Genomic DNA, 111,045 nt, shown 5'->3' on the forward strand with positions numbered 1-111,045 from the left:
ACAACTGTTTTCCCTGACCGCCCAAATGACACATTCTACTATGATTAAGTCTCACTAAAGCCTATAAAACTCAGACCCCTATTGTAACTGTTGCCAAAAGCTTGGACCTTGTCCTCAATGCCAATCCATTAATGAGAACACGGTTTTGAGAAAAAGGAAAAAGAAAGTTTATTGCTTTGCTAGCAAAGGAGAAACACAGGGGACTCCTGTCCCAAAGGCTGTGATTCTGCTCATTTACAGGAACAGAGAGCTTTTATAGAGGTGATTCAGAGAAAATGAGATGAGCGAGAAGAGATCAGGAAGGAGAAGACCAGGAAAAAGGAGATTAGGGAAGAGGTTGGGGGAAAAAAAGATGAGGGAGAATTTTAGGGAAAAGAAGATCAGGGGGCTGGGGATGTGGCTCTCACCTGGCATGCGTGGGGCACTGGGTTCAATCCTCAGCACCACATAAAAATAAAATAAAGATGTTGTGTCCACTGAAAACTAAAAAATAAATATTAAAAAATTCTCTCTCTCTTTAAAAAAATAAAATAAAGATATTGTGTCCACCGAAAACTAAAAAATAAATATTAAAAAATTCTCTCTCTCTCTCTTAAAAGAAGAAGAAGAAGGAGGAGAAGGAGGAGGAGGAGGAGGAGGAGGAGGAGGAGAAGTTTAGGGAAAAGTAGACTGAGAAAAAAGAAAAACTGTGTAAGTTTCAAAGTCACAAGAAATATAGTCAAAGCATCAAGTGAACCCCTGTTAGTTAACCGGCTGCCATTTTCTCTTTTGAAAATGTGCCTAAAGCATCACTGATCCGTTGAGGTCTGTCTCTTGTTTCTTTTGCTTTCTCTTTCATTTTGCTTTCAATGATAGCTTATTGTTTTCGTTCTACCACTGAGCCACATCCCCGCCCTCATTGTTTATTTTTTTTGTTGTTGTTGTTCTTTTTAGTTATACATGATGATGCATTTTGACGTATCATATGTACATGGAGTATAAATTCCCATTCTTACTGTTGTACATGATGTGGAGTTACACTGCTCTGTATTTTTATATGAACATAGGAAACTTATGTCCAATTCATTCTACTGTCTTTCCCATTCCCATTCCCCATCCCTTCCCCCCATTCACCCTCGTCCAATCCTGCGAAGCTCCACCACCTCCCAATTGTGAGTCATCATTTGAATATCAGAGAGAATATTTGATCTTTGTTTTTTTTGAGGATTGGCTTATTTCACTTAGCATGGTAGTTTTCAGCTCCATCCATTTACTGGCAAATGCCTTAGTTTCATTCTTCTTTATGGCTGAGTAATATTCCATTGTGTATATGTACCACCTCATTGTTGTTTTGATATGTGTTTCCCTAATGGCCTGTTGTGTTGAGCATCTTCTCATTTGCTTATTGGCCATTTTTATGTCTTCTTTGGAATATCTAATTAAGTCCCTTGCCAATTTTTTTTTGTACCAGGGATTGAACCCAGGAGCACTTAACCACTAAGATACATCCCCAGCCAATTTTTCTAATTTATTTAGAGAGTGTTTTGATAAGTTTCTTAGGGCTTACTAAATTGCTGAGGCTGGCTTTGAACTTGAGACCCTCCTGCCTCAGCCTCCTGAGCCACTGGGATTATAAGCATGGACCACTGGACCTGGCTCCTTGCCAATTTTTAAATTGTATTATTTATATGTGTGTGTGTGTGTGTGTGTGTTTTTAAGGTACCAGAGATTCAACTCAGGGGCACTTGAACACTGAGCCACATCCCCAGCACTATTTTATATTTTATTTAAAGACAAGGTCTCACTGATTTGCTTAGCACTTCACCATTGCTGTGGTTGGCTTTGAACTCAGGATCCTCCTGCCTCAGCCTCCCAAACCACCAGATTACAGGCATACACCACCATGCCTGGCTTATTGTTTATATTTTTATTGTTGAGTTTTAGAAATCATTTATATATTCTGGATATTTATTATCAGATATATGATTTTCAAATATTTTCTTCATTTTACTGACTATTTTATTTTGATGAAATTCAATTAATGTATTTTCCTTTTGGTAAAATAAGAAATTACTATCTTCTCAAAGGATTTGGTGGATTTTCACCTACCTTTTCTTCTAAGTATTTCATAGTTTTAATTCTTTTTTTTTTTAATATTTATTTATTTTTTAGTTATTGGCGGACACAACATCTTTGTTTGTATGTAGTGCTGGAGGATCAAACCTAGGCCGCACGCATGCCAGGTGAGCGCGCTACCACTTGAGCCACATCCCCAGCCCCTAGTTTTAATTCTTAAATTAAATTCTTACCTTTTCTTCTAAGTATTTTATAGTTTTAATTCTTAAATTTAGGTATTTCATGTATTTTGTATATGATGTAAGAGTCCAATTTATTCTCTTGTGTGGATGTGGTGCTGGGGATTGGACCCCATGTATTGTGTATGCTAGGCAAACTAGGCCACTGAACTATATCCCCCAGCCCTTTTGCAGGTAGATATCCATTTTTCCAGCATCATTTCTTGAAAAGACTGTCTTTTCCTCATAGAACTGGGTCTTATCACCTATGGAAAACAAACTGAGCCGAATGAGGTGGCACATGCCTGTAATCCCAGAGGCTCAGGAGGCTGAAGCAGAAAGATCACAAGTACAAAGCCATCCTCAGCAATTTAGTGAAGCCCTAAGCAACTCAGTAAGACCTTCTCTCCAAATAAAATACAAAAAGGGCTGGGGATGTGGCTAAGTGGTTAAGTGCCCCAAGTTCAATCCCTGGTATAAAAAGAAAGAAAAATAAAATTGACCACATATGTGAGGATTTATTTCTGGACTTTCTGTTCTATTCATTTGGTCTATATCCTTATTCCAGTATGAAATTTGATTCTTTTTTTGTACCAGGGATTGGAACTCAGAGGCACTCAGTCACTGAGCCACATCCCCAACCTATTTTGTATTTTATTTAGAGACAGGGTCTCACTGAGTTGCTTAGTGCCTCACTGTGGCTGAAGCTGGCTTTGAACTCACAATCCTCCTGTCTCAGCCTCCAGAGCCACTGGGATTACAGGTATGCACCACTGCACCTGGCTCCAAATCTGATTTTCTGTTTGTTTGTTTGTTCTTGTTGTTTTTTGAGATGAGGCCTCACTATGTTGGCCAGTCAAACCTTGAACTCCTGGACTCAAACCATCCTCCTGCCTCAACCTTCCGAGTAAAGCTAGGACTACAGGCTTATGCCTCTGTGAGACTCCAAACTATTTTTAAAAAATTATTTATTTTAATCAGGTATATATGACAACAGAATGCATTTTGGTTCACTGTACAAAACTGCAGCACAACTTTTCATTTCTCTAGTTGTATATGATGTAGCATCACATCATATATGCAGTCTTACATGTACCTAGGGTAATCATGTCCATCTCATTCCACCATCTATTCTGCTTCCATGTCCCCTCCCCTTCCCTTTTTCTCCTTTGCCCGATCAAAATGTTGCCATTTTCCCCCTGCCCCCCACCCCACAATTGTGGATCAGCATCTGCTTATCAGAGAGAATATCCTTTGTTTTGGGGGGGATTGGCTTACTTTGCTTAGCATGATATTCTCCAACTCCATTCATTTACCTGCAAATGTCATAATTTCATTCTAATGCTGAGTAATATTCCACTGTGTTTATATATACCACAGTTTCTTTATCCATTCAACTATTGAAGGGCATCTAGGTTAGTTCCGAGGTTTAGCTATTGTGAATTGAGCTGCTATAAACATTGAATTGAGTTGCTAGTGTTACTATAGTATGCTGATTTTAAGTCCTTTGGGTATAGACTGAGGTGTTGGATAGCTGGGTCAAATGGTGGTTCCATTCCAGGTTTTCTAAGGAATCTCCATACTGTTTCCCAGAGTGGTTGCACCAATTTGCAGTCCCACCAGCAATGTATGAGTGTGCCTTTTCCTCCACATCCTCACCAACGCTTATTGTTGTTTGTATTCTTGATAACTGCCATTCTGACTTGTGTGAGATGAAATCTTAGAGTAGTTTTGATCTGCATTTCTCTAATTACTAGAGATGAACACGTTTTCATATATTTGTTGATCAAATGTATATCTTCTTCTGAGAAGTGTCTTTTCAGCTCCTTAATCCATTTATTAATTGGATTTTTTTTTTTGGTGTTAAGTTTTTTTGAGTTCTTTGTATATCCTGAAGACAAGTGATCTGACATGTGTGCATGTGGCAAAAATTTGTTCCCAAATGTATTTCTTGCTATTTCTGGTCAACCTAACCAAACTAAAAGTCCCAGGAAATGACCATTGAATGTCCAGCACTCCTAAGGTTATTGTATGGTCAGGGGCACCCCTCAGCCACAGCTTTCACAGCTACAGCTGATCCCTACTGTTGACAAAGTTTATAGGTGGTCTTTCATTTGGGTCCTGGGTTTTGAGAAAAAAATCACCAAGGGTGATTGGAAGGGGCTGGGGATGTGGCTCAAGTGGTAGCGCACTCGCCTGGCATGCATGCGGCCCGGGTTCGATCCTCAGCACCACATACCAACAAAGATGTTGTGTCCGCCAAGAACATAAAAATAAATATTAAAAAATTCTCTCTCTCTCTCTCTCTCTCTCTCTCTCTCTCTCTCTCTCTCTCTCTCTCTCTCTCTCCTCTCTCACTCTCTCTTTAAAAAAAAAAAAAAAGGTGATTGGAAGTTGTTCCTGGTGAGACTACCTCTCATCCTTTGTTTAATCTGCCCCTTCTTCGGAGTTCATGCCAAGCGCCCAAGTACCTTTACGGACTCCTGCCCCTGATGCTTACCCAGCAGTGGTGACGACCCCCTGAGCATAACCATCCTCTCAAACTAGGTGATACTAGAGACTGGGGAATGCCCCACCTCTAAACACACCTCCTACATCTCAGCATGGATGGCTCCTCATCCATTCCTTCCCATAGTCCCCTAGGCTGCCTCCTGGCTAACTTATGGTCTCTCTCACTCACCCTGGAACTAAACCCCCAAAACTTATCCACTTGTGCAATCAGATCTGGCCTCAATAGCCTTTGGATAAGGACTCTAAATGGCTGCTTTTTTTTTTTTAATCCCAGATAACCAAGGCAACCTTTTTTTTTTTTTTAAGAGAGAGAGAGAATTTTTTTTTAATATTTATTTTTTAGTTTTTGGTGGACACAACATCTTTGTATGCGGTGCTGAGGATCGAACCCGGGCCACATGCATGCCAGGAGAGCGCGCTACCGCTTGAGTAAATGGCTGCTTTAAAAAAAAAAAAAACATTTATTTTACTTGTACACAGTACTTTTATTTATTTATTTATTTTTATGTGGTGCTGAGGATCAAACCCAGGGCTTCACATGTGCTAGGCAAGCACTCTACCAAACCACAATCCCAGCCCCTAAATGGCTGCTTTATCAGGGATCTTTTCAACTACTGTGAGCGTTTGGGAAAATGGAAAGAGCTATCACACATTCAGGCTTTCTCCTCTCTCTAAGCTTTCTCTCTGCAACTCTTGCTCTCCTGCACAAGTCCTCTTAACTCTCACTTCCCTGCTTCCAAAGGAACAGAAGATTCTACCCGGGACTCCTCTTCCTTCAATCCAGCAGATAAGCCTCTGCCATATCATAATTCTCTTTCTGATGAAGCCACCGCAGCAACTGTTCCCTCAGGCCCCTGTGTCTTTCTCTCCTGCTGCTACATGCTTACAGTTTGCTACTGCCCAACCCACATCTCTTGTGTCCTCTACTCAAGGTGGCTGGGGAGTTAGTGTAATCTTGGTTCATGTGCCTTTCTCTTTGTCAGATCTTTCACAGTTAGAAAAGTGGCATGGGTCCTGTACTTCAAGTTCCAACACATATATCAAAGACTTTCAATATCTGACCCAATCACATGATTTGACCTTCCATGATGTCTATATGATCTTTTTTTAAAAAATTTTTTTAATATTTATTTTTTAGGTATCGGCAGACACAACATCTTTGTTTGTATGTGGTGCTGAGGATCGAACCAGGGCAGCACGCATGCCAGGCGAGTGTGCTACCACTTGAGCCACATCCCCAGCCCCATCTATATGATCTTGTCTAACACCCTCCTGCCCAAGGAGTGAAGGTGAGTTTGGGAACAAGCTAGAAATTATGCTGATGAGGTACATCAGACCTCCCCTGCCCATCTGATTGGCACTAAAGTGGTCTCTGATTGGGACTCCAATTGGAATTATAATTCATTCGCCTGGAGGAGTAACTAGTAGAAACCAATTCATTACTTGCCTTATGGCAGCACATAAATCGATCAATTATGAAAAGCTCCAGGAAATCATCCAAGATAAGAATGTAAACTCTTCAGCATTTAGGCTTTATTACAATATACTAATCTGGACCCTGAGACTCCAGATGGGAGACAACTACTAAATGACCCATTTTTTCTCCCAGAGTTTTTCTGATATTAAGGCCAAACTAATGCACCTCAAGAGGGGGCCCTTAACTCCCCAAGCTGAGGTTCTAGGAGTGACCTATAAGGTGTATAACAGGAGAGGCAAGAAGGCCCAGAGCAGAAACAGATCCTCTCTCAAGCCATCTGTCTGGCCTCAGCCTGTGTCCCTGATTCCACTGGCTCATAGAGTCTGCCCAGATCCTGTTTTAAATGTGGTCAGATGGGTCACTGGGCTTGTACATGTCCCAAACCTCAGGAGCCTCCAGGCCCTTGTCCTAAATGCCATCAGGAGGGACGCTGGGCCATTGACTGTCCCTGAGCCCATAGCAGCCCACAGCCATCCAGCCCTACTGGTTCCCCTTTCCAACTCTTAGAACTGGCTGCAGAGGACTGACAAGGCCCAGGTCTCCATAACCCAACCACTACCATCACTCTGTGGGAACCCAGGGTAACTCTGCGTGTTTCAGGTAGGCCTGTCTCCTTCCTCCTAGATGGCAGGGCTACACATTCAGTCCTCAAGGAGTTCTGGGGGCCTACTACTCGTTCTATAATCTCTATTGTTGGGGTAAAGGGTAAATTTTACTAACCCTTACAAATACCTAGACTTGTTTGCACTTTTGGCTAATTTTTTTTAAACCTTTTTGTTGTTGTTGTAGATGGTCAGAATGCCTTTATTTTATTTGTTTATTTGTATGTGGTGTTAAGGATCAAACCCAGTGCCCAGTACATGCTAGGCAAGCACTCTACTCCTGAGCTACAGCCCTAGCATGGCTCTCTAATTTTTACCCACTCCTTTTTGGTCATTCCACAGTGCCCCCTGTTCCCTTCATGGGAAGGGACATCTTTACAAAGTTGCGAGCTATGCTTTCCCTCTCCCCTCATATTTGCTTCCATCCAGACTTGCCTGCCACTCCCCTGATCCTCACATTTACCCCTTATCCCCTATTCCATCTGCCAGTGCCTTCCCATTACCCTCTTCCAAGGTGGACCCTACTGTCTGGGATGTTTCAAGTCCTTCTATCATCCACACCAAAAGCTCATTCTCATCCATCTCAAAGACCCCTCCATTTTCTGGCCCAATCACAATACCCGCTTTCCCGACAAAAACTCCTAGGCTTACAGCCTATCATTTAAGACCTCTTGTGAAAGGGATTCCTTAAACCTACACATTCCCCTTATAACACTCTCATCTTGGCAGTAAAAAAAGCTCAATTGTTCCTGCCGCTTGGTCCATCAAGCGTTCATCAACTCTGTAGTTGTCCCAATCCATTCTGTGGTAACCAATCCTTATACCCTTATCTCCATCATTCCTTCTGGGACCTCTTACTTCTCAATGCTATACCTGAAAGATGCCTTCTTCTCTATTCCCCTCCATTCTGACTCTCAAGACATTTTCACCTTTACACGGACAGTCCCTGAGTCATATAACTCCACTCAGCTTATGTGAACAGTTCTCCCTTAAGGGTTCCATGACAGCCCTCATAATCTTCAGACAGGCCTTGGCCAAAAACCTAGCATCCATATATCTCATTCAGTCTCTGGTGCTACAGTATGTTGATGATCTCCTTCTCTGAAGTCCCTCCTTTGAGGTCAGTTATCAGGACACCTGTAAGCTTCTTAACTTCCTTTCTGTCCATAGCTGTAAGGGTTTCTCCATCCAAGGTACAGCTCTCTTTGGCAATGGTAACATACTAGGTTTCCTCCTGACCCCTACACATAAAGTCATTACAGTTAATAGAAAGGGCCTTATCACTAATATACAAACACCCTCTACTAAAGAAGGAATTCTCTACTTTTTAGGTATGGCAGGATTCCTTAGAGCTTGGAATCCTAACTACTCTATATTGGCTAAGCCTCTATATGATGTGACCTGGGGCCCACTCTCTGAACCTCTATTCCATTCTGTTACAACGCCCTTCACCGTGTTCCAGCAGGCCCTCCTCCATGCCCCTGCTCTCCATTCTCCCTGATCTCACATGCCCATTTCAACTTTATGTGGCTGAAAAGCAGGGATTTGCTCTAGGGGTCCTCAGACACATGCTGGGGCCAACCTTTCCCCCTGTGGCTTATCTATGGAAGGATCTTGAGCCTACTGTTCAGGAATGGGCCCCTTGCCTGCCAACGTTGGCCTCAGCCTCTCTACTCATCAAAAATGAGTCAAAGAAACTCACCTTTGGGGCCCCACTTACCATCCTGGCTCCCCATCACCTAAAGGAACTCCTCACCTACAAGGGCTTACATTCATACCCCGATGTCGCCTTTTGTCTCTACAGGTTTTCCTGGTGGAAGATTCAGTCTTACTTTCCACACATGCTCACCTTTAAACCCTGCTACTCTCCTCCCCACTCCTCAGGACTCTTCCACCTTTTCTCTTCTTATCCTTTCATGCACTGAAACTCTGGAGGAGCTTCTTCCACATCCCTCCCACATCCAGGAAGGTCCCTTGCTCCAGGCAACATACACATGGTTCACAGATGGCTCCTCCTTCCTTCAGGAGGGAGTTCATCAGGCAGGGTATGCTATAGTCTCAGTTGTGGAAGTGGATCCCCTCCCCAATAATACATCCAATCAGCAGGTTGAACTTGTTGCCCTCATCAGAGCCTTCACTTTGGCAAAGAGAGCCTCCATCAATGTCTATAGTGACTCTAAATATGCTTTCCACATACTTCTCTCCCACTTTGCTTTTTGGAAGGAGTACAGATTCCTTACCACCAAGGGAATTTTAATTACTGATGCCCTCTTTATTTCGGATCTCTTTCAGGTCTCAAAGCTTCTCACTGCCATTGGAATCTCACATTGTAAATTCCATCAGACAGACACCTCCTTTGTGACACTTGGCAACAACAAGGCAGACTCTGAGGTGAGGGCCACCACCCTCCAATAGACTCCTCCACCTGTGGTCCTCAGCCTTGCTAGTCCCCCAACAGACTCTTCCCCACCTGACACTCAACAGGTGTTTACCTTCCTTCACAACCTCTTTTACCCTAATATCACATCTTTAAAACAATGTCTCACTTCCCTCCTTAAACTCACTCCAGAGGACTTACAATGTCTCTCTACCCTCTCTGCTTCCTGTGAAATCTGCCAAAAAACCAATCCCACCTTCAATCTCAGTCTACCTGCTTTTCCTTTACACCCAGAAAGAGGACATCTACCTTGCTCTGATTGGCAGCTGGATTTCACCCATATGCTCCCAAGTCAAGCAGTACAAATTTTTCTTGGTACTTGTAGACACCTTCTTGGGATGGGTTGAGGTTTTTCCTCAAGAAAATGTGCCTCTGTGGTGGCCAACATCCTCATTGAACATATTCTTCCCTGATTCAGCCTCCCTTCCTCACTCCAGTCTGATAATGGTCCTGAATTTGCATGTTTTTTTTTTTTTAAGTTTTTGGTGGACACAACATCTTTGTTTGTATGTGGTGCTGAGGATCGAACCTGGGCCACACGCATGCCAGGCAAGCGTGCTACCGCTTGAGCCACATCCCCAGCCCCATGGTCCTGAATTTGTTTCCCATGTTTCATGGTCCATAGCTAAGGTACTCAACATCTCCTGGCATTTTCTTTTCTTTTCTTTTTTATGTAAAGCAATCACACGTGCCCCTTTTTAAAAAAAATATTTTATTTTTTAGTTTTTTGGTGAGCACAACATCTTTGTTTGTATGTGGTGCTGAGGATCAAACCCGGGCCGCACGCATGCCAGGTGAGCGCGCTAACACTTGAGCCACATCCCCAGCCCTCTCCTGGCATTTTCATATCCCCTATCATCCCCAGTCCTCTGGCAAGGTGGAATTGAAGCCAGACTTAAAGATAGGTAGCTAATGTAGTTAATGTAGTTAGGTAAATATGGAGTAAGGTGAAGATGAATAAGATGAAGGCCATTATTGAGAATGGAATCCAGGAAATCAGAGCAGCACTTGGGGGAATTGAAATGTTAATATCCCCAAGGCCCAGAGCTCATCCCAAGGAAATGTTAATGAATCAGCTCCCAGAAAGTCCTTCCTGCCCAGATTATTTCTTCTGCCCACTGTCCCCCCCCCATCCTTTGGGCCTTCCCACCTACATTCCATCACTGCAAGATAACAGAACAGAGGACAGGTATACGACAGGAATGTGGGAAAGCTGAAAGTAGACTTTAGCTATATAAGAGGGAAGACCTTCCCCTTCCAGGGATTCCACCTCTTGGGTCCCCTTCTTTCTCCAGGAAGAAGTCTTTTCTGCTGTCCTTTAATAAAGCTTCTACTTTCCACTCTAAACTTGCCTCGGCATGCTTCTCTGGTGTTATACTTCAGCATTGGGGAAGCAAGGACAGCGGTAACAGAATGTACCACAACTGGACCTTGAAAAACATTCTCACTAAACTATCCTTTGTTGTTTTTTTTTTTAATATTTATTTATTTTTTTAGTTTTCGGCAGGCACAACATCTTTGTTTGTATGTGGTGCTGAGGATCGAACCCTCGAACCCGGGCTGCACACATGCCAGGCAAGCGCGCTACTGCTTGAGCCACATCCCCAGCCCACTAAACTATCCTTTGAATTACATTTAGATTGGACTAAACTCCTTCCCTTGGCTCTTCTTAGGTTACAAGCCCTCCCAATCAATATCTCCCCTTTTGAGCTTCTATACAGACTATCTTATCTCCCTGCTCAGCTCACCACCCTCTCTGATTCTCCAGTTCCCCTTGCCCCTCATCTTTTCTGGCATACATAATGCTATTCTGGCAAAGCCTAGTTCTGCTTCTTCCCCTCTTCCCACTCTGTGACCAGGTACTTTTTAACTCCCGCCCGCAACAAGCCCCCCTCCTCCTCTCAACTCTCAGCAAAATGAACTGGACCCTATCAGGTCATTCTTACCACTCCTCAGCAGCCCACCTTGAGGGCATCTCATATTGGGTTCACAACTCCCATTTAAAATGTTTTTCTCTGCCCTTTTATACAATGAGAATCATAGGCCCTCTCAAGCTGTGTGTCTCCAAGGCCAGAACCCCCAGTCTTCCTTTGGTCTCTGAGGACATGAGGACACTGCAGAACCATGAGTACCATCCTTCCCTTTTTCACTTCTGCCCTCCTCCCTTATTCTGTACTCACCTCCCACGGGTACCATTATCTGGAATTACCATTCCAATTTCTAGGAGACTTACAGCAACTTGCTCAAACCATAATAACTATACAATCCCACCTTGATTCTTTAGCTGTTGTGGTTCTGCAGAATGAAGGGGTCTTGATCTTTTAACAGCCCTGAAAAAGGCGGAATGCTATTTTTATGTCAATCAACATGGAATAGTAAAGGACAAGATAAAACAACTCCAACAGGACCTTGAACACCACCGGAAACAACAGCTTTCCTCTACTGAAGGATGGCAGCTAAGGACCCCCCTTCTTCCTTTCCTGACCCCTCTCTTTGCCATAGGCCTTCTGTTAATTCTCCCCCCCTGCATCATTAAATTGGTTCAAGACCAGATCCAAAAAAAAATCTCTAATCAAACTATAAACCAGCTTTTGTACATGAATACCAATCCCCTACCCAAAATTGGGGCACCAGGGACAAGCATTCCACCACCACTCAACCTCTGTCATTATTCCAATGATGTCCAGTGCCCTTAATGAGGGATTCAAACTCCACCCCTTCCCAGCAGGAAGCAGTTATAGAAGATTGACCTGAGTCCCTATTCCCTAAGGGGCCCAACAGAAACAAAAATGGGGGGAATATAATAAGGTCCATGCTTAACATCTGGATGGCCATTTGAAGGAAAAAGTTTCTTTTTCCCACCCAAGGGTGTTTCTGAGAAAGGCCTACCACTTCCCTAAGCCCCCCTCACACACACACACACAAATACTTAGGGCTGGGCATGGTGGCACATGCCTGAAATCCCAGTGGCTTGGGAGGCTGAGACAGGAGCACTGTGATTTCAAAGTCAGCCTCAGCAAAAGTGAGGTACTAAGCAACTCAGTGAGACCTTATGTTCAAATAAAACCAAATAGGGCTGAGGATATAGCTCCAGTGGTTCAGTGTCCCTGAGTTCAATCCCTGGTACCAAAAAAAAAAAAAAAAAAAAAGAATAATTATTAAATACCTAGGAATAAGGGGAAAGCTTTCAGTCTTCCATTGAATATGAAGTTGGGCTGTGAGTTTTTCATATTTTGCCTTTACTATGTTGAGGTAATTCCTTTCTATTTCTAGTTTATATGCTGTTTTTATTAATAAAGGGCATTGAATTTTGTCAAATTCTTACATTTTTTTTGGTATGACAATAATGTAGCCAAACTGGCTCTCTTCTAGTTACAATTTGCATGCAGTTTTTCCATCATTTTACTTTTAACCTTTCAGTATCCTTATATCTGCATCTCTTGTAGTCTGCATATAGATGAACTCCTTTTTTGTTGTAGTTTTTGTTGTACCAGGAATTGATTGTGCATGCTAAGTGTGCACTCTATCACTGAGCTACAGTCCCAGCCCAGATCAACTTTTTTAAGCATCTGCCAATCTGTTTTTCAAATCAGAGAGTTTAGTCCACTTGCATTTAATGTTATTAATAATAAAGGATTTACTTCTACCATTCCATTATGTCTTCTATATATCTACGTATGTATATACATATATATTTTTTTTCTTCTTCTTCTTCTTTTTTTTTTTTTTGGTACCAAGGATTAAACCTAGCACTAGCCACATCCCTAGCCCATTTTATGTTTTCTTTGCTTTTCTTTCTTTTTTTGGTACCAGGGATCGAACTCAGGGTTACTTGACTCCTGAGCCACATCCCTAGCCCTATTTTGTGTTTTTTTGTTTTGTTTTGTTTTGTTTTTGTTTTTGTTTTTTAGAGACAGGGTCTCACTGAGTTGTTAGCACTTCACTGTTGCTGAAGCTGGCTTTGAACTCATGATCCTCCCGCCTCAGCCTCTCAAGCAGCTGGGATTACAGGTGTGCCCCTGTCCAGCTTCTCCTCCTTTATTCTTGAAGGATTGGTTTGCTAGGTAATAGAATTATTGGTTGACATTTTTTTTCACCAGAATTTTAGATATGTCACACTAACACTTATTGTCCTCCATGGTTTCTGAGAAATCAACTATTATTAGTCTTATTTAGAATCCCTGCGCATAACAAATAGCTTCCCTCTAGCTGCTTTAAAAATTCTTTGTCTTGAGTAACTTAGCAACAGCCTTGGCTAAGTAACTTAGCAAGGTCCTAGGCATAACTTAACTTGGCCTCAGTTACTTAGCAATATCCTAGGCAACTTAGTGAGACCCTAGGTTGGTCCTCAGCACCACATAAATAAATAGAAGAAAGCTATTGTGTCCAACTACAATAAAAAAAAATATTTAAAAAAGATCCTTTGATAAGGTCTCTGGCCTTGAGCAGAAGCTTCACAGAAGTGTCTACATTTCTAAGATAAGTTACCAGTTGGGCTCCGTAATAGCTGGAAGGGGGAGGAAAAAAAGGGGAGAAGAAGCTCTCCCTTCTCAGATGTTGTCCTTGAAGAGTTAACTTGCCCGAAACAGTGAGAGAAAAAGCTGCTTTTATGTGAACTTCTGCAGACTGTGCACTTCTGAGCCCCTCCCCTCACACACTGGGCATAAAGTTCTGAAACTACCTGAATTTGGGATTCAGTGGATTGTTGATTACAGCAAAAACTGTATCTTCTGAACCTGGCTGCAGCCAAATAAAACTGTTTCCTGCTATCTTCAGGGACTTGTCTCATCTGTCCTCTACAATCTAGACTTGAGTTCCTAAAAAGTTTGTTCAGGCAGTTTCTGAAAACTCAAATACCTGATTTTTTGTTTATTTGTGGGTTTTTTTGGGGGGCAGCGGGAGGGGGAGTTGAGGGGGACTGAACTCAAAGGCACTCAATCACTGAGCCACATCCCCAGTCCCATTTTGTATTTTATTTAGAGACAAGGTCTCATGGAGTTGCTTAGCGCCTCACTTTTGATGAGACTGCCTTTCAACTTGCAATCCTTCTGCCTCCACCTCCCGAGACACTGGGATTACAGGCACATGCCGCTGCACCCAGCTCAATTCTTGTTTCTGTGAAGGGATGAATCCATGAAGCTTCCTAGTCCACTCTCTTCTGTGACATTATATCATTCTTGTATATTATTTTTATAAATACTTTATCACTCAAAATGAAGAACTTGATGTTATTTGAATTGTATCAACTTCAACAATTTGAGGTAAAGTGCTTTTCTGGACTGAGAATTCCTAATATCAAGGTCTGATTTCATTGTAACAGTTTCTCTTTGAATTTATATCCCTCTTCCTACAGTTTACCATAATTAGCAAGAAGAACCCAGAATGTACCTTCAACATTTTGCTTAGAAATGGACAAATTCTGTTTTCCACCCTACTGTGGGATACAATTCCACACTAAACTTTCTGCAACTCCAGCTTCCAATAACATGTTTTTCATTTCTTTCTAAGCTCTCACCAGCAACATCCTTAACATTCAGATTTCTTCTAATGGTTCATTGAAGCCAAAATTGGCCTTTTCTGTTATTCTTCTAGCCTCTGCCAACTGCCCAATTCCAAAGCCAATTCTACATTTTTGGATTTTTTTTTTTTTTTGTACCAGGGATGGAACCCAGAGACACTTAACCACTGAGCAAGATCCTAGGCCTTTTTATATTTTATTCAGAGATAAGGACTTGCAAAATTGCTGAGCCTGGCATTGAACTCACAATCCAACTGCCTCAGCCTCCTGAGCTGCTAGTATTACAGACCTGCACCACTGAACCTGGCATGTTTTTGGAATTTGTTACAGCAGTATCTCATTCTCTAATCTCTTATCACTTTTCTTTTCCTACAATAACATATTACCCTTGGGTTGGGGGGTGCAGCTCAATGTTTGAGCACTTGCCTAGCATGCACAAGGTCCTGGATTCAATCCCTAACAATATAAACCCACAAATTAACACAACCTTAGTGGCTTAGAATAATAAAAATTTTTATCATACCACAGTTCTGTAGGCCAGAAGTTCAATATGGGTTTCATTGGGCTAAAATCAACACATTAGCAGGGATGCAATCCTTTCTGGAGGTGGTTGGGGAGAATTTGCTCATTAAGGTTGTTGGCAGAATTCAATTCCTAGTGGTTGTAGGAGAACTTAGTTTCCTTTTTTTTTTTTTTTTTTGCTATCACTTGAGGGTCATTTCTTGCTTGTAGAGACCACCTGAATTCCTTGGATCCTTGGCCAGCTGTGGAGGATCACATCCCTTTCATAATTTGAGTCTGACCAACTTCTGCCCTCCTCTTTCGCTTTTTCAGGCTCATGTGATTACATTGGAACCACCAAGATAATCCATAATAATCTCACTAAAGTCCTTTTCCATAACTTCATCTGCAAAGTACTATAATATATCCAGAGATTCCAGGGATTAGGATATGGACATCACAGAGGGGCCATCATTCTGCCCATGTTACCAATTTTTGTTCCTCTTCAGACCCCTCCTTCCTGCTTTCCAGAGCACCTTCTTTCCCTTGAACTCTTGATCACTTTAAATCTCCTTTAACAAGTCAAGTTCTATCTCCCCACTAGGCACTTGTACATGCTTGTCCTTCTCAGTGGAGCTCTCTTCTCTTCTTCTGGTCATTCTACTCATCCTTCAGGTCCCAGCAGTCAGCCTCTACACCACCCCAGCTGAGCAGCATACCTTGCTTCAGAATAATTGCCTTTTCATGTCTATTTCACCAGCACTAGACCTCTATTTGCAAGAAGGTAAGGGAGGAACCAGGTCTGCTATGCACATTAGTATATACATCCACGATAGAGGGTCAGCAAATAGGAGGTGCTCATTAAACCTTGTAGAGTGCCAAAGTGGATCTCACAACAGGCAGATGAAACTTGGCCTTCAACATCTTACTTTCAGCCTTGAGAAGGGCCCCAGTAGTGTGTCTGGGGGGCAAATATTTTTAGAAAACTGGCAAAATTAAGATAATCTAATTGCATTAATTCAGGACCTCTGTCCTTTCTGCTTAGACATGTCTCCAGTGTCAAGTGTGTGGGGTGGGGAATATCAGACAGACTATGGCATTTGGGAATCTATCCAAGGGGAAGATGGGTTAGGAATTATTCCAGGTTGGGTTCCCTGGAAAGCTAGCTCTAAGAGGAAGATTAGAGTCCAAGCTACTTACCAGAGAAATCAATTGGGATCAGTACTTGAGGAAGGAATAGGGTTGGGCAGAGGAAGAAAGCTAGCTGGGAGAGGCTCTCCATGGCTGAGGCAGACTTGTCTTCTGGTTGATTTCCCAATGTCTGGCAACAGCCAGCCTATTTTGAAGGGGACTTAAGTGACATATCTCTGTCTACCATAAGGAAACACTTGGTTTGAGTTAGCAGGGACATATTTATGTGAATTGTTCTACTCCTACGTAAAGTTAGCTTATTATTCCTCTTCTGGAATGTAGCCTGGAGGAACTCCTACGGGGTGAGAACTCCTGACAGGACAGAAGTACAAAGTCTTATTGCATTAAGAACGTGCCCCATAGCACCCAGCACTAGAAAAATCAGGGAGGGAAAACAAGGTTTGAAATACGTACAGGTGGAAGTTCACCTATGGGAAATTCTTCCAAATCTTACAGTTCCTGTATGAAAAATGGATGTTTCCAAATTTGGCAGCAATACTTACACCATTGGTAATAGCTTAGGAAGTAAAATAACTTTCCTAAGCTATCAATAATTAAAACTCAAACTTCAATCAACTATGTTAGAAGGAAGACTGAATTATCTTTCCCTTTTATATTAAAAAATTTCTCCCCAGGAATTACAAAATCCTTATTGTTTATAGAAGCCATCAATGTACGAAGCCAGAAAATGGAGGGAGAAATTATAGGAATGTGTCATATAATAATATGTATCACAAAAGATATATTTACGGATCACTATTGTAATATTTATCAACCTAAAACCATTTGGCTGGGGAGAGAGTACCAGGGATTAAACTCAGGGGCACTCAACCACTAAGCCACATCCCTGGCCCTATTTTGTATTTTATTTAGAGACAGGATCTCACTGAGTTGCTCAGTGCCTCACTTTGGCTGAGGCTGGTTTTGAATTTGCAATCCTCCTGCCTCAGCCTCCCGAGCTGCTGGAATTACAGGCGTGTGCCACCATGCCCAGTCTAAAACCATTTTTAATGATTTATTTATTTATTTTTTCAATGCTGGTGATTGAACCCAGGGTCTCATGCACATGCTCTACTACTGAGTTAAATCCCCAGCATTTTTCATTTGTTTCTAGTGTTCAATTTTGTTGTTGTTCCTAATGTTCAATTTGCAATAACATATTCTTTTTCTAAAACAGAGACCCCCAAAATGCATGTGTCTCAGGCCCAACTCCACCTGGATCACCTTTGATAGGTGGGAAAAGGAGTCTCTTTGGGGAGGTCCGACCCTCATTCCTCTTCTAGGGGTCTTGGAGCAAGGGCACTCAGGTATCAGAGCATGTTTGAGGTGGCCACAAAAACTGCCTACTTGGCTCCAGTTTGGTATTATCGGACCCAAGCTGGGGAGGAGGAGAGTGGGGAGCCAAACAGGTGCCAAGGATCTGGAGAGTGGCTGTTATAGGAGACTCAGCAGTGACCCCCTTGGAGTAGGGCCTTGCAAGTCCAGGGAAGAAGGAAATCAAAGCCAGTTGCTTTCAGGTGGCAAGATTAAAAAGTCACGAGGACATCTCCCCTACTGATCTCCTGAGGTGGTGATAAAGGTGGAAGAAGTAAAGGAGTGGGTGCCCCCTAGTGACTGGGGTCTCAGGGTTCTCAGTTCCTATTAGAAACCATTGGAATCTGGTTCTAGCCTCCTCACTACCCTCCTCCTACTCTTCTCAGCTGACCAGGCCTTTTCTCCGTACCCCATGTGCACTGGGAAAGCCTGGACCCTTCCTTAGCACTTTATGCTCTCCACCACTGATCACTACCCATCCTGACAACAAGCATGGAATACCAAACACAGCATATGGCCTTTACTCAGACTGAGATCTCCACTGGGAGTAACTTTCCCCATACCCACTATTCCACAGGCACTTTGTCAGTTCCTGGACTCCACAGACCTGCTGGTTCTAAGAGTAAAAAGGGGCCACAGAGAGGCCCAGAGAGAACATTTGCATAGGCTTGAGTCCCAGCCAGGGAACTCAGGACTATCGTCACCCTGGCTGGCCAGCAGGCAGAGAGAAATGTGCTGGATCACCCACACTAGGTGGGAGTCCCCTTTATTTGAATTCGCTTTTGGGTAGCTAGACGCTGCAGGTGGCCCTCAATATGGATCAGGAGGGCATCCAGCATGTGAAGGACCCCAAGGAGTAGGGCACGATCTGAAATTGGAGTTCGCCGTTTCCAAGGTCCGTAGCAACTAGTGGTCACCTGTGGGTGCTGAGAATAGGAGTCCAAGTCTTACTCCAAGAGGTAGGAGTGAGTGGAGAGAGGGAAGGGGGCATAGCAAGTGGCAGCAAAGAGAAGGGTGTAGGGTTACACATTTGTGCCCAAAGGAGATGGGAGAGGTGACTTAGGGTGATGGATCCCTGAGGGTCTCCTATAGGCTAGCATGTTCATGGGACCCATGGGGGCTGGATGAGAAATGGATGTACTAAAGGAGGACAAATTGGGCAGGGTACTGACCATGGGGAATAGTCAGGATGAATGGTTCTAGAAATGCATTTCATGGAGATGTGTGGACGGATGCAGGGAAAATAGGGTGTTGGGTAGGGTGAGGTTGGGCAGGAGGCCCATGAGTCTTTATAAGGCAGGCTTATTAGGGAAGGTTGAGTAGAAGTTATGGGCCCACTGGGCATGAGTGGAGGAAGGAGCTGTCGGGGAGTACTGTGCTCACCTTACCCTTAGTGTCCTGTGAACGCCACCGCTGCAGCATCGCACGGCTGATCACCAGCATCATGGTGGTGGTAATTGTGACCCCAGCCACAGGGTAGATGCGGTTCCCTCCCAGGCCCACCCAACCGTTCGGACAGCCCAAGCTGCTCCTGCAAGAGTCTAGGCTATTTGGCTGGCACCCCCAGGGCTGCAAGTCCAACCCCACCTGATACCAGAGGGGCCGTGACCAGGCATGGGTGGGAGTAGGTATTGCCAACAGTAGTGACAAGAGAAAGTACAGTGCATGCAACATGGCTGTGGCCACTACCAGAAGCCGGAACCTTTGCGCTTGGCAACCACCAAACACCCCTCCCCCAAGAGTAGGCCCAGCTCTAAGGCAGCAGGTTCCAGCAGGGCCTAAGGCCCTTCATGACCAGCCTGGACCACAAATGGGAGGTGGGGGACTGTGTTCGGGGGGCGGGGGGAATGGCAGCTCTGAGGCCTGGCAGGCCCAGGATAGAGGGAACACCTCTTATCCCCTATCTTCCCTGCTTCCATCTCATCTTGACAAAATCTAAACACCATGGCCCCTACAGCCCTCTGTTCTTCATCAGAGATAGCACTCCCAGGCCAATCAAGCTGTATATGACTGAGCTGCTCACTGTCCCTGCCCCCACCCAGCCCAGCTCCACCATCCATACTGCCTGAGCTGCAAAAATGTGGCTCCCAGGCTGGGGTTGTAGCTCAGTGATAGAGTGCTTGCCTAGCATGAGTGAGGAACTGGGTTCAAGCCTCAGCGCCACTTATTACAAAAAAATTTTTTTTTCATGTGGCTCCTGTCAGTAAAAAAGTCTGAAGGTTCACACTAGCCTTTAAGATCTCCCTCCCATTCATTTGGCTGTACCTGCCTCATGTACACATCCCTGAACAAATCTGCTATTCCCTATGTCAGAAGCAATTCGTCTCTTAGAAAGTCACCTTCTCATGGCTAGAGTTCAACTGTTACCTGCTCCCTAAGCCTCCCTCCCATGACCATCTTGGGTAACACAGCCCCTTCTAATGTTGACCCTGCATTGTTTTCTTCAAAGCACTTCTAAGTACCTTCAATTTCATATTTGAGGTCCAGACTCCTACTCCAGCATTTAAGTCTCATTCAACCAATATTTACAGAGTGCCAGTTCCTGGTACCAGAATGCAGTATGATGGAGCCGACAAAGAGCTTTGATTTCCTGGACTGTGGTGAGGTTCTGGAGGGAGGACAGACAGTTTGTAAATACAGTGCCAGGCACTGACATAGGCCATGATAAAAATAGGCCTGGGCAAGGGTGCCTGGGTGATTTGGAGGGCAGGGCAGTCTCTGTGGTCAGTAACTTGATGAATGGCAAAGTTCATGCTTTGAGCAGGTGATTCAAGTCCTGAACTCGTCTAAGCATTTCCCCACATTTGCTCATTTAATACTTACTGAGTAGTCTATGAGGTGAGTACTATCGCCACTCCACTCATCAATCAGTAGCACACCCGAGCCCAGAAAGATTCTGGTGCCCCCATAGACACCATAGACACTCTTGACAATTTACTGTGTCAAAACCCCCTTGCCTGCTGGGCCATATGCCCTGATGTTGGCTTTTTTTTTTTTTTTAGTTGTAGACCGACACAATACCTTTATTTATTTTTTTGTGGTGCTGAGGATTGAACCCAGTGCCTCACATGTTCTAGGCAAGTGCTCTTACCACTGAGCTATAATCCCAGCCCCTGATGTTGGCATTTACTGGGAGAAATCAATAAATGCTTCTTGGCTGACAGTGCTCTGCCAAGTCCAATGATCTAATTATATAAACAAGCAATCAATCACACTTATTTAAAAATACACATCAGCAGCGTTGGTAAGCAACTGATCTTCCTTGACTAGGTGTTCAGGGGTTCACTCTGTACCACCCAACTATTTTCCAGCCAGAAGCTAAATTCTACCTGTGTGTAGTTGGGGAGAAACTTGAGCCTGGGATGTCCTCACATTGGGCCTGGCCCCATAGCTCTCCTACTCTGTACACTTTCTGCCTGACCTTCCCCTCCTCTAATCCCCATCCCTGGCTTCTGACCTCAATCTCTACCCTGGGGCATAAAAAGGTCAGAAGCCAGAATTGTCAACCATCCAACTCCCCAGTCAAGCCCCCACCATGCCATGGCAAAGCCTAGAGCTGGTTAAACAAATTTTTATTCCTTAGACTGAAAATAGACATTGGCTCCCTCCCCAAGCCTGGCCAAGGCCAGCCAGACCACAGTACCCCTCTTCCAGGCCTATAACCTGAATCTGGATTCCTAAAATCTCTATCCCTGAGTTGTATGTATGTATGCACCAAGGGGCTCCTGAGTGGCACATGCGCAGTGTGAGGGTCTTCTTGAGGGTCCTCCATCACAACCTCCAGAGGTGAGCAATCTTGGGCAGGGTAATAACACAGTCAGAGTTTGGTGGCCTGGATAGACAGAGGAGGGGAGGTTCTAGTCAGTCTCCAAAAAACACATAACAAACCACTTCTCCAGGACAGCAACCCCTGTTCCCAGGAGCAGCTTAATCCAAAGACAACTGGAGAAGGAAATGGGTCCACTGAGGGCAGAGCTAGGTCAATAGATGGACTTCCTGGAGTTAGGGTCAGGTTGGGGACAAGCAACAGATTAATAAAAAACAGCCTAGTGGGCCAGAAACAAGCTTACCAAAACAGGGCTGATGGGGCCAGACTTTGAGTGTTGGAGGGCAAAGGTCACAGCATCATGAACAGAGACAAAGAGATGCCGTTTTGTTATAGATGCATCAAAGAACTGCCCAGCCTCCAACTGGGTGACCACAGGACCTGTAAGCAAGGAATAGGTCTCCTCTGACTCTCAGGACATTCCAGCCCCAGATACCTTTATAGTGTTCTGATGTCTGCCACACTATCTTCCACCCCTGAGGCTAGAGCTAGACACCCAGTCACTCCCAACACTTGACTCCTTCCTCCCAGGGCACCTTTGATCTCCAGTTTCAGAAACTTTTTCCTTGTGATTCCTGGCAAACCTCTCAGCAAAGAGTCCCACCCTCTTCCTGGACCATCCTGTTATCCCCAAGCAACGCACTGTGGCAGGCTGCAATGTACACATCCACCTCAATCTCCCGGAAGTCACGGAAAATCTGCAGCAACAAAAGGGACTGGACTCAAGGGAGGCTCAGGGATTCAGAGGGAACACTTGGGCAAGCTTAGGGGAACAATTTTTTGATGTTCAGCTTGCAAGGTTTGGGGGCATCACCATGCTCAGAGGGATCTCAGCAAAAGTTATGGGGTTTATGTGGAAGCCTGAGGGGCCATGGCCTGCCTACAGCCCCTTACATTCTTTAGGTTCTTGATGCACACAGTGTCTACAAAGGAGAGGGCACCCAGGTCCAGGATGAGGCTATGAAAGTCCGGCTGAGGCAGACCCAGGGCTTTCAGTGTAGGCACAGCTATAGCCTTGGCATCTTCTTGACCACTAGCCACAATCTCTTCCAGCTCATTCTCTGGCCTTGCCTGCAGGGGAACCAGACATGTGGTAGGACAGCCCATCAGGAAGTGAAAGCAGGGAACATACAAAGCACCTTAGGGACACATGGGATGAGACACAGGAGTGTGCATATAAATACCCACATATAGAGGGACATACAGGGAACACATGATGACACAGACATGGGGGAGTCATGTGTGTACATAAGACAGGCAGTATAGATACATGGGGACATACAGGAGAGCATGCCCAGATATTCACACACAGCTGTTACCTCCTGGGCCCAGGCTTAAAAGGGACACAAGAAGGGAGGATGCTGGGAAACTATATTCCACCATCAGCCAGCCCAGGTGGAGTGGGTAGGGGTACAAGGACCAGAAGAGACACATGCATTCATGTGCACACACTCACACATAGACACCTTGGCAGCCTGTTCTGTTTGAGTCTCTAATTGAGTGTGGCATCTCTATGTTCCCAAGACTTTTCCCATATATTCAAGCCCTTCCCTCCCTTCATGAGCAGACTCTGGGATCTATAAATCCAAGGTCTTCATCTAGGCCTGAGATTATAGATAAGAGAACAAGCAGAATTCTGTTTCACCATAGGTCTCTCCAGAGTATCAGAGCCATCACCCTATTTCCCCAGACATTGGTGCCTTCTCAAACCCAATTTGGTTGGGGTCCATGACTTTTCTCAGGAGATGTGTAGACACCCTCATCTCTACAGCTCATGGCTGACCTCTCCTCTTCCACCTCTAGCCTCACCTTGGTCTTAGAGCTCTCCACATCATTGCTCTTGATGTCTCCAAGATTGGTATTGACATTGATGGAAACTGAGTTGTCCTGGGAAGAAACAGCCTACACAGGGGAAGAGTGGAGACAGGAAAGAGTTATTCCCGCTGTCATATGACAACATGTCAGGTAGGTAGGTCTGATGTAGATCCCAAGCTCTGGAAGCTGTGGGATCTGGGGCAGCCAAGCCACAGGGCTCTGACCAATTCTGAGAACAGCCATAAAAATGGAAGAGGACTATGATGATTCATACTGTCACCAGTATAGGGACAACAAAAGACCACCAAGAGCCCTGCCAGGGAGTGAAACAGGGAGGCTGGGAGACAGGCTGAGGGGGGAACACTGGGGCAGGGGCAGAGTTCAATAGTGAGACAAGTTGGCTGGGGTCAACAGCAGACCACGGGCAGAGGCCAGCCCAGGGCAGGGCCAGGAGTCAACCACTGGAAGGGGCCCTGCCTGTTCCTGGGGTGACTTGTGTTTCTGTAGGCGCTTCAGCTTCATCTCCTGCTTCTTGAGCAGTTTCTTCTTCCGAGAGATGAGGTGATCAACATCCACACCACACTAGAGGTGAATGTGAAAGAGGAGGATGAGGCACTCTGGGAAGGCAAGGGGCCCTCAATCAGTCCCCAAGAGACCTCAGTCTTACCTTCTGCTTCAGTGTGTCACTGTAGAGCTCAGCGTTGGCAAAGTATATGGTGGCTGAGGAGCGGAAGATCTTCACACCTGGGACCTCCCTGGCCTGGGGATGGGACAGAGTTATAGGAGAGCCAAGTCCTCTCCCTCCATTGTATCCTGTTCTGTCTTTCCTCCCCAAGAGCACCCAGTGCCTGGCACCTCCCACCCTCTGTTCCCAGCCTTTGGCTTACTCAGAGGTGGACTCCCCATCCTACTACTTCACTCCTGCCTCAGGTCCTCTCCCCATCACCTCTCCTGCTCTTTGCCACTACCCAGATTAGATTTTGGTGGTGGCTAGGCCTCCTCTTAAGATCTCCAACCCCTGTTTTTTTTTTTTTCCCTGCATGTAGACATAAAGATTCTTCTAAGCTGTCACCCCAATCTCAGTTCCCATCCCATTCACAACACAGCAAGATCTTTACTAGGCATTTAGGCCTGTGCCTCATGGTGCTTCCTCTCCATCCAGCTGAGCTACTCCCCTCATGTCCTCTCCCATACCTTAGATCCCTTGGTCCCATCCTTTACTCTGTCTAATCACACTGTGCTCATGCTTTCAGTCTCTATGTCAGTGGGAAGGGACTTTTTTTTTTTTTAACATTTACTATTTGTAGTTGGACACAATAACTTTATTTATTTATTTTTATGTGGTGCCGAGGATAGAACCCAGGGCCTTGCACGTGCGAGGCGAGCACTCTACTGCTAAGCCATAACCCAAGAAGGGGCTTATTTTATTCCAGATCCCTATCCCCTGTGCCTGCCCCACAGCCTTTTTTCCATCATTTGGCTTAAGACTTCCCAGGAGGTAAATGATTAGAGACTTAGTAGCCGCACTGATGAGATCAGGAAACAGCCTATGTCCTAGGACCCTGATCCTCTATATTCCCGACCCAGGATGGCTCTAAGACTGACCCCTCACTAGACCTCCAGACCTACCTCTCCTTCTGTCCCTTCTTAGCCCCTCCCCCTGAGTGGGGGTTATAGACCCAGACTCCTCACTAAAAATTCCAGAGACCAAACCCAAAGTACTCTCAGCCCACTGTGTCCTTGCCAGTGTAAAAGAGATTGACATGGGTTTGCTCTGCCTCTGTTCCACCCAACTCATGCTGCCCTCCTACTCAGCCCCTGCCACTCACATCTGAGTACTCTGCCACGTCTCTGTAAATATCCGTGTCTGACACCTGCCCCAGGACAGAGTAGTGAGGTCTGTGGAAGTGAAAGTGAGTATAAGAGGAGGAGGAGAAGGGAGACATGAGGGCACACTGAGGAGCCTGTGGTTCCCCCTTCCCCAGAGACATGAGGAAACCTAGGGGGGAGCCAGTGTTCCCTTTCCAGCTGGAATGAGGGAAGGACTAATAAGGTTGACTCACAGCTGTGTTCGGACCACTACAAGAAGCAGGGAGAAGGCTAATGCAACTGCCAGGCCAAGGTCCAGGTTTAGCAGGATGGTGGCCACAAAGGTCACCAGCCAGATGAGCTGAGAACAGAGGGGCAGGAGTTAAAGAGTATAGAGGGGCCACTGGGGCTAAAGGCCCCAATCCCAGCTCTGGGCCCCCAGGTGTCTTACCAGGTCTACACGATTTTTCTTCCACAGGGAGCATATGTCAGCAAACTGCATCAACATGCCCTTTAGGTTCACAATAATGGTGGCTGCCAAAACTGCCTGGGGTGGAAGGAGTATCACCAGGGCTGCTTATAGGTGCCTAGATATTGACCTCAACCATGTAGGCATGATCTAGACTGACCCCAAGAACCTGGTCAGAACCCCAACCAACAGCAATGACCACCCACCCCAACTCTAACAATTTGGATTTGACTGAAAAATTCTAAACCCTGACCCTTGAGGCCAAATCTCACCCTATAGATCTCAGCCTTAAAAATCCAGGGCATGATCTTATATTCTTGCCCCTTACTTGGGTATAGACTAAACTGAGACCCTGGCCTTACCAAAGCCCTGAAAACTGGTTGGGTAGGGCAGTGGCTCACCCTAGGTAGGTCTTGGAAGAGTTCTCCGAGTTTGAGAATGATGAGGAGGATAAAAAGAGAAGAGACAGCTCCGGCAACCTATGGGATAGGGGCGATGAGCAGGTGGGGGCAAGCAGGGGTAAATCACCCTGGAAAAGAAATGTGCACCCTCACTCCCACATCCAAAACCCACCTGTGTGTTGCCCCCAGTGCTTTCTTGTACCAGACTCCGGGACATAGAGCAACTCACAGGAAAGCATTGGAAGATACCCCCAATGAGGTTACTGAGGCCAAGGGCCACCAGCTCCTGTTGGGGGAACATGGGTGTGAGGAGACTTGCCGGAGGTGCCTGGTCACTGCTCCACTATTTAGCTGATGCATCTTCAACCCCCATCCCCAGTTAAGGGCCTTCAAAGACTTGGCTGCTGTCCCACACATCTTTTTTCCCCACTCTTAGTCCCACACAAGTCCTATCTGATCCTCCCTACCCACAGCTGCTGGGGACTCTGTACATACACCTGGAGGTCCCCTATGTGTCCCTCATTACTCAGACCTGGTTGCTGTCCACACGGTAGCCATGTCTCAAGGCAAAGATCTTTCCCAGTGAGATGGCAATGGCAAACCCAACCACAGCGATGGCGAAGGCATTTCCCACAAGCTTTACAAACAGCTGGGGGTTGGGAGCTTCTGGGGATACCAGTCTGAAAGAGGCATCTGTGAAGTCAAAGAAAGGTTCTTTCCCTGGCTACCCAGTCCTTCCTGCCCTGATAGGGGGCCAGAACTTACCCTGCAGGGATGTTGCCCACAACATCCACCCCAAATCTCTGCTTCAGGCCTACACCATAGGAAATGCCTGTAGCCCCAATGAGCTGTGGGGAGAGAACAGAATCAGGGGAAAAAGGTACAGGTATTATTTTCTGGGAGAAGGATAAACCCCTTTGGGAGAGAGGGGACACTGAAGCAAAATTTTCTGAGGGAAGGGTGAGATTCTGTCAGGGGTGGGGAGAAGCCAATGGCAGATTTTTGCTACAGTACTCAAGAAGCTTCACAAGGGCCACTTCTACCAGCTTCTACCTCCCTATCTGGAGGTTCCCCATACCCCCATACCTGGGATCTATCCTCACTTGCCTTTTTCCCCTGCCCTTCAACACCCAAACCACAAGCAATTCCCCCGTAAACCCGAACCGTGAGCAATTCCCCAGGTATCGGCAGGGGCAGATACCGCTGCAGCTTGTCATTCAACAGCTTCACCATCACAAGCACCACCCCGGCCACAAGTGCAGTGATCACGGTGCCGATGACACTCTGGGGCAGCTTCCAGCAGACCTCCAGCACTATCTGAGGAGAGGTGGGGTCACAGCCAGCACTCAAGTTCATGGGGCACATCTATTCACCCATCCCACCCTTACTCACATAGATGAGGGAGAGTGGCCCCGAGTGGCTACTCAGCTGGAGGCCAAACACATACTTGAGTTGTGAGACAAAGACCTGCACAGATGCAGCTGTGGTATAGCTGCGGACCAGAGGCTCTGACAGGTAGGTGACCACAAAGCCAAAGTGCACCAGGCCCAGCCCCACCTGTGGGATAACAGAGAAGAGTCAGGGGAGGCAGGAGTCCTAGGGGTGGTCCAGGGCAGATGGAATCAGAATCAGAGGGGATAGTGAACAGAGGGGACAAAAATAGGATGGCAATAATCAGAGAATCTGGGTGCTGGGGAAACACACTTCTGAATGTTTCACACCTGGAAGAGTCCAACCAGAACACTGAGTGTGGAGGCCAACTGCACACGGGTGACATCTCTGGCTGTCTCATTGACTGTGGAGTTTGAGTCCAGCAGGAAGTTCTCATCTGGGGCTAGGGATTCTGTCACACTGCCCACCATCACAGACATGACAGCAAAGGTCCCTAAAGGGGCAGAGCAGGGCTGGTCTGAAGGGAAAAGAACACTGTCCTCCCCTGGAGCCTTGGTCTTGACAGTGAGGCCAAGATAGATCTAGTTCTGGACAAATATCCTTAGACCATGGCTATACAAATGGCAGCAGGTCAGGAGGGAACCCTGAGGCTCATGGGTTCTTAAGGGTACTAGAAATGCTACCCTACATTATATACCTTGTACCATTTATGTCCATTGGCCTAGAGACAGAGACATTCCATGAATTGGGGAAGAGGAAATAACCTGCCTTGGCCTCTTAAATTCCCTCATTCACTTACATCCTCCTGGAGTCAGGGCTTTGAAGTACCCTGAATCTGTGCTCCCACAGTCAGTGACCTAGTCCTGCCTGGGGATGACAAATGGGCCAGCCTCCTAGCAACCCAGCAACCATTCTACTCTTTCCCTAAATTTCCCTGCCCTGTTCAGCCCTCCCTCATCCTGTTCTCCATGGGGGATATAGGCATCCTCCCAAAAGTCTAGGCCTGACTCTACTTACCCACGGAGATATGCCGGGAAGTACCAAACAAGAAGTAGATGAAGACTGGGTAGAAGGAGCTATAGAGGCCAAACACAGGAGGCAATCCAGCCAGGAGGGCATAGGCTAAGCCTGGGGGAAAAATGGTAGCAAAGCAGGCTTGAGATGAGGATCCAAAAGGTTGGAAGAATCCCAGCATGGTTAGAGGCCATGTGTCCAGGTATGGTATATCACAGATCACAGGGACTCTAGGTCAGGGCCTTGAATGTGGCTCACCCTGGGGAAGCTGCATGATGGCAACACTCAGGCCAGATAACAGGTCACCCAGGAGCCAGTCACGCACAGGATAACGGGGTAACCAGCCCAAGACCGGGAGATGTTGAATCAGAAGGGCACGGGCCCGTGCATGGGAGCACCTGGGGACACGAAGGGTATATATGAGGGACAGGGGCTACCTGGGCCCTGCCAGAGTCCCCAGGCCTTTCTCCCTGGCCTTACTTCAACCATGTTCTCCACTGATAGGTCCTAGGTGTCAAGTCCCAGCGCCCCAGTTCTTCCAGTTGCTCCTGGTTCATCAGTGGCCGGTCCACATGGTAATCTTGCTTCTGCAACTCCATTATCTATGTTGCAGACAGGAGTACCTGTGTATCCCTTATCTGGGGGATGAGATCAGAGATACAGTAAGGATACCCCTTACCCAATCTTCCCTACACATACCTGGGAATAGACAGTCACATACTGATTTTTTCCAGGCCCTAAGATCAAGGTAGATCCAGCCCCAAGTTGGTCCCTGCAGGCCTCATGCCCACACCCAAGCAGGGGCAGTACCTGAACTTTGGCTGGTAGAAACCTCTTTCTGGGCCAAAGTCCCTCATGAAGGGATAACAAGAAGAACACGACCCACACTTCCAGCCTAGGTGTGGCTGCCCAGCCCTGAGTACTGGTCCAGGTCCAGGTCCAGGTCCAGGCTGACTGCTCCTCCTAGCCCCCTCCTCCTAGGCCCTTGCTCTTCCTGAGTCAATCCCTGTGTCCTTATCCAGCTGCCTCACGAACCCAGATCTGGCTGGCCGAGAACACATTTAGGGAAGGGATCCAGCAAATCAGAGATCCAAGTCTTCAAGCAATTCTCTCCCCAAGCCTCAGTCCTCCAGATGAAACTCTTTCCTCTAAGGGAAGGACTGCTTTGCCCCTAGGCCTCTAGCCCCAGAGTGCAATTTGTAGACAAGCTGGGGACTGGGTTGGGGAAGCCAAAGGATGGTTCTCACCTGGGTGGATCTCTGAGGAGAAGGGGATCTTTCTTGAAATTGGAAGTTCTCACCTAGGGAGAGACACTCCCATCTGGAAAGGGAAGCTCTCCCCTGACGTAGGGAAAGTCACCTGGGAATAGAGCTTTCAGGGGGGAAAGCCTTCACCCCCAGGCAAATTCTGATCTGAGGTAAAGTTCTGACTTGGGAGGAATCTTTTATCTGCCTAGATGCTCCTCTCTGAAGTGAAAGACCTTAAAGAATAGGAGATGGAGGTGGGTGGGTGGGAGAGGTAAGTCTTATCTGGGAAATACTCTCACCTAAGGGGTAGGCTCCCCATAGCATGGGAAAAAGCTCTCTCTTGGAAATAACTTCTCAACAGGGTAGGGGTGGTAATGGGGTTCTGGAGCGGGAGGGTCTAGCATAGTAGGAAAGCTTTCACTCATCAGGAGAGTTCTAACCTAGAAGCTCCAACCAGGAGAGGATCCCACCTGAGGGACAGGAACTCACCTAGGGAAAGCCTCTAACCTGGATGTCCCGGTTGGAGGGAGGGAGTACAGCAGGTGCAAGGAAGATCCTCAGAAGGCTCCGCTGTTTCACCGAGATCTTAGAGACCCCTCTCCCCTCCTCCGTAACTCACTCCAGTCTTCTTAAAGGGCTCCCTCCCTCGCAACGCAGGACGCGAGCCTGGAGGGCGGAGCCTTGATCCTTGGCCCCTCCCTCTGGGAGAGTATGGGGCCGTAGAGCTAGAGCTCTCATTCCCAGGTCAGTTATACAGCTGGGCGGACAAGGGCCCCAGCTGATCCACGGGCCCCAGCTGATCCACAGGCCCCAGCCAGAGACTCTCTTGCAGCGATCTTCCGACCTCAACGCGCCCCAGCTAGCACACCTCTTGGGCCGGCGCTCCTCCGCACGCAGCCACCTCCTTGAGGCCCCCCGTTAGCCCTTGGACAGCATTCCAGTGGCTTTACGCTCCGCCCTCAGGGGCTAGGGTCGCACCGGCTCCCACCCCCATCCCTCGCTGCAGAGGGGCAGCCACCTGCGGGAAATCGTCAAAGCGGTAAACCGGTTGGTTGGGAGAAGGAAAAGCCTACTCGGGACTTAGCGGTCCCTCTTAAGAAGCCCAGGCCGGGAGCCCGCGCGGGGGCGACGAGGCTGCCCGCGCCTCTCGGACAAGCAGAATCCGGGCCATGCCCTGCACTCACCCCAAAGCATCAGACAGCCCCAAGGCCCTCAGGCTTCTAAGCCAACAGCTCCAACAAAAGGCCGCTTTCGGACGAAGGTGGCGCCAAGACAGGGTCGAGGTGGGCCTCTAGCTCCCAGGGCCTAATCCTGGGGCAAGTTGGGGAAGGTTTGAACCAATCAGCGTTCTAGGGGCAGGGACCAAAGCACGCTTTCTGAGCGGGGAGAGTCGGGAGAAGAGAAATTTAACCCCTTCTTCACCCCGGGCCTGGATTTTTTCTTGCTCCCCCTTGCGGCTCGCCTAACGGTCTGCCAGAGCCTGATGGGACTGTGGAACATGAACCAAGAACCAGAGCGGGACTGGCAAGGAAGTAAGTACTGGCCAGAACCGCGCCTCCAGGGCCCTGAGTGGATGGAGCTGATCCCGGTGCTTCGCTGGGTAGTATGACCTGATGTGCATGAGGTCTTGTGGGGCCTCTCATATTTCCAGGCTGAGGGCGCCACCCTCAGGCTTTCCCTTGGAGAGCAGGAGGCATGTTTCTGAGACCCACGAAATGTCCCCAAGGCCTCCTCTTCAACTCTAGCTAGTGAGGAGGGCTCTGGACAGGTGCAGGGAGCCCAACCTAGGCATGGTGCCTGGAGTTTCCTCCCTGAGCCTTGGAGGAACTCAACATTCTGGCCAGTTGCAAGTCATGGAAGGTGGGAGGAGTCTGGGATTGTGGCTCAGTGGTAGAGTGCTTGTCTGGCATGTGTGAGGCCCTAGGTTTGATCCTCAGCACTGCATATAAGTAAATAAAATAAAGGTCCATCAATAACTAGAAAAATATTTTTAAAAAGAAAGGCTTGTGGGGATTAGTGCTGTCAATGGGCAGCTGCAAGGGCAGCTCCTAGAAGCTGTTACACTCATGTAACAGTGGTTCACTTTATGCTTTGGATATAGCCCTTGCTGCTCTGCCATTGCAAAAATTTTTAAAATGGACATTTTTTTCTCTCCCTCTTTCCCTTCTCTTGCCTAATCTTTCCCTGTCCCTAATCTCAGAGGAAACAGGATTACCTTTCTTCCCCATCCTAGGCAGATTTATCTGTTCTTGAGTAATCACCCACCATAGAAACAAAGTAATCTGGACTTTGGGGATGGTATCAGAAGATCTCAGAAATGACTAGCTCCTAAATAACAAGTGAATTACAAGTTCAGTAGAGAATGTAGCCTTTGAATCACCTCTATAAAAGACCCCTGTTCCTGTTGGTAGGCAGAATCACAGACTCTGGGAAGGGAGTCCCCTGTGTTTCTCCTTTGCTAGCAAAGCAATAAACCTTCTTTTGGCTTTTTCTCAAAACCGTATCCTCATTGTTGGACTGGATTGGGGCAAAGGACTGCAACACCCAGAGCAAAACAGTAACCAGCTATAGGCATGGTGGCATATGCTTGTATTCCCAGTGGTTTGGGAGGTTGACACAGAAAAATAATGAGTTCAAAGACAGTCTCAACAATGGCAAGGTACTAAGCAACTCCTGTCTCTAAATAAAATACAAAATAGGGCTGGGGAGGTGGCTCAGTGGTTGAGTGCCCCTGAGTTCAATCCCCTGTACCAAAAAAAGGTGGGGGAGCCAGTCTTAGCAATTTAGCAGGGCACTTAGCAATTCAGGGAGACCCTGTCTCTACTAAAATATGTTTTTAAAGGGCTGGGGATGTGGCTCAGTGGTTAAGCACCATTGGGTTCAATTCCCAATACCAAAAAAAAAAAAAAAAAAAGTACTTAGCCAGGGCTGCAGGCCCTGAACACTAAGTAGGTCCTCATGCTTGACCAGGGAAGAGATTTCCTTGGCACCCTACTCCCAGCACTTGTGGTCCATCTCTAGCCCCAATCACAGGTGAAGGGCCAGATTTCAAAGAGAAAGAGATGGGAATCTGGTCCAAATCTCCTATAAAGTGAGCAAAAAACCCAAAAATACCCCTAGATATTCAAACTCAGTCTGAACTGAATCATTCACAGCCACCATCCTACCACCACCACCTCCAACAGAAAGAGGCAACAACTGTTTTATATAGAAGTTTATTCCCAAAACAGAGCTCGGCTTCACGGAACAATTTACACAGACAGGAAAGAGGGCCGCTGGGCTGGAGTCGGGAGACCCCAGAGAGGGGTATCTACAGAACCTAGGACATAGCAAGGATACCCTCTCACCCACAGCATGCCACTCAGCCCTTTGAGGGCTGGGGTCATTTTGGGTAAGAAGAGCTGGGGTCCTGGCTGGTGGGATTTGAAACTAGTCAGTGAAGTAGAATTTTTAATCTCCTTGGAAACTGCCTCCAAGAGCATGCATGGGAGTTGGGTATGGGGAGGTGTCTGCACAGACCCAACCCTATACAACCACTGTTAATAGTGGTAAAAGGATGCCTACTCTCAGACCTTCTGGGTCTGCTGTCAAACTGGGGGCTCAGGATGGACCTTTGGCCTGGGAGAGCTAGGAGTTAGAAAACCCCACAAGATGACCAGGCCCAGGATCTTCACAGGTGGGTCCTCTTAAGCCCCTCTCCCACTTTTCCTACCTTTCACTTGTAAACAAAGGGGGAAAAAATTCTCAACTGTAAACAAAGTGTTAAAGTTCAAAATTTTAAGTTGTAAATGAAAAAAGTTTTTAAAAACCTCACCTGTAAACAAAGTAACAAAATTTTAAAGTCTCTAGTTCTGAACATCAGACAAAGTAACAAAAGTAAAAGTTTTGTGAACAGGGTCCTAACAGTCATTTTTCCCTTTAAAAGGGAATAAAGGAAGGGTGGAACTGAGTCACTTCAGCAGCCCGGTGCCTAGGGCCAGGGAGGATCCTGTAAACATGGGAGGCAGTGGCACCTACATTCTGGGTCTTGAATTCCCTCATATCTGCTCCCTTTGTTCACTCTCCCACCCACCCCTCAGAGGGCAGTGTGGGGGAATCAAATGGCACCACAGACAACTTTTGCTCAGGCAGGGGCAGGGGCAGGTCAGTGACCCCTCTACCCACCCAATACTGGAATGTCTGAGTAGAAGCCTGGGCCCCTCCCCAAGGGAGAAAGGGAAGCCTTGCTCTGTAAACATGACATCTGCTGCTCCACCAGTGCCCACAGCATCAGTCCTAGGTCATAAGGCAGTAAGTGGCAGGGACTCCATGTAATAAACACACACATCCACGGGGAGGGGTGGCATGAGCAAGCCCCCATGAGAGAATCAGAGGACCCCTGTTTCCAAGACCAACCCCCAACCCCAGAAGTTTGGTCGGTGGGGCATTTAAGAGAAAATAAGATCAGTTCTGCACTTTGGGCACTGACAATCCTCAGATCAAACAGGGGGGTGGAGTGGGGTGGGGTCAGGAGGGCATCTGTCCACATGTTGGACAAGTCTACCCCAGTAAGATATGAGAAAAGAACATATGGTTTACTATGGACCCAAATGGGGCCAAACTCTGCATCTCTCTTCCTCTGTTCCCTTCCCTTTACCAGTCCAGTCTCAGACCCCTCGGGGGAGACAGAAAAGCTGAAAAATAACATAAGCATATCTCTCTGGTTACAAAGGTATAAAATGTATAAAAGTCTTCCCTTCAGTCCCCACCTGCCTTGCACTTGTCACACCCATGCTCACTGATGTGCATGGAACCTCCACGCTGCCATAGAGGGAGCTGGGGGGGAGGCTCACAGGATGCTGCCTTAGGATCAGCCCCCCTACTCCTGGATTTTCTCCTGTTGCCCTCAGTTGTTCCTCATATGCACGTCATCCTTCAGGAGTGACCCTCACTTCTGGGAACCCTGTAGAGTTGAACATGGACATCAAAGTTAACTGCTGAGAGGATCCTAAGTCAGGTGCCTCCTAGCTTCCCTACCATATCTGGCCTGCTCCACCTCCCCCATTACTGTTGCCTCTCAGTGTTCAGCCCTTCATGTTCACTTTGGAGTTCTGAGTCCCCCACCCATTCTGAACACCTTAACTCATCGGCAAGGCTTCCTGACTACCTCAGTCTTTTCTCTTAACACTTAGCAAGCACCTGACATGTACAGACATTATGTTAAGCACTTGGCACGTAATATCTCACAAATCTTCACATCTCAAAGAGTTTGATACTATGCACCTTTCTACAGATGAGGAAACTGAGGCTCACAGAGGCTTGTACCCTGCACAAGGTCACACAGCTAGTAAGATAAGAGAACTCAAACTCACACCTGTATGATTCTAGAGCCTAAGCCCCTACTCAGTTTCCCAGCCCTCCTCTTACTCAGCCAAAGCCCAAGGCCACACTGTAGGGGGACCCAGGTGGTAAGTCTGCTCCCTTTCATCCTCACCCTTTAGTATCCCTCTAGAACCCTGGGCCCTCCAACCCCCCTGCCTCTCCCTTTTTCCTTTGTCTTCCCCCAAATGCTGGGTCCTGCACAGTTCTGTTGGTCCCCTGTCCCATCCCCAAAGACCCCTTCCCCTCAGATCCATCTCTCAGCCTACAGACTCCCCACTCCTCCAGAGCTTTACCTAGCTATACTCCCTGAAATGCAACTCTCCCACTGGCTTACAAAACCAGCAACTCCTGGTTTCTCCTCACCCCACCAATACTTCTCAGGCTCTTCTATATCCAGCTACTTCTGGGCATGTCTGCCATCCTCTTCCCCACAGATGCCCTACAGGCTCCTGAGATGTACCAGATCCCAGCTCAAGCCTCTGAGCCTCACCCCATAGTGCCCACAGGCAGGAGGAACCTTAAAATTGACTGAATATAGTTTATCCTCAAAGTTAGCTCTTCATCCTGACATATCTGGTATCCCAGGATATGACCCCTTAGACAAACCTTCCCAAGCAAACACTCCTTCACTCCTCCCTGCTCTTTGAAAATATGGGGTTATTTTCTAGGCTTTGACTCCTGCCTTGCCCCCTCTATTAGATCCAGTCCTTTGGAGGGCAACTATCTCTTCCTTAGTCTGGGAGGTGCAGGGAAGGAAAGCTGGTCCCAATCATACAACTGGTGAGTCCCTGCTAGTCACATTCCCTTTCAATGCCAGACCTCTGTACGCAGCCTCTGACCTCCTGGCTGTGCTGAGCCTGGGGTAGCCCACACCTGTCTGTCAAACCCCACCCCATTCTGTAGTGGAACCTAGGGGAGGAGGCTAAGCTAATAAGGGTATGAGTAGTTGGCTAGGCCATGCTTACTCTGAGTCCGGCGACAACTCTGAGATGCTGTGGGAAGTGGCAGAGCGAGGTGTGGAAGGACCAAGTACAGAGGCTGTGGCAGAAGGGGTGGCAGTGGTGTGAGGGCCAGAGGGCGTGCTTGAGGACTGCACAGAGGAAAGAGCTGAAGAGTTGAAAGAGGCGAGGATGGAGGAGAGAATGTCTAGCTGCTCTGTGGAGGGGCCATGGCTCGGGCCACTGGTTGGCTCCTCCCTAGCTCTGAGCAGCTGAGGGGGTGGTCCAAGGGCCTCTCGTGAGGAGTGCCTACTAGGCACTTGGTCCAGCTGCTCCCGAGAGTTCGAGCTCCTGGACAGAGAGTCCAGGGGCCGAGATGGCAAGAGGGGGTCCTTTGAGAGTTGTCGCTGGGGAGACAGGGGCAGAGTAGGGTGCTGTGGGTCAAGGTCCCGGGTGAGACGGGGTGGGGGCAGTGTGCTCAGCCATTCTCGGGGTGCTCCTAAGTCCAGTGCATCCCGTGACCCAAAGCGACCAGCTGTGGCTCCAGGGTAGTCTCGGGGTGGCTGCCTCCGTGGCAGGGTGCTGCCCCGAGCTCTGGGCTCTAAGCGGCCTAATGCAGCATCCAGGTGTTCCTGGGAACCTGGCCGGCTCAGGGGATGTAGAACAGGGACAGGGGCTTCCTCTAGTCTCTCACGGCTCAGCTGCCGCCGTAGGAGCAGATCCAGTTGTTCTCGAGAAGAGTAGCGACTGGCTGGCTGTGAAAGGCTGCCTGTGCCCCCACCAGCATAGATGCGACCATAAGAGGCAGCTGGCACAGCACGGTGACCCAAGGTGGCTGCACGGCACCAGGACAGCTCAGGAGCACCTCGGGTCTGTGGTACCAGTGGGTATTGCAATGGGTTCTTCAGGATGCCTGTAGGAGAAACAAAATGGGGGGCGGGGTGTGGGGGTGGAGTGGATGGGGTAGCTGCTGGGATCCCTGTCAGAGTTGGGACTAGAAATCAATCCCCTGGGGAGGAGCAGAGGCAACTCTGGGTGTCTCAAAGAGGCAGCAAGAAAGGGCCAGAGTGGGCTGGAGATATGGCTCAAGCAGTGGGGCCCGGGTTCGATCCTCAGCACCACAACAAACAAACATGTTGTGTCCGCTGAAAACTTAAAAATAAATATTAAAAAAATTCTCTCTCTCTTGAAAGAAAGAAAGGGCCAGAGTGGAGAAGTATTAATACTCTGGCTCAGGTGAAGGCAGCCAAACTTTCCTACTGATGTCAAAAGAGCAGCAGCTACCAGGTTCTGGAAATATAGGACTAGGTCAAAGAGGAAGTCCCCAGGGCTGGGGTAGAAGCAGTCCCCAGGGTCCCTGTAATGCAAGATTGAAGACAGAAATATTTTGTTTTGTATAGGAACAACCTCTGGGGGTTCCTGTAAAGCAAAGTAAGGAGACAGAAATCTTCCAGATCAGACAGGCTCTGGGATCTGGGAAACAGCTTCCCCTAGGATCGCAGATGTGGGAATGGGGAAGGGAGAGGAATCCCTTGGGTTGGGGCAGCACTGGCCTCTGGATGTAGGCCAGGGCATGGGAGGAAGGAATTGCCTGGGTTAATATAGGTGCATGGGGACCATGAAGCAGAGGAGAGAAACAGAAACCTCCCAGATCAGAATAAGAGGAGCTCAGTTTGAGAATAGGAACCTGAAATTGATTGCATGAGGGCAAGAGTAGCCTCTAGGGTTCATATAATGCAGGCCAAAGGTCAGAGACCATACCTTTCCTCTGGCGCTGGGCTTGGCCCAGGGATGTTTCGTCCCCGCTGGTCAGGGCCAGATCTGGATGGTTGTTGTTGGCTGTATCTTTGCTGGTGTCCAGCCCCAGGCGCCTTTCAGAGCCCCATGTCTGCAGAGCACAGGGGGCTGCCTCGCATTCCCCCAGGGCTGGCCAGTAGGACAGGAGGTCATTGCCATCCACGTCTGTGGAGCCAGGGCAGGTTACAGAAGCCTCTAGTTTGATCCCAGTGACTGAGGACTTCTGTGACCCAGACTCAATGACATTCAGTGATTCCTGACTCTAATAACTTTTGGAAATCCTGGCTGTTCTCATTGAGTAGAGGTAGGAACAGAAGGGAGACCAGGAAGACCAGGTTGGGTCCCAACCCACAGGGACAGAGTCTGGAGGGACATGCCATTCTATAACATCCCCGACTTCATCACTCTATTGCTTAGGCTGTTCCTGTGTCATCCAGATACTGCTGGAAAACTGGATGGGGATGGTATATGGGGTTCCCATGAAGACCCCAGAGGGTCCTAATGTATCAGATTCAGGCATCCTGAGGAGATGACAGGGTCCCTGAATTGCATCTAAGTGGAACATGGGGTATCCCTCAGTCATTCATGGGATCAGAGTGTTCCCATCACCTTTAGGGTGGGTGAGGAGCCTCTCACTCTGGGCTGCCCGTCTGAGCGGACGCTGGAAACGCCCTCGTGTCCGACCATTGTCCTCGCTTTCTGAAGATGGGATAGACAGACTCCTTTCCTCCTCCAAAGACAGGTCACTGTCAGAGTCAGAGTCTGCACCTAGAGTTGGGAAGACCAGAAGGAGGAATGTGTAGCAGTAGCTTTGGGAAGCAAAGGACTTGGGGATAAGGAAAAGGCCTGGAGATAAGGGTCTAGAGGTGGATTCAGCAAGGAAGTTGGGGAGGAGGGCCCCAGGCAGAACTTGGGAAAGGGATAGGAACAGAGGGGCTATAACTATCAGGTATGAGCTGGGTTAGGAGTGGGTTGGAAGAACCAGGGTTAGGTGGGTGGGTGCCTCCTAAGACAGTGACCTGGGGGGAGCTCATCCCATCCCAGTCAGCCACTGCTCTCAGTTTGGGACAGTAGGAGGATCAGGAAGAGACCCTCTCCCTCCCTCCTTCCTTCCTGATCCAGGGCTCCAACTCCACCAGCATCTCGATGGAACATGGCCACGTCCAGGTCAGTGGGGCCAGCATGAGCCTGGAGGCTGTGGTTAGTGTGGTCAGCAGCTGAGCCATGTCGAACCAGAACATTGTCCCTAGAAATACAGGAGACCCCCCCAATCAAGGACAGATGTGATGAGGTGCTTTGGGAGCTGCAATATCTTCAAGGACATGGCCAGCTGAGAGTAGAATGGTTGAAGGTGTCCCTGGGCGTGTAGCAGGAAACATCTGGGGCAGCGGCAGCAACAGGCCCCCAGGTGGCTGAGATAGGTAAGGTCACCCACCTTAGGATCTGGTATTGCCAACCCCCTGGTGAAGGGGGACTGGTCTAAACCTCATGTGGCCACTCACCTGAGGTAGCCGCGGCCCCGCTGGCTGTCCTGGTCCTGGGTCCGGCCAGAGCGGGCACTGCTCACTGAGGAGACGGTGGAAGCACCAAGAGTGATGCGGATGAGGCCACTCTCTTCAAAGAGGGCCGTGTTATTGTAGGCCCCAGGCCCCTAAGGATGGTGGGCAGGACAGGGGTGTGAGCCAGCCCTGAAGGACCTCCAGGGTCCCCATCCTGACTCCCCAGCCTTGGAAGCCCCTCACCGTCCCAGGTGCTGGCCTTGTCTCCTCTGATGCTGCCTTCCTACTCAGACAGGCTGGTGTCCAGGCAGCCCGAGCATCTGCATTCAGGACACAAAAGAGCAGCAGCACTGCCAGGCCCTGGAGGTGAGCAAGGATCAGGGTGGGGTCAGCAAAAGTCACTAAGAAAGGAGTGGGTTAGGAGTGGGTTGGAAGAACCAGGGTTAGGTGGGTAGGTGCCTCCTAAGAGATCAAAAAAGTCAGATAAGATCAGAGGAGGGCCACCAGATGTCCCTGTGGCTCAGCAAAAGGGGAGTCAGTTATTGCAGGTTAGCATGAGCCAGTGAAAAGTCCAAGGAGGGCTTAGAAAAGTCAGCAGGATCTGAGCAACAGGAGTAACTGGAGTCAGTCAGCAAGGGGCCAGGAACACAGTGTTAGTGAAGGTCCAGCACACAGCCTGACAATTTCTAGTTGAGAGTCAGCTCCAGGCCTGGGGCTAGCAGTTAGGGCCAGTGTCTGGTCTGGAGTAAGCACCCAGCCTGGCAATGATTGTTACCCACTCAGAGTGAACTCCAGGACTGGGGGCAATGCCTTGCCTGGGCTGGGCCCAGCCTGCTGAAGCCCCCTCTGGTTCTGGGATAGAGGAAGGGTGTGAAAGGTACCTGGAGGCCACAGAGTCCAGCATGGAGGTAGTGGAAGGCCAGGATGCTGTGGTTGACTGCCAGGAGGCCAAAGAGCCAGGAGGCACTGACCAGCAGGAGGAGCAGAAAAGAGCTGCGAAGGGTCCTGCTGTGAGGACATGAGAGGACATAGGAGGACACAAAGGGGTCACACTAGAAGAAAAGGAACTTTACAGGAAAATGGAAGTCTCAGAAGAACACTAGGGGAAATGGGAAGTCACACAAAGAACCAGGAAAGTACTCAGGGAGCCATGAAAAGACATGGGGAAAATGGAAGAGTTCGGGTAACACATGGGGCAGGGGAAAAAGTGAGTCACTCAGGCTCTGGGTGACAGAAACTGTGAAGAGCCAGGGAACAAGGAGATGGTAGAATGGAAGCACATGTGGGACCAGAGAGGGACCACAAGCTAGGGAAGGCATGACTTTATCCAGAATTTAGAGCCCAACCTATACCAAGGATGTTCTGGGGGCTCCATATCTTATCCATAATGGGTCTTCCATCTGTGAACCCCCTTTTTACCCCAGTCAACTCACAGCACAGAGGTCTTCTTGGTTTCCCTCTGTCCTGTGGAGCAGGATGTGCGGGCAGCAAGGAGAAACATGGTCCCATTCATCTGGACCCATGGTGAACATGTGGGGTCCGGGTAGGGCAAAGAGAAAGAGAAGAGATAGTTTGAGACAGGGACATAGAGAGACCAAGACTATACATAAGGGCAGAACCAATGAGAAATTCATATACACGCACACACACACAAAGATAGATCCGGAACAAAGACAGTGGAGCTTACAATCACAGGAAAAGTTAGACATAGGGAACCAGAGAGATACTGAGAGATGGAGACAGAGACAGATGCAGAAAGAATCAGAGAGAGTGGCCAAGTCTCTGACCTCAGTCCCTCCATCTCCATGCCAGCTAAATGGGGAATGGTCACTCTGTGACCAGACAACAGAGGTAAAGAAAACCCAGGAAGCCTATGGACTGCCACCTCTGCAGATTCCACATTTTCTGCAAGCCCTCTCCCTTTGTCCTGGGAGGGAAGCACATGATGGCACCAACTGCTGGGCACTCACCACAATGACAAGGATAACAGGGCCAGCAAAACTCCAGATGAGGGGTTCATGGATAGAGATCCAACAGAAGTCAGGGTTCCCGTAGCCCTCAGGATCCAGGCCAACAGCAAGGCCTTGGAAAGAGAAGGGGAAGGACCAAAAGGGTGTCTTCTAGAACTAGAGAATGACTGAAAACCCCTCGTGTGTGGGGAAAAGCTGGGAGTAAGGATGAACAGGTTCTTCCTTGAGTAGATGGCATTGGGGGGCTGGGGTTAGGGGTCATGATTAGGACTAGGGATATGGTCAGGGTTGGAACATGTGATAAGTGAAGATTTTGGGGTCACATCCCTGAATAGACAAGTGGGCAGGGCCTCACCCAGCAGCACAGCAGGGACACCCCAGCCCAGGGTGTGGTAGAAGCGCATTGCACCGCGGTCCACATTGCGGGGCTCAACCTGCATGCGGTAGAGGTGCAGGCCCTCTACCAGGAGCCATGCAAAGGTGCTGAGGAAGAAGTAGTGTAGGAGGATGGCAACCGCAGTGCACACCAGCTGAAGGTAGAGAAGGAGACATCAGCACATCTCCTGCCTTGCCCTACCTCTGACCCTACTGCAGGCATCTGCTTCCCATCTCTGACTCTTAAACCATAGCATCTTACCCCAGCATATTGTCCCAAACTCTGACCCCAACCTGAGCATCCCTGATCTCAGCTTCTAAACTTTGGCCCCAGGCCTTCCCAGGTCAGGTGGGGTCATCAGGACACAGGTTCCCTGGCCCTGACCCTGCACCTGGTTATGGGTCCTGTGAATCCCCAGCAGGAAGAGAAGCTCTGCCACCCCCAGGGCAGCTGCTACATTGGCATGGATCCCACGCACGTTGGACTTGAGACTGCGTAGGCTCAGCAGGACAGCTGCAGTCAATACCAGTGCAGCCACAGACACTGCCACAACCACATGGGTGAACACAGCCAGAAGCTCCAAGTCACCTTCTAGCCGCTGTGGAGACAGGGATGGTTACTGGGTGTTGGGCAGGACCTCCCTGCCCTTTCAACCTCCCATTTCCTCAGAACCCAGAAAACAGCCCTACCTCACGGGGGGAGGCATCCATGAGAACACCAAAGGTACCCGTCCGGCTGCAGCGACACCGTGCGTGGGACCCATTCCTGTGCACCAGCTCACAGTCCCGTGCTGTCCACGTGCCATGCTGGTCAATCCTGCAGCCACAAGACAGTTAGACCTACCTTTCCCAACAGGGAGTGCCCACTACTAGAATTTGTAAGAGTTGGTGTAGGGGCTGAGGGTTCCTGAAGTTGGGGAGCAGCATTCCTCATGGACCTAGTTGCAAGGCAGCATGGGTAGGGAGCTCAGGGGAAGGCTGGGACTATCAGTTGGCCTCTCAGAGGCTAAAAGGGGAACCAAGGGTTTCCAGAACAGGGATCCTCACGGGCCAGGTGGGTCCCATTGCACGCAGATCGCCTTGCTCCGATTTGCTGTCTGCAGGAGACGGAACTCAAGGCTAATGGGGGACTCCAAAACACCCTTTAGGAAGTTGCGTCCATGGAACACAGCCACGCTGACCACCGGGGAGTTCATAACAGGGTTCTGGGGAAGCCTGAGGAGATACCCCATTTGGGCTTGGTCATTATTGACTTCTGATCTTTTCAAGCTCTAAACAGCTATCTCACCCTATCTTCATACCATCTGTCATGGCTGACCCAGGGTTTAGGATGCCCCTAGAGTAGATGCTGCTTCTAAGAATGCCTCTAGCCCCTGCCAGCCTGCCATGGGGCTTTAGATTCATTGCCCAGATTGGGATCTGAGCAGCTTTTGATGGTCTACAACTGTTTGACCCAATCTTTCCCCCTCCCATCTCGATCAGACCATCAATTCCTCAGTCATTATGTCTCAGTTAGTTGGCCTATCTGCACCTGTTTCACATACTCCTCTTGTATGATTGACCCATTTGTGCTCCATGTCCATCAGCCTTCACCTCTTCTATTCTGCACAAATCCAGAGAAAATTCACACGGTACCTAAATTGGATAAGTCTTGGAGCCGTGCACAAGGACATCTCTATATATCTGTGAACCTGTGCATCTGTCCACCAAATAAGGAGGTACTAGACTAGGTAGAATCTCACAGAAAACTCAAGAGTGAGGGGCCTGAGAATAGTTCTACTCATGGTACCTGGCACCCCGGCGCTCAGCTTGGAACTGGGCAGGGAGTAGCCCCCCCAAGGTGCGGTACACGAGGAGGATGACAATGGAGATCCCAGATTCGGGCTCAGGCTCTGGAGGGGCTGATGAAGGGACCACACTTGAGGCAGTAGAGTTTTCCATGTTGCTACTTGTGGGAAGAACTGACAGGAGAGAGGGAAGAACCATTGTCAAGTGACCTCTAACCTATAAGACCCACAAATCCAACATTGAACCCAACCCAGCATCAAGCACAAGGATCTCTTTCTTGCAGATCCAGAACCGGGGAGTACGGAGAACAGGCACCCATGAATGAAATATTCCAGGCCTGGGAAGTATCATCTGTGGTGAAGGAGAGGATCTGGCAAGTGAGAGTGTAGCAAGGTGTAGGGTAGAGGGTTAACCTGGAAGGTCACACTTAGTAGATCTGAAGCAGGAAAGGTCTGATAAGGGGAGAATGAACAAGAGGGCAACATGGTGTCTGTCTTGAGAGAATAGGAAAACAGGACTTGGTCAGGGATCACCCAAAGGTTCTCACCTTCAGATGGGAAAGACCGTGGAGTCTGGGAAGGCAGCAGCACATGAGTATGAGGATCCCAGGCATCTTGGCCCCGAAAAAGGTTGCTGTGGTAGCGGGGGTAGCGACGGGCCCCCCGAGTTGAACTAGGATGTTCCAGGCGGTCAATGCTGAGCACTGTCAGGAGAAAGAAGAGTGACACCCATCAAGTACCTCCTCCCCATACCAAGAGTCTCATTCTCACCTACCCAAGTACCACAAGTCACATTTTCCTTGCCACTAGTGTAGAGACTGTCCATACAAAGCCTGTCACAGCCTCCTGCCACTATTTGCATTATCATCCGTAGCCCCTCAGAACTCTAGGCCCCTGCCTTTTGCAGCCCCCGTCCTGCCCCACCCACCACGCACTGATATTGGGTGTCACCAGTCCCACAGGATTCAGGTACGTGAGTTCCATATTCCTTGCGAGTGTGGCTGCATATTCCTCCAGATGCTGCATTAGCCCTGCACTGCCTGGGGAGTCCTCAGGGGCCCGCTGCCCCAGTGCTGCCCACAAGTTCCCTGTCTCTGGAGCAAGCAGTGCAGAGCCGGTCCACAGCAGATTCTGAGAGAATGGAAATAAAATTGAGCTCAGCCAGGTGGTGAGGATATGCCAAGGGAGAGGGCAGGAATGAGGGATCTGGCCAGGTGCTCAGAGGGACCCCAAGAGGCCAGGGGGCAGAACTGGAGAAGATAAGGGAAAAGAGAATGCCCAGGTCCTTCACTTTTTCAAAGATCAGGAAGGACCTGAACTGGGAATCCAGGGTTGTAGGACTAGGGAGTCAGGGCACATGGAGCTAGGAAATAGGACCAGGGATCTGTGAATATAGGGCATAGCCTTACCTCATTGAAATGGGCATCTTGTGTGGCTGTCAGCCCAAAGCCCTGCTGATGGCTCTCAAAGGCCAGTAGATAGGCCAACAGGCGGGCAGTGACTCGGACATCTTGGCTAAAGTAGCGGTCAGTGTGGCCAGTCACCTCCCGTAGCCGTTGAGCCAGCTTCTTGGCCTCCACAGTATCCAGTGCTGTCTTGTTCAGCTCTAGGCCATCCAGCTGCCAGGACAAGGATGGGAATGGTTGTTCTGTCATCCTGTAGGCTTTTCTCAAGTCTTATAGGGAGAAAGACTGGGACAGATTAAAGGATAACCAGGAAAATCCTTTTAGGTCAACAATTAGGGCATGATATTTGGTGCCCACCACAGGCCTGGGGAAGTTGAATCCAGGCCCAGGGCCAGGGAAGGTCTAGGCAGTCTCACCAGCAGACTGAGCTCTCGAAAGGCAGGGGAGGTACAGTTGAAGAGGTCAGGCTCCAGCCAACCCCGATCCTCATCACATAGCCTCACAGCAGCACCTGGGGGCAGGCAATACTTGGTCAGGCCTAGGGCCTGGATACCTTTACTGACAGGGTGACCCTCTTCTATCCCAGGGGGAACCCTGAGACAGAGGCCAGAGTAACAGGATTCTATGGCTAGATGCCTGGATGTAGCAGCCCAAGCCCAGCTGCTTGTTGGTCAATTCCTGAGGGGTCTGTGGAACATTCTTATCACCAAGCACATAAAGGAGAGCACAAGGATGGTGCTGCAGACACACACACACACACACACACACACACACACACACTCAAACACAATTATTCTCACACAGGCCAGGCAGGACAGACACACACTGGCCAATGTTCATACTTATACACTATTGCTTAGCTGCACAAACATAGACATGTGGACCAGGACAAGTGTGCAAATACTTGATGATCTCTCATACACACGCAAACACACTGATTCAAACAAGGTCTTCCAGGATTATAATGTGACACAAGTGAGATGGGGTTGGGGTTCTCATACAAGTTTTAACTGTTGTCATTACTCTCCCTTATCTGTGGGGTTGGGATGTAGTTGACTAAGACATAGCCTGGATCTTAGGCAAGATTATAGCCACCAACAAAAGGGACCCTAACTTAAATATAGTACCCCATTTTCCCAAAAGAGAGTCATAGACGCGTGCACAGGCACAGTAAGACACACACATACACATAAGCATGCATACACAGACAATCTCTGTCCAGCCACTGCAGAGACCTCAAGCAGCAGAGAGGTTCTGAGGGACTCTCAGGTGGCAGGGAGGAGCTACTGGGTCCTCAGTCAGAGGGAAGGGGTATTTTGTGACCTCAGTCAGTATGGATAGGCCTACAGGGACCTCAGGAAATAAGGAAAGGCCAGTACAATTCCTTAAAAATTAGGGAAGGGTTGGCAAGGGTCTTAGGAAGTGGGGAGGGATCTGTAAGATTCTGAGGTGACAGGGAAGGGTCTCTGAGGACCTCAGGCATCTTCAAACAGCAGAAAGAGGCTTCCAGGAACTTTAGGCAGTTAGAAATAGATTTTAGGGACCTCAGGCAGCAGGGAGGGGTCTGCAGGGACTTTAAGCAGCAGGAAGGATCTGCAAAAGCTCAGGCAGTGGGAGGAAGCAGTGCACCTGAGCAAACACGTACCCCTTACCTGCACCCCGCAATCCTGCCCAGAAGCCAAGAGAAACAGATGGAGGCTTAATGAAGGTGTAGGAAAGGACCCAGAGCCCTTAGGAGTTAGCGAGGGGCCCACAGGACTCCCAACCCATCCCACCTTTTTACAGGTACTAGGTCACCCCACTCAGGAAAAGTAGCTCTGAAAGTCAGAGAATAGGCCCACCCCTGCCATCAGCAATGCCCCTATTTCTCATACTTACCTAGGGCCCCCCGGGGACAGGGCACTGTGGCCAAGACACCAAACTTGGTTTGGGGCCACCACACACCCGATCTCAGGGACTTGGGGCAGGCATCATAGAGCACTAGGGAAAGAAGAAGCTCTGAGCCAGGTAGCCAGGGTCTAAGGCAAGTGACAGCCACACCTACTACCCCTGTACTACACACCACTGTAGACCCCCCACTCCCCTGTGGACTTCTTAAGAGCTGGCATGTCACATTCTGTGACAGGTCAGCAAAGTATTTGAGGTAAGTGTGAGGCTTCCTGGGTAAAACTGGTCTGGTCTCCCTCAGAAGCTTCCCAGAGCCCCCCCTACCCAGAAGCCAAGCATGCCACTGATCTTTTAGTGGCAACTTGCTGGAACCAACCCTCTACAGGTGAAGCTGGGTGGAGCTTGCTCACCCCGGCAGCCGCTGGCTGTCACCTCAGCAAAAGGACTATCACAGCTGTTGCACTGGCGGCCAAGGGCTCCTGGGCGGCAGGGGCACTGTCCACTGTGGGGTGCACATGATCGTGAAGTGGAACCAACAGGGTAGCAGTCACAAGGGAAGCATGAGTCACTGCCCCGTGGTCGATAGTGGAACTCCTGTTTGAGGATGAGTCAGGGGCCTGAAGTCAGAAGTCAGGGCTTAAGATAAGAGTCTTAGGTCAAGGCTTGGGGAGCAAGCAGAATTAAGGGCAAATGGTAAAGACAATAGGAACATTGGTCTCAAATGAAGACAAGGAAGATGTTATGGGATGAGGAGGAGAATTGATAACTAGGTCACAGAATTCAGGTAAGAGGTTAGGGCCCAAGTCAGGTGACTGAGGTCAGCCAACTGGACAAGAATCACAGATCATACTTAGAGGTTTAAAAGGTCAGGGTCAGGGGCCAGGCAAACCTTGCAATGACACTGCCCATTTGTCTTGTTGCAGCTGGGGTCAAAGCCCTTGTGAACATCACAGTTGCAGGGACCACATGTTGGGCTCCCCCACCAGCCCCGTGGGCATTGCTGGTCCATCCTGGGGATAAGAAGAGGTGAGAAATGCTTCCATAATACTTCAGTGGCCCTCCCTATCCCCACCAGCTCTTTCCATCATCTAGCCCCCAGAATCTCACCTGTGTTCACAGTGGTGACCAAAATAGCCACTTGTACAGTCACAGATATAGCCATGGGGGGCTCCTGGGAGGTGCCGGCATGAACCCTGGTTCTGACAAGGGTTCAAGAGGCAGGCATCCACACAGCCTGGGCCATAGTAACCTGCAAATTGGGTCAGGAAGCTCAGGACACTAGTCACAGAGCTTGGAAGGAAGTAGGCACTTCTCCCTCTCAATTCCTGCCTCCTCCAGGCCCTGCAGCCTCCCAGTCTTTCCCATAAGCCCCTGGCTTCTTCCCAGATGACCCTCTCAAGGCCCACCTGGCTGGCAGGTACAGGAAAAAGTCTGCCAGAGATCTCGGCAGTCAGCGTGGGGTGGGCAGGGCCCAGATGCACAGGCGTTGGTCACGACACAGCCAGGCTCCACATTCACTCGGTGGGTGGGGGGTAGCAGGGCTGGGGACCCCAAGGGTGTAGAGCCAAGCCATACCCCCTATGGACACAGCCAGCAAGGGATAAGACTCATGTCAAGGCACCTCAGCATCAACTCCTGTAGAGTCAGCCACCCAGTCTGATGACCCCTGAGATACAGTCTCCCTCAGGTCCCCCCAAATCCCAGCCCCCCCAAACCCCAGCTTAGCCCCCCATTGGACCCCAAATTGTGCTATTTCTGATATAGATCACTAATGATTCTTGATAATCTAATCTAGACTCTTACTTTCCACACTTCAGAAAGGCTTGACTAATCTCTGAATGCTCTGGGTCATTTATCCCCCAAAATCAACTCCTACTTGAATGCTATTTTTCAGCTCCTGATATCTGACCATTATAGGAGCCCCTGATAGCTGACCACTAACCCTAATGCCCCCATATCATGTTCTCATGCTGACCCCCACCTGGATACAGCCGACCAGACCCTGAGGAACATCCTCCTTACTGCTGTGGGGCAGGCCTCCCACGTGGAGTTGCTTTACCTTCAGGCCCTGCAGCTCACTCCCCACTGCCATGGTGTCCTAAAGAAGGGAGACGGTCAGCACTGAGGGAAGGGGGTGACAAGTGGACTCCTGCCATACCCCAGAGTCAGTATTAGTCTTTTTCTAACTCTGCATGACCATATTCTCTGTATAGGGAAATAATGTGGAAATGAGCTACTTCCAAGTACAAAGAACTTTCTGAGGCATGGAGGATGCATAATAGAATGGTTGCAGTCAAGAGCTGGGCTTGGACAGGCCCCTCCCTCCTGAACTCAGAGCAGACCTAGAACTTCCATGATTTTGACCTGAAGTAGTAAGGATTGGGGTTAAGACCAGAAGGAATCAGGCAAAGTATTGGCTACAGAGGTACCCCTAAGACTAGGCCAGATATCTGGGTATCCTTCCTGACATGAAGAGGGCCTTGACAGTGGACCAACCTAGCTGATGGGATGGGCTTAGAGCAAGGCTATGAGCAGGGAGAGTGGGGGAAGAACATTAGATTTGGTGCAGTGATGGAGTAGAGAGGACCTGGATTAGAGGTGGAGTCAAATAAGGTAAATCTGATTGAAAAACTGAAAACAGACTACACTGGGGTTAGAGGTCAGACCCGGAAGAGGCTGAAGTCCAGTGAGACCATGAAGACGTGGTGGCCCCGCCGGCCACCTGGCTCCTCCTGTAACTCCAGCCGCACATCATGCCATCGGCCATCATTGACAGTCACTTGGTCTAGCAGGAGGTAGGCAGCACGGCCTGAACCCCTGGTTACCGTCACAGATAGCAACCCTCGATCTAGCTGTGGATAGAGATAAATAGCCCCAAGGTTAGAATCCCAAACTGAGTTATGACTGGGAGATGAGATGAGATGAGAATATCAGAGGTCAGAAGAGTAAAGTCCAGGCTATATCTGCCACACAGGGGACACCATGTTGCTGACATGGATCAGTAATGGACAGGGAGCAAATGAAAGGACCAGGGGGTCATGGATTGATGCAGTTAGCACAAGAAAAAACTATGCTTATGCCCTGCACCTGCAGAGAATATTGTGGTAGGGAAAAGTCAAGGGTCCAGAGCAGAGTCTAATGCAGTTAGGAAACCTGGCAGAGAAGTATGCTATATGATCAGCCTGAATCCATAGAAATGTTACTGGCAGTATCAGAGATTGATGGTTGAGGGTGTATGAAGGGATCAGAAGGAAAAACACACCTGGCAGAGAAGCGTGCTGTGTGGCCCAATCTGTACTTGCATCAGGACCCCGTGCATCGCCCATGTCCGAAATGCTAGCCCCAGGTACCATGGCACAGTCACAGCCATGTCACTTCCAAAATCCCAGCTCAGTGTGCTGTTGCCATGGAAATGGTAGGGATGGGCCATGGCTGAGGAGATAAGAGAAGCAGGGTCACAGCCCCTATTCTAGAAACAGACCTTACCCTGCAGACCCCTCCTGCCCTATGCAGCCTACTCACTGAGCCGACAGTCTTTGCCACCAAAGCCCACAGGGCAGTCACAACTGAAGCCACCCCAGCGCTCTGAGCAGAAGCCACTATTCTTGCAAGGGCTTGAGTCACAAAAGTGCAGCTTGGCCTGGCAGCCTGGAAGAGGAAGGCATATAGAAGATATAAAAAGATGGGGTAAGGGCATGAGTGCTAGAAAGAATAATTAGGTGCAGAGAGGCCAAAAAACAGCATGATCTCAGCTTTGTGTTCACTGATGGGGGAGGGGTGGGTAGGAGTAAGGCCCTAAAGGCTGGGCTCTAGCAGCCTTGCCATCAAAGGAGACTGGGTTGAGGTCAGATATGGAGCCACCCCATGCAGCCCTACAGAACCCTCTTATGATTGGGACAGGGCCACAAGTGAAGCTAATGGGAGCTTTGTGCCTACCTGCCATGGTGCCATTGTTTGCAACGAAGGCCGCCATGTCCACTCGGCGGCCATCAATATGCAGGTCTCGCATACAGCCAATGAAGTCCTTGTGGGACACGGGGAAGTTCTCGGGGAGGTTGGGGACACCCCCCAGGAGCAGAGGGCCCGTCAGGTCCAGGGACCTGGGAGTCAGGGGCCTGGGTCATTGGTGGAACTGGGGCCAAAGTAGGATTGCTCCTGAGGGCCACAGGAAGTAGGGGGTAGGACTCAGAGGAAAGGGTAAAAAGCAGGGAGGAAAAGGCCGTCTGGGGAGGGAACTGGGAGCTTACTCCAATTGTGGGGGCACAAAGGAGAGATCATGATGGTGTGGGGAAAGATGGGCGAGATAGAGTCAAGCAAGGGTCATGATAAAGGAGTGAGGCATCCAGGTGACTGGGGCAAGTGATGGAGAAGTGGGTTTGGGAGTTGATATCAGTAGGCTGAGAGTCCTGGAAGGCTAGGTAGAGATCAAGGAGCTGTAGGTGATGTATGGTATTAGAAACTTGGATGGGAGAGTAGAGGCTTTGGAGGACTGGGTACTTGGGAACTTGTGCATGGGAGCAGGGAGTCAGGGATAGAATACAGGATTGGGGGCTAGGGTGAGGAGGCTTCTAAGGTCTTTAAAGGGAAATCTGGTGGTTTGAAGAAAGGTTGGGAAGTTTGGCAGGCTGTGGTGAGGAATGGGGTATGTGAAGGGTTGGGGTAGGCTTTTATAGTCAGAGGATATGGGGACCATGGGATGGGGGCCTCACTTCTTGGAGCTTGTTTGCACACCAGCAGCAGCACATGAGTAGTTGCCAATTTCAGCACCAAACTGCAGAGCTACAGCCACATTGCAGTCATCCACACTCAACACAGCAACCTTGTCCTTGGAGGGGCCCTGAGCACCCCCTAGGGCATCTGTCCGGGGCTAAAAATCCAGGCACACCAGTCAACTATGCCCAAGGGTAACCCCTGAGAAGCAGAACTCAGAATCCCCATGCACGTGCACGCGTGCGCGCGCGCACAAACACACACACACACACACACACACATACACACACACCATGCCAGGGGTGGTGCCTACCTTGTTGTAGTATTTTAGATGCACTGTATGCCACTGCCCATCACTCAGGCCCCCTGGAATTGTGGGGCTGACCACTGTATTGGATTCACCTGTGGGGGATACGCAGGTGGAGTGTCCTCTGGAGCTGATGAGTTGCTCTACCCTCACTCAGCTCATATAGCCCATTCCCACAGTCATCCTGGATGCATCAGATCAGTACATCTCCTGGTGACCACACTGGTTAGAACAGAGTGGCCTTGAAGAATTGGGAGAAACATACACTTCTTGGAGAGATGGACCTTCCCACAGGGAATGGACATGGAGCTGGGTCCTCACTGTTGTCTGTTTGGCACTGCAGTGTGTTGAACAGTGCTATAATGAAGCAAACCTGAGGGGAGTTGTGGACTGCATTTTCCAGCCATCCCATGCACACACTGTCATGTACATCTCCCAGGGAGCACCCACCAGTGGAATATGTGAGCCGCACTTGGCCAGCCACCAGCTCCAGGGCCAGAAAGTCATGCTTCTCATTCAGGCGCCCATTATAGAAGAGTAACCCACTGGGCTGCACCGTCGCAAACCTGGGTGGAGTGGAGTGGGGACATTAGGAACCAAAATGACCTCACACCTACCATCCTTGAGAGAAGGCTCGCAGGTCACCCGCCCAAGCTGGAGCAAGAGAAGACAAGACACGCCAGTATACTGATGGCCAGGGTACTGATGCTCTGAGACACCCTAGCTAACTTCAGGGGAGGGGGCGGTGTCCTGTGGGGACTTCAGGATGGGGCAATCAAGAATCTTAAGGTCATGGAGGTAAGGACGGAATGGAGGCGTACAGAGACACGGGGCGGGCACCTACGAGAGGGACAGCGTGAGGTGGAAGCGCTGCCGCAGGCCACGGAACATGACGAACGAACTGGGCGGGAACGAGCGTGCAGCCACCTCACAGCGAGGGCCCTCAAAGGCGCCGCCCGCAGGACACTGGCAGCGGAAGCCGCCAGTGGGCGCATCAGTACAGGTGCCCCCGTTGCGGCATATGCCGGGCACGCAGCGTCCGGCCTCGGTGTCCAGCTCGCAGTCTTCTCCTGCGGAGCAAGACACTTTCAGAAGCCATCATGGCCATACCCTGCCCATGCTGGAGCACACCAGCCAAAGCCGAGCCTCCAGGCGGGTTCCAAGACCTCTAATTGGTCGAGCTGCCAGAGAGCTCGCCCTCTTTCAGTCTAGCCTAGCCCCATTCTTCCCGCCCAGGTCTGGTCACAGCCCCTTATCGCCTGGCCCTTGGCCACGCCTCCTTCACAGCTTTTCCAGTCTGAGGCTTTTATTCCTTGTGTTCTTAGGCTTTCTTTAGGCTGGGCTCTAAGATTTTAAATGTAACTGAGCCCATACTAACCCCGTTGCCTCAAAAGTGATGTCCAGTCCGCACTTGTACTATAGTCCCACCCCCAATTTTGCAAGTGTTCACCCAGCTCGGTCCAACTTTCAGCCCTGTGTGGGACTCACCGGTAAAGCGTGGACGGCAAACGCAGGTGTAGCCGCCTTCTCGCTGCGCGCAGGCGCCGCCATTCCGGCATGGGTTCGAGTAGCAGAGGTCCAGCTCAGTCTCGCAGAAGTCACCAGTGAAGCCAGGCGGGCAGCGGCAGCGCAGGCCGGCGATAGGCTGGATGGGTCGGAAGAGCGTAGAGGTGGAAGCCAGGAAGGGCGCGGATGAGTCAAAGCGGAGCACCGACACACATTTCATATAGTTCTCACAGGGCTCACGCAGGCACACGTTATCGTCAAAGGGCAGGACATCGAGCAGAGAGCGGGCAGCAAGTGCAGCACGACGAACGTACAGCTGTTCTTGAAGTTCCTCAGAGCTAAACCAGGGCCCAGCAGCGCCCGCCCCCGCCCCACGAGGTGCTAGAGCAGAGAAGCTCACATTAAGCACCGTGCCCCCGACATCTGTGTCATTCTGTATGTTGAAGATGAAGACGTCCTCGGTGGGTGTGGCGAGCACTGCAGCCACGCCTTCCAGGAAGTGGCCCAGGAGCGGTGACAGAAAGCGCTCTTGCCACATGTTCTCCAGACGTACAGTCAGGCTGTTAGCCAGCAGTTCCTCCGTGATGATGACCACCCGCAGCACACACTGCGCTGTCACACTGTGTAGGCCATCTGCAGAAAGGGGTATGGACAGTGGTCAGCCTGGGATTAGCATCTGCCTTTCCCTGGGACACAAGAGGGCTATGGCTAGTGACTCCAGTCCCCAGTACCTCTGAGTCAACAGGCTGAACCCACCAGGACACAAGTTGAGTCTGGGACTAGTGACCACTAACTCCCCCAGCATCATAGCATCAGCAATTTGCTGCTTCTTCCCCAGCCCCAAAACAGAAGGTGGCTGGGTCAACAAGCCCATGGTTAGCAAGTCACTCCAACCAGACTCAAGAAGGTCCCTACTGCTGGGTGTGGTGGTGCACCTCTGTAATTCCAGGGACTAGGAAGGCTGAGGCAGGAGGATCCCAAGTTCAAGAACAGCCTGGGAAACTTAGCCAGACCCTATCTCAAAATAAAAATAAACCTGGGAAGGGTGTTGCACACCTGTAATCCCAGCAGCTCTGGAGGCTGAGACAGGATCAGAGTTCAAAGCCAGCCTCAGCAAAAAGCAAGGAGCTAAGCAACCCAGTGAGACCTTGTCTCTAAATAAATTACAAAATAGGGCTGGGGATGTGGCTTAATAGTCAAGTGCCCCTGAGTTCAATCTTTGGTACTAAAACAAATAAATAAATAAATAAAAATAAAACCGGGGATGTAGCTCAGTGGTAGAGCATCCTGGGTTCAATCCCTAGTACTGGGTGGGGGATCAGGCCCCTAAGTGCTCACTTCCTTATTCCTGTTAACATCAGCAGCCTACTCCACTCATGACACAAAGAGAAGGCAAGGTCACTGACTACACATTTCCAACTTCCTCCCTCACCCATCTCCAGCATGACAGAACCAGCAAAAACACATGCTCCAGAAACAAGGACAATTCCAAGTCAGGGATCCCAGTACCTTTCATCAGCAAACTGAAAGGGACTCTGGCTAAGGGAACACTAATTGCAATTCCCCAGAATCCTGGGTCAACAAGCTCCAGGAGAATATAGTACCCTGACACTCCCATACCTCCCCTTACAAACATAAACCCACTACAACATTCTTCAATTAGCAAACTGCTCACCACCTTAGACCTGGTTTCAGTGCATATCCCCAAAGATGAAGGTAAGGTGCTTAACTGCCTTGTTCACCTTGTTCCCAGACCCTGGTACATGTTAGGAGATCAATAGATTGGTTGTTGCGTGAATTATGAGTAAATGAAGGCTATGCTTTTTCTGACAGTGCCAGGACTCCCAGCTCCAAAATTGAGGAATGAGCACTGCTAAAGCCTATTTTCCAACCTCTGCAGCTTCCAGTAAGTAGGACTTCAAGAACCTCTTCAACTTGTTCTCCCCTCCTAATAGGAGGGGTTTGTGAAAGCCTGGAGAAGTGAAATCAGGAAAGAGGCGGGTGGGTCTCTGGACATTTCCCCAAGACCAGGGCCTTAGACCACAGCCAGGCCAATGTGGGCCCACTCTCTACTTGAAACTGCCATAGTAAGCTGTTATTCCGAACCATTAAACTACTGGTCTCTTTTTCCTGCACAAATGGGGTAAGGGTCAGTCTGGATCTAAAGTAATCATTCATCTAAACATGGGCATGGTATGGACTAACTGGCAATCTGGTTTTTCCTGGGACCTCCAGAACATTATCTGAGGCCTTCCATGCCCTTTAGGGATAACAAAACTGTCCCTAGGGCAGCAGACAGTTGTTTACAATCTTTATGGTATATACTAGATACCTTAGAATTTGGGGAGTTCTTAGGATACTATCCAAGAACCTAAGCAGAGTCCCTGTGAGGTCTATGGCAGATCTGTGGGGCACAGGAACTTAGAAGACTTGGAAATCACTATTTGATTTGAGGGACTTTGGAGTTCCTGAGGCCTTGACAGCCTAGGATCACTGGGTCACTTGCCTGTTCTCTGCCCCTCACCTGTGACAGTCACCAACATGGAGGCTACCAGTGGGCGGTTGTTATCTAGCTTTCGGCTGAGTCGCAGTTCCCCACTGGTTTGATTGACCACAAGCAGCTGCAGCTCATTGCCACGCTCAAAAGAGTAGAAGAGGTGATCAGAGACATCAGGATCATAAGCTGGGATACGCCCAATGATGCCCGAGGGGAAGGTGTCTGAGCGGTTTGATACATAGTTGTTGAAGAGGATCTGGAAGTTGTTGAGCACAGGACTGTTGTCATTCTGGTCAACTAGGCGGACATGAACGGTGGCCCGGCTGACCAGAGGAGCAGATGTGGCTTGTACCACAATCACATATTCCTGACGAGCCTCATAGTCCAAGTCAATGAGTGCTGTCAACTCTCCAGAAAAGATGTCCATTTGGAACAGCTCAGGGATGTTCCCCTCTACAATCTGGTACATTATATGGGCATTGGGCCCTTCATCAGGGTCTATTGCAGTGATCTGGGCCACCACTGAGCCCACAATACTGTTCTCCTTCACTCGCACTTCAAACTCCTCAGCTGGAAAAACAGGTGCATTGTCATTCACATCTTGCACTGTCACCTGGATACTGACTGGAGTCCTCAGTGGGGGCACACCACGGTCCACTGCATAGGCAGTCAACTCATACACTGGTACTGCTTCCCGGTCCAGCCGCCTCACAGTCCGGACAATGCCAGAAGTGGGCTCAATGGTAAAATCTCCATCCCCATCTTCCCCATTCTGGAAAGTGTACTGGACCCGGCCATTGGCATGAACATCCCGGTCAGTGGCCGAGATCTGCAGGACACTTGTGAAAGGTGGAGCATCCTCAGAGACCAACCCTGTATAGTGGGAGGCCACAAACTGTGGTGCATTGTCATTCACGTCATTAACCATCACCTCTACATAAGTGGTATCTGCTTTCTGTGGGATGCCATTGTCCCGAGCAGTAATGGCCAGTGTATAGGTCACCTGGTCCTCATAGTCCAACGGAGCCTGTAGTGTAATGGCCCCTGAATCTGCATCAATACGGAACTGGGGCAGGTTGTCCTCCAGAAGATAGGTGATTCGCGCATTCTCACCCACATCATCATCAGAGGCACTGATGACCACCACAGTGCTACCCACTGGCCGATCCTCATTCATACTCACCGAGTAGTGAGCACTTTGAAAGACAGGCCTGTGAGTATTGGCATCTGTGATATTAATATGCACATAGCAGTGGTCATGAAGGGCACGGTCAGATGCAGTAAGTACCAGTTTGAAATAGCGTTCCTGTTTGTAATCCAGTGGCAGAGCCAGTGTCACTAGACCCACACCCCCTTGGGTGCTGATGGCAAAACGATTCCGGGTGTTTCCACCTGTGATCTGGTAACTGATGGCACTGTTGGCATCACGGTCTACAGCAGTCACACTGACCACACTGGTGCCCACAGCCGCATCCTCATTCAGCCGAAGGTGGTATTCTTTCATGGTGAACTCAGGCCGATTGTCATTAACATCTAGCACAGTCACTGTGACACTGGCTGAGGCAGACAGCGGGGGTGAGCCATGGTCTCGAGCCTCCACACCAAAAAAGTAATGCTCCACAGACTCACGGTCCAGGGGACCACTCACAGAAACCCAGCCAGTGGCACTGTTTATTACAAATGGTGTATCAGGTGCCACACCAGTTAGGGAATACTCCAATCTGGCATTCTCCCCATGGTCTGCATCCACTGCCTGAATGTGGATGACTGAATGGCCGAGGGGTGCATTTTCCAGGACAGAGACCTGGAAGGGTGTGCTGACAAAGATAGGAGTGTGGTCATTGATGTCTACCACCTGAATGCTGACCAGGCCTGTGTTGTTGGACAAGGGTGGCCGGCCTGCATCTTGCGCCCGAATACGCAAGGCATACTCTCTCTCTGCTTCAAAGTCCAAAGGTGCCACTACCTGTATCTCACCAGTGAGGCTGTCAATAGCAAAGTGGCCACGGCTGTTACCACTGATGATGTTGTAGTGCACCAAACCATTGGCGTCCTTATCCCTATCTGTGGCTGTGACACGTAGCACCACCGTATGGGGGCGCACATCTTCGCGTACCTGAGCCACATAGCGCTTCTCGCTGAATTGGGGCACGTTGTCATTCTCATCAAGCACTGTTATATGTACACGAACGGTGGACGAGCGTGGCCCGGGCTCCTGGCCCTGGTCGCTGGCCTCTACCACCAGTTCGTAGCTTTCCATGTGCTCACGGTCTACGCGGCCGCTGGTGCTGATGAGGCCAGAGCGCGAATCAATCTCAAAAGCTGCTGTGGCAGCAGTGCGTGCAGCTGGCGGCCCCACAAAGCGGTAGCGCAGGTTGGCATTGGGGGGCGCATCGCCGTCTGTGGCACGCAACTGCAGGATCGGGTAACCCTCTTCCACATTCTCACGAAGTGTTTCCCGGTACTGAGCCTGCTCAAACACCGGCGCGTGGTCATTGCGGTCGGCTACTGTCACGGCCACCATGGTAGTGGCTGATAGGCGTGGTGAACCGTGATCCTGCGCTGTCACACGCAGGTAGTGGCGCTCCATACTCTCCCGGTCCAGAGCGGCAGCTGTGCGGATGAGGCCGCTCTGCGGGTCAATGTTGAAAAGTTCCAGCGAGCGGCTGTTCATGAGCGCCGCCAGCGAGTAGACTAGGCGCCCAGCCTCACCGATATCCGGGTCCTGCGCCACCACACGCAGCACCACGGTGCCTGCCGCCTCATTTTCGGGCACCAGGGTCTGGTAGTTGTACTGAGGAAACTGCGGGTGGCGGTTTGCTGCGCGACGGGGGCGTGACCTGTTCGCTGAAGGTATTCGCCAGGTTTCAGGACCCGCGGGCGGTCCCGGGGGGCGCGGCCCCGGGCGCTGCGGAAGGAAGCGGCGGCGGAAGACACTACCCGAGCGCATGCGCTGCGGAACAGGCTCGGGAGCTGTCCGAGACTTGAGGGGTGCTGAACCCGCTGTAGGAGCTGTCCTCGCCGCACGCGGTGCTGAATCCAGTCCGGGCCCAGATTCCACAGCCCAGGGAAGACAGTCCTGCCGAAGGAATGCCCTGCCCGCTTGGGATGCTGTGGCTCTCTCGCCCTGACCCCTGCGCCCTAGCGCCCACAATTCCCTGCAACAACGCAAGGTTCCCACTCTTTTGCGGGAGCTTCTCCTAGCGTCACGCTGGAAGGACACTGGCTTTGGACCACTGGGCTGGGCCAGGAGGTCCAAACGGAAGGGCAAGCTGTTCCCTAGACCAGGCCCCCCTGGGGACAGAGCCTCTGGCGAATGACTATCTCTCTGTCCACAAGAGGAGACCTCTGGGCGCCAGCACAACAGGGGCCCTGGTCCTCGCTGCTCAGGGGCCCCTCGGCCTCCCCAAGCGCTTTGCCTTCCCCCTCGGAGCCCCATGAAGACAGGCTCCCTAACTCCCAGGCCAGACCTCCCATTCTCCTGAGCCCCAGGCGGCTCGGGACAAAGAGCCAAGGCTCCGCCGCAGATCTGCGTCCTTGGTCCCATAGCAGGAGCTACCCCCGGGTCCCAGCCCTGGTCTCCGCCACCCCCCAGCTCCTCTTGGCTGAGGGGAAACAAAGAGAGGAGGAGAAGGAACAGGAGTACCGGGGTCAACGGCCCCCCGAGACCCTGCCATAGCGGCCACCTCGCCATCATCCCCGTCCTCCTTGCACGGCCTCCACCACCCCCCGTCCTGGTCCCGGCCATGGGCCCGCCCCGCCGCTCGGGCCCCCTCCCGGGCCCCTGCCGCCGCCCCGGCCCCCCGCCCCTCGGCCTGTCGCTCCGCGCCGCTGCCTCCTTCTGGGCACCATCTACTCCGCGGCCAGAGCCCCTTTGGCATACGGCCCCGGCTTTCGCCGTCCCCACCACAGCATCCCCGACGCTGCTGCCGCCTCCCGCTGCACCAACATGGCTCCCGAACGCCCCAATGGTTCGCTCCACCTCCGCCCCGACGCCCCAAACCTGGTGGTACAATCCGTTGCGCATGGCAGCTCCGGCTGTTGAAGCAGATGCCGCCATCTTTATTGAGGACACAAGTGCTACTACCCACAGTGCTGAACAGAACACAGAGGTTCATGGTTGTTAGGTCCGCCCTCCCGGTTCTTGGCCGCCGCCCTCTCCCGCCTCTCTCCTCTAGGGCGCTATCCCGGCTCCTTTTTCTAGCCTTTCTTCTGCTTGTGGATCTCTCTCTCTCTCTCTCTCTCTTTTTTTTTTTTAGAACCTTTTAATATTTATTTTTTAGTTTTCAGGGAACACAACATCTTTGTATGTGGTGCTGAGGATCGAACCCGGGCCGCACACATGCCAGTCCAGCGCACTACTGCCTGAGCCACATCCCCAGCCCATCTTGTGGATCTCTTGTCCCCTTCCTGAACCCCATGTTCGATTTTGATCTGAAAATTCGGTGCTCATGATATGGTGAGAAAGTGCTCTTACAGATGGGCGGGGGTACCATGTGGAATCCTGGGGCAAGGGAGATGAAGGCCAGACCGCTGCCCGGAGCCCCTGAAGCCTGAACGATAAATAGCTTTAACTATCTGATCCCAAGTTTAACTTATAAGATACGTCGCGACTGCTTGTTAGGAGTGCCCCTGCGTAACAGGGACTGGGGATGCCACTCCTGAGCCAGGAGCAGAGGTCAAACTCTTCCCGGTCTCGCCCGCCTTCAGCAATCTCCTGGGCTCGGGTTCCTCCCCTGGAAGCTACATTTACTCTCCAGGACACAGGTCCCGAGTGTTCTGGGATGCCACGTGGAGCCCAGTGCTGCCCTACAGCTGTGAGCTCAAGCTTCCTCAGATCCCCGCCCCTCGCCTACGACGATCACATTCCTTAACCCCTTCAAGGAAATGACAGAAGCTTAGTTTTCCAGGGTCCAGATTCAATCCAGCTCTCTCAAAGCGGTCCAACTCCTGGCACACGCGGGTCTCGATTGGCCAATAGCTGGACACGGCGCAACAGACGTCACAGAAAACGAGCTGAGGTAGAGGTAAAAGCAGAGCATTCCAATCAAAGAGTCATTGTTTCTATTGGCACAATAGAAAGCCCCACCCCTCACAGCGGACTCATTGTAAGGGGAGGAGGCTTCTCGGGTTCCAAGCTAGGTGGGAGAGAGAACCTGGGAGGCTCTATACCACCAGCCTCCACAGATGGCAGCGATAACGGGCTGCAGTACCAGATGTAGAGCACGCTGGCATCTGGGCACCAAGGAAAGGGGCAGGGCCAGGACTCGGTAACGCTCTCCTGGGTGCAGGTCTCCCAACCGGTGGATCCTGCTTCAAACTGTCCAAGGACTCAAGGCCTTAAGACCTCTGACCCTCCTATGACATCATCACCAACCAATCAGAGCATTCTCTTAGACTTCGGGGAGGCTGAACCTAGCCGGTTAAACTTCCAAACGCCCCACTTGGCTGCTGGTAAATGGGCTTCAGCTCTGACTACTTACCCCCCCACCCCACCTCGGGTCTGTCCTAACACCTTCCCCAGGATCAGAGCTCCGTGCCGGTTGCACACTCTAGGTTCCTACAGTTTTGTGCACGCAGAGGTGGAGCATCTGCAGAGGAAAGCAGAATTCCTCTGAATGAAGACCAGTATGTGCGGGGACCAGAGGAGTTAGAGCCAAGACATGGCTTTAATAGCGCCCACTGCTCTTTGGGTTCACAGCGTAGTGACTGGAGGGCACAAATCCTGACACCGAGGAAGGATGAAGGAGGGGGTGGGGCGCCAGTAGGGAGGAGAGGGAGGGGTTCCTGAGAATTGGTGCATTTGAGCCACCTTGGTGGTTTGAGAAGGCTTCCCACAGAAGATGCTTGAGTAATGCCTTTGAGGAAGGTGGCCCTGTGGGCAAATGTGCAGAGACATACAGAGACTGTGGCTGAGGGAAATCAAGCCTTGCCCTATCACCTAACAGGGCTGGTCCTGGCTTCTGTGGGTACTCCTAGTGAACTGCAGCACTCCTTGACACCTCTGAGCAGTGGTATCCACTGTAGGTGGCTCTCCATGTTGTTCCCTGATCTACCTGCCTCCACTGTTTTCCTCCTTTGTGGTTCCTGTTCTGTGAAGGCCACCTGCTGGCCTTGTCCTCCCATCTGCACTCATCTCTGTGCCCCATCCCCGGTGGCACCTCCCAATGCACTCCCTGTAAAGACAAAAATCAAGTGTCAGTGATAATTCCTCTCTCTCCCTCAAAGTCCAGCCTTGCCCCTACCTGCTAGGAGTAATAATAAGACCCCTATATGGTTCATCCTCACTCTTTTCTTATCAGCTCCAAACTAGAATGTGCATCCAGGTCCCGGAGACCAAGATTTAAGGCTGCTGTAGAGGAAGTAGAAAGGCAAAAGACCAAGAAGGTAAAGGTGTGGCCTTCTCAGCTCCTCATATAATTCAATGCCTTATAGAATCCTTACAGTATTGCATGCCCTAGGTTCAATCCACACACACACACACACACACACAAATAGAACCCAGCACTATAACTTACCAGCTCTTTGCTGGGCTAAAATTTAACCTCTACTTAAAACAGACTCTTCATGTATTCCTCACTTCTGGCACAGCAGAACATTGCTAAAGAAAAATATATAACCCTGATAATTGGCCTCATTTTACATTTGTGATCAAATTATGGATGTAATAAAAATCCAAAGAACCTACAAATAAATTCTTAAAAGTGAGTTTAGAAAGTTGTTGAACAGAGTCAATATAGAAAAATCAGCTTAGTCAGGCTGGGGCTGGAGCTCAGTGGTAGAGCACTTGCCTAGCATGTATAAGGCACTGGGTTTGATTCTCAGCACTACATATAAATAAATGAATAAAATAAAGGTACATCACATCTAAACATTAAAAAAAAAATTAGCCTGCTGCCATGGCCCACACATATAATCCCAGTGGTACCAGAGACTGTAGGCAGAAAGATCACAAGTTCAAAGCCAGCCCCAGTTACTCAATAAGGCCCTAAGCAACTTAGAGACCCTGTCTCAAAACAAAATATAAAAAGGGCTAGGATGTGACTCAGTGGTTAAGATTCCCTGGGTTCAATTCCCAGTATGGAAAAAAAAAAGAGGGAGAAAAGAAAGAAAAGTCTGTTGTAATTTCTGTATGTTGGCAACAGAAAATCAATTTTAAAATTTTTTAAAATGCCATTTACTTTTTGTGTGTGTGTGTGTGTGTGTGTGTGTTCTAATAAACCTTTATTTACAAAAAAAATTGCTTAAGGTGGCACCTTTCGGTATCCTACAGTGCATTGCTTTTTCTCTCTTGTTATAATTAATCCTTTCATCATCTTCTTATTCCTTTTTACACACTCAGGACATAACATATTATCTTCTAGTCCTGAGGGTGGAAAAATACAGGCAGGTAACAGGAAGAGGGAAATCATCCTCTTGGGAGTGTCAGGGACCCAAGTCTGACCTGCATGGAACTGCAGGCGAACCCAGCCTGCTGTTTCTGCAGAAAGAAATTGTCCATGGACCACACACCACCTGATACCAGAGGTTTGCAGCAAAAAGGCCTCCACAGAAGTAGGGATGGGACACGAATTCACAGCCTTGCGCTGATTGGCTCTGGCAGCAATCCTTGCCCAAGATGCCAATATGGACTCCTGAGCTGAATTTACAACTTCAATCATGTTAGTCTCTTCCTCTCTTTTAACCTTATTATGCCTTTCCTGAAGCCCTGTTGCATTGGCCGCTGCCTTCCATTTCCTGGAAACTGGCTTCAATCTGGCCTTCTGAGATGTTTCAGGAATATCATATTTTTGTTCGGGATATGCATGCTTCTGTAGCCTCAAATAAACCTCTATTTTCTGGCCATCAGTACTCAAATTAAATTGTTGGCACCAGTTTCTCAAAGTATTCCGTGAAACCTTATTAATTGGAGGCAAAATGGTCGGCAAGGGAAGGGGTTGTATTTTGCAATTAGGTTTTGTTTCAGGAAAGCAGACTTCCTGTTTGATTTCTGTAGTTGAAGAAACACTTGTTTCTATTGGATATTCTTGTTCCTCTGTAACTGGGACCAGTGTTAAAATCACATTTTCCTCATCAAATTGCTCCTCAAGGAAGTTCTTCTCAGTGACCCTGTCATTTGCGACTGACATTTCCAGGAACACGGGGAGAAGGCAAAGGCAGCAGGGCCGGGACAGCTATGCAATGTGCTCCTTAAAATACCATTTACAATAGCATTAAGTAATATCAAATGTCAAGGAGTAAATCAATGAAAGAGGTAAAGACTCTACATACATAAAAAGCTATAAAACCTTGTTTAAAGAAATTTTTTTAAAAATGGAATGAAAACTGTCCTCAAAGATAGGAAGATTGAATACTGTAAAAGTACTATTTCTCCCCAAATTACAAAATTTGAGTTCATATAACTCCAAATATAATCCTAGCAGATTGTGTATATGTAAACTGACAAACTAGATTCTAAAAAATAAGGACAGGAATTCCCAAGACAGTCTTGAAGAAGACCAAAGAAGGAAAACAAGACAAGATTTAAAAAGCAACAGAAACTAAGACTGTAGGGTGCTGGCACAGGGATGGGTCCACTAATGGAAGAAATCCAAGGACAGGCCTAAAGATATTTGTAAACTTTGATTTTGACAAAGATGGCTCTATAAAATTAATACAAGAAAAGGATGGACTTTTCAGTAAATAACCATTTGGATATGTCTACAGAAAAAATTAAATGAGATCACTATCTTCCTAACAACTGCATAATCAATTCCAGATAGATTTGACATCCAGATATAAAGGGAAAGACTATACAGCTGCAAGAAGGAAGTGCAGGAGAAGATCCTAACAATAACTTAAGGATTTTTTTTAACAGGACATAAAATGCACTAACTAAACCAAATATGGTAGCACCCACTTGTAATCCCAGAAATTTAGGAGGCTGAGGCATAAGGATCTCAAGTTTGAGGCCAATCTCAGCAACTTAATGAGACCCTCAGCAACTTAACAGACCCTGGATGAAAATAAAAATGACTAGGGAGGTAACTCAGTGGTAAATAGCCTCTGGGTTCAAATCCTTATTAAAAAAAAAAAAAGTAGGGCTGGGGTTGTAGCTCAGTGGTATAGTGCTTGCCTAGCACATGTGAGGTACTGGGTTCGATCCTCAGCACCACATAAAAATAAATTAATTAAATAAAGATTTTTTTAAAAAGTATTAACTATAAAGGAAAAAAACTGATAAACACAATTACATTACAATTAACAGGGCTGGGGATGTGGCTCAAGCGGTAGCGCGCTCGCCTGGCATGCGTGCGGCCCGGGTTCAATCCTCAGCACCACATACCAACAAAGATGTTGTGTCCACCGAGAACTAAAAAATAAATATTAAGAATTCTCTCTATCTCTCTCTCTCCTCTCTCACTCTCTCTTAAAAAAAAACAATTAACAACTTCCTTTTATCAAATGTCAACATTAACAATGGAAACACCCTGGCACAGTGGCAAATGGTAGTAGTTTCAGCTACTCCAGAGGCTGGGGCAGGAGGATCACTTGAGCTCAGGGGTTTAAGACATTCTAAATCACAGACTCTGTTCCCTGACTCAATATATAAATAAATAAAAGAGTGAGTGAGCTATTATAAAATGTAAAACCTAAGGACTCATATCCTGAATACATATTACTGAAAGGTTAATAAAAGAGCTACTTGTCACTCCGTTTCTCTATATGCTTAACAAAACACTGTTGAAATCTTAAGAACTGTCTGCTAATCTTGTTCCCAGAATGTGCTGTCCCTAACTGTGGACTGTCTGCTAATCTTGTTCCCAGAATGAGCTGTCCCCAACTTCCAAACTACAAAATGTAACTTCTCTCACTGCCCTCTCCAGGGAAAGTATATAAGCTCTGCTCAAGCTGTTCTCAGGGCTCTATCTCTCTTTGCTATAGAGAGCTCGGGCCCCAGCATGCTGGTCTCCAAATAAACCCACCCTTCTGCTTTTGCATAAGACAGTCTCTTGTGGTCTCTTACTCCGACGTTTCGCCGGACCCTTACATTTGGTGCGTTGGCCGGGAACTGCGCATCGCCGGACAGGGAGACCTCAACAAGACTCCTTTAGGGGGGTAAGTAAGGTGCCTTATCTTCTTCTTCTCCTCCTCCTCCTTCTTCTCCTTCTTGTTTTTCCTTTGCGATCGCTCAGAGTCTGGTTTTGGGCTGGAGAGCGTAAGCTCTCAGAGCCTTCTGGTTTTGGGCTGGAGAGCGTGAGCTCTCAGAGCCTTCTGGTTTTTCTGGTTTTCTGGTTTTGGGTTGGCAGAGTGTGGTTGTCAGCAGAGAGCGTAAGCTCCCCATGGCGGTGGTGGATAGACGTGTCCCTGAAGCCACAGACCATGTCTCCTCAAGGGACGCTTTGGGAGACTCTGGGGGGGACGGAGGTGCCCCCATCTGGGAGGGACAAGGTGCCCTCATCTGTATTCTGCTGCCAACCCGTCTGGTCTTGCTGGCAACTATTCTTTCTCTCAGGTTGAATTCACTGTTTGTTTTTAATCTTTGCCTCTGAACTTGTGTTACACGTTTACTGTTTACTGTGTGTCCGTGTTTGTGTCACGTTTGTATTGTCCCTGTCTTTGTTCAAGTAACTTTCATTATGGGACAGAGTCATTCACTGGACTGAAGTCCGCTTAAGGGCTTAAAATCTTTCTTTTTCAGTAAAACACCAGACCTGGCAGACTCTCTGTGCCCCAGAATGGCCCACCTTTGGAATTGGATGGCCTCCAGAAGGATCTTTCTACTCCCCACTAATTTGAAAAGTCAGAGATATTGTCTTTGTCTTTCAGCCGGGACCACATAGCCATCCAGATCAACAGCCGTATATCTTAACTTGGCAGGACCTTTGTGAATCTCCTCCTCCTTGGATGAAGCCTTTTCTTGTTCCTGTTTCTGCTCCTACCCCTCCCCCCACGATTCTATCTCTCAAACCTCCTCCTCCACCCTTTGTTCTCCCTGAGTCTCGAAGATTTGACTCTGCTGGACTCTCCTCCCTTTCCTTATCCCCTGCCTCTGTTCCCCAACCCCCAACACCCTCTAAGTGATTCCCCTGCTGCTGACTCAGCTTCTCCACCATTGAAGGAGGTTAAGCAAGCCCAGCACCCTTCAGATGACTTCCCCGAGTCACACATAGCCCCTCCTCCCCTGGAGAAAGCTGGCCCGGCTAAAGGAACTTGCCGGCAGCGAATGATTAAAAACCCTTACATTACAAGTCAATGAAAGATAAAACTAATAGATACAGACAAGAGATTTGAATAAGCACATCACAAAAGAAAATATCCAAATGTTAAATAACCAAACCTAATGAAAAGGTGCTCATATTCTTTAGTCATCAGGGAACTACAAAAGGAAAAAATATCAGTGGGGCAGGGTGGTCCATGCCTGTAATCCAGCTACTCAGGAAGCTAAAATAGATGTATCACAAGTTCAAGGTCAGCCTCAGCAACTTAGCAAGACTATCTCAAAATAAGAAATAAAAAGGACCAGGCATGCAGCTCAGTGAGAGCACTTGACTAGCATATACAACTCCAGGGTTCAATCCCCAGTACTGTAAAAATATACACCACTCAGTATCATACGGATAGCTAAAATAAAAATGACTGAAATACCAAGTTTGGGGGAAAATATATTTATTTGTGTGTGTGTGTATACAGATATATATATGTATACACGTGTGTGTGTGAATTTTTTTTGTTGGTGCTATGGATTGAACTCAGGGTCTTGTATATGTTAGGCAGTGCTCTACCACTGAACATGCCCAGCCATACCAAGTTTTGGGAAAGATAGGAGGAGAATACATTGCTAGAAATATTTGGAAAACATGGGCTGTGGTATAGCTCAGTAGTAGACCACCTGCCTAATATGCCAAAGGTCCTGAATTCCATCCCCAGCACCATAAAGAAAGTATCTGCCAGTGACCTTATAATTCTACCCTTGGCAATATGCGCCCCCCCAATAATGCATATGAGCTACAAGAAAACATGTACACTAATGCTCCTCGTAGCTTTATTTATTTATGAATACCAGGGATTGAACTCTGCGCACTCAACCACTGAGCCACATCCTCAGCCCTATTTTGTATTTTATTTAGAGACAGGGTCTCATTGAGTAGCTCAGCCTCCCATTGCTGAGGCTGGCTTTGAACTCAGCCTCCCAAGCCACTAGAATTACAGGCATGCACCACCATGCCTGTCTATAACACTATTTATAATAGAAATTGAAAACAATTGAAAAGTCACCAACAATGGATGGATAAATATGGATACTGTCCATAGAGCACTGGGAATGAACAAACTGCAACCAAATACTATGACAGATGAATCTCAGATATTTAAGGATATCAGAAGCAAGACAAGGGTTTTTATCCCGATTCCAAGCTGGGGGGTGTAACTTAGTGGTAGAGTGCTTGCCTATGATGTACTAGGCTCTGAATTTGATCCCCAGTAATGAAAAAAAAACTGTATACTGTATGATTCCATGGCAAAATTTATGATTAACTCCAGGAAGGAGGGAGCAGTGACTGAATGATTAAGTGAGCTTGGAGACTGTAACATTCTATTTCCTTGCTCAAATTGTGGTTATATCAGCATTTTTCACTCTAAATTCATTGTCACTCTTTAAATATTTTTTAATAGTATATTATTCAATAAAACCAAAAAAGGCTTGGCACAGTGGCTCACACCTGTAATCCCAGCAGCTTGGGAGGCTGAGACAGAGGGGGATCAAGGATGAAGGCAGCCTCAGCAATAGTGAGGCACTAATCGACTCAGTGAGACCCTGTCTCTAAATAAAACACAAAATAGAGCTGGCGATATGGCTCAGTGGTTCAGTGCCCCTGAATTCAATCCCTAGTACCCCACCTCCTAAAACAATTGTTCTCATTTATTTGGATCCTCTATCTATCCTTTGGGGACTGAACAGGCAAGTGATCTCTTGGTCACCTGGAGTTGCTGTACAAATGCAGTTGGGGTCCAGTCAATAGACACAGTACCAGCACTCTTGAGCACTCATTTATAACCCAGAAGTCAGCCCCAAACTTCTTTGCAACCACCTACACCTTCTTTTTTGAACCCAGGGCCTTTTGCATGCAAGGCAAGCATTTTACCAGATGAATTATATACCCTGCCCCTCTTGCAACTTCTTGAATTATGTTTTCAACTTTACCCATAAACACTCCCCTTTAAGTGCACTCACTGCCCTCTCTCCTAGCCACATTCTACTTCTACCAACCTTTCAAGCAGCCTGAGAGATATTGTCTCAGAAAATACCCTAAGAATTCTCTGGTTGATCATAATCTTCCTTTGTGATGTAATTTTGTGAGACTGTCATTAGGGTATTTGCTTAGGAAGTCCTGGACTCCTTGGACTCTTCAGAGCATGTTTGTTACCAAGACCCAGCATTTATATAACTTGTCAGCTAGGACTTCTGCAACCCTTACAAACACATGCAAGGGCCGCTTAGATGATCCTGCAAAAATGGGCAAGGGATTCTGCCATGGGGCCACACTTTGTCCATCCTAGGTGCAAGCACTGGGATAGACAATATAATACAGCCCTGCTCTTCCCACAAGGTAAGTGCATGTTGACAGGATACAGAGTAATCACAAGTGCATCAGAGGTTCCTGCCTCAGCTTCCTGAGGGCCTGTGCTTTCTACTGTATTATACTCTTTTCAGAATGGTTCTCTGCCTTCAACACTCTAGTTGAGAAAGGAGTCATGATTGGAAGTCATTGATATTGGATGTGAAAGAGAAGGTAGAAAATCTCCAGGATGAAGACAAGTAACCAGGTTGTAACCCCCAGAGCCTGTGTGCTTAGCATTCTAACAATGCCTAAGGAAGGTCATCTCTCCAGCAGCCTTCAGTGCTGTGCTCCCATAGGTTTCCCAGCAAATATATATTCCTACCTCAACTTCCTGAGAACCTGCTTGCTGAGATTCCATCCCAAGCCTGCTTTGTGCTGTTGTGACATTAAATTATGAAAATCACTGCCACCTGCTGTCTACCTATGGGTACTGACTTTCCTTGCTCACTGTCAGTGAGAATCTTTTTGTTAGTCCAGGAAGAATAATAGTTTTTGTCAAACTCTAGCCTCTCATCACTCTAAAACAGAAGTGCAAATCCCACCCCTGTTAATCTACTCTTTTGCCTTACCAAAATGAGGGCATTGTAGATTCAATGAAAAGGGAAACAGGGCTGGATATGGTCATGTATTCAGGGAGACTGGATATGGGTGAGGGCCTTCTTCACCTGAGAACAACTATGTAGGACAAGAGGGCTTAAACAGGAAGAAGTATGACTTTCAGAGAAAAGAGGATGATGTAAGTGAAGGCTGGAAGCAGTCATTTCCAAATGGAACACAGAGGCGCACAAGGCTGTGACTAGGTCCAGGTGAAAGGGAAACTCAGGGAATGGAGGCTGAAACAGGGCCCACAAGGTCTTAGAGGACAGGCCTGACAGGGCCTATCATCTCTTCAGGATGCAGAAATAAATGCAAACTAGAGTGATGGATCCTGAGACCCCACTCACCCACTCATCCTCTCCCACCCTAGCATCATAGAGGGAAGTCCAATTCCAGATGCCTGTGATTTATTTCCAAAGGTGAGCTGCAGCACATAGGAAAATACACATGGCTTTTCAGTCTACATTTTTAGAGAAAATAGAATCTGTCACTGGCTTTCTCAGCTATCATCCAGTTCCATGAGGCTCTAGGACAAATGGCTTGTCTCCAAGATCCCGATTTCAAAGCAGCAACTTGGTCAAGGCCTCTGGGGGTAGAAAGCAAGGGGCAACAACCCCTATGGGGATCAGGGGAGCACATGAGCAGCACTCACTGCAAAGCTAAGGCAAAGAACAGAGCTGGTTGGAGGTACCTCCTATCACCTCAAGGACATGGCTTGCTGAGGCCCAGGACCCAGACCAGGTGGGGTGGGGATGGGGGCTCTGGCCCAGCTTGGAGCAGCAGCAGGACTTTGCGTGTGTACAAGGGAATGGGATGGAGTGGGGGGCATGCTGAAGAGGCAGCCTACCAGGGGATAGAGGGGCTTCAGCTTGCACATTTCCTCTGCCCCAGTTTAACTCCCAGAAAATGGTCCCAAACCCTACATTTGGCCCCTTGCATTAGCTATACTTCAAGTGGTGGGGGCCTTGCTCAGGTAACCTTCTACCCCCTTATCCCCTCACAATGACAGTGCAAAACATTCTCCCCTGAGTCCCCTGCACCCTCACCAGGGCTGCAGGGAAGAAGGAAAAGGAAGGTGCTAGCTGGGGGCTTCCCCCAACACCGGGAATTCCTTGCACATCTCTCGGACAATCATTCGGTCCATCTGGCACTGGGGGGAGGCTTCCTCCTCAGCCAGGATGCGCCGTAGTGTGGCCTGCAGGTCAGGCAGCCGATGGCGATGCTGCAGGTAGGGCGTGGAGCGGACCACAGCATGCATCAGGGAGAGGTATTCCATGCGCAGCTGTGGGAAGAGCAGGTCAGCTCAGGAACCTCAAGAAGGTACTGTAACCACCACCAGAAAGGGACTGGCCACTACTGCCCCACGGACTCCAAGGCTACTGACCAACTTACACTATTTGAACATAAGGCCTGCATTTCCAGCACCCAAAATGTATCTGGCCTTCAACAATTGCTAAATAAAGGGAACAGATCAATCATCTCAGCCACAGAGAGTCCTAGAATGTGGCCTGCATAGGGAAGTCCTGCCAATCCTTTAGAGGCCGAATTCTCAAGGTGTCATGTTTGTCAGTTGGAGGCCCTTTCATTCTCACCCTATCCCTCTACTTCCTTGGAAGATCTCACAGCTTAAAACAGGGACCCACCCTCTACCTATTGCCTAGACCTGTTCTATAAGCACCAGACAAGAATATCCAATTGTAAGCTTGTCACCTCCTGAACATCTCAAAAAACACAAACCTACATATTCACCATCAAACTGAAGATCTTCCCCATCCTCTCCAAGCTGAAGGCTTTCTCATGTTCTTTATTGTAAGATAAAACAACACTACTGTCTATTTAGAAGCACAGGCCTAAAATGCAGGAATCCTTTTTGATTCCTATCTTCCAAATACCTCATATCCAATCCATCTCCAAGACTTGGATATCTTACTTTCTTTGTACAACCTGAACATCTCTAATGCTTCTCCCCCGAGCTCATACTCCCAGTACCTCTAGCTTAAGCAATTCCATCAGCCCTGTGATTTAACATCCAAGCTCTTCCTTGTTCTGAGACTCCAAATCCATTGGCCTGACTTTCTCCCCCTCCCCTCAGAGATATCCCTCATTATCTCTGATTAGAGAAATTGATACCAAAACCTCCTTTAGGCAGCATCACCTTAATTCCTAATCCTGGGAGTTAGACCAAGGTGCCTACACACCAAAATGCCCGTATCTAAGCAATACACAAGTACAGTAGTTTTCAGGTCTGAACTTCACTCACTATCACAAACCTCAAAAGGATATGTGGCACTAGTGGAGACCCCACTGCTTTTCTTTGATGTGTTTGCTCTCCTTATAGAAGGTATATCACTGTACACATTCTCAGTCTTCCAAACCTAAACTGCCTAGCCAGCTGGACTTGTGCTTCATGGATAAAACAGAAGCAATAATTTTTGTTGTTGCATTATTGGGGATTGAACCCAGGGTACTCTACCTCTGAAATACATCCCCAGCCCTTTTTATTTTTTTGAGACAGAGTCTAAGTTACTGAGGCTGGCCTTGAACTTGTGATTCTCCTGCCTCAGTCACTCAAGGAGTTATGCTTAGCTCAGAAGCAATCTTTTAAAAGACTTTGTCTTTTGCTCTCAGCATCCACATCACACCTGTCTTCACCTGCTGTGGCTTCTGTCCATGTGATCCTGCACACCCCTCTGTCCAGAAGCAACAGCAGCTTCTCAGAAAAGATTTTGACATTGACTCATCTACCTGCCTCCTGAAGTGGCCCTCTCTCCCCAACATGTTCACCATTTTTTAATGCTTACTGGATCATCCCCTCTGACTTAGCACATGCACTGGTACTTCCTACCTTTAAAACACTCCCTGAACTCACATCACGTGTCTCTAGCCCTACTACCCCTGCTCTCCCATTTTTCTGTTCCCTTCACAGAAAATTTTATGAGAGTTGTTTCCATTCTAATCCTTCCTTGTTTTTACTCCCCAATAACTTCAAATTCTCTTAAACTCTCCATTCAGACTCATACTCCCACTCCATCAACACTGCTTGTCAATCAACCCCCTGACCTCCACGAGGCAAATTCAATGGCAAATTTTTAGCCCTCTCTTGGATTCCTGACTGTGTGGAGACAGCAGATCTCCTTCCTTCTAACATGTGCTCACTTGGTTTTGTTCCTGGGTTTCTCCTTACTTGTCCCTGGTGAAGCCTGAACTTCCAGCTGACCCTGCTCATCTATCTCATTTCCTAGGTGACTTCACCACTGCAGGTTTCCCATAACATCTCTGCATGGACAGCTCCAAAACGTCCCTCTGGTTCCAACTTGCTCCTCACTGCATCCCTGATGCCCTCAGTTTGGCAGGTAGCTCCTTAATCTTGACCTATTCAAAACACAACTCTATCTTCCCAAAGTTCTCCCCATAATAATAATCAGCACTGAATTCACCTATTTGCTCAAAATAAATTCAGCAAGCTTTGCCAGATCCACATCCATCATATCCCAAACCTGACATGTTTTCACCACCACCATGTTTCCCTCTATCTCCTTATTTCCATTTGATGTTATGAGCCCCCCCATTTGGTTCAGATTCCACTCAGCTACCATCCCCATTGTGGTAACCACCAGGCACCTTGTCACCAGGTGACAGGTCTGCAATATGCCGCACAGTGATGTCAATGAGTGCCATCATGTCTGTGTGGTAGAAGATAGAAGCCGTGGCAGAGCTGCTGAACACATCCTGCAGGAACTTCAGGATAGAATGTGGTGGCTGTGGCTCATGTTTGAAGATGCGCACAGGGTCATCTAGGAGGCAGGAGTCATGGGGGTCAGAGTGATTCTTGCCAGGGTCCCAGAACCACCCCAGGAGTTAGAAGAGTCAAAGCAAGGGGTCATAGAGTAACAAGGTATCAAAGGGGTACCCACACGGATTCATGTGCCCTTACCCCCTCTGTTCAGAAGCAACAGCAGCTTCTCAGAGAAGATTTTGACATTGGCATGCGTACTCAGGGCAGCCATGATGACGTTCTGGTCAGGAGCTAAGGAAGGACATGGGTATAGACAAGAGCACAGGTGCAGAGCTTAAAAGGCTTCACGTTGGTTAACCCCCTCCCAGCTAGGACCCAACCTCACCTGGGAGGTGCAGGTTGAGAGCCAGAAGCAGGTTCATGCAGAGGTCTGGCAGCTGCTCTGTGGTGTCTGAGGGTAGCCCATCCTCAACAATGCTCAGCAGGAACTGGGCAAAGGGTGTGCCCAGGTGTTCTGGAAGAGGAGTGCATACAAGTCTGCAGTCCTATCCCTTCCCAACACTACCCAGCTTCCTGGTCTTTGAGTCTTGGGGATACTCAATCTCTACCAGGCTGTGGTCTGCATGTTCCCAGGCCTTTGGGCCCTGGGTCCTACCTCTGGAACCTGTGGTCAACTGGTCAAATGTTTGCATTCTTACCATAGTGTGCATAGGGCACTGCCTCCCCCATGGAGAAGACCATGGCCAAGACGAGAGCAGAGTAACAGAGCTTCTGGTGGTCTAGTGGAGGGAAGGTAAGTTGTCAGAGTTCCCGAAGATGGCAGAGACCCTCAGCAGAAGGTGTGAACCCTTTCCAGATGGCAAGAAACAGCCCCTGCCCCTGCCTCACCCTGTGTGTCCGTCTGCATGTCCCGTGCCAGCTCCACAGGCAGCACAGATGATACAAGCGTAGAGATGATGGCTGCATCTAGGCTGCACATGGCACCAAAGCACTTCAGGAGCAGCAGCCGAAGTGACGCACGGTGTTCCTGGCAGAGGACCTTACATGCTCAGTTCCTGGAACCCCAACCCTACCTACATCCCTCCATGCCCCTTCCCTTCTGTTTTGCACACACCATTTGGTAATAGGCCACCAAGGCCAAGACAGACTCAAACTCATTCCTCTTGCACATTTTCTTGCAAACTTCAGGGTCTGCATCAGTCTGTAGGGAGGAAGTAAGAGAGTCACCCAGTTTGAGCCAAGCTGTGCAGCCACATGGGGGTGAATTAAGCATGTACGTGCAGGGAAGACTCATAGGCATTAAAGAGAGATGGTGCAGGGTGGGGGACACTGCTCCACATGGTGGGCAACATATGTGGGCCCCCACCCCGCACCAGAATATGCAGCAACTCCTCCAGATAGCAGCGAATGACACCCTCGTCCTCATACAGGGCCCAGCTGCGCTGCTGGGCATCATCCTTCCGCCGAGCCAGGTCTGCAAAGATCACCTCCAGTCTCTGCTGGTCATGGCAGACCTGCCCTGAGGGCAGGGCTGAGCTCAGATCCTGGGGAGAGAAGGTGAGGTGCAGCTCAGTATACTCCCTGCTAGTATCTGTCTCCAGGAAGTCCCCAGTATCTGGATCTGTGGGCCTACAGTCTGTGAGCTCAAGTCCTGCACTACCTACACTAGGCAGGGGGGCTCAACTTTGGTCTCGATGACCACTTAGGACAGGATTTTGCATGAGACATGTCTAGGGGTTTTCTAACAACTTCTCACCTTACACCTGGATAAATACCTTCCATGAGAAGGTTTATGGACTCTGTCATTGCTTGAATGTGACTCTGACACTCCATGCCCCCATTCCACACAGAGACACCAGGCCTGTCATTGACCCACCTCTCACATTTCCCTCAAACCCTTAACCAGGCACTGGTTGCTGTGCCCAGCACAGTGTCACCAGAGAGTAGATGCTGTACTGAGGCAGCACCGATCCTAGCCCAGAGTCCCTGTACCCCCAGTACAGGACCCAGTTCCTCTATAGTTCTCACTCCCTCCTCCACAACCAGAACTGTAGGAGGAACTTAAGGTACCTTTCCCTCATCTAGCCTCCAAGATGTAGTCTGGACTCACTGCCCCAGTGCTGTGCCTAACCAATAGCCTTGGCAAGGTGGGGCTTGCCATTCCATGATGCCCACACACCTCACTCTCTCTTATTCAAGTGCCCTGTGTCCATACTTCCACGTAGCCAGAGAGAACTCCTGGCTATCCATATCTAGTCTCATTTGTCGCCTGCCCCAGATCTCACCTCCTCCCATACCACCTGCTCCTTCACTGCCTGTTTTCTAGCCATGCTGGCCTTCTACTTTCTCCTGTGAGCCATGCTCAGTCCTGTTCAGGGTCCTTGTCCAAACTGAATCTCTGACTAGTCTGTTCTTCCTCCCTTTCTCCTTCATGGGTCAGCTCAAATGACCCAAACGCCCAACAAAATGAAAGCCCAAAGCTTTAACTCAACAAATACTTCCACTTATAGGCTGGACAAATGTATGAGGGTGGGGACAGGGTTGGGGTGGCAGGGTAGCCTGAAGGTGAGGAGGCTCCTGGCCCACCCTCACCTTGCCCTCTACCAGTGAGAGGAGGACCTGCTCCATAACAGGTGAACTGGCTGGCACGGAGGCCTGGATGTGACCCACTATGACGCCAATGGCCACGCGGCATAATTCATGGCTCAGGCCGGTGTTTCTCCGCACAAGTTCCATCAGCTCTGCCCCAATGGTCCTCGGCACAACTGTCTCAGCCTCAGCCTTCTCCTCTGTGGTCTCTAGGCTCAAAGATCTTAGGGCCTCCAGGTCATCAGGGGTTGAGGTTGTACCAGCTGCCGTCTCCTCTGCAGGGGGTTCAGGGGCTGGTTCCTTGGAGGGAGAAAGCTGGGCTTGCGACACAGTGGTGTGGGTGCCTCTACGGGGCACAGGTGGGGGCGTAGGTGAGTAACTGGGACCCAGCTCAGAGGGGCTGGAGCCTGTATAGAGCGTGTCCAAGGAGGTACTGCCGACTGAGGAACCACTGGACACAGAACTACCCCCAGAGGGCATGGTGTTACGACCACCTGTGAGCAGAGAGTAGATGCTGTACTGGGGCAGCCTCCTGAGAGACCCCACCCGTCCTAGCCCAGAGTCCCTGTCCCTGACCAAGGTCACACCCCAGTACAGGACCCAGTTTCTCTAAGAGTCCCTGTTTCTACCAAGCCCAGAACTCCCACTTGCCCCAAAAGGAGGCCCTATCTTCTCTGACAGAGCAACCATTCCAAGCAAAGTGTACCCCACCCCAATTCCTCCAATCCTGCCTTCTCACCACTCCCTGAGACTATCAGTGCCTCACGATCTCGGCGTTTCACAGGTGGGGGTGGTGTGGTGGGTGCTGCCCGGCGAGGCTGTGGTGGGATCTGGGAAGACAGAAAAGAGATCTTGTGGGGACAGGTTAGAGGCTGGGACCCTAAGCTCTGGACATGGGCAAGAATATACTCTGGGTGCATCAGTGATCCAAGTGGACCCCTTGAGCCTCTGGATGAAGCCTTTAGTTCCACCCACCACCTTCCCCAGGATGCCCTCACCATGTACCTGATAGAGGCCTCCATCGGTCCCAAGATGCTCAGAACTGGGCAGGCTATGCTGCCTTTCAAACCCAATTCGGCACACTCCATTGGGTTGCCTAGCAGCAGCAGTATCCAAATGATGGTCACTGGTAGATGGGGTCATAACTGCAACATTGGAGGCTGAGGGGCCTCTACGAGACAGGGTCTCTTTCCGATGGTAGATCAGCTTCCTAATAAAGGATCAGGGAGACTTTTGGGGAAGAAGACCTCACAACTCCCAAAGTCCTTTCCTGGTCCCTATGGGATGCTAGGACCCCACAGCCCAGGCTTCTCACACTCCCATCTCTGACACTGCCTACCCCACTTTGCGATATTCCATACTATCCCCAGTCCTGACTCTACACATCTCTGATCCGCACTTAAGGACCCCACCCTTCCATGCTCATGGGAGGATCCACCCCCACTTCCCCACACTCACTGGAGGACTCCACGCTGTTCCAGGCTGTACTTGCCACCATCTCGCATGGCTGTATTGTGCACAGCCTCAATGGCCCGGTCAATGGCCTGGAGGACATCCTGTTCCAGGCCCTAAAAGTGGGTAGTGGTGATCAGTTAAACTTGGAGCTCAAGTGGGGATACTTAATCCAGACTTGGCCCAGGATGGAACCCAGGTGGAGGACCACTACAGCTGAAATCTAGAATGACAGACAAGAGCAGAGACCAAAACTGGACTATGGAATGGGGTTCTCAGACTGCACTACTCAGCAAACTGGGGTACCAGGTGACCCTAAACCAGCTTACATATTGAGGATCTTAGCTAAGATGCCTCAAAACCATGAACCTAAAGCAAAACCATAGCCCAGGGGTTCCCAGCTTGTGACCAGGAGTATATACACAGTCTATTCCTGGGCTTGGCTCAGAGCCCCAGACTGAGATGCCAAGCAGGAAACCTCCAGTGTCTGGAATCCTTAATAAGTCATTCTGATCTTGCTGACCCTTCACAAAACCAAGGTCACACCCCACAACAGCCTTATCCTCACACAGACCTTCACAGGCCCTGAGAGCAAAGAATAGACCAAAGGAACCTCCTCTCCCCATCCCTGCTTATCAGCCCTCATCCTCCCAAGCTGACCCAGTAATTTTTTGTACCTGCCCTGGGAAGTGGCTCTGGGTTTGTGGTAAAGGAAGGACATTAGAAATGAGCCTAGACCCTGCTCTAGGCCCTGTGTTGTTATGCCTAACAACCCAGGAATCTGTTCTACCTCACTGCATGTTATAAGTGTGGTGTGGGATCAGCTATCCCTACCCCTTCCCTATCCCTAGACACATGGTGCAGCAGGCTACAAAGGAGCCACAGAGCTCCTCACAGTGGGTTTGGGAAACTTCTCTGATGGAGACAGATGGACGTAAAGGTCAGCAAAGCCCCTGAGGTGGCATGGGGCATACCAGGGAACAGGTATACAAGAGAAGGAAGGAGGAATAGAAAGAGAACACACAAACACACAGAAAGTAAGACAGACCTAGAGAGAGAGACAGACTCAGAGGCAGGCAGAAGGAAATAAAGCAGGAAAACTGAGAGTCAGAAACAGACTGGGAGAATTGGAGGAAGAAAGGAAAACACCCAAATGGAGAGTCAGAATGAGACAGAGATGCACAGTCAGGGAAACTGAGACACAGGGAATATGCAGAAAGAAACTGAGAGATAGTGACAGAGAAGATGGTTGCCTCTCTGCTCTCCCCAAACAACCAGCCCCACTGGTCCTGGCTTAGGCAGAGGCTTTACAAGCCCTTGACCTATGCCCTGTGGGGAAGAGGCAGGACTTCCACAGAGGCCTCCAATGAGATCCCATCTCCAAAAGAGGCTGAGTCTGACACACTCCAGACCTAGTAGGGCTCCCTATTCTCACCACAAGATAGCTAGATGGAATCAACCAACCCCATCTGTGAGAAAACCTCTAAGGCCCAAGGCCCATCCTCTCTGGTAAGACCAGATGACATTTCCAAATTTATCCCATTATTTCTGTCTTGAACTGGGCTGGCACAGTTTATTTCCTAAAGGCTAGGGACTAGGACAGGACAGGAGTGTCTGACACAGGCTAGGTGTCTCAGCACCTTCCTTCCCACTGTGGTCATAACATACCAGCCAGAGACACTACACCCCAGTCCCTGCAACAGGGCTACTCTTGAGGGAACAGGAACTGGGACTGCAGCCTACCTACACTGGAAGAAAATGGGGCATGGTCAGACCAGGGGAAGTCAGGAGAATTCATTTCCTTACAATGGGAACAGCCCCTATTCTTGGCTGGGGACAGGAGGAACAAGCTCCCTCAATTTCAGAGGAAGTCTAAGTCAGGGCCTGAAGCTTGTGAGGAGGCACTGCCAGGTAGTGTTAACAAGAGCTTGGTTCTTGGTTCAGAGAGTGTTCAGAAAGGGGGAGGGGTGTCTTGAAAAGAGTTTAGAGGGTGACTGAGTACAGGAAAGTGAAATACTCTGAGATCCAAGGTTTGGGAGGCACCTAGGAGATGGGAGTGATCATGACTCCAGGTTTCAAATGGGAGGGGATTGAGGGCCTGGAGGATGGTTGGGGAACCAGTGGTATTCTAAGGTGGCTCAGTCTCAGTAGTGAGGTGAAGAGGGTCTCAGTGGTAAAGGTAGTGGCTCCAATAGGTGGAGGAGGTGGGGGGTGGGGAAGGAAGAGTGCAGGAATTCTAGAGATCCAGGGAAGTGGTATATTAAGGGTGTGTGTGTGGGGGGGGTCTCAGGAATTTGCTAATTGGATAGGAGTTTCTGAGTCTAGCTGTAGAATTCTATTCAGATGGAGGTCTCCATACCGGGGAATATGCATGGGGAATCTGGGGTCCCAATGAGTATCAGTCCCAGAGTTAAGCTTTTAGTAGCTTAAGCTTTTGGTAAGTCTCGACTAAGATGTCAAGGGTCTATCTAGTCTCTTGCAGGGATTGCTGACCCTAGAAGTCCCAGTCTTCATGGGTCTTAGGTCTCAGGGTCAGGTTCTCAAAACTCCCTGTCTCCTCGAGCCCTGAAGGATCTGGAGCCCCTGGGTCGGTTCTACCAGCCTGTGAAAGGGCCCAGTCTCAAAGGCCACTAAAGCGGGCAGGGGAGGGGCACTCACCTGCAGGCGATGCAGGTAGGCAGGCGGCACGTAGCCTGTCTCGCCACTGCGCGCCCGCGCCGCTAGCCACCAGTGCGCGCTGCTACGCTCCAGGACCAGGAAGGTCTCGCCCGCGGCGAACGCTAACGCATTGGGCTCCGCCGAACGGAACGCGTACAGCGCACGGTACATGGGGCCGAGTTGGGCCGCGCCGGTGCAAGGTAAGCGGCGGGAACTGCTGAGCTAGGACACCAGGCCCGGCAGTGCCGCGCCGTGCTCGCCACGCCCCGTGACACTCAACGCGTGCGTGCGCGCGCGCGCCCGCCCTCCGCAGCCCCGCCCCGAGTGTCAACCCACGCAGTGGCGCGGGCGCCTCCTGTCGGCCCCAGAGACGCGGCGAGGAGGGGCTCAAGAGACTACTTTCTCTGCAGCGTACCTCTTAAGATTCAGGGCCATCGATACATGGCCCCGGCCCCGTCATCCAAAGCCCCGGCCTCGGCTTCTCTCATACGCCCTTGGACTCCCATTTCGCTCAAATCCCAACGCTGCGGCCCTTCCTACATCCTGATGAAGATGTGTTCGGCTGTGTACCCTGACTGTCCGGGGCAAGTGGGTACTGACCTACTAACTGTAAAGATGGTAACTTGGACAAGGTGCTTTCATTATAGGTTTCAGGAAGTGTGAGGATGGGGCATATGAGAGTAGAAATCACTTCGGACTATATCCTTGTTCAAAGTCCTCCCATCTTTGCTCTCCCTGCCCCACCACCCTGAGTAGTCAAGCTCCCGCCACTATCAATCGCTATCATCTTACTTTTTTATTTATAGGACTTAAACCCTCAGATTATCTTACTTCGGATGCCCCTTTCTGAGGGCAGACAGGAGAGCTGGAAGAAGGTGGGGAGTGGAATGCCATATGGCTGTAAAGAATGTTTGACCCATCCAACAGTCAGCCCAAACCTCCTTAGTTCCTGAGAAGCTCAGGGAATGTGCCCCAAAGGGTTCTGGGGATACACTCTCCACTGGGAGCAGGTGTGGACAAAAGGCTAGTGTATGCAGCTGATCTGTTTTTAGGTATGGTGGAGGTAGTAGGCCTAGTGGGTCTTGGAGAGGAGGTGGCTGGAAAGTTCAGGTGAGGGACAGAGCTACTAGAACCGGACAACCAGACTCTGGCTTCTCTGCACCCGATTGGGCTCTGCAATTCCAGAAGCTCCCTCAGAGGGACCCTCCTCCTCCTCCCAGAGCCCTGCAAGCCCAGAGGAGTAGTAGTTAGGGGCTACACTGCACTGGCTGAACTTTTTTTTTTTTTGTGGTGCGGAAGATTGAATCCAGGCCCTTGTGCATACAATGCAAACACTCTTCCAGCTGAGCTATCCCCAGCCCTTCACTGCCTGAACTTTTGTGAGGGATGAGATTGGTTAATTGCGGTAGAGCCCAGGGCTGGGTAGAAGTAGTGACAGGTGGTGTGGGTAAGAGGATCAGCCTACCCATAACCCCTTTTATTGTGACCTCCAACACCAGGCCCCTTTTTCACACAGCCTATGGCTGCCAGTGGACCACAGCCTAGTGTTACTTCAAACCCCAGTATTGGATCCAGGACATCTGACATCACAATCTTCAGCTTATTAGTTGCTGCCAGTGGCATAGGAGGGAACAAGAGCTAAACCTAGGGGCGGGGGATACTGGTAGAGTGCTTGCCTCGTATGTACAAGGTCCTGGGTTCAATCCCCAGCACCATCACAAAAAAAAAAAAAAAAGCTAGACCTAAAATTTGGAGCCTCTGCTTCCTAACTTTGGCTTAAGCTGCTACATAGGGGCAGAGTATGGTGTCAAAGAATGGTTTTGCTGTATGTATATACGTGACTATATGACCAATGTGATTCTGCAACCTGTACACTCAGAAAAATGAGAAATTATACCCCATTTGATTCAAATGTATGATATGTCAAGGTCATTGTACTGTCATGTGTAATTAAAACAAACAAACAAACAAACAAAAAGTATAGTTTCTAGGTAGGGATAATGAGAGAGCCAGCACAGATCAGGCAGGTAGGTAGGTCTATAGAGGTTTCTTTTTTGATGACCTCAGGGTGCTAGGTTGAAACCAAGCCAAGACACTGTGGTAACTTTGGAATCCATGGGGGTTAGAAATAGCCAGGGGGGTAGAAATATTACAGAGACAGGGAAGAGGTCACAACACATGGTAAGCTTCTGAGGTTTAGGAGGGGTGCTACATGCCCTGGGAAAAAAGAACAACATGGATACAATAAACAAAAAGATCTGTATTAGAACATTTACACTCAGGGAACAAAGAGGTATCTGCATCATCAAATGTGGAATGTTGAAGAAATAGTTAAAATAAATAAAGACTTCCGAGTGCAGCTGGAGCTGGCTCGGGTTGGGGCTCACAGAGGCCACTGCACATCAGCTCCAGGCTGCAGGGACCCCTACCTGGCCATACTGGCCTCCTCCCTGACGCAGCACAGCTGTGTCTGGGACACAGAGTCTCTCTCAAGTACTGGAGCAACCAGCAAGTTCACTCTCCACTCTCCTCACTTATCTCTGTAACAATGTCTATCAGGCTCTGGAGCCCAAAGATATAGCCAGCATCCTGGCCCTCATGCACCACACTGTCCTCGCCATACAGCCTGCAAGTGGTATGAGCAAAGTCGATCATGCGCACATCCACTGAGCTGGCACCAATGGGCTTATAGGCATAGGCACCAGCAGACTCATCAGCTGACTCCTCTGACAGGTCCTCCAAGTCCTCCTCATCCGAGTCCAGGGCCACTTCAGGCCACTCTTTGCCATCATAGATAACCAACAGGGAGCTTGAGTAGAAGCGGTAGGATTCCTGTCGTTCCAACACTGCCTTGAGCTCAGCCAGCTTCTTGAGCACAGGGCCCAGGAGCTCTCGACGCAGGTACCGACCGTTGTGGAAGAACTGGAAAAGTGCTTCCTTGAAGCCCTGCACTGATAGTTTCCGCCCATGGTACTTGTTCATGAACATAAGCTGCCCAGTGCCTGCCTGGTATACCTGTGGGGAGATCAGCAAGTCAGTGGATGAGGCTTGGACACTGGGGTGGGGGAAGGTGATGGTGATGTGACATCTGGGATCTGCTCCTATTTTTTCTTTTGTAGTACTGGGGATTGAACCCAGGACTTGATGCATACTAGGCAAGCATTATCCCATTATACATTCTTCGCTCTTTTTAAAATTTTGAGACAGGATCTCACTAAGTTGAGCAGGCTGGCTCAAACTTGGAATTCTCCTGCCTCAGTCTCCTGAACAGCTGGGATCAAATTGTGTACAATTGCACCAGGCTCTAGATCTGATTCTTCGTTAATAAGCACACCGAGTCACACATGAGCTGCTGTCTTCTCTGATCAGCATCAACCTGCAATGCAGCCATCTGACCTGGGTTAAGTTATTGTCCATCTGGGTCAGTGGAGACAGGCTAATCCTCTTGTCTAAATTTTCTCTACTCCTGTCTATAGGTTCTGGACTCAGCCTATCAGGACAGTCTCAGAGAAATTACCCAGACATAAAATACATGCTTTCTTTTCTTTCTTTCTTTTTAACCAGAAAGCATCAAATTCATATAGGGTCATTCTGAAATCTTTAGAACAAATAAAACTACACCACAGTGGGGAAGCAGCAGCTACTGGATTCCCTAGCTAGCCCTTGTCTTGCACCAGCACACTACTCACCTGCATGCCACACACACGCACACCAATGACTGCAGATGTGCTCTGCTGACATTTTCGGATCTGGTTAGCTGCTTTCTCCTCTGAAGCATCATCACCATGCTGGCGTGTGCCCATCTTAAGGTCCAAGACACAAGGCACCTCGTAGCGGGAAGTCAGGTTCTCCAGTAATATAAATTCTAAGTGGTTAAGAACCATATCCCCAAGAGAAAGTGCTACATATTATACTTTGGCACAGGGAACTGTGTGTGAATGCAGTGACCCAAAGAAGCCTAACCCCACAGGAGGCTCCATTAATTGTGCTGTCTCCTATATAGAGCGCCCACAGCTAACTAAAGAGCTAAGAGGAACTTCTTGTTAGGGAACTGGCATGAGAGCAGCTAGTGTCTAGACTTGATACAGGCCTGAGGTGCTCCAGGCTTAGGAGACAAGATTTCCTGAATTCAGCTATGTGTAGGATCACAGTACAATAGCATACTGTCCTCAATTATACATAGAATGAGCTCAGTAAATCCTGCAGCCTTAGATATAAATTGTAAACATCAATACAAATTCATAAAAAATATTTGTCTTGAAAAAACTATTTCCCAAGCTGTGTGCATGGAAAATGTCTAGAAATAATGACCAGAAATAATAAATACCCCTAGTATGGTCTATTTCCCATTAATAGAAACCAGTGGTCCTTAGTAGGAAATGGTAAACTACAGTCCACTGCACATTGTTGTACAATCTATGAGCTAGTAGTGGTTTTTACATTTAAGAGATCAAAATAAATATGATACTTTATGATCCATGAAAATTGAATGATATTCAATTAGAGTCACAATAAATATTTACTGGAACACAACTACACTAGTTCATTTAAATATATAGTGGCAGAGTTGTGACAAACTATATGACCCACAACACCTAAAAATTTATTTGGCCCTTTACTGAAAAGATTCACTGATCCCTGCCTTAGGGGAATGGTTTGAGTTCACATCTGGAGCAGGAAATATACATGGTCATTTCCTAGACTCTTTTTCATACTAGAAAGCAAGATAACTATCATAGACTACCACCACTGTGTCAAACTTGGTAAAGGTAACAACTGCAATGGATTAAAACACAAATATATAAACCATACCTCAAGCATAGATTGATGAGGAAAAATTGTATTTTTTAGGAAGTTTCCAACTTGTGAATAACAAAATTAGAAAACTACCTAATGAAAAATTAGATCTAAGGCAAAGAGAAAGACTCTGCTTCTCAAAGGACATGTACAATATAATTTCTTGGGGATTACTGCTCCCATTCCCACGAACTGAAACCAAATCAGTTCTTTAGTTCTTTAAATCAAGCCTTTAGATCCAATCATCACCTACTGAAGACATCATATATGAATACAGGACCAATGTAACTACACATCACATACAACCACAAAAATGGGAAGTAGGGCTAGCATTTGTAGCTCAGTGGTTGAGAACTTTCCTTGTGTGCGTGATGCACTGGGTTCCATCTTCAGCACCATGTAAGAATAAACAAATAAATAAATAAAATAAAGCTAAAAAAAGGGAAGTAATACTCCATGTATGTATGATAAAATATTGTCATGTATAACTAAAAAGAACAAAAAAATAAAAAACAGTGGAAGGGGCTGGGGTTATGGCTTAGTGGTAGAGCACATGCCTTGCATCTTGTGAAGCACTGGTTACCATCATTAGCATCACATTAAAAATAAAAAATAAAAAAATTACAAAAAAAACAGTGGAAACAGAGGGGACACAGTAAACATGTAGGAATGCAATCAGTAAAACCCAGATCATAGAAAACTCTTTTAGAAGCACTTTTTTTTTTTTTTTGTAATAGGGATTGAATGCAGGAGCATTTAACCACTTAGCCACATCCCTAGCCCTTTTTTATATTTTATTAGAGACAGGGTCTCACTGAATTGCTCTAGACTTCGAAAAGTTGCTGGGATTACAGATGTGCACCACCACAGCTGGTAAGACATCATTTCTTTCTTTTTTTAAAATATATTTTTTAGTTGTAGATGGACACAATACCTTTATTTATTTATTCATTCATTTATTTATTTATTATTTATTTATTTATTTTTATGTGGCGCCAAGGATTAAAACAGTGCCTCACACGTGCTAGGTAAGTGCTCTACCACCGAACCACAACCCCAACCTATGACCCAGTTTCTTTGATGAGAAATTAAAAAAAAAAAAAAGGCAGCAGGGGCATGGTGGCACATGACTATAACACCAGCCACTCCAGAGTTAAGAGGCCAACCTGGACAATTAGTGAGACATGACCTCAAATTAAAAAATAAATAAATAAAAAAGCTAGTGAGGCTGAGGTTGTAGTTCAGTGGTAGAGCGCTTGCCTAGCATGGAAGGCACTGAGTTTGACCCTTAGCACCACATAAAAATAAATAAAAGGTATTATATCCATCTACAACAACAAAAAGTCTACATACAGCTCAGGGGTAGAGTGATCCTGTGTTGCACAGAAAGGAAGGAAGGAATTATTTAATTAATTTCTAAGAAAAAAATGAGAGTGGTATTTAAAGACTTAAAACATTTCAATCCAATGCAACTTACGTGAATTCCCATTCTAACAAACAATAAAAACATACTCACTGAAGACAATTAGAAAAATGTGAACATGAATTAGGTAGTTTATAGTTAGGAATTAACAATTTTTAAGAAATGAAAATGCGGGGGTGCTGGGGTTGTGGCTCAGTGGTATAAGTGCTTGCCTAGCATGCACAAGGCACTGGGTTTGATCCTCAGCACCACATAAACGTAAAATAAAGATATTGTGTCCACCTAAAACTTAAGAATGAAAAAAAAAAAAAAAGAAATGAAAATGGTGTTCAACTGTTAAAATAGTCTTCTCTTTTAGAGATACATGCTAAGGTACACACAGATGAAATTATATAGCTCAGATGTGCTTTGAAAAGAGTATAGGTGGAAAAAATCTTCTATTTAAAAACCAGGGGCTGGGGCTGGGGCTGGGGCTCGGTGGTAGAGCATTTGCCTGGCATGTGTGAGGCACTGGGTTCAACCCTCAGCACCACATAAAAACAAACAGAAAAAACAAAGGTATTGTGTTCATCTACAACTAAAAATATTTAAAAAAAAAAAAAGTTCAGTGGTATAGAGTATTTGCCTAGCATGCATAAAGCCCTGGGTTTCATCCATCCCCCAGCACAACCAAAAAGTCCAGGTTTGAAGGGTAGTGGGTAAATAGAGAAAATCATGACACAAGACTGACTTAAGTGGGTTAACTGACAAACCTGGGTGGAGAAATACTCTGTCAATGCATTATTTTAACATATTTTCCTTAATAAAAGTTAAAAAAAAAAAAAAAAAACCTCAGTTCTGAAGATTTTCAACCCATAAGGTAAAAAAAAAAAAAAAAAAAAAGAAGGATCCTGGCATAGCTCATTTGCCAGACTGGTGAACAGGAACTGAAAGGTTAGTTTTCTCTTAACTTAATCCCTTTAGTTGAAGAAGATTTGAGAATCTTCTGCAGGAATTTCAAACAGGGATCAGCTCTGTGCCATCCTCCCTAGACTATCTAAAGTACACCTGATGTAAGGTGGCCCCTTCATGAGATATCCCTCATTCCCAGAAACCCTTTATTCCTCATTCCCTACCACCTGCACTCAGAGGCCAGTCCCTAGCCCTAAGAGAAGCAATACCTATCCATGAGCATCGCAGAAGTATTCTGGCACAACCCCAATAGAGGAAATTCAATTAAGACTTAACAAACCCAACCACTCTCTTCAAGCCCTCCACACTTTCCCTCCCCGCCCCAACAAGATAGGGATGTCCCATGAACAAAGGATACTGTACTGGTTCCGATGCTTTGCATTCTCCTTCATTCTCTGTAACTGTTGCTGGTGACATTTCATGCTCCAAGGATTATAGTGTTTGAGCTGGGAACTTATACTCCCCTTTTTTTCTACACTGTAGTATAAGACTTCAGATTTCTTTAGCCATTCAAATTCTTCTTCTAACTTATGGCTATGAAGATATAAGGTTCCAATAAGTCATAATGTCAAAAATTCAGTGTCAAAGATGCATGAGGGAGCTTTCTGGAGTGATGAAAAGTTAGATATTTTGATATGGTGATGGTTACAAACTCATTAAACACTTTAAATGAGTACATTTTATCATTGTACCTTATTATCATGAGGTCTATTTTATCTCATGAAAGTTAATTAAGTGGCCATGCCATCACTATTTTCTACAACAAGGGAAACCTAAGAAGCAAGATCAGCCTCTGCCTCCCAACTTCCAAGTCAGGCAGCTTCTATTCCCCTATTCCAGGCAATACCCTCAAACCCACATGTGGTACACAGGTTCATCTACCTTCCCTCCCATCTGGAGACTGGGAAAATCTTAGATGAAATCCCATATAAATAAGTTAATCTACTTGGCCACATTATTTTTATATATATGTTAATCTACTTGGCCACATTATATATATATATATATATATATATATATATATATACAGTTTTTGGTACCAGGGATTGAACTCAGGGGCACTCAACCACTAAGCCATATTCCCAGCCCTATTTTGTATTTTATTTAGAGACAGGGACTCACTGAGTTGCTTAGTGCCTCACCATTTTTGAGGCTGGCTTTGAACTTGTGTTCCAACCTTCCGAGCCCCTGGGATTACAGGCATGTGCCACCACGTCTGGCCATATTTGATATTTTAACAAGCTTTGCTAACGTATGGTACTTGAAAACTCTGCCCAAACAGATCCCTGAGTTTCACAAATGTCTCCCACAATTAGTAAGCAACCTGAAGTAAAGGGGTAGGTAACTCCTGTCACATCTACAGGACCCAGGCTATAGCCTGGCACAGAGCAGCAGTTGAAGGAATGTACACTAAATCTCTTTTTACAGCTACTGCTTCAGCTATTTACCAAAAATGGCATGACCTAACCAAGAAGTTAATTAAAGAGATGCTGGGCATGCCATGTGGGAACTAACCATTGAAAGACAAGGCACCTGTAAACCCACCATGAATTTTCACCTCCAGGGAACTCAGTCAGCTATAACTAAGAACCCCAACACTGACCTTCCCACAGAGCCCAAGGATTCCCCTATTAGAGTACCTACCTCTTCATCTTCTCTTCTTTCCGGTGCTGGCGCACCCAGTCCTTGGGGGTCTTTTCCGTTTCTAACATGTGATGTTTTTTGTTTGTCCACCTTAGAAGCTTACTTTTTGGTTCACAGTCTGAATTGTCTACAAAGTCCACAGTTCCATGGTCCCCTTTTAATGGATACGCTATTAAACACAAGTTCCTGTCTTCATCTTCTTCAAAGCGCACAGACACCACACCTGAAAATGGGGCGAGGAGCAGAAGGAGCTTTAATTCCACAGAAAGATGCTTTCTAAATAACATGATTGTAACATTTGTTGTTTTTCTTACCCTGTTCCTTAGTCTCTATGTTGCCAGAGGCCCCAAACTCATCTGCAAACCTAACAAATATCAAAACAGCTAGAAAAAAATGACACCATACAAGACAAGCAATTAGGGAGCAAACATGGCCGAGAGTCTTCCTCTCTAATGCACTCAACAAGGCAAGAGCCAAAGAATTACAAGACACATTTTTCCATCATTGAAAATGTTTTATTAATTTTTGTGTAACTCTTCTAATACTAAGAGAGATGCAAAAACATTGCTCTTTATATCTTGTGGAAATTTTTAATGCCCTGAACAGAAACTCCGACCGCCTGGAAGCTTGCTTTAAGGCAGAACCTGAACGCAAGGAAACACAAGTTTATCACAGGGTAAGAGGCATCTAAAAGTAAGGAAGACTGGGTAAGCAAAGCAAAATAAAGGGGCAAACAAAACAAACCACACAGCACAACAGACACCCTAGCAAAGGCTTACTATAGCACCCCCACTTAGGTAGGTGCCTCGAGCCTTTTGTCCTTCTCAATTATGCTTTTTATTAGTCTTTGCAGTTTCTTGTCACAAAAATAAATAAATAAGTAAATAAACAAATACAAGGTAAATAGGGTTGGACCAGGAGGACAGACACACTGTGGCCTTGAAAGCAGCTCTCCACCCTTGAGTCACTAGAACCTGCCATGTGTAATTAGACAGTCTTTGAGGAGGGAGCTGTCAGTAGGAGCATTTCAGCAGGTGCCGATGAGTGCCTTACAACCGACTGGCTGAACACCTTTCCTCCCAGGCCTCTCTGCCCCAGGATCACTCAATCTGCTCAGTCCTTGCTGCCTGCCCGCTTGCTTGCTGCAGGGGAATGCGTGCTGAGAGAGATGACACTTCTGAGGTAGCCCCCAGCTCTAGGTGCAGAGGAGCCAAGGTGGGGATTTCAGGGGACCACACTTCCCTGTGGCCATGGGGAAAAGGACCAGAGGAAAAAAGGGGGCAAGGGTGGCCAGCTAACAAGGGAACTCTGGCTTTGTCCTGGAAAAAACAAGAGAAGGACCAAGTGAGGGCCCACAACTCCCCCACCCCCACCCTAACACACATGCATTTTAGAGTACAGAGAGGTGCCCAGAACATTCTGTTTTTTAAAAAAATAATGTTTAAACAGTCCCAGAAGAACCTAAGTTGTTCTGGTCTTTTATATATCCAGTAATACCCACTTAAAATTAATTTCTTTAATATGTTCTCCTTTGATTTACAAAAGTTCCCCCCCAGACCACACCATGCTGGTGGCTGCTTATGTCCCCCCCAAAGAATCATTATAAAAGGAAGAAAAAACTACAATATGTGAATCAACCATTTGCCTTCATGTAGCAATTTTGGGGATTTCCATAATTGCAAAGGGCTTCAGCTAATCAGCACAGTCCTCCCACTCCTGCATTCCATCTGACTCAACCCTGCTCCCAGCCTACCTAATCACCAGGGCTTCTGGTTTCCTGGAGGACAAAAAGCAGGCGGCAAGAATTCTGGGTAAAATCCTCCCAAAGTCTTCCCCCACTGTCCCCACCATGGGGGACTATGGGTTACTGTGATCAAGAGACACCTGAACATAAAACACAACTAAACTTCCACCAAAAATAAACTCAAAACAAATCCACAAAACAAAGCACAATTGAGCAATCTTACCAGGGCTTGAAAACTGAGGGTGTGAGGTGCTGGGCTGAGGGCCAGGAGGAGGGAAAACACAAAGTGAGTGGGAGGGGGTGAGGGTTCCCAGGATGGCTGCCAGGGCCTTCCATGGCCGTGATCCCTCACATCTCCTCACCAGCCTGGCGACCCCTCCAGCAGTTGGGGGCTCACCTTTGTACTGGGGAGTGAATCTGCGCATCTCAGCTGGGAGGGTCTCGTAGAACTGATGCTCCCTCGGGACCAGGGGCTTGCACAGGGTCGTCTCATTGAAGCGTAGAACACAAGAGTGCCCCCCAACCTGGTGGACAAAGGGCTCCAGCAGGACGCCCTTGGTGCGGGGCTCCACGTCCATGGCCCTGAAGGCTGGGCTCATCCTCCGGACGCAGACGGCAGGGAAAACGGGGAGGCAGCAGGGTCTACGGCCAGCTCGTCCTCCGTCGCTTGTCTTGTCTGATCCTCCTTCTGTTTGGTCTCCGCTCCTAGGTTTGTGTAGGCCAGAATGCTCTGCCGGAAGCAAGCACATTGATTTGTGGGAACCGCCTTAGGTTCCAATTCTACAGCAGAAAGGCAAACAGTACAAGCTCACTTAGGGTTCCGCCCACGCTGCCCACCCCAGCCCCGCCTCTTCCCTCAGAAAGATAAAAACACCTTGAGCTGAGGGAGGAGAGGGAAGGAGAAGGACATGGCGAACGAGAACACGCAGAAACTGTGCTTCAACAGGGACACTACAGTATTACAAAGTCACCGTAACAGACAAAACACAAAGCCATGAAAAGGTAAAGATCAAAGATCACAATTTCAAACATTATATTCAAATTAAATCTTACAATTGTCTAATATGATAAACAAACTTAAGGTGAAAGGTGCTCAAATCTATCCATTTAATGCAATTTCTACAGGGAAAACCAACTTATCCATCATCTCGAACTTATCCACCCAAAGTATCCACACATACTGCCTCAGTCCAAGGCCAAAGACAAGCTCCATTAACCTTATTAGCAGTGGAGCTTGGGACCAGCTTTAATGATTAACGTCTGTATCTAAAAACAACCGATCAAGGCTGGTTAACTTCATTTAAAAAGATACACAGTGTTCTAGGTCAACCAACTATTTTTATCAGTTCTATCCTGATCACTAAAAGCTGGGGCATACCTTTAAGCCAAAGTTGTGCTCCTGGTCAGGGCTCTTATCCACCATAAGTCTAGGACCTTAGTTCTGATTATGCATCCAGGCGCGACAATTGGATCTCAGCAAAGCACACCTTTTTACACACTCTATTAACTGATTAAAGGCATGTCAGGCTAGGTATGTTTTCTGGCTATAATTTATAGACAATGTAGTTTCTACTAGCATTCCTTACTTAAACCACTGTATGTATATGTACAGGGATCTTACTGGGAACTTGTGCAGTTCCCATGACTCCATCTGCGACAGTGAGAGTGAGGAAGGATTTGCTGATGTGCTCAGCAAACCTGTAAAAAGCTCATTACAGAACTTCTTACTTGGTCCTCTGGATACTTTTAATGAGGTAGACACTACTCTCCCTACTGCAGGCAAAGAAACCAATTTGAGGAGGTTAGAAAACACACCCACAATCACAGTTCCCAAATGAAACTTAAAATCCTAGACTGGAGGATGCCTTAATTTTGCTGCGTATATGGGACATTTAGTTTGTCCTATAAAAGTGCTTTCAGGTGATAATGGCCAGATTATATTCCACCACTATGTACAACTATAATGCATCAATCAAAAAAGTGAAAAAAAAGTGTTTTCACCAAAATTTATATCTTCTGTAATAGCCTCTTTTAAAGAATTTAAGTTGGTGATTTTTTAAAAAATGTTTATTTTTTAGTTGTAGTTGTCAATACCTTTATTTTTTTTTTTTTAATGTGGTGCTGAGGATCGAACCCAGGGCCTCACACATGGTAGGCAAATGCTCTACCAATGAGCCACAACCCCAGCCCTGTGATAATCTTTTCCTTTCAGAAAACCCAACTGTTGACCCAGCTGGATTCAAGGATTCAAAGCTTTATTATATGCAAAGAACATAGACCTCAAAGACCCTGATTTCTCACCTGATGCTACCTTCTCATTATCACAGAAGCCCTCTCAGAAAGGCAGGTACTGAGAAGAGTTCCCAAACCACACAGGCAAAATGACTATAAGGATGAATACACTCTAATCATTTCAGACTCTCTCCAGAAGATAGCGCTGAGGTGCCTAGTTACACAAGCCCTTTTACTTAGCAACTCAGCAAGAAGCAGTCTCAAAATTTTTTTAAAAAAAGAACTGGAGCTGTAGTGCACACCTGTAATTCCCAGTGGCTTGGGAGCATAAGGCAAGAGGATCAAGAGTTCAAAGCCAGCTTCAACAACTTAGTGAGGTCCTAAGCAACTTAACCAGACCCTGTCTCGAGGAAAATTGTCAAAATGACCATATTACCAAAAGTACTTTACAGATTTAATGCAATTCCAATCAAAATACCAATGACATTCTTCACAGAAATAGAAAAAGCAACCATGAAATTCATTTGGAAAAATAAGAGACCCAGAATAGTCAAAGCAATCCTTAGCAAGAAGAGTAAAGGGGGAGACATCACAATACCAGACCTTGAACTATACTACATAGCTATAGCAACAAAAATGGCATGGTATTGGCACCAAAATAGACATGTAGACCAATGGTACAGAATAGAGGGCACAGAGACAAATCCACATAAATACAGCTGTTTCATACTAGACAAAGGTGCCAAAAAATAACTTCTTCAACAAATGATCCTGGAGAACTGGAAATCCTTATGCAGCAAAATGAAATTAGACCTCTCTCTCTCACCCTGCACAAAACTTAACTCAACATGGATCAAGGACCTAGGAATTAGACCAGAGACTCTGCACCTAATAGAAGAAAAAGCAGGCCCAAATCTTCTTCATGTTGGCTTAGGACCTGACTTCCTTTACAAGAAATAAAATCAACAATCAATAAATGGGATGGATTCAAATTAAAAAGCTTCTCTGCAGCAAAGGAAACGATCAATAACGTGAAGAGAGAGCCAACAGAATGGGAGAAAATCTATCACATGCACATCAGATAGAGCAACCCAATCAATAAATGGGCTAAGGAAATGAGCAAACACTTCACAGAAGAAGATATACAATGAATCAACAAATACATAAAAAAAGTTCAACATCTCTAGCAATTAGAGAAATGCAAATCAAAACTAAGATTTCATCTCACTCTAGTCAGAATGGCAATTATCAAGAATTCAAGCAACAAGTACTGGCAAGGATGTGTGGGGAAAGGTACACTCACTTCATTGCTGATGGGACTGCAAAATGGTACAACCACTTTGGAAAGCAGTATGGAGATTCCTTAATAACTTGGAATGGAACCATCATTTGACCCAGCTATCCCACTCCTCGGTCTATACCCAAAGGACTTAAAATTAGCATACTAAGTGATGCAGCCATCTCAATGTTTACAGCAGTTCAATAGCTAAATTGAGAAACCAATCCAGAAGACCTTCAATAGATGAATGGATAAACACACTGTGGTATATATACACAATGGAATATTAGCCTTAAAGAAGAATGAAATTAGTGGCTGGGGTTGTGGCTCAGCAGTACAGCGCTTGCCTCGCACATGCGACACCCGCGACGCCCTGGGTTCAATCCTCAGCATGACATTAAAAAAATAAAGAAAGAAATTGTGTTCAAGTACAATTAAAAGAAGAAGAAGAATGAAATAACAGCATTTGTAGGTAAATGAATGGAGTTGGAGAATGTCATGCAATCCCAAAAAACCAATGGCCAAATGTTTCCCCTGATAAGTGGATGCTGATCCATGGGAGGGTGGAGACGTGGGGGGGGGGGTAGGACAAGGGAAGAATGGAAGAACTTTAGACTGGGCAGAGGCAGGAAGATGGTGGAATGAATCAGACATTATTACCCTATGTACGGGTATGACGGCATGAATGGTGTGATACCCGTACATAGGGTACAACCAGAGAAATGACAAGTTGTGCTCCGTTTGTGTAAAAACAATAAAAGTGGGGGGCCCTCAGGATGTGGCTCATTGGTAAAGAGCCCCTGGTTTCAATCCCCAGTACTAATAAACAAACAAACAGGGCCGATTTTACTTCCCCAACATCAAATCTGCTCCAAATTATAGTTCTATACAGACTGGTACATACTAGGTTTTATTTTGAGACAAGGTCTTTCTAAATTACACAGGCTGGCCTCAAGCTTGAAATCCTCCTGCCTCAGTCTCCTGAATAGCTAGGATTACAGATATGTGCCACCACACCCAGCTGTCCTATTTTATTTAAAACCAAAAACCAAAAAGCTCGCATTGAAAGAGTAGGTTATGATGGCACATGCCTGTAATTCCAGCTGCTGTGGCAGCTGAGGCAGGAGAATCACTATTCAAGCTCAACTTGCACAACTTAGTGAGATAGTCTCAAGATTAAAAAAAAAGTTAACTCCACCGCAGTAGAGCATTTGCCTCACATGTGCAAGGCCTCAGGTTCAATTCACAACCACAAAAATGAAAGACTACTAGTTACCACTTAAAACTCAAAGAGTAGAAACTTGTGCCTAGCCTCTCTCCTCTGTCTCGCAAACCAAAAAACTAGAACTTAGAAAGAGAGAGCCAGAGGCTTTGGGGTCTCTATGTAGTTAAGGGGCAGAGAATCTGCAACTGTTCCTCTAATTCCACCGCACATCTCATTAGAGTTCGCTTAGGCAAGAATGAGCCTTATTTTCTCTCTCTCTCTACCCAAGATGATGATGATGATTCTTCTGGGAGCAGCAAATTGTGGATTGCCAGAGTTCAAGGCAGGTGGAGGGGTGGCAAGGTGCCATATCATGATGTGGCAGCTAATGAACACCCTGGGGACCAGAGAGGAGGGAGAGGTGGAAACCTTTGCTGGCCCTTTTGGCCTCCATTTGCACCTATGAACCACAGTCCACAGAGATGCCATGATGGGCCAGTTTTTTTTTTTTTAACTTTCTTTTCTTTTTTTTTTTTTAAAGTTGTAGTTGGACACAACACCTTTATTTTATTTATTTTTATGTGGTTGAGGATTGAACCCAGGGCCTCACACATGGTAGGTGAGCGCTCTACCTCTCAGCCACAACCCCAGCCCAAGTGTCAGGTTTTGTTTGATTTTTCAATGGAGGTGGTAATGGGTAAGATACATGACTGGAAAAAGAGAATTTTTTTACTTAATTGTATTCATTTCTGGGATTCAGACCAGAATTAGAAGGGGTTGTTAGCATCATTGCTAGCATTACCCTGATAGCAAAAGCTGATTTATACCTTTATTAAGACTTTGGATTGTGTTTCTAAAGCCTGGAGTATCTTTGAACTTTCACACTTAAAAAAAAAAAAAAAAAAAAATATATATATATATATATATATATATATATATATATATATATAGTGCCCGATGTGTTGGTACTGTCAGCCTGACTTGGTATTGCTTACTGGAAAGATTTTTTTCTCTTTGAGGCCAAAAGGGCCAACCATGCCCTACTCTTTCAATAGTAGCTTTTTGGTTTTAATTAAATAGGACAGCTGGGTATGGTGACACATATCTGTAATCCCAGCTATTCAAGAGACTGAGGCAGGAGGATTACAAGCTTGAGGCCAGCCTGTGTAACTTAGAAAGACCTTGTCTCAAAATAAAAATGTTTTAATCTTAAAAAAAAAAAAAGTTAACTCCAGCCCAGCTTAGTAGAGCATTTGCCTCACATGGCAGCAGAAGCAAAATGATGAAGAGAACATTATCATTTGGATAGCATCATGATCATCATGATAAGACACACACATTGTGCCATTATTGTAGCTCTAAGGCCTGTCACCATCAGAAATCAACCTGTGGCAGATGTGGCTACCCTGCCAAGGGCAAGAGAAAGTATAACTGGAGCACCAAGGCAAAATACCACCAGGACTGGTCAAATAAGGCACCTAAAATTTGTAATAACAGATTCAGGGAGGGATTCCATGAAGGAACTCCTAAACCCAAGAGGGCAACATCCAGTTCATCTTGAGAGTTTCAACAATTAGCCACCCAATAAAAATTCTGGCTTGGGCTGGGGATGTGGCTCAAGCGGTAGCGCGCTCGCCTGGCATGCGTGCGGCCGGGGTTCGATCCTCAGCACCACATACAAAGATGTTGTGTCTGCAGAAAAACTGAAAAATAAATATTTTTTAAAAATTCTCTCTCTCTATCTCTGTCTCTCACTCTCTCTTTAAAAAAAAAAAATTCTGGCTTAAAAAAAAAATAGGGGCTGGTGTTGTGCCTCAACAGTAGAGCACTTACCTCACATGCGAGACCCTGGGTTCGATTCTCAGTACCAGATAAAAATAAATAAGTGAAATAAAGGTATTGTGTCCCACTACAACTAAAAACTAAAAATATAATAATAAATAAAATAGCCAGGTGTGGTGGTGCATGCCTGTAATCCCAGCAATTTAGGAGATTTGAGGCAGGAGGATCACAAGGTTTGAGGCCAGCCTCAGCAACTTAGAAGATGCTATCTGAAAATTAAAAATAAAAATGGCTGGAGATGCGACTCAGTGGTTAAGCACTACTGTGTTACATACATAAATAAAAACAGAATCTATAGGCAGAATTAATATCATTAAAATGGCCATATTACCAAAAGCACTCTATAGGTTTAATGCAATGCCAATCAAAGTCCCAACAGCATTCCTCGCAGAAATAGAAAAAGCAATCATGAAATTCATCTGGAAAAATAAAAGACCCAGAATAGCTAAAGCAATTCTAAGCAGGAAGAGTGAAACAGGTGGTATAGCGATACCAGATTTTAAACTATATGACAGAGCAATAGTAACAAAAACAGCATGGTACTGGTACCAAAACAGGCGGGTAGACCAATGGTACAGAATAGAGGACACAGAGACCAATCCACAAAATTACAACTACCTTATATTAGACAAAGCACGCAATGGAGAAAGGATAGCATCTTTAACAAATGGTGCTGGGAGAACTGGAAATCCATATGCAACAAAATGAAATTAAATCTCTTTCTCTCACCATGCACAAAAGTTAACTCAAAATGGATCAAGGAGCTAGGAATCAAGCCAGAGACTGCGTCTAATAGAAGAAAAAGTTGGCTCTAATCTCCATCTCGTGGGATCAGGCTCCAAATTCCTTAATAGGACACCTATAGCACAAGAGTTAAAATCAAGAATCAACAAATGGGACGTATTTAAACTAAAAAGTTTTTTCTCAGCAAAAGAAATAATAAGTGAGGTAAATAGGGAGCCTACACCCTGGAAACAAATTTTTATCCCTCACACTTCAGATAGAGCTCTAATCTCCAGAGTATACAAAGAACTCAAAAAATTAAACAAGAAAACCAATAACCCAATCAACAAACTGGCCAAGGATCTGAACAGACACTTCTCAGAGGAGGATATACAATCAATCAACAAATACACGAAAAAATGCTCACCATCTCTAGATGAAATGCAAATTAAAACTACTCTAAGATACCATCTCACTCCAGTAAGAATGGCAGCCATTATGAAGTCAAACAATTACAAGTGCTGGCGAGGATGTGGGGAAAAAGGTACACTTGTACATTGCTGGTGGGATTGCAAATAGGTGAAGCCAATTTGGAAAGCTGGGAATGGAATCACCATTTGACCCAGCTATTCCCCTTCTCAGACTATATCCAAAAGACCTAAAAAGAGCATACTATAGGGACACAGCTACATCAATGTTCATAGCAGCACAATTCACAATAGCTAGACTGTGGAACCAACCTAGGATGCTCTTCAATAGATGAATGGATAAAAAAAATGTGGCATTTATACACAATGAAATATTACTCAGCACTAAAAAATATCAAAATCATGGCATTTGCAGGGAAATAGATGGCATTAGAGCAGATTATGCTAAGTGAAGTTAGCCAATCCCTAAAAAACAAATGCTGAATGTCTTCTTTGATATAAGAGGGGTGACTCAAAACAGAGTAGGGAGGAAGAGCCTGAGAAGATTACCACTAAACAAGGACGAGAGTGGGAGGGAATGGGAGGGAGAAGGGGAATTGCATGGAAGATGGAAGGAGACCCTCATTGTTATACAAAATTGCATACAAGATGGTGTGAGGGGGAAGAAAAAAAGAGAGATAAATAAATATATAACAGAAAATTCAGATACATTCCTGCAGTTTTTTAAAAAAAATTTTTTTACTTGTTGATAGACACAAAATCTCTATTAGTTTTATGTGGTGCTGGGGAGCAAACCCAGTGCCTCACACATGCTAGGCAAGTGCTCTACCACTGAACTACAGTCCCAGCCCTGCATTCCTGCAATTCTTGTTTCAATTATGTTCAATCTCTCAGTATGAACCTCAGTATGACCTCACTGTGCAAAATATGTTTCACATTTCAAGGCACACAGAAGTGGAGCTTCTATTCTCCGGTCTCTTACAGGTCTTATCCCTGTGAAAAAGAATGATCAATTTCCCAAGAATTATACACAAAATCAACTTCCTCCCTAGGGGCCTTAGGCCAAAAGAAAGAAGGGCTCCAAAGCACCTGTTCCTTTCTTTTACCTGTTTCTGTGTGTATGTGTGTATATGTTTGTGTATGTATGTGTTTTCTATATGCAGTTTGAGCAGTAGGATCTCTTTAATGGTTTTTAAACATCCAAAGACTAAGGTTCAGTTTCTCAGAAATCCTGGATTACTCATGCAATGTGCGGACTACAAAATACTAGTTTCAGATTTAGCATCCCTTTTAGCTTTCCACATTGCCTCACAGGTGTCCATGAAACTATGAACAGATAAAGAACATTTGAGCATGATCTTAGGCTAGGTAATAGCTTTTCCCCAGTTGATCCCCAAGATTTACAAAAGACTATTAAAGGATCTGCTGGAAACAATGCCTTAATATTCTAAACTTTTTAAAATATGCAAATAAATCACAGCTATAACTCATGAAAGCCTCTGAGCCCTTTATAAAGCCTCTGAGTCCTTTAAATCACTCATCCAGAATCTAGTTAATGATGTTACCAATGGGATCCACTGAGGCCACTTACTCTGCCTCAAAAAAAGCTCCAGGGTCAACACTGAGTTATGGCAGAAAAATAACCACCACTCAAAAGTCCTCCCAAATAAGCTCTAGAATCACCACTCAGCACATATGCACACACAACTGAAGATTGCATCAGAATCAGTTACTGAAATACTCATATATAGCTAGGGATTACAGATGTGTACTACCATCCTATGTATGTTTAGTTTTATAAGAAATTGTTGAACAAATTTCCAAAGTGCTGTACCTTTCTGTATTCCTATCAGTTATAGGAGAAGGTGGGAAAATTGGTTAAGCCTAGGAATTCGAGATCAGCCTAAGCAACACAGTAAGACCTCACCTCAGGGGTTGGGGATATAGCTCAGTTGGTAGAGTGCTTGCCTTACCCTGGGTTCAAGCCCAAGCAAAACAAACACACAAACACACACACACACACACACACACACACACACACACACACACACACAGTTAGTAAGACCTCATCTCATGGGAAAGGGAAAGGGAAAGGGAAAGGGAAAGTCAAGAGGGAAAAAAAAAAGTTAAACATACCAGGAATGGTGGCATATGCCTGTAATCCCAGCTACTCAGGAGGCTAAAACAGGAGGAAAGTTAAGGTGTCTCAGCAAGATGATACCAAAGAGGGTTGGAGCTGTGGCTCAGAGGTAGAGCGTGCCATGTGTGAGGCACTGGGTTCGTTCCCCAGCACCACATAAAAATAAAATAAAGATATTATGTCCACCTATAACTAAAAAAATAAGTATTAAAAAAAGAATTTTAGGCAAAATAAAACCAGGAAGCAAAGAGGAAAGCTATCATTATTTGCTTGGGAAGCACTAGACTGACCCACCTGGATACACAGCAACAAACTACAATTAACCTAAGAAAATGCCACAAACCCCAAGTCCACTGTTCCATAAAATCAAGTTTTAGTAAAACACCATTTATACCTTTTACCCTTTAACATCCAGTAATAGAAGAGGAATGAAACAAAAAGGGTTACTTTTACTCAAACTACATTATGTACTATTAGGATTCAATAAAAGTATTCTTACTGATTTTCTGGGTTTTTTAACCACCACCCCCCATTAATCTTGACTTATTTTTTAACTGATACATTGATTTTTAAAACAGTTTATTTAAGCAAAAGAACAAGATTCAAGATTGTATAACCTATATTGTCTGGATTATAAAGACAAAGACTGATGGAAAGTACCACTATACCACTGAATTATACACTTAAAAATGGTTAATATGGTCAATTTAGTGTATATTTTATCACAGACAATAACTAGAAGAAAGTATCAACTACTCACAGGGGCCATGGCTATCAGTCCCCTAAATTCTAAAGAGCCTATGTAAGAAACCAGGCATAGTGACACATTTCTATAATTCCAGTGACTCAGGAAACAGAAATGGGAGGACTACAAGTTTGAGGCCAACCTGGGCAACTCAGCAAGACCCTGTCTCAAAATAAAATAAAAAGGGTAGGGCTGGGGATGTAGCTCAGAGGTAGAGTACTTGCCTAGTGCAAGGATCTGGGTTCAATACCCAGTACCAACAAAACACACACACACACACACACACTCACACACACACACACACAACAAAGCAATCTTGAATGCCTTGAAGTCTTAAATGCCCTAAAGTGAAAGAAACCTAATGCAGGTTTCCCAAATAAGATAACAATATACAAAATGAAACAACATAAACTTTTTAAGTGTGTGGCACTGGAGATAGAACCCAGGGCCTCATGCATGCTAGGCAAACACTCTTCCTATAAGCCACATCCCCAGCCCAGAAAGAAACTTTTCTGAGTTGTCAGTAATAGAAAGCAGATGGATCACCATCCTTTTTTTTTTTTTTTTAAAGAAAGAGTGAGAGAGAGGGAGAGAGAGAATTTTAATGTTTATTTTTTTTAGTATTTGGCGGACACAACATCTTTGTTTGTATGTGGTGCTGAGGATCGAACCCGGGCCGCACGCATGCCAGGCGAGCGCACTACCGCTTGAGCCACTTCCCCAGCCCTGGATCACCATCCTTGAGGACTGACTATGTAACCCTTCTGTTCTCTCAACAGAAAGCGGTACACTGTGGTCACAGAAAGGTATCAAAATAATGCCCAAAAGTGTAGGGGAAAAGTACTGCAGTTGTAGAAAAGTCTGCTTTTTAAAATGTGTAAATTTTTGGGATTTCTTTTTCAATCCAAATCCATAAACAACCACTTTCAATCTGAACATCCATTTCTTATCTACTTGTCTTCATATTGTAACTTCTTTTGTTTAAAGATGGTATTTGTGCCAGCTGCAGTGGCACATTCTTATAATCCTAGTGGCTCAAGAGGCTGATGCAGGAGGATCGTCTCATGCCAGACAGCAAGGTGCTAAGCAACTCAGTGAGACCCTACCTCTAAATAAAATACAAAACAGGGCTGGGATGTGGCTCAGTGGTCAAGTGCTCCTGAGTTCAATCCCTGGCACAAAAATAAATAAATAAAGATGAAATTTGTGATTATGTATTATTTACTTATATGTACATTATATATCAACTTCCAGTGTCACAAAACCTGTCCTATAGTAGGTGATAAGATCATCATTCCCTCCTTTTCAGTTTTCTGAATGTTTCTAACTCCTTGAAATATTCTTAAACTCTGAACATATATTGGTTTTGCAATGGGAAGAGAAAACAGGGCAGGGGAGGAGGATTCATGGACAGAAACAAGAAAACAGGGCTGGGGTTGTAGCTCAGTGGTAGCATTCTCACCTAGCATGCTGAAGCACTGGGTTCTATCCTCAGCACCACATAAAAATAAGGACAAAAAAAGTTCATTAACAACCAAAAAGAAATTTAAAAAAGAAAAAAAGAAAACATATAGCTGCCAAGTTTTTGAAGCTTTTAAATTCATCTACAAGCAAGCGCTAATGCAATCACTGTATGCTAAGAGTTTTACTCCATGATGAGAGATGGATCACACAGAAACAAATGAAGATAACTACCCAATAAGGAATGTCCCTAAGGCATATATACAAGGCACACAAAGGTCAGAGGAAGTAATGATCAAACTCCTCAGTCTTCAACATCAATGAGATATGACTGTGCCAGAAATGAGAGCTCCTGTTTATTAAGCACTTACTGTTTAAATAGCTCCTCCATTCTCACAAATCCCTGGAGTAGATCCTATGATACTGTCCTTAAGTGATTACACTGAAGCACCATATCACCTAGGTCTTGCTGCAGGAAAACAACAGTGCCTGAGATTAAAGAAATACTGCTAAGTATGTTGGAATCACAGATCTAATCTTTTGTTTTTTAATTGTAGATGGACACAATACCTTTATTTAATTAATTTAATTTATTTTTATGTGGTGCTGAGGATCAAACTCAGTGGCTAACATGTGTTAAGCAAGCGCTCTACCACTGAACCTCAACCCCAGCCCCACAGAGCTAATCTCTACTTATTTATTTATTTATTGTTTTTGTTATCAGTGATTGAACCCAGGCGCTGAATCACTGATTCCACATTGCTGGTCCTTTTTGTATTTTATTTAGAGACAGGGTTTCACCAAGTTGCTTAGGGCCTCACTATGTCTGCCTTTGAACTCCTAATCCTCCTGCCTCAGCCTCCTGAGCTGCTGGGATTACAAGCATATGCCACCACGCCCAGTTCATAAGTCTAATCTTAAAGGAGCTGCAGCTCATCTGGCTGTGAGGATCCCCCATGCCACACAGTCAATGAACCTACCAAAGCAGCAGGACCAGAGAAACGATGCACAAAAGCTTTATATAAACTCAACTCCTGGGTTCCAACACTAGATGTTTATTTTTCACCTTCAACAGCATTTTATTCTAGTTTTAATTAAAAAGAAAGAAAGAGGGCTGGGGATGTGGCTCAAGCCGTAGCGCGCTCGCCTGGCATGCGTGCGGCCCAGGTTCGATCCTCAGCACCACATACAAACAAAGATGTTGTGTCCGCCGAAAACTGAAAAATAAATATTAAAAATTTAAAAAAGAAAAAAAGAAAGAATCCACAAGTTGTATAATTGGAACTATTGGAACTATTTCATTAAAGTCATATAGCCATGCAGATTCTTTCCCCTAAGGCAAAGGGAAAAGTAAAACAGCAAATTCAGTTCCAAAAATCTGTACAAACTTTTCTGTAAGGGGCATAGCAGCCTCTCAGCTGCTTCTCCTCTTTCCAAGTACCAGCACAAATACATTACCCCATCTTTGCATTATCAGACTTAGATTTATGGAATGACAGACTATAAAAGACCTCAAGATCAAGTGGGATAGGTAGAAGGTGCTTTTGGTCTACCAAAGAATGTTTATCAGAATTGCCTGCAAGAGTTAACAGAATTTTAACCATTGAAAAACTTTATTTATCAGCTAAAAATCAATTTAACTTCAAAATTATTTTTTTTAAAAAATCAGCACTATGAGAAAATATGTCTGCTATTTTAAGCCCCCCCTCAAATTATTTTAACAAACAAACTCAAAAAACTCTCCTTCTTAAACTGTAGCATCACTCCAAATAAATCTAAACTATTCATTCTGAGGTGTCATATGTGCCCTTTATCAAAATATCAAATTTTCTTGTAAATAGCTAAATGTATTCAAAATAACATCAAGAACTTTCAGTCTTCCTTAAAAAGTCAATTATCTTTTTTTTTAAAGAAAGAGAGAGAAATTTTAATACTTATTTTTCAGTTTTCGGTGGACACAACATCTTTATTTTATTTTTATGTGGTGCTGAGAATCGAACCCAGTGCCCTGCTCATGCCAGGCGAACTCGTTACTGCTTGAGCCACATCCCCAGCCCTCAATTATCCTTTTAGGGCAATTCTCTATCTCCAGTACCCCAACTGGTAAGAAAGTACATAACAGGAACTCATAAGTGACCCTCTTAGATTGGTCAAAATTGCTGTAACATCCTATACATATTAGAACCACATGTAAAAATGGAAATATTGGGAAGAAAAATTTATATGAAAAACTATGATGTAGAAATCTCTCAAACTAGCCAGGTATAGTGGTGCAACCTGTAATCCCAGTGACTTGGGAAGTTGAAGCAGGAGGATCACAAGTTCAAAGCCAGCCTCAGCAACTCGGTGAGACCCCGTCTCAAAATTTTAAAAGGGGGGAGGGGCCTGCAGGTTCAATTCAATGGTAGAGTGCCCCTGGATTAAATGGCTAGTATCAAAATAAACAAAAACTCTCAAGCTTCTTTCTTAGTTTCATATCACATGTTTAAGGCAACCTAGCATGTTCATGAATTTAATATCTGGTTACTTGAAGATGTCAAAAGTGATGGCACACACCCGTTTTCCAACTATTCAGGAGACTCAGGGAGAAGGATCACAAGTTTGAGGCCAGCATGGGCAACTTAGCAAGATCCTGTCGCAAAATAAAAAGGGCTATGAATGTAGCTCAGTGGTGGGTTTAATCCCCAGTATGCTCCCTATATATACACACACACACACACTAGAAGAACCAGTCCTAAGCCTGAGAATGTTCTGGAGGAAGGGGATAACAGGAACATCTCTTCCAGAGCTACAACACCCAAGAGTCCAAAACAACTAAGATCAAGCTGACATCTCTTCACTATCCCCAGTCTTGAGATAGCTTGCTTCCTTCCTTCATTTATTTATTTTGGTACTGAGGAATGAACTCAGGGGCAAACAACCACTGAGCCACATTCTCAGCCTATTTTGTATTTTATTTAGAGACAGGGTCTCACTGAGTTGCTTAGTGCCTCGATTTTGCTAAGCTGACTTTGAATCTGCAACCCTCCTGCCTCAGCCTCCAAGCCTCTGGGATTACAGGCGTATGCCACCAAGAATAGCTCCCTGGGCTTCCTTCTCATTTTAATGAGTCTCTTTATTCATTTGGGGAGGGGGCTATCTTCCCTCACTCAGGTTCTGGGCCCCCCAAGGTACAAGAATTGTTTTGTCTCAGATATTTGTCCCACCTGGCATGACCTCTTTTTTTTTTTTTTTTTTGAGAGAGTGTGAGAGAGGGAGGGAGAGAGAGAGAGAATTTTAATATTTATTTTTTAGTTATTGGCGGACACAACATTTTGTTTGTACGTGGTGCTGAGAATCGAACCCGGGCCACACGCATGCCAGGCAAGCGCGATAACGCTTGAGCCACATCCCCAGCCCCCTGGCATGACCTCTTTAAGGTCACCTCCTCTATTTCATGGCAGGGCACAGGGTCCCTGCCTTTTCCATGTACTCATGGGGCCTACTGCCCTGCAACAAGGAAATCAAGGAAGCAAGGAAGGCAATGAAACAGAGTTTAGTACTTATCCACTCTGCTTAAACTTTCTGGGGGAGGGAATTAAACCCCCAGAGAATCTAAAACATCTATGGATCTTTCTCTTGAAAAAAAAAAAAAAAACACACACACACCTTCTGAATTTTGCATATAATCTGGGGAGTGGTCAACCATAGATTCTATCTTTAGAAATGCTGACACAAGAATCAAATTAGAGGAATGTAACAGATATTGAGCCTTCACAAATCAGGACAAAGATTTTTTGTTTATGAAGTGTCCGAAATAACTGAGAAGATACTGAATTAAGCTGCAGACACTTAAGGAATGGTCAAGCCCTCAAAAAAAAATGTTCAGCAGATAGCTGGAAGCAGTGAACTGGAGCTGAAGTGAATCTAAACAGAAAACATATTTGGGCCAGGCACGTGGCTCATGCCTATAACCCCAGCAACTGAAACAGAATCAAAAGTTCAAAGCCAGGCTCAGCAACTTAGCAAGCCCTATCTCAAAACAGGCTGGGGGGGGGGGGTGTACAGAGAAGGGATGTAGCTCAGTGGTTAAGCACCCCTGGGTTCAATCCTAGTATGAAAGAAAAAAAGAAAAGGAATGAAAAAAGGAGCAAAGAAAAAAATATATATTGGAGAATTACCTACAAAGGGTCAAGGCTTCTCTAACTATAAGCCTCCTATGAGCAAAGGGCACAACACAAGAGGCAGGACATCAATACCCTCCTAGAGGCCAAGAATCAGAATCTCCTCTCAATTCCACACCAAGCATGTAGCATTCAGAATATCTGAACCGCATAATACGGAGGAGGAGGATTTCTTCCTATATGGTCCTTCAGGTCCCTAGTACTCATCACAGTTCAGCTTGGGGCTTTTTTTTTTTTTTTTTTTTTTTTTTTTTTTTGAGATAGTGCCTCACTATGTTGCCCAGGCTGAGTTCAAACTCATAATGCCCCTGCCTCAGCATCTCCTGGTAAACCTGTATACCAGGTTTAAAGGTATACACCACCATCAGCATGGGCCTCATTTCCAAATGAGACCTGGCAGTTTCTTCTCAGCTTCTTCGCCAAAATAATAAACAAGAATAAATTCTTCAAACCAGGCACCAGAGCCAAAAGGTATTGAGCACAGGGAGTGATCAGCAAAACCAGCATATGGGAAATTCCACCACACAGTTGCTTAACAGATAAAAACTACAAAAAAAAAAAAAAAAAGACCAAGCACATATAAATTTAAAAGACAAAAGAGCCATTTCCATCAAATGCCATGTACAAAACCTGAAAAAAAAAATTAAGGAATTAACACTTTTTAGAAAGAGCAATGTTATCATCGATTCCATGGTTCTTTGTCTTTTGGAGATACACACAGGAATAGAATATTATGGATAAATAACTTTTTTTTTTTTTGGTACTGGGAACGATTCAGGAATGCTTTACCACCTTTTTTTTTTTGAGACAAGGTTCCACTAACTTGCTGAGGCTGGCCTGGAACTTGCAATTCGGCCTCAGCTTCCTGAGTCAGGATTATAGGTATGTACACAGTGATAAAATAACATTTCTGAGGGCAGGGATTATAGCTCAGTGGCATAGCACTTGCACAAGACCCTGGGCACAGCAAAATAGAAAAACAAAAACATTTCTGGGAAAAATAGGATTAGACATTTTAGTGAAGGCTAGGGATATAGCTCATCGGTAGAGCACTTGCCTAGCATGGGCAAAGCCAATAGGTTCAATCCCCAGTACCACCACTAGAAAAAAAAAAAAAAAAAAAAGGCATTGAGGGAGGTCAGTGCAGAGAACAGAAGAAACAAGATGGCTAGAAATTGGTTAACAGCTGAAACTGGTGATAAGTGACAAATTCAAAGCAAATATGCATCATCTTTGCAGACTGTCCTGCAAACTCTTGAGTGAACCTACATTCAATTTTTTGGGAAAAGGACATTTTAATGTCATCAAAATATATCACAAAACAGTACTCCTATTACACTGCACACAAAGAAGCAAAAACACAATTTATTTAAAAAACAAAAACATGCTTTAAAATGTAACCACATAAAAGTAATCATCTGCTTTCTTTCTTTTTTTTTTTTTTTAACCTTTATTTATTTTTATGTGGTGCTGATTGAACCCAGGGCCCTGAGCGTACTAGGCAAATGTTCTACCGCTGAGCCACAACCTCAGCCCCCGGCATCTACTTACTTTCTACAGTCCAAAAATGGGTTCAATTTGTTTAAGATGATCATCACATTAAGTAAAATAACTTTACTTAAAGAAAAAAATTCTTCTCCAAAGCATCATCTTTATGAGCCAAACAATGGAAAATTTTCACCTCAGCAAACTGGCCTCAGGGAGGCTCATGCTCATCCCTGTTGCCTAGATACAAGTGACATCTCAGGAGCTTACACACTGCTCTGACATCCTTTTGCAAGGGAGAATAGCTAAGTTTCATCAGTCAGTGATTGCTCTTTCCTGATACATTCCATTGCTCAGAAAGTCTTAGGGCTGATATATAGTGATCCAGTCTGTCACCTACAAAGCTTCCAAGCAAAAAAGAAGCCTATCACATCTGCTAAACTGGTTTCTACAAGGAAATCAACTCTAATCCTAGTTCTTATCCACATAATTTCTAATAATGCCTGTGAATTCTACTTTAAAATCACAATGCAGGAAAACCAATCTAAACAACAGTTCAACAGACTTTTTCTTCAAAAAAAAAAATTACTAGGCAATTAATGTCAAATATGATTAAGTATTCATTTACCATTTCAAATTCTAAGTGGCTAAAGTTAAAACACCACCCTGAAATTTATCTTTTAAATACTTAATGCCAAGTTACAGGAGGAAATATACAAACCCCATAGCAATAAACTACACAAATAAGCGTCTTAAGTTTCCTGTTAGGTGTTATCCTGCTAAAAATGCAAATACAGCAAACATTTTAAATACTAGAACTCAACAAAATTACTGTAATTATGGTCCTTTATTAGAAAAAAACAAAAACTAGTAAGCTCCAATGTTTTTGTTACTCTATTCTAAAGTTTCAGTAATTTTTCTTAAATTATTCTTCCATGATTTTAGTTTATTCTTGTTTATGTGTGCAATTTTGCTAACGTTTAATTCCAAGCAGTGACTAGCTACTGGTACTTAAAGAGCACTAAATTTTACTGGTTTCTACATTTTGTTTTCACTCGTTTTTTTCCTGCTAGTCGGGCTTTCTAGATACTGAGCCAATAAAATCCTACAATAAAGTCATTAGAATGCAAGACAAAAGCCGTCTAATCAAATTTGAAGGAAATTAAATTTCTCCACTCAATGGTAGAAACATCAGAATAAAATAGGAGTCTTCTGATACACTGCAAGACAGTTTTAAAAATGTTGGGTGCGCTGATTCCCCCAACAAATACCCAACTGGCAATCAACACCCAAAATGGCTGCACGTTTGCCAGCCTCAGGTAACAGTATCTGAGGCACTGGGCTGACCCCTACACTCAAAGATGGAAGACCACATCCTCAATAACCTGGGATATCATGATCGCCAATGACCTGGGTAGATATTTCAACATTACGGAAAGTTCTCGTCCACCTAAAAACCTCGGAAGATCTCCTCAAAGACGGGGGAAAGATACGACCCACCCCTCAAAATTCCAGGAGACCTCTCTCCAATGATCGGCGAAGATCCTGCCCACCCCCCAAATCCAGAGGGGAGCTTCTCTTCCCAGTGACCCAAAACTACGATGCTTCTCGCAAATGGCCAGGGAAAATATGGCTCCACGAAGACCCGGGGAGACCTCCTGCACAATGACAGCGAGAGACTACCTCCCAAATAATGTGGGGAGACCCCCAACGCCCAGAGACCCTGTCCTCTAACAGCCAGAAACAAAACAAAACAACAACAACAAAAACCTTCCCCAAAGCTCCTGGGGTGGCAGGACCACAGGCACCGCGAGGCGGGCGTTACCTGCGGCCACAGACCGGTCCCGCGGCGCCTCAGTCCTATTGTTTCTCTTCCACCAAAATGGCGGCGACTGCTCAGAGCCCCGCCCCCCGCACCTCGCTCCCGGTGCCCCTAGCTATTGGCTTGTACCGGAAGCCGCGCACGCGAACTGGGCAGCCTGAAAGGCGCTGTTGCTAGGGCGCCGGGATTCGTTGCTGCAGCTTCCGGAAGGGGTGGGGAAGGGGAGGAGCCAAGTAGGGGAGGAGCTTTCCCCTCTGGCAGGGCAGGTGAACAGGGGGTCAGAGACGAGTTTGGAGTTGAAGATGGCTGAGGGCCGATAGGTCAACTGTAGGATTCCTGGGAGACCGATGGGTCAACCAACCATCTTGATTTGCCCTGCAAAACTGGGAACATGGTCACTCTAGCAAATGGATGATACAGGACTGAATGCAGATGTCGCTAACATGGATGAAAGAGGGTTGTGAAGAGTAGACAGAAGAGTGACTGTAGACA

The 111,045-nt window shown here is 47.1% G+C and overlaps 6 protein-coding genes and 1 long non-coding RNA gene across 21 annotated transcripts; 1 reads left to right on the forward strand and 6 right to left on the reverse strand.

The window, feature by feature from the left end:
- Positions 1 to 15,812: 15,812 nt before the first annotated feature.
- On the reverse strand, positions 15,813 to 21,232 carry Tmem89 (transmembrane protein 89). The gene is made up of 2 exons (XM_005327054.4): positions 19,208 to 21,232; positions 15,813 to 18,750 (listed from the first exon to the last, which is right to left on the reverse strand). The coding sequence occupies exons 1-2, from the start codon at positions 19,496 to 19,498 to the stop codon at positions 18,574 to 18,576; spliced, it is 468 nt and encodes a 155-aa protein (XP_005327111.1). The 5' UTR covers positions 19,499 to 21,232; the 3' UTR covers positions 15,813 to 18,573.
- Positions 21,233 to 21,379: 147 nt separating this feature from the next.
- On the reverse strand, positions 21,380 to 29,959 carry Slc26a6 (solute carrier family 26 member 6). 4 transcript variants are annotated; one of them, XM_040269668.2, is made up of 21 exons: positions 29,798 to 29,955; positions 29,031 to 29,188; positions 28,809 to 28,948; positions 28,554 to 28,664; positions 27,866 to 28,029; positions 27,537 to 27,701; positions 27,309 to 27,461; positions 26,910 to 26,992; positions 26,677 to 26,824; positions 26,317 to 26,430; positions 26,145 to 26,222; positions 25,726 to 25,821; positions 25,529 to 25,635; positions 25,295 to 25,364; positions 24,133 to 24,225; positions 23,943 to 24,047; positions 23,460 to 23,552; positions 22,545 to 22,721; positions 22,294 to 22,348; positions 21,895 to 22,031; positions 21,380 to 21,656 (listed from the first exon to the last, which is right to left on the reverse strand). In XM_040269668.2, exons 2-21 carry the CDS (start codon positions 29,147 to 29,149, stop codon positions 21,642 to 21,644), a joined length of 2,223 nt encoding a protein of 740 aa, XP_040125602.2. In that variant the 5' UTR covers positions 29,150 to 29,188; positions 29,798 to 29,955; the 3' UTR covers positions 21,380 to 21,641. The 4 variants fall into 4 exon arrangements, 2 of the variants coding, with proteins under 2 accessions (XP_040125602.2, XP_077899282.1); XR_005726608.2 differs by lacking the exon at positions 22,294 to 22,348 and having other exon boundaries at positions 29,798 to 29,958; XR_005726609.2 differs by lacking the exons at positions 22,294 to 22,348; positions 22,545 to 22,721 and having other exon boundaries at positions 29,798 to 29,959.
- A 1,155-nt stretch (positions 29,960 to 31,114) lies between these two features.
- On the forward strand, positions 31,115 to 32,295 carry LOC144376244 (uncharacterized). The gene is made up of 2 exons (XR_013436480.1): positions 31,115 to 31,329; positions 31,998 to 32,295. It is a non-coding gene; the product is annotated as an uncharacterized LOC144376244 (long non-coding RNA).
- A 701-nt stretch (positions 32,296 to 32,996) lies between these two features.
- On the reverse strand, positions 32,997 to 59,582 carry Celsr3 (cadherin EGF LAG seven-pass G-type receptor 3). Of its 7 annotated transcripts, none has more exons than XM_021727428.3 (36): positions 55,865 to 59,578; positions 53,323 to 53,973; positions 52,679 to 52,904; positions 52,285 to 52,400; positions 51,841 to 51,929; positions 51,527 to 51,684; positions 50,754 to 50,917; positions 50,340 to 50,465; positions 50,080 to 50,249; positions 49,484 to 49,669; positions 48,799 to 48,915; positions 48,224 to 48,395; positions 47,925 to 48,066; positions 47,707 to 47,827; positions 47,228 to 47,411; positions 46,809 to 46,910; positions 46,583 to 46,597; positions 45,347 to 45,441; positions 44,934 to 45,143; positions 44,460 to 44,655; positions 44,073 to 44,228; positions 43,527 to 43,698; positions 42,785 to 42,952; positions 42,428 to 42,554; positions 42,130 to 42,336; positions 41,718 to 41,892; positions 41,363 to 41,475; positions 40,826 to 40,905; positions 40,274 to 40,397; positions 39,636 to 39,752; positions 39,396 to 39,544; positions 39,030 to 39,139; positions 38,503 to 38,661; positions 37,858 to 38,058; positions 36,124 to 37,009; positions 32,997 to 34,739 (listed from the first exon to the last, which is right to left on the reverse strand). In XM_021727428.3, the coding sequence occupies exons 1-36, from the start codon at positions 59,532 to 59,534 to the stop codon at positions 34,712 to 34,714; spliced, it is 9,882 nt and encodes a 3,293-aa protein (XP_021583103.3). In that variant the 5' UTR covers positions 59,535 to 59,578; the 3' UTR covers positions 32,997 to 34,711. The 7 variants fall into 7 exon arrangements, 6 of the variants coding, with proteins under 6 accessions (XP_021583103.3, XP_021583102.3, XP_077899280.1 ...); XM_021727427.3 differs by having other exon boundaries at positions 40,274 to 40,400; XM_078043154.1 differs by lacking the exon at positions 42,785 to 42,952 and having other exon boundaries at positions 40,274 to 40,400; positions 55,865 to 59,579.
- Positions 59,583 to 59,952: 370 nt separating this feature from the next.
- Positions 59,953 to 64,167, reverse strand: LOC101955786 (developmental pluripotency-associated protein 2). The gene has a single exon (XM_078043157.1). The coding sequence runs from the start codon at positions 63,964 to 63,966 to the stop codon at positions 63,082 to 63,084; it is 885 nt and encodes a 294-aa protein (XP_077899283.1). The 5' UTR covers positions 63,967 to 64,167; the 3' UTR covers positions 59,953 to 63,081.
- A 6,258-nt stretch (positions 64,168 to 70,425) lies between these two features.
- Nckipsd (NCK interacting protein with SH3 domain) lies at positions 70,426 to 80,751 on the reverse strand. Its single transcript, XM_005326884.4, has 13 exons — positions 80,471 to 80,751; positions 77,819 to 77,928; positions 77,366 to 77,570; positions 77,100 to 77,190; positions 76,364 to 76,854; positions 75,145 to 75,315; positions 74,886 to 74,972; positions 74,660 to 74,798; positions 74,470 to 74,550; positions 74,157 to 74,285; positions 73,970 to 74,062; positions 73,657 to 73,829; positions 70,426 to 71,317 (listed from the first exon to the last, which is right to left on the reverse strand). The coding sequence occupies exons 1-13, from the start codon at positions 80,639 to 80,641 to the stop codon at positions 71,114 to 71,116; spliced, it is 2,145 nt and encodes a 714-aa protein (XP_005326941.2). The 5' UTR covers positions 80,642 to 80,751; the 3' UTR covers positions 70,426 to 71,113.
- A 1,959-nt stretch (positions 80,752 to 82,710) lies between these two features.
- Positions 82,711 to 110,715, reverse strand: Ip6k2 (inositol hexakisphosphate kinase 2). Of its 6 annotated transcripts, XM_040269669.2 has the most exons (8): positions 110,557 to 110,653; positions 100,874 to 100,916; positions 91,427 to 91,759; positions 89,600 to 89,668; positions 89,286 to 89,508; positions 88,000 to 88,175; positions 84,160 to 84,335; positions 82,711 to 83,485 (listed from the first exon to the last, which is right to left on the reverse strand). In XM_040269669.2, the coding sequence occupies exons 3-8, from the start codon at positions 91,626 to 91,628 to the stop codon at positions 82,985 to 82,987; spliced, it is 1,347 nt and encodes a 448-aa protein (XP_040125603.1). In that variant the 5' UTR covers positions 91,629 to 91,759; positions 100,874 to 100,916; positions 110,557 to 110,653; the 3' UTR covers positions 82,711 to 82,984. The 6 variants fall into 6 exon arrangements, with proteins under 6 accessions (XP_040125603.1, XP_005326943.1, XP_040125605.1 ...); XM_005326886.5 differs by lacking the exon at positions 100,874 to 100,916 and having other exon boundaries at positions 110,557 to 110,715; XM_040269671.1 differs by lacking the exons at positions 100,874 to 100,916; positions 110,557 to 110,653 and adding an exon at positions 98,316 to 98,338.
- Positions 110,716 to 111,045: the final 330 nt, after the last annotated feature.

Source organism: Ictidomys tridecemlineatus, chromosome 3 (assembly GCF_052094955.1).
Source record: "Ictidomys tridecemlineatus isolate mIctTri1 chromosome 3, mIctTri1.hap1, whole genome shotgun sequence".
NCBI classification, from domain to species: Eukaryota; Metazoa; Chordata; class Mammalia; order Rodentia; family Sciuridae; genus Ictidomys; species Ictidomys tridecemlineatus.

Coding starts and splice junctions, on each gene's coding strand:
- Tmem89 (XM_005327054.4), bottom strand. CDS start 19,498: ATGTTGCATGCACTGTACTTTCTCTTGTCACTACTGTTGGCAATACCT. Junction 18,751..19,207: donor CACAGGACACTAAGGGTAAG/GTGAGCACAGTA, acceptor TCCTATTCTCAG/CACCCACAGGTGACCACTAG.
- Slc26a6 (XM_040269668.2), bottom strand. CDS start 29,149: ATGGAGTTGCAGAAGCAAGATTACCATGTGGACCGGCCACTGATGAAC. Junction 26,993..27,308: donor TACCTGGGGAATTGCTCACG/GTTCGGGTTTAC, acceptor CTCTCCCCACAG/CTCATTGGGGCTACAGGCAT. Junction 22,722..23,459: donor TGGAGAGCTCTAAGACCAAG/GTGAGGCTAGAG, acceptor GTTCCCCTGCAG/GCAAGGCCAGAGAATGAGCT.
- Celsr3 (XM_021727427.3), bottom strand. CDS start 59,534: ATGATGGCGAGGTGGCCGCTATGGCAGGGTCTCGGGGGGCCGTTGACC. Junction 51,685..51,840: donor ATCTAAAATACTACAACAAG/GTAGGCACCACC, acceptor CTGGATTTTTAG/CCCCGGACAGATGCCCTAGG. Junction 47,828..47,924: donor GGTCACCACTGTGAACACAG/GTGAGATTCTGG, acceptor TCTTATCCCCAG/GATGGACCAGCAATGCCCAC.
- LOC101955786 (XM_078043157.1), bottom strand. CDS start 63,966: ATGTCAGTCGCAAATGACAGGGTCACTGAGAAGAACTTCCTTGAGGAG.
- Nckipsd (XM_005326884.4), bottom strand. CDS start 80,641: ATGTACCGTGCGCTGTACGCGTTCCGTTCGGCGGAGCCCAATGCGTTA. Junction 75,316..76,363: donor TCTCACTGGTAGAGGGCAAG/GTGAGGGTGGGC, acceptor TTCTCTCCCCAG/GATCTGAGCTCAGCCCTGCC. Junction 74,551..74,659: donor CATGCAGACGGACACACAGG/GTGAGGCAGGGG, acceptor TCCCTCCACTAG/ACCACCAGAAGCTCTGTTAC.
- Ip6k2 (XM_005326886.5), bottom strand. CDS start 91,628: ATGAGCCCAGCCTTCAGGGCCATGGACGTGGAGCCCCGCACCAAGGGC. Junction 89,509..89,599: donor CATAGAGACTAAGGAACAGG/GTAAGAAAAACA, acceptor CCCCATTTTCAG/GTGTGGTGTCTGTGCGCTTT. Junction 88,176..89,285: donor AAAGAAGAGAAGATGAAGAG/GTAGGTACTCTA, acceptor ATATCTTCATAG/CCATAAGTTAGAAGAAGAAT.